The following is a 130,952-nucleotide window of genomic DNA, read 5'->3' as shown; positions in this document are numbered from 1 at the left end:
CTCCGAACATCAGTGACAGTTCTGGGACACTCCCACTGCAACACCGACTCCACCTTAGCCGGATCAACAGCACTCCCCTCAGCTGAGATCACATGTCCCAAGAATTTCACCTTCTCCAACCAGAACTCACATTTCGAAAGCTTAGCATACAACTGCTTCACTTCCAAAATCTCCAGCACCAACCTCAAGTGCTCTTCATGCTCCTCCGGTGTTCTTGAATAAATCAGGATGTCATCACCACCACCAATTTATCCAAAAACGACCGAAAAATCCTGTTCATGTAATCCATGAACACAGCCGGGGTGTTGGTCACACCAAACGGCATCATAACACACTCGTAGTGACCATACCTAGTCCTGAAAGCAGTCTTCGGTTTGTCACCCTCCTTCGCCTTGATCTGGTGATAGTCTGACCTTAAGTCAATCTTCGGGAAAACAGATGCTCCCCTCATTTGATCCATTAAGTCATCTACCCCGAAGAAGTGAATATTTGTTCTTAATGGTCAACTTGCTCCACTACCAGAAATCAACACACAATCGACAACCTCCATCTTTCTTCTTCACCAACAACACGGGAGCGCCCACAGCGATACACTCGGTCACACCAACTGCTTCTCTAACATGTCCTCCAACTGACCTTTCAGCTCAACCAGTTCAGCAGGAGCCATCCCATAGGGAGCCACCAACACTGGCCCCGCACCTGGAACCAAGTCAGTGCTAAACTCCATCTCCCCAACAAGAGGCAACCCAGGCACCTCATCAGGGAACATCTCAGTAAAATCCCTCATCACATCAATCTCAGCAATGACCCTCTCGGTCTCCACACTCATAGCAGCAAGCGGAAGACAACACTCGGCTCCATCCCTCAACAATGATTCAGCTTGACCAGTTGAAATCAACAGCTCCTCCTCTACCTGAGGAACGATCAACCGCCTGTTGGCACAATCTATAAGGATGCGATTGGCAGACAACCAATCCATCCCTAAGACTATGTCAATATCCACCCAAGGTAAACAAATCAAGTTCACCTTGTACCCCTCCACCAATGCTCAGCCTCCCCAACCAGCATGTAAACAGCACACGCCAGCCTTCTCTCTTGAGAACATCCCAACACAGTGAAGATCTTCTCCATCTCACAGATCCAGTGGTCAGCTACCTCTGGGTCTGCATCTCCCTTGAACTGAGTAGGACGGCATTTCCGGAACTCAGCTAGATCCCGACTCTCCTACAACCCCAAGGGCCTTGCTGCACCAGCTACAGCTCTATCAGCGTCCATCCTAGCAAAATAGGCATTTTGCTGCTATATAGTCATAGCCATCATCTCCATGGCACAGGCTACCTACTAATTGGTTCTAGTCATTGTCTACCGAAGTAACAACATCTTCAATATACAATAACTAAACCAATCAACCATCACCAGCACAACAAAACACCACTACAACCAACACAACAAACAACACAACAAGACAGCACAACACAGAGTTCAGCACAACAAAAGCCTAAAGGAACCACCCCCAAAGAGTGTCCACTAGACTCGAACTGCTCTGATACCACTAAAGTGTAACGACCCGGCTGATCACTACACACACACCACTGTACACCGGAAACGCCAGGCAGAAAGGACAAGTATATAAGTATAGGATCTAGAATATAAATATATACAAAGTCTCTATCCGACTAGAGTTAGAGTGTACAACACAAAGTCCAATCAATGCTACTATCCCAAGTAGCTACATAACAAAATAGTCACAAAAATGATCAGCTCTACTGGTCCGCCGAAGACTCATCCTTAGACGCCCACCTATCCCTGCTCTGCTCCCATACATAGTATGATCATCGCAGTCCAATATCATGGAGACAACAAAAGGGTAAGCTAGTGTAATTAAAATTTCAACATACAAATATATATATATATATATATATATATATATATATATATCAACATCAATAAACAACAGATACAATTATCAACATACTTATACAGCTTATACCACTCAACAATATCAGTACCGCAATGCGGCAATATCAGCACTGCCTTAGCGGTTAGAATATCCCCCAACTCAGCACAGCCCAGCACAGCACAACACAACACTTCAACACATCAATCAACTTAACAAAATTCATTTAAAGTACTACATTATTTAGCCATAACAGCACACATCTTCAGCATACACCTCATCAATCTTACAACATAATCAACAATCAGCACACAATGCGTCGTCACGCATATCAACTCGGAGATCTCCTACAGCAACTCAGCCATTATGGCCTACAACAACTCAGCCATTATGGCCTACAACAACTCAGCCTTTATGGCCTACAACAACTCAGCCATTATGGCCTACAGCAACTCAGCCTTTCGGCCTACAACAACTCAGCCATTATGGCCTACAACAACTCAGCCTTCCGGCCTACAACAACTCAGCCATTATGGCCTACAGCAATTCATATCAGCATTCAACACAACACAACTTTTGCAACTCAACATATCAACTTGCAACACAACACAACTGGACAACTCAACATCAACTTTCAACACAACTCAACTGTACAACTCAACATCAATCAACCAACATCATCCATTAGTCATCACATTATATTCGTCTACAACTCAACTAAGCATAAAACAACATTAACCAACATATATAAATTTCTCATCTCCGCGCCCAGCGCACTCATGGTCGCGCCCAGCGCGGTACAACCAGAGAGCACCAGGGGCTAGCGCGCCCAGCGCAGGTATGCCTGCGCCTGGCGGGACTCAGCCAGAGAGCCCAAGGCTCACACGCGCCCAGCGCATGCCAGGCAGAGACTCCCAGGAGTCTCGCGCGCCTGGCGTGCCCATACCCGCGCCCAGCGCGGGGAAGGCAGAGACCTCCCCTTGGTCTCGCGTCCAGCGCAATTCAAATTGCGCCCAGCGCCCACAGGGCAGAGACTCTCAAGGAGTCTCACGCCCAGCGCGACAAGGGCCGCGCTCAGCGCAACGCATCAATATCAGCATATACATATATATACATTACAGCGTGGCATTTCATCATCAACAACATAAAATAGCATGATCAACAATTTCACAACATACGACATGTTCAACACATTCTCCGACCCAATCCTCTTATTTACAACTCATCTATCTTGTCAAATTACCCACCCAAACAACACCAATCAGCCTAAGCACCTAAAACAACTTTAAACTTAACCAAATCACTAAATGGGAAATGGCAACCTTCACAGAAAATAACACATCATGAGTTATACTACTCCTACCATACTCATCCTTATCTCATATGAAAGATAATCAAATTTCCTACAACTCTCATGAAGACACCACGTCCTAATTCTTTCATCTACCTTGTTAAAAATTCAAAAAAAACCGCAACAACTATACGTAATGCTGGCAGCTTGACCTCTCTTCACTAAAACAGCCATAACTGGAGTTCTAAAACTCCTTTTTGGGTGATTCCAGCGCCATTGGAAAGCTAACATCCAAGGCTACAACTTTCATGAAGACTATGAAGTCAATTTCGGAACTTCAAATGCGCGCTCAGCGAGTTCAAGTTCGCGCTCAGCGCGTCTCAACCAGAGACCTACAGAGGTCTATTGCGCCCAGCGCGGTTCTCCCCGCGCTCAGCGCGATTCACCCAATGAGTCCTCATTTCAAGTCGCGCTCAGCGCGAAGAACTGCGCTTAGCGCGAATTCAAACAACAACTCTCCCCAGTTCGAAAATTTCACCCAAAAACCTGCAAAATCAACTTCCCAGACACATGCAATCGGTCCAAAGCATCACATTTCCATCCAAGAACCCAAAAATACTACCTTTTTCAACATGCAACAACAAATCACGGATTTCCCCAAATTTTCTCAAAAACCCCGAAACCCCCAAAAACAGGTTCTCATTCAACACAGCCACGAATCAACCATCCATAAGCATCTAATGAGTTTCTAGAACTCATCCACAGCCAAAAACAGCGACAAAAGAAAGAAAATTACTAGCTTCCCTTACCTTGATGCGAAAATCCGAGCTTTGGGACCATGAAGATCGGAGAAGAAGAGGAAACTTGAAAACGAACGGAGAAGAGAGACAATCTTCAGCTAGCTCTGCCTAAGCTTGGTCAACACCTTCAGTCCAAGGTCACCCCAAAGAAGAAAACCAGCAACAAGAAAAAGGAGAGGGTGAGAGTGAGAGTGAGTTGAGAAGAAGAAAATGAGTACGGGGTTCACAGGTCTCACACAAAATATTAGTTTGAAGCAATATATTATTTTAAAAAAATTATCTTGTATATAATTAAAAAAACAAATAACTTTATTAAAAAAAAAGACCAATTATTCATCAATACTAGAGAAAATATTTAGGTTGGTTAATTTTAAATAAGAATGTCGTAAATTTATTCAAAAGTCCTCATAGGAAAGATAATAAAAAGAAAAAAAAATTGGCTAATTTATATTTTTATCCTTTTATTTGTGTCAATCTACAATTTTAGTTTTTTATTTTAAAATAAAGATATTCAGTCCTGTAAATTTTAAAATGTAAAATTTTGATCCTCCCTTTAAATTGTCATATGAATCATTAAGTTTTAACGTTAATCATACTTAATGATGTGATATTTAGTAATATGACATTTAGAGATAAATAAAATAAATAAATATGTATATAAATAAGATCTATTAATAAAATAAATGTTAACCATTCATTAAAATAGATAAAAATGAAGATTGTTTACATAGTATATTTATTTTTTATTTTTACATGTCACATTACTAAATATCACATCAATTAAGTGGTAATAGGTCATCGACAATGTCAAAAATTTGATAGTCAATAAAAATCAAATTATTAGGATCAAAATTTCGTGTTTTTTAAAATAAAAAATTAAATATCTTTATTTTAAAATAGGGAAACCAAAGTTACGAATTAAGAACGATAGACAAACTAAAAGTACAATTTAGTCGAACTATTTTATTTTTTAAAGTTAACTTTTACATAAGTTAAAAATAAGTTTTTGAAAAAACTAATATGAAAGAGTTTGTACATAATTAATGTATACACAAGCTAAATTTAGCATGTGAAGGATTTTGTTTCATTTTTTTCTTTCTAGTTTCTTCTCCTATAAGTGCTTTTGGATAAAGTTATGACCTTAATCATTTAAGTTAAGGTTTTTTTCATCTTTATCGGAGAATGTAGCTAATCACCATTAATATGACCAATTGTTTGAAAGTTATATGGCTAACACCAAGCAGTTGACCAATTATGTGACCTTACTTTAGGAAATTTACTATAACAAAACTTTGTTATTTTTTATTGTATTAAAAAAAATTCAATGTATTTATTGTAAAAAAAAAACTTGAATTTATGAGCTTTCTCTTTCTACTGGTTTAAGGGTTCATATTATTAATTATTTAGAGGCATATCCTCGGTTAAGTAGCTGGACAATTGGAACATTATTAATAGTCGTCACATACTAGAGACAACTGTACAACCTCACCACAAAAGACATTTGTTGGATGCCATACAATAACCATCATACGGGGCATAAGTTTCACACCATCTCATTATTCTTTGGTTACCTTAGATGAAGGTCTATGATGTACATGCACTTGTCAAATAGAGTATTGCACCAACATTGACACATCCACATTGTTCCTCAATCGTCTTCTAAGTTATGAGATATACCTACTACTCTGGAAGAGATAGATGAGAGTTGGTTCCATTTTGCAAACAACAACCTAATGTCAATTGGCGAACAAGTGATGCACCCCTCTAATGTTGTTGTAGCCTACATGTTCTAATCCTAGAGGATCTCCCACTTATTCTTGATACCCCCACCTCAGGGATAGGCACCTAGAGTCTCACTCATGCCAATGCATAATCCTATGAAAAATGTTGTATCATTTAATGTTAGCAATCAAAAATTGTTTTATGCAGTAGAAATCTACTAATTTTACAATGTTATTATACCTTTCTAGTTTAAGGCTATTTTATGTTTAATTTTCTATCTATGTAGGCTACATGTTAGAGTATCTTAAACCTCTTACAAAATTTACCCTGGCTACAAACATATATAGTCATACCAAACAGATACTTGGATTGAAAAGTAGTGTAACAAATGATGAAAATGTATATGTGCACAACATGGATAATAGGGTTAAGGGTAAGCGTGGGTGAGAGAACTAAGGGAAGAGAAAATGATTGTATATATTACACATCATGTATGCATTCACATGTTGAAAAACTTAACAAAGTCATGTAAACTCTACTTACAATACTTTACATGATTTATGTTGCCATTAATCAGGAGATTGACATGAGTGAGGTTTTTGACTTTGTTAACTTTGTCAATAGAGAATATGTGCAAAAAGTTGTTAGCAAATTAAATGTCATATATATATATATATATATATATATATATATATATATATATATATTAGTTTGAGTCATGTACTATATGTATATGGTGTCTTAGATAATGGAAATGTACATGTGCACTTATTTGATGATGATATTATTATGCATTATGTGTGGACATTTGATCATGTAAGCAAAATCTATTTTTGTAGTTTGATCATTTATTATTCAGTATATGGGAGAGGATTGATGGTTGGTGTTATGCACTAAGCAATCCAAAATTACAATGACCATTATGGAGCACCCACTACCGAATGGTATATTGTATTTTGTAACTCCCATTTCAAAATGGTATATAATGACTTAGAAGACTAGTTTTATAATGATCTTGTATTCTATATCATTCATGCTGAAATGATTTATTATGTTGCAAAACATCCATTTCAAAATGGTATATGGAACATCTATTATGGAATGATATATTGTGTTTCAAAATACCTATTCTAAAATAATCTATTTGGTTCTAGAACACCAATTCCAAAACAATAACATTATGTTTTGAATTATGTAATCCAAAATATGTAGGATGGATGTTTTCGAAAGAAGTGGAGCATAGTTTTAACCTTTAAACAATTTGACAGGTGTATGTATTAAAATGAAGGGTGGAGGAAGAAAATCTTCATATAAAAAGACTCGACACATGTAAATAGGTTTAGTAGCCAAAGGTTAAACTTCAACACTAGTCTACATCTTAGATGTTAGCTTAAATTAATTTGTAAAGGTACCATTGTGTAGACACATGATCTTTTAAGCTCAAAAGGTAATGTATAGCTATATAAGCAATTGAAGGTGGCCATAAATGCACTTACACTTGGATTATCAAAAGGTATATATAGTGCACCTAAAAAATCTAAATCTTTGAAAAACTCATACTCACTTAAGTACTAATATATTTGTAAATGGTCATTGTTATCGCATGAAAGTTATATTAAGTTATTATTGACTTCATTAACTAATTTCTAACTCTTTAACATCCATAATCTACTAACACAATTCATAAAGAATGTTACACGAGAGACTAATTTCAGTCTTATTATTGTCATTGTAATTTTTATTTATAAAAAGTGTTTGCATAATTAAATTAAAGACAAGTATTACAATATTTTTTAATTTAAATATGTTATGATTTAGAATTAAATATATATTAGTAGTATCAATTAATTAATTATAATTATAAATATATACTTATATTATTAACTTAAATATTAAAATCATGATAAACATATAATAACTATCTTAATTAATATTATGCAATTTTTATTAATTAAAAACAAATAATTTTCATTTTAATGAGAAAAATGAATGATATATTGCCACATAATATTTATTTACGTGAGATAATCTCATTTGTATATATTATTGATAATATTAAATATAGCTAAAATATATATTTACATTATTAATTAAATATTTAAATCATATTTTTTAAAATTAATTTAATTATCACAACTATACATTTTGTGAATTAGAATATAAATAAAAAAATATTTTCGTTTTAGCGAAAAATTAAGAGGATGGATTAGCGTAAGATTTTAAAAGATTTTTTTAATAATTTATAAAATTAATAAAAAAGTTATCATGATTTGGTTTTTCACATTCCTTTAAACTTTTTTATTTTCTCGACTGATCTACTCAATCATCTCATTATTTTAAAGTTATTTGCACTTCTTTTTTATTTCATCATTTATTTATAGTAGATGCATCATTGTACATCTTTTATTAGTATAGATAAGTTTTATAGCATTCAATTAGGATTATATTTTAAAAAATGTGTATCAAAATATAGTGATATTTTTTTTTACTTACAAAAAGTCTTCTGGCATTCAAAAGCAAACAAACTTATTGTCATCGTTACTATATAATTTGTTTTTTTTTTTCATTTACAAAAAATCTCTCGATATACAAAAGCATACAAAATTTGATGATTATTTTATAAGATTTTTTGGGTATAATTTATGCATACTAAATCTATTCAAAACTCTTTGTTTTTTTTAATCTTTCTTTTCACAATCAACATTGACATCAAATTATTAATATTTATGTTTTACTTGTTAAATATTTTAAATTTGACTAATGATTTTTTCTAAAATCTAATATTGAAATATTATTTTTTAAAACAAATATTCATTGTGGCTGCTGCAATAATTTCATAAACATATACTCAAATTGATCCACAGTTAAATAGTCGACACAATTTTGTGTAAATATTTTAAAAGCCATACGTAAATATCTTTAATCTAACAATATTTAATTATTATATTATATTCCTTCCTAAAATTATGTTTCCTACAAATTCAATAGACGCCATCAATAGTTATTATTTATCCTTCAATATAAGCCGGTTTCATATTCATTTGTTAATAAGAAATAAAAATTATATTAATTTTTGAATCTAATTTTTATAATAATAATATTTTTTTATTAATTCAGGTAACTTTGAATGCTTGATATAAATCTACGAATCCTTTAAAATCCATAAATTCATTGATAATTTTAAATTTTACAAATTCTTATGATATAAGTTTATTTAAATTTAAAATACACAGTCAGTATTAAAGTTTATAAAAAAAAATCTAATTTTTTTTTGAAAAATCTACAAGGCTTTTGCGTAATACAGTAGTATTTTGAAATCCCAATTAAATTAAATCATATAAAAAAAGAAATGACGTGTGATGTGATTTTTTTGAATACATTGCTTGAAGGCATTAAAGTTGCGTATTGATTTGATTTTTGGGTTGGACAGGAAGAGATGAAGGGCGGAGTAAATTAATTTGGTAGGTCAGCGAGGGAAGCATAGCAATTAGCAGCCCCATTTTATTTTATTTTTTAATTTATATATATATATATATTTTTAATTTGATGAAATCCGTCGGTCCCCTTCCGCTACCCTAATTAAATTGAAATAAAATTGTAGTTGTGGTGAACGACTCAACTCCTCTTTCCCCTCACCAATCAGCATCCGACGCCGTCAGCCTCCAACCACACCCAAACCCTTCCGCTGTCAACCATGCTATTCGCTCACTGCCTCTGCTCTTCCGATATTCATCTTCGCCTCCAATAGAGACCACCGCGTTGACTTGCTGCTTTTCTCGGAGGGAGGGGAACAAATGGACCAACCTCTTCTCGACGACATAATCAATCGCCTTCTCGAAGTTCGCGCGCGTCCCGGCAAGCAGGTGCAGCTCTCCGAGTCCGAGATCCGCCAGCTCTGCGCCGCCTCCAGAGATATTTTCATGCAGCAACCTAATTTGTTGGAGCTTGAGGCGCCTATTAAGATTTGCGGTAATCTTCTTTTCCCTTTTCAACTCGCTTTTACTTTTTACTCCACCATCACCCCTTCCCGAACTGCCTCTTTAGGGTTTAGGGTTTCCGGCTTGTTATCTCTGGTGAAATCCATTGCTCATTGCACTTCACTCTGCCTTCACCAAATGCTGTTGGGGCCTTGTCTTCTCATTCCTGTTGAAAGTTGAAGCATTGGGGCCTTCTATTGATTAATCCCCTTTTGTTTTCTATGTTCCTCTATTGAGCCTTATTTGTCTGTGATCTGCCTGTGTCATCCTAGAGTTAGTTCTCTGTTACAGTGGGATAATGGTCGGTTGTGGATGCTGTGGTATAGAAAATGAAAGCCATACCTTAGTTCACTATTCATAAAATCAAATAGTTTACTGCTTTAAAAGAGTTGAGCTGGTTTGTTTTATATGATATTGGAAACACAGGCGGTTTCAACTGTGCTCAAGGCTAATTTCTAAACTACACAATGGTTTTACACTGAAATGTCAGGCAGGGAAAGAATAGTTTTACTGTAATAGAGGAAACTATAATAATATAATAATATTAATTACAAATGTGAAATCTTTGAGATCAAGTTGTGAGGTCATTGAAGTGCTGAAGTTATTAACAGGGGAGCATAAGGATGAATGCAACATTACAAACTTTTTTATGAGGTATTTTTAGTTATTTATCAGATGTCTAATACATGAAAAATATGTTATATCATATGGGAATTAAAAATTTTAAGCCATGGTGTGGATAGCAGATGTGTTTTTTATTCAAAAAAAACATAATTGATCTCCGCTGATGACCTTAATGTGATTCAGTTGGCTTAGCCATGTTTATTATTGTGTCTAGGAATCGAAGTGTTCAAGCTAACTTAAATTTGTAAGCAGGGTTTCTGAAACTAGTGGTTCAAGTTTTGGTGTAAGGAAAACTTTCCATGATATGTTTATTTTTTATTTTATTATATATATATATATTTATATATATATATAAGACTCTGGAAAAAGTGAGCTTTTAAATTAGTTAATTTTAGGGTTTTTTGACTTTTACTTCTCAAACTTGATCGCATTGCAGAGTTTGCAATATAGGCAATTGTGGTTGTCTTAAATTTCATGAGTGTGTTGCATTACTAGTGTTGTGTTGTTGGTCAGGCACGTTTTGTTGTGCCACCATTTTGCAGCAGTTGAATTCGGTGGGTAGGTGGAGGATGAAGCAGCGATTAGGGTTCTCACTCAGGTGTTGTGCACTTGTGTGGGTTTGGTATTGGGGCATTAGGCCTTGTGGGTTTCGTTCAAGACATTAAATTGACTTTTTAAAAATTTACATACAGGTGTTATATGTGTCACGTGAGTTTTTAAAAGTCACTTATTTTGGTTCCCTCTTCTATTTACTTTTTTTTTTTTGTTTATATTGGGATGACTTGAATTTTAAACTAAAAAACCCAATAGCCTACAAATGCCTTTTGTTTATCCAACTTATTTTTATTTGCATATAGCTTAATATATATATATATATATATATATATATATATATATATATATATATATATATATATATATATATATATATATATATATATAGATAATTATATATAGTTGATATATTGTTATAATGTACATATTATATTTTCAACTTGCAATTTTTTGGGAACTGTTTGATAACACTGATTTAAAGTTCTAAGATCTCAAAACACATTATCCAAGAAATTTTAACTTCAAAGATATTTTTTTGAAGTTTAAAAAATATTACATTAATGACACAAACATCTTAGTGTGTTTTAGGGACTATACTGACAAGTGTGAATCTCTTATCCTAGCAACCTTTTTTTTTATCTCATGGTTTAACTTCTCACTTGACTTCTTGGAAAGAAACCTTTGTGCCTATGGTAGGATCTGTGTTGATCGATCTTGGGGATACTTTCTTCCTTTTAATACTCATTCTCAGAATTATTTTACTAACTTATCACCATTACTATTATATGTTTCACCCTTGACTTCTAATACTTTCTTACTCTTCATCGGTTGCTAGAGTTGACCTCTATGGTCAAGTCTAAGTCCTCTCATACTCATAGGGTACTTAGATCTCAACTGTTAACTATGAGTGTTGTTAATCAGTCCGCCTCTTCTTACTTTTTCTTATCACATTGGGTGAGTATATTTTGTTTATCTTTTTTAACCTTTTCTTTACTTGCCTATTTAGGGTTTACATAATACCTCTATGGGGTAACACTCACTTGCACACCCTTAAGATAGCATAAAACATTCTTTAATCATCAAACATATGTTCTCACCTAATGCTTAGGTATACCTCATATTTCTCACCATGTAACCAAGCATACATCTAATTTTCTATCCTGAATGAGAACAACACTCATACATAGCGCAACTGGGTTGCTTAGCACCATAACGCAACTGCGGGTTTTCGCATACTGTGAATAGGTCATGCTTAGAACCACTATCAGAGGTCTAACATTTATGTCTTTGGGTTCCATGCTTAGCATCACCATACCATAGATCAGGCTTCACTATTAGGATATCCTGTGCATAGCACAATAGGGTAGTGCTTATTAGTTATCGTCTATGAAGCATGGATACTTCAATTTGCTTCACGTATCCGTATCCGATACGTATCTGACACGATACTCTTAGATACTTCAGCGATACGTGTCAATGAAGTATCCTACTAGCCTTTAAAAATATTATAAAAAATTTATTCAATTTTGATACTTTCAGATACTTCACCGATACTTATTAGAGTAATACGTATCGATAAAGTGTTCAAATTTTTGAAAAAATTATGAAATATCCATTACAGCTAAATAAGATATATAAACATGTTTAATATAAAAACATAGAACTATTGGTCCTTGCTGAACTATAAATGAAAATTGTCTTCTATATAGATAATTTTAAGAAAGGAATGAAATTGGTAATATTAATTCTATTTGCAAATAATAAAAAGTAATTTATGATGAAATGATTTATAATTTATTTACTTTTAGTAATGTACAATAAGTATGTTTTTAATTTGGATTTGCAAAATAGCTATTATATATTAAATATTTATGAATTTTGATCAAAATTACAAGTACACATTTATTATATTGTATGAACATTGATATATATGATGACACGTATCTTACAAGTATCGTATCTTATATATTTTTAAATAATCGTATCGCCGTATCGGATACGTGTCGTATCCGATACGCGTATCGTATCGGTGCATCATAGGTTATCGTCATTGAACATTGTGTCAAGTACAAGTCCCTGGATTACTCAAGCTTAGGGTATGAAAGCCTTCCATTCACTCCAAGACACCTCAATGTGTCCCTAAACACCCCTACTACATTTCTAAACTACAAATTTGCTCTACAAACGTCTCAAACTGCCACATTCTCAAGATTTTCTGCTAATTAAGAATAAAAGGGGAAATGGAAAGAACATTAAGGGGAATGAAAGATAGCAAGTGGGGGGAGGCATTCTCCTCGGGGGACTGTGTAGATGAGCTCCGGTGCCTGCTCTGTTTTTTTTTTTCTCTTCCTATTCTTTCTTTCTTTCTCCAGCTCCCCTTCATTAATTATGCTGTGTGTGGCTGGGGTTAGTCCTTCTGTTATCACTTCCCATATGGGTCCTATTGTTCACATTCCTGTTTATTTCTAAAGTCACGGCAATCCTGTAAATAATGTAGCCTAAGGCATCCTCAAGTAATTATTATAAAAGGTAGGGTCAGGTCACATAAAGGGATCTCTTCAATATCCAAAATTGGGGATGTTATAATGAATACCATGGGTGCCATTTGCTAACCTACATTGTTAGCAATGAATAATAGGGGAAAGTAAAAGTTATAAAGCTATTTTGTTTCTAGCTGTGAAACTTTCCTTTAAAATGGTAAAGATATGCAGTATATAGTAAAACCATTTATGTATTATTGGTGATTGAGGAGTTTACTTTCATGAACTCTGATAATAATTTTGCTAGCAGTTATTTTTATTGACACAACTTTAACCAAGATATCCGTTATCCATGTAAAATCATTTACTTATCATTTGGTGGTGGGAGAATTTATATTCATGAATTCATATAATAATTCTGCTGGGAAGCAATTATCTGAATTGATGAAATTTAATCAACGTCAAATAAGACCTAGCAATATCAAATGTTCCTTGTTTGGTATGACATTTTTTTTTCATACAAAATTACAAATATATTTATTTTGTAAACACATTCCATCATTGTGTCTTTCGTATTGCAATTGCTACATTGTACTGTGTAATGGTTTACAGAAAAAAAAAGTGTGATGATTTCTTAATATTCTTTTGTTGATCTGTCAGGTGATGTACATGGTCAATATTCTGATCTTTTAAGGCTTTTTGAGTATGGTGGATTACCTCCTGAGGCCAACTACCTATTTTTGGGGGATTATGTGGATCGAGGGAAGCAGAGTTTGGAAACGATATGCCTTCTCCTAGCATATAAAATAAAATATCCTGAGAATTTTTTCCTTTTGAGGGGTAACCATGAATGTGCTTCTATTAACCGTATATATGGGTTTTACGATGAGTGTAAAAGAAGGTTCAACGTAAGGTTATGGAAGACATTTACAGAATGCTTCAATTGCCTGCCTGTGGCTGCACTCATTGATGAAAAGATTTTGTGCATGCATGGGGGTCTTTCTCCTGACTTACTTAATTTGGATCAGATTAGAAATCTACAGAGGCCCACTGACGTGCCTGATACAGGTTTGCTTTGTGATCTCCTCTGGTCAGACCCTAGCAAAGAGGTTCAAGGTTGGGGAATGAATGACAGGGGAGTTTCATATACATTTGGTGCTGATACAGTTTCAGAGTTTCTTCAAAAACATGATCTGGATCTTATTTGTCGTGCTCATCAGGTTAAATTCCTGCCTCTGGTGTTCACTGTGTTATTCCAAGTCTTCAGGGTTAAGCTTGTATTCTCATTTTTTGTTTGACTAAAATAACCGAAACATTTCTAGCAATATTTTATCTATATATCAGGATTATTACAATTGCTTTACTTCATGCGAACTCAAAATTTCCATTTGCCATGTAAATTTGATGCAAATCTATGCATTGAGGCTAAACTTCGATGCCATTCATTTGCTTATGATGCTTCGTTCTTTACATTCCTGCATTTACATTGAAGGAGAGTATCTATCAGTCTACTGCGCTGTTAAATTTAAACTGGATTAATGTTGAGTTTTGACCAGGTGGTGGAGGATGGGTACGAGTTCTTTGCTAACCGACAGCTTGTAACAATATTTTCAGCACCTAATTATTGTGGGGAATTTGACAATGCTGGGGCTATGATGAGTGTTGATGAGACACTAATGTGCTCTTTCCAAATATTAAAGCCAGCTGATAAAAAATCAAAGCTCAACTTCGGAAGTACTGCTACTACTAAGCCAGGAAACTCTCCAGCCGGTGTAAAGGTAAGAAGATGTTTTTGATATCTGCTGATGCAATACATGCACAAAATCAAGTGGTATATATGTAGATATTAATGAATTTCAACCTTAACAGTGAATTGGTAATTTCATGGAAGCAGGCTTTTTTTTGTCTGGTTAAGACTTGATTTGTGAATCTTTCGTGGATGTTTTAGACTATATTTTAAAAGTTAATCATCTATACACTGCCAGTGTACAACCAATGAGATCTTTTAAAGTTGCTTATTTTATTATTATTTCATTAAATAAGCAACTGACATGGCACTATTAAAAGATCTTATTGGTTGCCAGTGCGAAAAAATTTTACACTGGCAGTGTATAGGTAATTAACTCATATTTAAATAAGCTTAGGGTCATAATTGCCAAAATCTGATTTATTTCTTGCTTTGTTTTCAAAAGGTTATTCTTGAAATAGGGGTTTGTCATGATTACCCAAAATTTGGAGACAAGGTGTCTTGCTTGTTATTGTTGTGATAAATATTGTCCTGGTGTACATTTTTGTTAGTTTTTTGGGATTTCATAGATTTAGGGTGTATTTGGGAATTATTTGAGTTCAACACAACTGAAGATAAAAAAAAAGCTATACTCATAAGCTTTTACTTTTTCTGTATTGAAATGTGTTTTTTCATTGAATGTGATTTTAAACTGGTATACAAACATACACTTAACCATTTCAGGTATAACTTAGGATTGTTTGAATTATCTGATTTTACATGTGATAATCATACAAGGAAATATATGGGGGATTGAATTTACTTTAGCAATGGGCGTAGAATGCAGCTTTTCAATCTGAAACACAGAAGCAATGAAAGCCATTGGTTGAATTAATTGGTTCAATTGGACCCCTCTTCCCCAATTACAAATACTTGTTGCATTTGTTTATTTTCAGTGTGAAGTGTTTGTGCTTAACTAGCAAAGCTCATGCATCATCACCAAGCATCATTAGTGTCAATGTTTTGTAGTTGACATGCATATACCAATATAATTCTGAATTTCTCTTCTCGTTGCTTTTTAGTCCTTCCTGGGTACAAAAGTTTGAAGTTAATTTTGGTGAAATTGCTGCCACAACCGGTCAGCTTGGTCTTGAAGATGCAATAGTTGCAAGAAAAGGAAAGTAGAGTTCCATTTGGTCTCCTATGATATTTTCAAATTGTAAAAACAAAGGGAAACGGCATGATGAAACAATGTAGACCGTTGTTTTCCACTATTACAAATTTGCATTTTGAGGTGGACAGTCATAATCTCCTCCCTTGTTTTCTTTTGTACACTAATAGCTGGTATATGTTGTTCTGAGTTGTAAGGTTCTCATAAATTGATGTGTACATCTGCATGTGTTCTGAAAACTAATTAAAAATGCCCTTACAATTGGTGTATGAATGGCAGTGAAGCTGGTTAAAATGGATATGGTCGAGTCTCGTTTATTTTTTGGTAGTGATTGTCACACTGGCTGAAATCCTCTGTTAACATGGGATCTCCCAAGTCCTTACCTTTTACTTTAATACCTGTGAAACATGATTCAACACTTCTATACGAGACAAAAGTCCTCTCGCCTTTTGGTTCGTGACATTGCATTATATAGCTGAGACTCTTGGGCATTTGTTATATAGTTTAATACATACGTATTTTCAGTATAAAAAAATTAATTATCAATCAATTACAAGTTTTTTGTTGTAAGAAAGTGATAGAACGAGGACATTCCAACACTACCAATGACGCAATGACATGCTGTAATTTTCAACAAAAGCCCATCCAAAAGATTATTGCACAGGCCTTTAACCACTTGTAACAACTAACAACATAGACTCTAGACACCAGGAGATCTTTCTCAAGAGGGTTGTTCCTAAGCAGTATTTTAGTAGTGTCAAAGGAGGATTAAACCGCGTCCATAGGGAGGATAATGTTTAACTTCAAATCCTTGACTACTGGTACTAACTTTTTTCTTTCTACATCAGTATGATTATCTATACTGATAGATATTAGATAAAGTGCATGCTTCTTTCGGTAATTGTTTTTTTCTTCCACAATTGTAGGCGATTATATCCTTAATTTTTAAGATAAAAAATAAATATTTTTAGTAACTATCATTAATCAATTCTAAATAATTGTTCATACTATTATATATTTTTATTTTACTTCTATTTAGAGGCACTCTCTTCGCTAGTGAATTATAAAAAAAATTATTATAAAAAATCCTTATCATACATAATAAATTTTTATTACATTTCAATATAAAAAATTACACTATTAATATATATATATTATTTATTCTTCTGTGACCAAATTCCCTATAGCTTAAAAGGAGTTGTTGATTGCTGATGTATTCAAGCATAAAAAAAAAAGTAGGCTCAATAAATTATTAGTATGTTTGGTTACAATAATTTAATTAACGATGAAGCCAACTCTTCGTAGCTTCAAGATTTTTGTTTATTTCAGTAATGCTACCGCTAAACCAAACATACAATATAAACTTTCAAATTACTTTTGATAAGTTTTATTATTAGATTATTTTTCTCCATCAAGTTTATACCTTTTCTTTTACCGAAAGTTTATACCTTTTTAATTACTTACAATATCGAAAAGCAACGGATCGAACAAAATTTCATATTTGTAACATATTATTTAGTCACAATATTTACTTTATGTAGTATCGAACAAATAGATATGTTGTGTTATTTTACACACGATTATAAATGAGAGAAATTTCAATGAAGGACTTGTTAGAAATTAGTTATATTATGTTAATGTATGAAATTGAAGGAAACAAAATGAATATATTTCTTAATTCATGCATTATTTTATAAATTAAAAATATTCGGTTATTTTCACAAGTGATGAAAAAAAAACAGAAGAGAAAGTAATTGAAAGCGTTGGCAATGTGACAGTGGACACTAGTTCATTTTAAATTAAATAGAAGTGCATGGTTTTCATCAGCCCATGGTTTGAGCCACATTGTTTTTAAATTTAATACTTTTGGGTAATTGTTTAATATTGTGCGTCTGTCTGCCTATGATGCCTCGTACAGAATATGAAATTGACGAGAATTGGGTGTGTTTTGCTACGCTGGAACATTTTGGAGACTACACATGTAATTTGTGTGTGCGAAAGGGATTGGTCGTGTAGTTTCGATATTGTTAAAAGGTTGAACGTTCAGAACATGAAACGTCGAGACATTAGCAACGACGTCATGAATTAGACTCACACAGTCATATTGTTTGTCACGGGAAGACAGACAAGTATTGAGAGTAACCTCATGCAGCACCCTTCACAGCTACAAGCCAAACATAAGATGTTCATTGTCTCATTGTTCTCTATTATTGAATTTTGGGTCCCAATTCATCCTAAATATATTCTAGACTAACTGTTCTATTGCTTAATGATAATCCTATCCACTTTGGTTGGACTCAAATATTACATTGCAACTAATAATGTGGCACATGGGTAGGACCATGGTTGGTGGTTGGTACATGTGGTGGGTTTAACACTTGGTACTTTGATGCTATTATTGCTGTCAAAGCTATCATTTTTTTAATGGTAAAAATAACCTCTAGTTGGAATCTTTCTCAGCAACCCAAACTACGATAGAGAAAAAAAATATATTATGGAATCACTTTCACTTTGAGGCACCCGATGTGAGAACACCTGTTTCGGTTTCCAAGATTCGCATCTAAATTATTATTTTTGCTCTGATGTAACTAACTTTGGTTCTAATGACACTTAGTAAAATATTAAGAGATACAAATATATTTAAAAAATAGTATCTGGGTGCGAAGAATTTGATTAGTATATATATGATTTTAGATTCTAATTTTGTTATCTTTGTAAAAAAAATATATAGAAAGAATGGCTTTTTTTTTTTTTAATGAAAGATGGAAATTTAAGTTGAGTGACCTACACACAACTTAAATAGTATCCGATTTGTTTGGAATCTTTTATCTTGTTTGTGACTTACACACAAGATCCACCACACGAAGGGCATTGTTTTAACAAGAACATTTATTGTCATATCTTTTCAAAAAACTACTTATATCTAGAAGTATAAAGAAAAGAAAAACGAATTAATATAATTTAACATCTTAAAATGAATAAGTATACGATATTTTTGCTATTAAAATTGTGAATAAAATGATTAAATAAACTTTATCTTTAAAGTAGGTGTACGTCCACCACCCAATCAAAAACTAATAGCGACATTTCCATAATTGAGTGAAGTCGAAATACTAAGATACTTGCAACGAGTAGCAAGGGTTTTTTGTGGAAGTACCACTCCGTCTGTCATAAATTGAAGAAAATTACGTAGATATGTGATTTATAGCAGTAGTTTGCTGTTACCACTGCCTAGTTTTCTTTCCTATCCATTTAACATTTATTTTATATTGAAATTAAGCTCTCTTCATCTTACAGTGTCCCACTGATATAAAAATAATTAATGATATAAGTGAGATATATAGTTACAAGGAATAATGAGTTTGGTCATAAATCTTTCATCCAATAGGTAAGGAATACATAAGTACTTTGTTAATATCTACCAGTATCGAGGTGAATGGATGAAGGTAAATAGCAAGAAAAAAACTAAAATTAATATATAGTTAAAAGAGCTTAATTGAGATTTGGCTACAAGATATGGTAACACAGTTAGGAAGTGTTGAGCTTAATTGAGATTTGGCTACAAGATATGGCTACGAGAGAGTTATTATACATATACACATATTTATATATTGGTGAGATATTGTCCGTTTTGAGCTCAAGTCCTCACTGATTTGCTTTTGGACATTACCCAAAAGGTTGGATTCACTTGCGAGCCATTATACTTGTTGAGCCGCTTTGGACCCAAGACCTCACGGATTTGCTTTTGGATATCACCCAAAAGATTGGATTCACTTGCCAGCCATCATACTCGTCAAGCTGGTCACCTCAGACCATCTGCTCTAATACTACTTGTTGCATTCTAGAAGGGTTACTAGACATATACACATGTTTTCATGTTGGTAAAATATTATCTATTTTGAGTTCAAGTTTTTATAAATTTACTTTTAAACATTACCTAAAAGGCTTCTCAGTCAATAAAGACAATTGTATATATATAAATTTATGATCCTCCTCTTATTTGAATGAAGTGAAATTTGGTTGCATCCCAACAAAAAGTGTTAAAGGTTAATTAAGTTGTAATGTAGGCAGTTGAGGAAACAGTATGTAAGAGTATATATTTAGTTGGAAGCAGGAATCACGTTCACGGTTCACCTTAACTTATAAAACAATAACTCCGGTGGGCCCCATCATGTGCCGTAGCAGAGTAGCAACTGCCAAACGTGGGTCGGTACAGGTGACTAGGCCCACTTCCTAAGTAAGTGCTCTCACTCATCACACTTTCTAGATAATCATCTTTTTTATTTGTTTACTTAAAAGCTGATTTTCATCTGTTAAGGATGAAATGAAACTCTATGAATATAGTACGTTACTATTCTTTTTATTACATCATAAATTATAATTTAAATTCTTTTCAAGATTTATATCATAATATATTTATTTTTATTAAAAATATTATGATTAATTTTAAAAAAATAATAGCTGGCAAGCATTAGAAGGAAGTTACTGCTGATTCCAATGACGTGGTAAGTGGGACAAGAAGCCCAGCCGTACGGTTGGTTACTTTAAAATTGAAAAAGAAATATACAGATGTCATGCGTTCCAATACGCAGGTGTACCAAAAAATAAGTGATAATTGATAAGTATTCCACTCTCTAGAGAGCTTATCACATTCAATAACATTTTTCTTCTCTTTTCTCTCTTACAACTCCACCATTAAGTCTTATTTGCTAAAGAGAAAAAATAAATAATAAAAAAAGAAAAATATGGAGAAATGTCAAAAAAAAAAACACAAGAAAGACTTTGTGATCTATAATATTTTGTACTTAACTTGAGCAAATTTGCTTTTTTATGAAAAGTATATGTGATCTTTTCCAAAAAAAAAAATAATGATATAAGACATAGAGCAAAATATAAAATTGAGAAAGAGATTGAGTACAGTGAAAATAGAAAAAGAAGATGAGAAAATATCTGGTAACTATTTTTAGTTTTAAATTTTCAAAACATTTATTTTAGAGACAATTTTGGAAAGTTAATACTTTTTTTTTAATGAAAACATGATTGTTAAATAGTATAAATATATTTTAAAGGACAAATTTCAAAACAAAAAAAAAAGTGAAAAAGGAATAAAAATGCATTTTGCCAAAATGAAATGGAAATTTTATACCATTGTAAGCAGTGTCTTAAAAATCGGATCGAACCGACCGTTCAGACCAGTTAAATCAAAAATTGATGGTTTAGTTAGTTCGAATTTTGAGTTGGATCGTTATACATTTGATCTGTTTAAAATCGGAGTGAACTAGTTAGTTTTCCGGTTCAACTAGTAAACCGGTGGCCAAACCAATTTAAAAAAAATATTTTTTTAATGTATTTCTTTATACAAAATAAAAAACAAATTTAAATAAGATAAAAATTAAAATTTAAGATATAATATAAATTTATTAAAATTTATAAGTATAAAATATATTTAATATAAATTTTTTTTAAAAAAATTAATAAAAATTGGGTTATACAATTCAATAAATGACCTAGCAGTTCAATTTTTAATTCACTAATCAAGTATTCTAATTAATTTAATAATGGATCGAATTTTTAAAATTAGGATGGTAAGGAAAGAAGTAGCGTCTATTTGAATAGTGTAGGAAATTAGAGCATTAAAAATATTGAGATGTGTGGTGCATTAGTTTTATGGAGCATCTGTGGGAAGAAGAGAAGAGCAGAGTGATAAGAGAATCCAGATTCCATGGGTGATCTCAAATTCTGATTCCTGAATGTGCATGTGCATACACTATTAATTATAAGAATATAGAGTTTGTGTTGGCACACATTCGCATTTGGCATATGCCATGCCATGGATATATCATACATCATACATGGGTTATGGACGCAGCCATCCTTTGGGTTCTAGAAGCTGTAGGAGGATATTCGCTGTTCAACTTTGAACTGTATTTTGAATATATGTCCGTTGCATCACATTTTCACATCCAACTTTCTCCCACGGACCCACAATTATCATGCAACACTCGTTTCAAATTCAATTCTCTTTTCCAAAAAAACATTTTTTATTAACTTAGTTTTTACTGTATCTTTAATATTAATTTATGACTGTAAAACAATAAAAAAGTTTAATGAAAATAAGAGTGACTCACATATTTCAACAATATTATTTGGTTTATTTTACTTATGTTAATTATATCATTCATCTTATCATTTTGAGTTTATTATTGAAAAAAGTATATATAAAAAATCAGATGAAAATAAAATAAAAAATTGAGGGGCTCCCATAGATGAGTGTGTATTGAGAATGGGCCCATATGATTGACGTTTGATAAGGGCATAAATAAATGGCATGGCTTATTGGCTTATCTTAAATTCACCATTTACTACTTATACACGTGACATCACTGCATACGCCTTTAAATTCTAAACCACCTTCTCATTCACTCTTCCCCATACCTAACCAATACACTTTTTTATTATTCATAAAAATTAATGAAAAATAAGTCAAAAGTTTTAATATTTTAAGATTTTAATGAATTTCACTTAATCATTAAATTATGTTTCATAATTATTCTTACCACTTCTTATTATGTTATTACTAAATTTTAAGATATTAATTAAAATTAATAAAAATATTTATATGTGTAATTAATGTATATCAATGCTATTTTAATACGAGATTTTTATTTTAATATTTAATTAATACTTTTAGAATATTGAATAACACATCATTATCATCCTTACATTAACATATTTTCAAAGTCAGCCTTTTAGTTTTATAAATGTAACCGTGTTAAATATTTGAAGATAAAATTTTGATATTTATACTAAACTTATTTAAATTAAGCATGATTGTCTTTGATAAAAACAAATCTAGTTTTTAAAATAAAGTTAAATATTATAATCATTATTTTCTACTCATAATAGTCTTATTCCATTTAAATATATCCACCATCTTAAAAAAAAAGGAGTAAACTTTGTAGTCATTATTTTGTTACACACGTTTTTGTTAATATAATTTTTAAAATAATTGATAAAAATCAAGAAAGAATCTTATTTTTTTATATTAAATATTAGTATAATTATTTTACAATATAATGATAGTGTAGACTATTTTCTAAGTTTTTACTATATATATATATTTTGTTTTATAAAAGAGAAATGATAAAATATAATTGCAATTAAATAATTTACTTGTTATACTTTTTACTAGAATGGAGTACTAAATATATATATATAAAAAAAAAACTTTCTAATGTTATATGGTACGTATAATATAGTTATTAAATATATAAAGTTTGACCGGTAGAGCGTCATGACCCATGGTCAGTTTCATTTTCCAATTCCAATCTATCAAAACATATGGCAAATTATTAATGCTTTCTCATCGTTCAAGTAAAGTTGTAAAATAAGATAAATCATACTTCCATTTAAATTAAATAATTTAAGTGAATGAAATACGAAATATATTAAAAAGCTTTCGAATGTTACACGATATAATGAAGCTTCTTCCCTTACTGTACCAAACAAGTAGCTGGTCATGTTATATTATCTATTAAAATATTAAGATTTGTTCTTTATAATAATTATACCAAAGTTTATACTTAATACTCCATTGAAGCACTAATAACATAATTTTAAAAAATATATTTGACGTGTTATAATTATAAAATATAGATTCCAAAAGTATTTGATGCTATTTTTTATGTATATATATTTTTGATGAAATTGAGAATAAAATATAAGTGTTGAGTTGCCTGCAGTTTGTTTTTCCCTGTATTTGTTGTTGAAGATAGTGAGATTGACGTAAGTTCCGGAGAGAGGGCACTACTTTAGGAAAAAAGAAGCATCATGATAAGTCTACTTTATAGTCAGACCTAACAGTTTTGATTTATTAAATAGAGTCTGTTTTATAGAAACAGAATAGTGGCACTCCACATCACATGCCCTTTCTTACTTCTCTCACGGCTTCTCCAGATAAAGACAAACCATTCTGCATAATACTAATTCCCTACTAAACCCAAAAAAAATTTCCATTATGTTATTCTTCACCATGCCTAAAACGGACCAAGTATTGCAAGTTATTTTTAATTTTTAATATGACCACCTATATTTTTATTTTAATCAATGTTGTAAGAGGGAAAACACAGTAGCATAATATTTATAGAATAAAGATAATAAAAATTTCAACAAAATGAATATTAAAAATCGATTAAAATGATGCAAATATGAATTTAAAAAAAAAACACTGATAATACGTATAAAAATTAGATGACATAATTTTAAAAATATCAAAGAATTATTAAAAATCGCATAAATTATGAGTTACTTATTTTACACTTAATTTTGCTTTCATCTCACTTAAGTTCAATTAATCGTATTCTAAAGAATATCTTAACTAAAATGTTATTCTCAATAATATTTTAAAAAAAATGTGTTTAATTAATTGCATCCTAATATTTCTTGAAATATCTTTAAATAAAAATAATAAAAAATATATATTAAATTATAATTTCTGGTATTCTCATTCTCTCAAATATGAGAATAAAAATGTAGAAAAATATATAATAATTATTTGAAAAATGAACAATAGTTGAAAATGATTTTCAAAACCCGTGAAACAAACTTTCTTCTTTTTTACGAATGTAAACTCATAATTATATTAATTGAAATTTTCCCATTTGATATTGCCTTTCGTGCTAAACACTGTCAACCCACATGATTAATCCGTTGAACTTATATAAGTATTTGAGTTCCATTGTTACCAGAAAAAAAAAAGAAGAAAAAAAACCTTGAATCAAACATTACTTCTTCCCAACTAAATTAGCAACTAAATCAGATAAATTTAAAGCAAATTGTTAGAATCTTGATGCGAAATAAAAAAAAAAACTCAGTCTTTCTTCGTCGTTTATTAAATCTCTATTCAATTTGAGCATGAAAACCAAACCACAAAATTAGAAGATGAAGATGAAAACTCATTTATTATTATGATGATGATGACTATAACATATACAAAAACTAGATAGATAGGTTGAAAGGCAGTGACCCCTGATCCTAGGAGGAGGAGTGAGTCTCAGAAAAAGAAAAGAAGAAATCTACTTGCACCAGGGGAATTTACAAAGCGTGCTCTGTTTGGCTCCTTCCTCTGCCACCACGAGTAGACTTTATTCACAAAGAGAAAGAGAAAGGGGCAAAATTAGGCACAGTAGAGTTGCAGCTTAGGTCATGTCTCTCCCACACTCAAGATCCAAGGGTGGCCTACAAGGAAAAACCATAATTTATCAACACACGCTTCTTATATAAGAGAGAAGAGCAAAGCAAGTAAGGGAACATACGGAGGGCTTGTTCCGCCGAGAACCTTCTGGAAGCATCCCTAGAGATCATTTTCCTCAAGAGATCCTTGGCAGAGGAAGAAACGTTCCGGAAGATTCTAGAAGGAAACCTAAGATTACCCCTAACAACAGCCTCAAAGATCTCCACAGCAGAGTCACCATAAAAAGGAGGAATCCCCGCCAACATTATATACATAATCACACCGCAACTCCACACATCCACCTTCTCGTCGTACTCCCTCCCCAACAGAACCTCCGGCGCCACGTAGTACGGCGTCCCCACCACGCCGCCCATGCTCCTCCCGTCGCCGAACCACTCCGCCGACCCGAAGTCCGCCAGCTTCAGATTCCCCGCCGCGTCGAACAAAACATTGTCCGGCTTTATGTCGCGGTGGGCCACGCCGAGGCGGTGGCAGTGCGCCACCCCTTCCAGAAGGCTCTTCATGATGACGGCGGCCTCGGCCTCCGGGACGGGGTTGTCGACGATGCGGTCGAAGAGCGTGTGGGGCTGGCAGAGGTCCATGACGATGGAGAGAGAATCTTGGTCTTCGAAGACATGGTAGATTTGGAGGATGTTGGGGTGCGGAGAGAGCAGAGTCATGAATTTGGGTTCGTTTTGGAGGCAGTCGCGGTCGGTGGAGTCTTGGAGGTGGGACTTGACGATGTGTTTGCAGGCGAAGGGTTGGTTGGTGAGAGGGTGGAAGCACCGGAAGATGGTGCCGAAACGACCGCCACCGATCTCCTCGCACAGCTCGTAGTGGCTTTTTAGGGCTTCGCACATTCTTTTGTGTTTAGGGTTTTTAGGACTCTCGTTGCTCTCTTTTTATAGAACAAAAGGGGAGTCACAGAGAAATTGGAATATTCGTTGGGTAGATACTCTTCTTCTTTCTCTCGTCACTCATCACTCACCACGTTTCACGCTATGGAGGGGGCGCCATGCACCACTTATCACCAAACCACACCTTCCCCTTTTACCCTAAATATTACTTCTTCTCACACTCTTTTCTAACTTACTTAACACTCTTCAATTTATTATTAACTTCAATTATTTTTTAAAAATTAATCTTCAGATCTCTTAAATTAATTAACATTTAAAATAGAGATATTTATATATTTATTATCTTCTTCAAATATAATAAAAGATATAAATTAAACATTTATTACTTTTTTTTATAAAAAAAAATTGTTAATTAAATATAAATATTTTATAAAGATAAAAAAAAAACTTCAATTAGCCGTTAAAACCAATCAAATTCGTTTCTTCTTCTCCAAGTTGAATCTCTTTTTATATATAAAGATTTTTTTTTTCTTTAGTTGTTTTCTAACTGATTATTCTAATACTTTAACAAAAGGAGGATTCTTTTTTTATGCCTTTTTCTTTGTAGCTGAACATCAGGAGAAGAAGGATCGGAATAAGCAAAGGTTATCCTTAGAATATACCTATAAAACCAAACAACGTAATTTCTTTAATGATCCCAAATTCGCAATACGTTTTTTATTGCCTAGAATAGCACATATATTCTATAAAGCCAACCACGTTCTTAAGTTGGGTAATGTAACAACTGAGTTCACCTTTATAGAGTTTGATTCCAAGCTGACAACCTAACTTCTCACACTAGATACCACATCATATCATTCCACCCTCCAAATGTACATTACCATCTTATTCTGTAAGATATTATCAACATATTTTTTAAAATATTTCCCCAACATAAATTAGTGTTAAATTATATATGGATCTGTTTGTTAATATTTTATTATGAAATGCATTATTAAAAATATCTGTGTATATGCACTGATAGTGCCTCAGTGCATTTTTTTTACATTACTATCAAATTACTATGGTAAGTTTTTTTTTTTTTTTACTATACTAATAATCACCTCAGAAGTACATTAAGACTAATTTCTAAATGGTTAGCAGGAAGAAATCTTTCATATTAATAATGTATATCCATTAAACTTTTAAGTATGATTTTAATGATTGTAAACAGGCATAAATCAACTTTTGTTTTTTTAATACATAAAATAATTACTTGATTAATTTGCCTCAGAATCACTTTATGTTAATATGTAACAGATTTAAAATTACTTATTATGGGTTTGTTTGATTTCTATTTTCAAAATTTATTTATAGTTTTCAAAATGAAATTAAACAAAGTTGCTCAAATAGATGACGAAGGTAGTGCAAGGCACATAGCACAACGTGAAAATTGGGAGATTGAACCAAATGAAAACATATCCCAGTTATTTATTTTTCCTTTTTTATTTAAAACATTTATTTTAGAAATAATTTAAAAAATTTAATAGTGAGAGATTGATTGTGTAAGACCACAAACCTCCTTCCCTTTCTTTTTCCAATTTCCTTCTTCCAAATCTCATTCATTTTCTTATTGATTCTCAAGATTGCCGAGCAATTGGTGTGCTAGGGAGCTTTGAAGTTGAGAGTCGGATTCCTGTTCCATTTTTCTTCTTCAATTCTTCAATCTTGGAATAGCTCAGAGTTCGTCATTCACTCCGTTCCGAGGTAAGGGAAGCTGGGATTTGGGGTTTTAGGTTGAAAACGTGGGGCTAGTGAATGGATTGAAGATTTATGTTTGATAAATTGAGGAAATATGCAATTGTAGGGTTTGATTCATGGGATCTTATGTTGAAATTGGAGTTTTTGGTTGTTCTTGATGTAAGATTTAAATGTCATGATTTCCTTGAGTTGTTGTGAATGCATGTTGTTTTTCTTATGAATTCTGAGCTGTATGTTGTTGGGGTTGAAGGATTTTGGGGTTGCATGTTTTGATCATTGCATGGATTGAGAGGAATTAGAGATGTAGTCGTTCATTTGTTGGTATGAATTTCTAAATTTAGGACGCTAAGCATAGGTTTTCACACTTAGTGTGACAATTTTGAAATGCTACTGGAATTCTGAGGCTAAGCGTGGGATTTTACACTTAGCGTGAGAGAGAGATGTGCCTCTGGAAGGCTGACACTGAGCATGGAATTTTGTGCTTAGCGTGAGAGCTGAGTTATGCCTCTAGAAGGCTAAGGTTGAGCGTAAGTTTTTGCGCTGAGCGTGGGGACTTAGTTTAATAAATTTCTTTTTTGAATGAATTGGTTGTTTGCTTGATGAATGACTTGTATGTCTAAAACTTGTTGTTTGAGTTGTATTATCGTTAAATGATGAAGAATAAGTTGTAGAGATGTTGTATGATAGGGAACTTTAGGTGTTGAATGCTGATGAGTTATATTTTGATAATTGTGTTGTGAAGTTGTATAGTTATATTGGGATATTCTATGAACAATGTTGATATGTCATTGAGATGTATGATGAATAGAAAGTCAAATATGAGTAGTGATGATTGAGTTGTGAGACGTTGAGATGCATGTTGAGCATAGTGTTGTAAACTAGTTGTGAAGTTGAGTAGTTGAGTAGAGATGATATGAGTTGAAGAGTTGTGTTAACTGAGTTGTTGTGTTGTTATTTTGAGTTGTTGAGCTGAATTGTACTGTTGAGTTGTGTGTTGATTGAACTGTGATGATGAGTTGTTGATCACTAAAACTAGGGTAGATGTTTTCGAAGTTGTTCATCTCATTATGCGGATTGAGATAGTTGTGGTACTCTAAGAGACTAATTTGTTGGAAAATCCTCCTCGAAAAGTTGTCCCTTGGAGTAGATGTTGTGTTGTTTTCTTCTAGGACTTAGTTAATCTCATGTGTGGGCAAGGTCGAGACACACGTGTATGAAGCGACTATGGTATAAGGGCTAGGTCAAGCTATACCGATTACAAGCGGCCAATTCAAGTAAAGTACGAAGTTGGGAACTTAGTTCCTAACAGAGTATCGAAGGGTTGTAGTATTTGGAGGATAGTCAATAGGTTTATCCCATAAGTGGCTTAATTGAGCTAGTTAATGTCGTGGTAGGTCTAAACCTAGCTGTCCTATCTTAACATAGTACTATACTTCTTTGTTTAAGTGGCAAAGTCTGAGAAACTATTATCTCGTTGTAGATTGTTATCCAAATTTGTTGTTTACCTAGCAAGTCCAAAAAAGTTATGTATTATCAGTTCGGTAGGACCTAGCCACTTAGACTGCTCACCTTGTATTATAGGAGATTTCCGAGATAAAATGCATGACAACACATATATGTTTATGTGTTGATACAATGTTGATATGTGTTGTATTGTTGAAGTGTTGTATTATTGAAGTGTTGTATTATTGAAGTGTTGTTAAGATGTGTAGTACATGTGTTGTTTGTTGCTTGTGTTGGATGTGAAAATGAATTTATGTGTTGATGTGTTACATACTTAATTATAGGAGTTGTTTATTTTACCTAGCTTACCCTTGCATGTTTCCATATGATTTGGACTGCAATGATAATACGTTGTATTGGAGCAACGCAAGGATAGGTTGGAGAGTAGCAGTGGTACTCACAGGTGGTGCCTGGAGTTGGATTTTATTTTGTAGACTATCGATTGTTGGTAGATACTTTTGTATAGATATTTGTATTTAATTGCTGGACAAACAACATAGTTGTACATAATCATGAGATGTAGATGTGCTTATATTATATTATTATTTCAGTATATGTATATGCGTGATTAATTGTATGTTACCCAATGCGATAGCCATGATACATCATTACAAATTACTGAATAATGTGAAATTATTTTAGAAAACAAGTTTCAAAATTAGAAAAGCAAAAAAGAAATTAAATCATTCAAGTATGAGATGCAGTCTAATAATAAAAAGATACATTAAAAAGAATACATTAATATTAGTAACATTTGAAAATAGTAACATTTGAAAATTTTATAGTGAACCTAACTAAAAAAGGGGGAATGAAGTTCTCTCGAATCTATAAACTCGAACAATCAAAACGTCCACGAAATTTCAATTTCAAAATTTAAAATGTACGTAGGATATTTTTTTTAAATTAAACAAGTTGAGGATTGGTGGGGCACTCGGTTAGAGTTATCTTCACCATAGCAATTTATTTTTGCCTAAATCCAAGAACTGGATCCCTTTCTTTGAGGTCCATTTTCTCTCAAGTTATTTGAGCAATGCACTTTCTTTTAGTAAACTAAACAAAAGTTATTCACGTTGGGGTCCAGCGTAAATCATGATAAGGATATGGACCAAAACTTTTCCAGATATGAAGCCATTAAGAAAAGAGCACCTTATAAAAGGTTAGAATTATTTCATTTTCTTATGACAGGCACCGTATGAATTGCCGGACAGTGCAAGGTACAAGCTAGGACAATCACTTCAGATATTCGAGAGAAGAATACTGTTTCGCAACACGTTGCATGCCTTTATGCCAGACAGTCCAATTTTCCTCTTTCTACGAATACAATTAAGTCTATGGTTAAATTGAACTGTTTTCGAACCAAAATGTCCACCCTCTCACACCACGCGGGTTAAGTGAAAAGGGCTACATTTGAACTTAGAATTAGGCGTTAAATTTGGCTCCTTTTACTAAATTAGTATTTTAATCTATAATTTTCAATTTATGGGTGTAACCAGATGCACTTATATAAGTGGAATTTTTTTACACAACGAGTCAATAAAGCCTGCACCTACCCATTCAAATTATTGATAGGTTATAAAGACTTTGCCCAAATACTGACTCTAAATAGTCTCAATAAAACCACAAACAGATCAATTGATCAATCCTCAACCCATCAAGTGATCTTAATAAAATTACCGAGATACTGATTTCTTAGTACATGTCTGGATTCACGTTTCCAATTCACGTTTTAACTGATTTGACGCAAAAGTAAAAAATTATAACGTCTTATTTTCATGTCGTTTACGTGAGTCAAGCCCGGAAAACGTGAAACCAAACACACTGTTAGGCTACATTCATTTTTATAAGTCAAACTCAGTTTACACTTTACATGACGCCCAAGAGAGTTTTCTCAAAGCAATTTATTTTTCGCTGCAGCCTAAACTCCATTTGGATTTAGTGTTAAGTTAGAAAACAATGGCGATGGAGATCAGTAAACATTTCTTTAAGAAAAATACCAGACTAAAGTTGGACTGATTAAAAAGAAATACGTGCAATGTTCAAAGTGTTGATGGAAAATAGTACTAGCTATACCCCCTTCAGCCCGCTGCCCTCCAAAAAAAGTCATTAAATAGTATTTATGCGCAAGTGTTAATATAAGCCTGCATATATCTTGAAAGATGAATCTAATTGTCAAGGGAAAAAAAAAACGACATTATTATGTGTCTTGCATGACTCTTTAAATTCTTCAATTCCTAACCAAATAAATTTCAGTGAAAGACAGCAACCAGATGCAGATATGATGAAACAAACGTACTCTTCGACATATCTGTGGGGCAAAAGGGAGTCGATCATTGAAGCAAACTACTAAAAGATCCAAAGGCGAGAAAATCTTGCTATTTATGTTCCTTAACTTGGGTGCCCCCAAATAACATACTCACTGATGTCAATATAATTCAACCGGGCTAATCACTTCTCAGAAAACGTCCTCACTTTGCATGGATAGCGGTACAAGGCAACAAAACTTCCACGATAATGGCCCCAAATCTGAATGTTGTTGCAACTTGCAAATTAAAAACACGTTTTCTTAGTTTGGAAATTCCCACTTTTTGAAGCAAAGTTGGCACGATCTCACTTAAAAGCTGATCCTGAGTCCAGTGTCTCTGAATCATGGCCAGTCCATCAGTTATGTACGGGGCATTACTTTCTTTTCATCCCTGTACTAATATATATAATGCCCAAAATAAGAATTTAAAAAATGAACCAAAGGAGGGAATAATGGGAATTCACACTGTAGAACAAGACATCAACTTTCAGAATTCGTCTTTCAAGCAACATATATCAAACTTTGTAGCATGCTCAGAAAGTCTCATTTCAAAAACACTTACCTAAAATATCTTTAAAAGGGAGCCTCCAGTGATTCATCCCAGACTTCTGCACTTCCGTTAGAGGCATCTTCTACGTCTTCTTCCATTGAAAGCCTGATATATTCTCTATGAGCAAATCGATCCCATTCTGTCAATGTTGGATTCTCACGTTCCTATTCACACAATACATGCATACAAATTACCAAGGAAGTCACTAACAGTAGCCAAGCATATTACTAACTCGACAATGCAATAAATTTTATCATGCACCTGACGGATCAAAAATGGGTCACGAGTTTCAAAGGCCATGAACTTATTTAGATTGAACAGGATGTTGAAAACACTTCCTGAAAGTTTACCGCCTTTCAGGTCACGCAGAGTTATAAAGCTCTCATCCTGCAGAGCAAAAAGAATTTCAATTAATTACAAAATTAGATAATTAATCAGTAATGACATGATACTGACCAAAGATACAGAGGATAATAAAAAGGGGGACAAAATATGTTTGGGATATACTAAATTCCTAGAAGAAAAAAAATCTATAAACTGCTCTTTAGACCTGCTCTCACTTTTCCGGGAAATGTTACTTCACAACACAATGAAAGAAAGATGGAAAGCAAACCTCAGGTTTAATCATGTCAATTATCTGACACAATATGTCCTCAAAAAGCACAGGCTCTTGGGCCATGCACTCCATCCGATGCAATTGCTCTTCATAAAAAAATTGCAGTTCATTCCTTGTCAGAACTCCATTTCCATCCAAATCTATACACTTGAACCTAATAATAGACATCCTCAAGTTAGCTCATTCGTTGATTACTTAAAAAATCAGAAAAAGTCAACCACAATGTCAAATATTCACTCTTTATCAAATAGCATGCATTCTGGTGAAGTAAAACAATGCAGAGGAAGTGACAACGTAATCCGTTTCATTTCACTCTTTCACACTAGAAAAGATGGAAAGTATTCCAACTCTGAGATTGAAAAACACGCAGGCAGAAAGTGAACAGGTTCATCTCATTATCAATTTTCCTTCATTTTTCCACACAATGTGGCCTATATTTTCAATAGTCCAGTTACCCCTGTCCTATTTCTGATGCATCAAACATCCTTCAGTAACTTTAGTATTATCAAAACATGTTATTGACACTGCACTTTATAAGCATAGAATGCAGTTACACAAAAACTTACAAAATCATATCTATGCTCTCGTGGGCAAGTATTACTTGGCACAGAGAACTGGGATCAAGATTATTTCAATTAGACGTGTTCTCTTTTGCAAGTTGCCTTTGATTACGTACATAACATTCCAGACTTCCAGTAACAGATAAATAAATTAATAAACTAACAGATAAAGTTTCATAATCATGAACTCAAGCACATGCATTTGCACGATTCAAAATCCAATTAAATAAAACAACACTTTAACATGCCTAATTTTGCAAAGCACCAATCTGATAACTCCTCTCAGAAAAAGAAACTAACAGATGAAAATGAAATGGATAATGAATGAGAAATAAATACCAATACTCAAGACTTGGTTCAGATGATTTATCCTCTTCTGAAAGTATGAAGTAAACAAAATCTTCATATCCCATCTTTCCCTCAACCTTACTGGTAAACTTTCTTGGGATCTGGAGATATAATATTGAACCAAGTCAACATTTACACCTTCAATAAATGATCAGATAAACAAAAGTGAATGGGCACTGAACCAAACACTTCTTGAGTTAAAAAGAGAGGAGGTGTAGGGTCCTTTGCTGAAGTGAGAAACAGTTAAATCTCAAAGACAGAAGCAATAGGTAATCCACACAAACCTGAGAAAATATTCTGTCAACAATTCGATACGTAAGTGCATGGTTACCATATCTGATAAGATTCTCTTTGTCTATCAAGAAATCATGATCTGAATCCAGCTCCCAAAACTTGCAGTATATAACATAAAAATGCTCGTAAGAGAAGTACCTACAAACAATTAATAGGTAAAGTAAAATCAGTCAATGTATTTTGGTATGAATACATTTTTGCTGAAAATCAGAGTGATTGTGTGAAGTCAAAGATAATGATGGTAATATCTACCTCAAAACCTTGTTTATATCTTCTTCTTCATCAGCATGCTGCATTGCATCAATTATGTTTCCACGCTTAAGCTCCCTCAGGGTGAGACGACCATTTCCAGATCTATTAATGTAATAATAGATCCTGTATATTACAGTTTCAGCTGGGACATTGAAAAACAAATTAAGAATATTGCACCCGATACAAAAAAGAAAGTATTACACTAGAAACCAAGACCAGTTGAAACCAAACTAGCATAGATTTCAAGTTTCTACAATCAACTTTAGGAAGCACTTGGAAAAGCTTTTACAGAATTTATTTGGAGTTATGAAAACGTATAATCCCTACAAACTACTTTTAGCTCATTCCAAGAAGTTTTATGGTCAAATTTACGATATAAGCTATCATGTGATAATATCTCATTAAATAAACGTTCAAATTTAATTAACCTATTAACCAAAAACACCTGTTAAAATTAGTGGGAAGAATTTAGAGAGAAAGAGAGAACTTAGAGAATGAAAAACATTCTTATTCAGTAGCATATGTAGGTCATAGGTTCTACGCCACATCATCCATATATAGTCTCTTAATAGACTTAGCAGGGACTATTTCCTGGACTACCATTAATTAAGTGCAACTCTAGACACTAATACCCATGAACATTAAATGCATATAAATATAAGATACAAAAATATAATATTTCCTAATTAGATCAAATACCATTATTTCCAACACTCCCTCAATAATAATCCATTGATTATTAGTTATTACTATAAGCATCTGTGCAGCTGCAGCCAATGCCTACCTCTTTCAATTGGTGAAATAGCTAGTTATTTGGGTATCATGAAAGCACTGAATAGAGTATGAAATATAAGAATGTTCTTTCTGCAAAGAAACTCTAAACACATTGCTTTAGCCCATAGGACCCCCCCACAACAAAGTTCATTTTTTTTTTCCAACCAGATCTATAACAAAGAGATGTACCTACAAATCCAATATCATCATTGTTTTTATTTTGAATCACTGAAACAAGATGCCAGAAAAAATTAAGAAATGTTCCCATTTTAGTACCATTTATGCCTTTATCTTAAACACAGTTTCTTTCTACTACATATAAATTTATGCTTCATATACATGTTCTTACTCTGTTGATCCCTACATATTTTAATGTCAGCAGCTATCCATAGAATTAACTTTGTATCTATTATCAGGAACTCAGAATGTATCACATAGATACAAACTCAAGTCACAAATGGACCACGAGTGAGTACATCTCATGGAAATTGATGATTAGTATGTGAAACAAAAATTCCTCATTAAAAATAGTTTTAAGGAACTATGTAGTAGAAGAATTTAAGCTCATTTGCATCAATCTACAATTACAAACCGTATCTCTCTTGAAACTCAGGCGTGCTCTGCAGGAACTCCAGCCCTGGATGAGTTGCTAAAAGCTCACGTAGCACTGGTTTAAAATCATCCTGACATGTAGTATAGTGTTGTTCTAGTATAAGACAGATATATATATGAACATAATATGACAAGCAAGGAGAATTCTAAAAAAGATATATCATACTAGAATGAAACTGGAATTGAATAAATGACATTTTGATAAATATTAGGCCAAGACTGCATGTACCTTTTGGAAGAGTAGAAGGAATTTAAATAAAATGAAAAGCAGAAATAAAGAAATGGAATTAAAAAAGAACCTGAGTAAGGTAATTCAGCTGTGGTTGCTTTAATATCTTGAATATTACAGTAGCTATATCCATCGTCAACATGTTGCCATTAATCCAATATTCAATAAATGTTTTCCTATAGGAACATTAAATCATAAATTTAAGCATAAATATACAGAAATAATATTTACAAGGGAAAACCATTCATCAAGAATTGCCTACATCATGGGAAAGGAGAGAACCAAATTAACAATATTAACCTCTTTTAATAATATAAAAAATTCATACAATATTCAACCAGAGTAACATATGGTGCTAACTGCTAAAAATGGAAAGTTATATTCAGAAAAGGTAAAAGGATTTGCAATTAAGTATTGGTAAAATTTTAGCAGTATGCCCAGAAACTTATTGCCCAACTAAAATGTCAGTTTAGTAATTTACCAAAGAGAATTCTCAGAGAATGCCCATCCATAACAATAGGCACCTCTCAGCCAAACAACAAAAATAAAAGTCTTATCTCACAAATTGTGGACAGTTACATGGATCACACAATGTCATTGTGCTTGATTAAAGACCAATTCTCAGGGATATTATTTACCATGAGATAACTCTTAACAATTTCCTACAATATCCTTCTTAGCCTCCTCTCTCCTTTTCACAAAGCAAAAAACATACAATTTACTCTCTTCAGTGGTTTCTAGTGGGCCTTCATACATGTCCAAACCACCTTAATTAATTTAAGGTCATCTTTTCTCAATTAGTGTCACACAAATGTCTTCTCATATACAATCATTTTGTATCTTATTATTTTCTTGTGAAGCGACATATCTATCTTAACATTCTCATTTATAATATACAAACCTTTTTCTCATGTGCCTTTATAGCCCAACATTTAGTTATATTGGTCGCATATATCTAAACTTAAAATTTTGTGGTATGACATCTTCTCCCATTATTACTTCCTCTTCATTTTCCTCTTATCTCTTGCAAAAATTGCAATACTTACACATACTTTGTCTTACTCTTATACAAGTAAAAACCCTTTGAATCCAAAATTTGTCTACAACGCTCAACTTTATAGTCAATCTCTTCCCTTGATTTGTCAATCAAAAGTCAAAACACTATATCATCTGCAAAAAGCATGCAGTTCAATAAAATCTTTTGCCAATCCTTGGTAAGCACATTGAAGACTAGATTAAACAAGAACTAAAGACTAAGCCCAGAAGTAATCCTATCCTCTTTTTTTATATGGCATATTATGGGCTGCTTCTTCCTTCACTTAGCCACTCCTCTTTAATGTTCGGCTCCCCCTCCTTTGAGCCTTGGACAGTTCAGTGACAGATATTGTATTATAAACATTGGTGCAAAGAATAAAAAACCTCTCGCAGTTAAACAGAAGATTTAGAAACTAATGTATATAATGTCGGCTTGAAAACTAAACTAAATATCAAAAATGAAATCAAGCAGCATAAAAAATAATGAAGAATTGAGGAACTCATTGGCCTAAGACAACCTTCAAGTGATGAAGGAGATTTCATCAAGCAACCAAGCATAACAAACATCATGCTGGTAACTATTTCAAACACAAACCAGGTTGTATATTGAAAAAATTTAAAAAGAAATGGTAGAACAAAGTAGAGGGAATGGATAATGTTAATGTAGACAACAAGGCAAGTAAAGAGTCAAACTTCAAAACATGCATTTACAAAAATAAATAATGCAATAATAATAAGGAGCTCAGCTGTGAAAAATCTTTCTGAATTACTTATGATAATTGTAATGCTACTCCAGCACCTAGACCTAAAACTTTGAAATGCCCAACAGCTCAAAAAAACAAATCACCATCCATGACAAACAAAATTTAACAAGGTCTAGAAAAATAAGTTACACACCTTGTCACAACACCAGTTCCATTGTCAATCTTTCGGAACAGAGAAGTGGAAAAAAAAGATGGCAGCTTGCAAACTTCCTTAGTAATTGATTTGAATTCTGACATTCAAAGAAAAACAAGTAAAATGATTCTCAGAACTGGCTATTAAAACTCCTTATTATATTGGAAAGTGAATTTTATATAGATCATCACTTTATGATTTCTGGCAATATTTAGTTATTTTTACTCAACTAAAAGAGTGTCTGATTACTTTGAAATTGAAACTAGAACATGAAACTTATTTAAATCACTTTTCCCCAGTTGCAACAAAATGGCCCTTCAGGTTATCAGCTACTTATATATGAGAATGTGATATCTCACCATGCACCTGCAGGCCATCCAAATGTTCATGGAATAGCCGATCAATTTTATACAAGCATTGTTCTTTCAGTTCATTTGGAGGTGGACGTCCATGTTGAAAGTAAAACTGCAAGTGATCAAATATATATGTTATAAACCTTAACATGGCAGTAATCAAGAGAGAGAAAAATAAAAGATAAACACACAAAGTGATCAAATAAAATACTAAGAGAACTCGACAGCAGTTCTTAATAAAATTGATATAAATTATTTTCTGCAAGTTCATGGGGGTTCAAGGAGAGGCATTGGGTGCGTACTTCTACTTTGGAACAGGTTCTTATGATCAAGTAACAAACTTAAGCAAAGCAACAAGGTAAAATTTTTGCATCAATCTGCAGTTCGGCCAATTCTTTGGAACATATGGTTGTGGTGTAAAGTCACATATTTAAGGGTGTCTCTCTGTCCCTCAACTTGCTATAGGTTTATGGGATAGTATGGTGTATGCCCTTTCTTTGGTATTCTGTAAATGGCTGTCCCGAGAAAAGTTGGCATTTACAATACACAATGGGATTGGGCAACTTAGCTGAATTTTTTTCTTCTTCTCTTACGTATTTTCTTTTTCTGCTTTGAAGAATATCTTATCCCGATATCCTCCTTTTGTATATACATATTAGTAATTAAAAAATAAATAAAAGGAATATTAGACTCTTGAACCTGAGGTATCACTTCTTTAACTGGCTCACTGACAACTTTCAAAGGAGAACCCAAATTAGATGGGCCAACTCTATGTTTCACAATGCGAGGGGAACCAGATGAACTTCTTGGTGAAAGAGGAGGAGCAGTGCCAGCAGGAAACATGGAAGGCAAAGAATTACTTGCACCATTTGGACTGGAGCAATTCCCGGGGACATTCAAGGGCACACCTGACTTTGCTTCATTGAGTAATGATGTTACCTGCACAATTAACAAGGGAGATATTAAATCAATATCACCAGCTTTGCACATGATATTTTATATAGCATTCAAGGAGAAAAACTTAACCGTTTCATGAAACCCAAAAGACTAAAATACAACAGGTATAGCACTATCAACCACCATTTCATATATTGCTTGGGACTAACTAGGAATTACAAAAAATCGGCAATGATGATTCCCCGGAATTCAAAGAGATAGAGCTGTAACAGATGAAGTTGATTCTACTTTCTACTGAAAAGTCATAATTCTCACAAATGTGTGGAATGCTATAAAAACCTGTAGTAATCTTTAATTACGATTTTTTTAATCTAAAACGACAACAGCATTCCCTATCGGCAACAATACAACGTAATGTAAGAACAATGCATTTTTCCCCCAAACAAATAATTAGCTAAATAATCATTGGCTGATAACCACAGATACTATATCACCCCCAATGATTTCAAAAATCACTTCATTCTTCGTGCATAAGGAAAAGAGAAACGAACGAAGAGAACAAAAGCAAGCTAAGGAAACTCCTAAAATTACGCAATGTAGCAATGTGCAAATTCCGAAATGGAATGAAACCTACCAATCGATTAGTTTCGGGAAGCGACAACCACTGGTCGAAGAGCTTCTCAACGAAATTGTGGTTAGACTTGAGGGCCAAACCGGAAAATTCTGGGAGCTGCAATAATTCGACGTCCAACGACGCCACATCAGTGACGACATCCATGTTCATCTAAACCAATCACTGAGCGCGGAAATCAACACGAATCCTCAATTTGATTTTTTTTCTTCTTATTTTTGCTGCAAGCTGTATTTGAATGCCTCCGAATCGAAAGCTGCAAGAATCAGATGGTATACCGAAAGGAAACAAATGCGGGTGAGATAGAGATTGGGAGCTGCGGATTCAGGCAGAACCCTAGATCTTTCGGCAATTATGGTTTAGAATGAATGAATGAATGAGCAACATGTAATATGTAGGGTGATGGTGATCTGATGAAAGATGTGGAATGGAATGGATAGAAATTAGAAAGCGAAGGAAAATGAGAGAAAATTATTGAGAGAGAATGAAGAAATAATTGTGCAGAAAGAAAAAAAGAAGGAGAAAGTGAGGGAGATTTGTTGCTCCTACTTTTACTTATTTATTTCAAACTATTTCTTTCTTTCTTTTTTTTTTTTTTTTTATAGACAAAGGTTAATAATAAGTGTGATATGTTAGGATATTTTAAAAACAGTAACATGAAAAATTACGCCTCTAATGAATAAAATAAATTTATTCATTTTTTAAAATAATTATTATAAGAATTAATAAACTTGTTATGCAAAATATTTTACAATTATATAATATAAATTCGTATTTTTTTATATTCACGGATAAAATTTGTTATAGATAATAAATAAATTAGTCTAAATGTATATTTATGTATAATGAGTTCCATTATTTTTTTTACTCATCAATAAATGAGATAGATATATTTTCATATTTGTGAATATTTGTTTAATAAATTAGTTAATTATTTATATATTTATCTTGTATTTTTAATATTATTTTTAATATTTCAATAAAATTAGTGTTAAATATAAGTTTAAAAATTAATGTCAATTGTTTATATTTAATATCTCAATAAAATTAACATATAAAAACTTATATTTATTTATAATATTTAAAAAATTCACAAATATTTATAAGTATTTGCAGGTATTTATAAAACTTATGAAACAGATTTTTATTCGATGAAATGAGAACAGATAATAAAATATCTTATTATTCATTTTCAAGGAACTCCATTATCATTCTTAATTCATCGCTTAACGAGTATTGATATTGATTGATTTAAGTTAATTATTGGTCTCGAGTTATGTTAAATAATATTTTTTTGTTCTTATAATAAAAACATAATTTTGAAGAAAATGATATTTTTATAGTGTATTTTACAAATTTTATAAAATATTAATTTTTATAAAACATTATTAAAGACTATGAGACATTGAAAATATATTTATTGTTGTTGGGCAGTGAAAAGATAATTTAAAAAACAAATATTTTATTTTATTTCTTAAACTTCCATTGTCATATCAATTAATTTTATTAATATTAATATATTAGATTTAATATAGTCCTATGAACAAATATTTTTATTTCTCATGAAAATTTAATGTTAAATAAAAAAATTAAATTAGAACATTATAATTTTATTTTACAAACATTATAAAATTAACTATCATGCCTTTAATTAATTTGTGTGATTTAGTTAAAATATTTTATAATAAAAATTGAAGGAAGTAATTGAAAAAAAAAATTGTTACTCGTATTAATCCTTATGTAATCTAAAATATAATATATATATATATATATATATATATATGAGGAAGAATCTGTTTATTCTAGGAGTAAGTCTACATAAATTTACTCGGTTAAATAACTCATATTTTACATTAAATTTCAATGATTCAACCGTTGAATTTAAAATTTTTAATACATAGATCTACAAATTTTTAAAAAATTTAAAAATTATTTGATACTTCGTTTCATTAATTCAAATCAAGTTATAAAATGATTTTATTATTATCCATCAATTTGAACTAATGAAACAAAGTATCAAGTTAAATTTTTAAAAAATTTACAGATTTGATCTATGCATTAAGAACTTTAAATTCAACGGTTTGATCGTTGAAATTTGATATAAAACATGAGTTATTGAACAAAGTAAGTTTAGGTAAGTTTACTTTATGAGTAAAGAGATCCCTCCTCGCTCTCTCTCTCTCTCTCTCTCTCTCTCTATATATATATATATATATAAAGCATCTATATCATCCATTAGAACCTATTTTGTTTGAATTGAACAAAATATAATTATTATGAATGGTAAAAGTACAATTATTAAACACATGCATACTTAAAACTTCAACTTAATTAATTGATTCTTGTGCTAATTAAATATATAATTTAAATATATTTTATTTATTGAAAACAAAGTCAACACAACTCACACACCTTATGAAAACCAATTAAGTTAAATCTCTTAGTATTTAATATTATAGTTTATCTTTTATATAAAAAAATAAAATTATTTATCTTATCTGATTATGAGAAATATAAAATTATTTTCAAATATATTAATTATAATTTTTTAATATATTCTTAATTTATCGTGAAGTGTTTCAATTAGTTAATTATTTCGCATAAAAATAAATACATTAATTAAGTTATCAACAATGTTAGAAAAAAAATTATTTCCACAAAATTGTTCTTTAAATTATAAGTAACCCGCATTAAATACAATAATTAAATAAATCAATTAATTCTATTAGTATTTTAAAATAAAAGTTAAATTATAATATTATTAATTAAAATTAATTAATTTAACTATTTCCATTATTAATAATTAAGTATTCATTTCTTTTATGTATACGGTCAGTGGTAATAATAGATATCACGTTATAGTAATAAAAATATTTTCAAATTATAATATCAGTAAAGAATATTAAAATTTAATTTAATCACATTTATATGAAAAAGTATTTAAAAAAAATAGACAGGTCAACCAATTAAAGTTGACACGTGTTTGTCGTATGAAAAATACGGCTTTCCAATCCAAGTAGTCCATCCATGCTGGATTATACCATGATCTTAGGTGAAGACGTGAAGTCCCATCCTTCCCCTTTTCTTTATCTTAGTTTTTGTACCAAAAATAATGATATGTACTTTTTTACGTTATTATTTAATATAAGAGATTGTTATGTAGTATAAATGTGAAATTTTTACGAAAATAATATTTTTTAAAAGAAAAATTACAAAAATGATACCTGTGCAACTTTATTTACAGGAATAGACCTGTTTATTGTTCATGCTTGGAATTCGGTTTCCCAGGAACCGAATTCTGAGTTTCAAACTTTTTTTTTTCTTCTTAGAATTTGGTTCCCGGGGAACCGAATTCCGAGTTATTTTAATTTTTTCTTTTTTTCGTGTTTCTGGCCCATTTTGGGCAAATGTTGGAAGTGGAACGGCCCGTTCCGGAAGCAGAACGGGTCGTTCTGCTTAAAGACACAGAGTTTTTTTTTTAAATTAAAACGGGTCAAGAACGGCCCGTTCCAGAATAGAAATTTTAACATTTTTTTGAATCTGGAACGGCCTTAGAACGGCCCGTTCCGGAAGACGTTTTCGGGAAGTAGAACGTGGTTTGGAACGGGCCGTTCTGGTTTTGAAACGGACCGTTCTGGGCAAATAGTTAAAATGCTACAATTTAATCCTATAATTACTCTTATTTCTTCCTTTTCAAAACTTTTAGTATTTTAGTCTTTAATTTTTATTCCAAAGTAATTAATGTTTTATAAATTCAAATCTCAATAATTTCAAGTCGCAAAATAATTTCAAGTCGCAAAATATAGTATAAATATTAATTGAGATTATTTTAAATTATGCTTGACGGACGAGAAATTTTTCTATCAAAGAGAACACTTGGACGGTGAAGTGTGATAATTTGACCCTTAATTTTTTAAATTTAATTTATAACAAAATATATTATTTTAATAAAATTGATTGAATAGTTAAAATTTTATCCGATAATTATATTGTTGGAGAGAATATATTCCCTATAGTTCAGGGATAATTGTATGTTTTATGCGTAAGATATTATCTTAAGTGGTTGTCTAAATATATTATTTATAACTGATATTAAATGTTTCTTAACTTCTAAGCATTAATATTAAATATTATTTCACTCATCTTAAACTTTTGGCCATTTTAACATTCTTTTATTTATAAAGAAATATCATTAGAATTTTACAGTCTAATTAATATCTTTTTACTCAATTATACTCCTATTTAATAAGCATTTTGTTCATCAACTATTCACGTTTTTTTTACAAAAAAAAAAAGATAATAAAGTTAAAATAATGGGATATTAAGCAATAAATTTTTAGTCCTCACTCACATTCATTAGATATTTCTTGATCCAAGTGAATTAACCTTAAAGGATTAAATTTGGGATGGAGTTATAGTTTTGAATTCTGATAGTAAATTTTAATTTTTAGTGTATTGTTAACATAAAAATTATAATAATATCAATTAATCAGGATTCGTGAAATATACAAGATAATTATTATGAATAGAATTTGTAAAAATAAAATAAAATACTTCTTTCACTGTTTGCCTAGAACGGGCCGTTCCAAAACCAGAACGGCCCGTTCCAAAACACGTTCTACTTCCTGAAACGTCTTCCGGAACGGGCCGTTCCAGATTCAAAAAATGTCAAAATTTCTATTCTGGAACGGGCCGTTCTTGGCCTGTTTTAATTTAAAAAAAAAGACTCTGTGTCTTTAAGCAGAAAGACTCGTTCTGCTTCCGGAACGGGCCGTTCCACTTCTAACATTTGCCCAAAATGGGCCAGAAACACGAAAAAAAGAAAAAAAAATTAAAATAACTCGGAATTCGGTTCCCCGGGAACTGAATTCTGAGAAGAAAAAAAAAGTTTGAAGCTCAGAATTCAGTACCCGGGAAACCGAATTTCGAGCATGAACAGTAAACAGGTCTATTCCTGTAAATAAAGTTGCATAGGTATCATTTTTGTAATTTTTCTTTAAAAAAATATTATTTCCGTAAAAATTTCGTATAAATATATAATAACATTTTTTATTATGTAATAATTATTTTAAAAATCTATTTATGATAATTTTCTTTCAGTTAGTGGACTAAAGATATCTACACTAACAATTCATGAAAATTAAATTCGTGTTTGTTTGAATGAATGTTGTTCTGTATCGATGTCAAGCTAATAAAAATGTTCAATCATTAATCCCAATATTTAAAGAACATCTTATACGTGCACCACAGTTACTGGCACTATGAAATTACATCTTAGTATTCATATTTTGAAAAACCATGATTAAACCTATATCTTTCCGTATCTAAAGAGGTATTGACTTTGATTAACATGTGCCTAACTCTCGCCCAATATTGGAAGTATTATCTCTTCAAGTATGTTATTTATTCATTATCTTCTTTGAGCATTTACACTTTTCATTAAATACATACATATTTAATTACCTGAGCTTATAATGCTGTTAATTTTTTATTTTTTATAGGTTAGTTCATGGAGTATCCACCGACAACAGTGATTAATCTTCTCGTTACCTTGGAGGTACTTTAAAGAGTAGAATAGCTGGTCTCAAGATTTAACGCGATTGCATACACAAGGCAGGATTCGAACCCCTAACCTTGCAAAAAATTTTACATCACCAAATAATTGAAACACTCGACTTATTAAAAGCCTCATGCTATCCACGAACAATAATAAAAAATAATAAGTCTATTTTATCAAAACACGATGCATGAAAAGTAAGGTTGAGAAATAAAAAAGATAGAATAATAATGAATTAGATAAAAATAATAATTTATTTGAATCTATTAACAAGCCTCCTACCTAATTTTTAAGCCAAATGATTGTCTTACTATAAACAATGAGAACCTTTTTTAAATAGATATATGATGCAGATAAAATATATTAGAATTATACTTATACACACACAATATAATTAATAAGACATATATAAACTTTCAAGTGATGACTTTCATTAAAAAAGTAAAACACTTAAAAAAAATTAATTTGTCCATATAGTTCTATCAGTACACGTCTGTACTATCTAGACCATGTTTTTAGTCTATAAATTTATTTTGTTACAATATAGGAGCAATTTTGAAAAATTTTCTAATGAAAACAAAAAGTATTTTTTAATAATTTTTTTAAAAAACTTTTATCTAAACAGACTTTATATATTAAATCATCATAAGCTCAATCAGCAAAGCTTCCTCAAGAAGGATGGAGTTAAATCACTTGCAAACTTGCATTTGTACACCCATACACAGACAATTTTGTGTGATAAAATCTTTTACGACGGGATTATGATAGCGAAATTATATTTCCCAAAACGTAATAAGGATGACAAAAAATTATATACCCATGTTTACTGATTGCTACTAAGATCAAATACCTAGTCATAATCTAACACTCCGTGGGATTCGAGAATCTTCCTATTATGCACCAAGACCAATATAGGTGCAAAACATGAAATCGTCAATAATGAACAATGCAAATCATGAAATTGGTCTTAGAGGTGTCTACACTCTCTCTACACACATCAATACACACAAACACCACCTTGGCTTAAAAAGAGTCTAGTAAGTAAATTTAACACGCTTAAGCAAAAGAATCTGGATTAACACCGCTAAGGATTGCAATACTTTTTTTTAATCATCCTTCCCTCTCTAGACTCTAGTGATGCATTTATTCTACCTTTTAGGCTTGAATAAGCATATATTCACTTACTTTCGGTTTCGTACCAAATTTTGGGCTGTGTGTGGGCCTCGTTTTCCCTTGGGCCAGAGGCCCTTTACGGCTCTCATCGACGAACACATAAAAAGATAAGATAAAAGAAAATAATAATTGAGGTCTCCATTACCTGGCGTTGGATCCCCTGCATCTTCAGGCTTTCCGCATTCCGCATTCATTGAATTCAATCCCTTATCCAATGTTCCGCTGCTACCATTGTCCATGCAACCAACATCATCATCGTCAATGACTACAGTTTCAACCGAATTCCTGTCGCAGACCCTCCCACTTACTTCCAAGCGCGCGTGGCATCCAAACCCCAACACTCTCGTCACCTGCAGAATCCCTCTTCTCAATGAAGACAACCCCAGCAAGCGAAGAAACAACAAGGGTCTCGCTAGGGTCACTTCCTCCGACACAAGGCCTCAAAATTACGACTTTCGAGACACCCATCACATGAAAGCCCTCAACAGGTTGTGCAAACTGGGCAAGTGCACCGAAGCTCTCTATTTTCTTGAGCAAATGGTGAAGAGGGGTTACAAGCCCGACGTAATTCTCTGCACCAAGCTCATCAAGGGCTTGTTCAACTCCAAGAGAACCGAGAAAGCGGTTCGGGTCATGGAGATTCTCGAACACCATGGTGACCCTGATGCTTTTGCCTACAATGCAGTCATCAGCGGCTTCTGCAGAAGCGATAGGTTCGATTCCGCAAATGAAGTGCTTTTAAGAATGAAGAATAGAGGCTTCTCCCCTGATGTTGTTACTTACAACATTCTCATTGGGAGCCTTTGTGCTAGAGGAAAGCTTCACTTGGCACTCAAGGTTATGGATCAGTTGCTGGAAGATAACTGCAACCCCACTGTGATCACCTACACTATCTTGATTGAAGCTACTATTATCCACGGTGGCATCGATGAGGCCATGAAGCTTTTGGATGAGATGATGTCACGAGGGCTTCAACCTGACATGTACACTTACAATGTCATTGTGAGGGGCATGTGCAAACGGGGGTTGGTGGATCGTGCGTTTGAGTTTGTTTGCAATTTGAGCACCACACCAAGTCTGAACCTTTACAACTTGCTGCTGAAGGGTCTTTTGAGTGAGGGAAAATGGGAAGCTGGGGAGAGGTTGATGTCTGATATGATTGTCAAGGGTTGTGAGCCGAATGTTGTGACGTACAGCGTTTTGATTAATTCGCTGTGTCGTGATGGCAAAGTTGGGGAGGCTGTGGATGTGTTGAAGGTAATGAAGGAGAAGGGGTTGAACCCTGATGTTTATTGTTATGATCCGTTGATATCTGCGTTTTGCAAAGAGGGGAGAGTGGATTTGGCTATAGAGTTCGTGGATGATATGATATCTGATGGTTGGTTGCCTGATATTGTCAACTACAACACGATCATGGGTTCTTTGTGTAAGAAGGGAAGAGCTGATGAGGCTTTGAATATCTTCAAGAAGCTTGGTGAAGTGGGTTGTCCTCCAAATGTGAGTTCTTATAACACTATGTTCGGTGCTCTGTGGAGTAGTGGGGACAAAATTAGAGCTTTGAGAATGGTTTTGGAGATGTTGAACAACGGTGTTGATCCTGATAGGATCACCTATAACTCACTCATATCTTGTTTGTGCAGAGATGGGATGGTGGATGAGGCCATTGGGTTGTTGGTGGACATGGAAAGGAGCGACTGGGAACCTACGGTTATTAGTTACAACATTGTTCTTCTTGGGTTGTGCAAAGCGCACAGAATCGTTGATGCCATTGAGGTGCTGGCTGTCATGGTTGAGAATGGATGTCAGCCAAATGAAACTACCTACACGTTGTTGGTGGAAGGGATTGGGTTTGCTGGATGGCGAAGTTATGCAGTGGAGCTGGCTAAATCCCTAGTTAGTATGAATGCTATTTCTCAAGATGTATTCAAACGTTTACAGAAGCATAACCTTTTCCGTTCTGTACAGTGAGCTCGCTTTACCAGATCACTCTAAGTTCTTGGGCATAACACTGATTTATTCGGGTCTTCTAATTGGGATTTTTGTTCAGCTCAATTTAATGTTTTATTCGCAAATTTACTGCTTTGGGGGTGAATTTTTAAGGGCAGAAAAATATCAAACGGAGAGAGTCATTACTTCTGATAAAGGTGTTATATTAACACTCATTATCGAATCTCCGTTGTTTCAAGTGTGCAGAGTTTGTACCTAATTGTTATCTGATGACTTATAAAGGAAATTTTGAAATCTGTCAATATTCATACCTTCTGCTAGAATCATATCATATCATTAAGATTTATGCAATAAACATTATGGAGGGTGTATAAACGAAAGAAAAAATATTATATCCTAAATAGCAGTGCAAAAGGGCAGGCGCTTTTAAGAATTAGTATGGTTGACTGAGCAAAAAAATTAAGGAAAAAAAAAAAGGATGATTGTTAAGTTGATAATACTCTATTAAAAAAAAAAAAAAGTTGAGACCCCCAATATTGTTTGCACCTTTTTCTTAATGAAATAAATCCTCTTTACATATTCAAGAGGATTCTTAGCCCGATTTCTCTGAACGAAAATAGCATCATTACCTGAACATCTATTTTGTATCAGGAATTCAGGATTGATGAGTTACAAACTGCACAATTCCAATTTGGATCCAATAGCGCAAGTTCGCATCCATGTTTCTTCTGCTCAACCTTCGCACCTTTGAACAAAAATCTTTAGAGCGAAAAGTAAAATAAATAAATAAATAAAAAAAGCTGCCAAGATCAGATGGATGTTCGCAGCAGAATAAAAGATTTCCTTCCCTAAAATTTAGATGGTAAAAACCGCTCATAAAGTGTATTATGACTAGTCAAGAGAAACGAACTTATAACTACCTAAACTAACATAAGGATCAAAACTTACTGTTTATCCTAAACGAGTTAACTAAAACCCACAAACTAGAAGATTAGATTGACATTAAAAATAACTTGACATGAGTACATGTTCATGTCAACTTCAACTACCGAAATTTTAGTTCATGATGAGTGACAGTATTAACCGATACTGTTGAACCTTTAAGTCCCACGGGAGTATCTGTCAAAACTTCCCAATAAGCTTTCCTACATTGGCAAATACCCTGTACCTACAGTAAAATTAACAAGTCTTAGTTAGACAAGCAAGCTACAATGTTACTTCCAGTTTTCAATGAACAAGAGAGCGACCATGATTCATTCCATAAAACTAGCACCGGAAAAAAGCTCTATCATAGTATCATCGAATAACAGTAAGAATATGACAATATAACATTTAGTAAACCTCCACTTTAGCTCCGTGAGATTGTATGCGTCTTTCACTTTAATCCCTGTTTTTACATGTTTAAATTCACTGATGGTTACCCGGTCTTAGGGACTATAGTAGAGGTTTACTAAATAAAAATCTAGTAAAAGCCTTCCTTCTTAATTTAATATTCTGATATAAAAAGGTGAGATGACAGCAGAGAATGAAGTTAAAATTCAAGGCTATGTTAGAAACTATTATCTAATAGCCCCATGCCATACATAACATGGACATTTCATTTGATTCATGTCAAAACAACATACATTATAATTTTAGCTTAAGATCAGTAGTACTAAACAATAACAACAACAATGTCTAGTCCCACTAGATGAGGTCGAGCACAAGGATCATTCAATGTCATTTAACCCGGTTAAGAGTAATAGCAGCAAATTATGCTTAATTTAGTAAAATATAATAACACCATATATGATTGCATATGGTCAATATACATGCAATATCTAGGTTAGTTACAAACTAAAAGAAAAAAAAGGGGCAAATGCACTTGAGCAATATATCATTGTAATAGATTTTTTTGTTAGAATAATTATAAAAGTAGCTGCATAAAAACAATAGCATAAACTACATGCAAAAAACTTAAATCATTACATTTCAAGAGAACTAACAGATCTTACAAAGAAGGAATTGATCCTCTTCCATTTAGGAGAAGATTTCCCCAAGTTTTGTATCTCTCTAGTCTCTACCACGATTAGAGAGAACTTGAGGAGCATGAAACCAATCCAAACAGGAGAGGATCAAAATCCCCTACACAAAAAAGATCAAAAGAATTACCTGATAGGAACTTATAATCTGTACATGGCCAGAAGTATTAAATTTGGCCAATCTTTAGGCACAAGCTCCAATTAATTCAACATGATTTTCTCTTTCAGAATCTTCCATTTGATCAAGGTCTGATGCAAATCATTAGCCTCTTTTAGCATGCCCCCATCAGCAACAGCTTTAATTAAAGCAGAATATATCCATTCATCTGGTTTGCATTGACTTTTTACCATCAAATCTAGAACTTGAATAGCAATATCAACCTTCTTTTGTTTGCATAATCCAAGGATTACACATCTATAAGCAGTAATTTTAATCTTTTGTTCTTTCTTACATATCTCCTTTAGTAGCTCCGTAGCTTCCTCAAGTTGGTCTGCCTCACAAAACCCCCAAATCAAACTAGTGTGAGTAATTTCATCAGGAACGATTCCTTTTCCCACCATTTCATCATACAAATTTTTTGCCGACTCCATAGATCCCATTCTAGCCAACCCATCAATTACAATATTATAGGTGACCAACCCAGGAGAACAGCTAGTACCTACCAAAAAGTTAAGTAACTGGATGCCCTCATCTATAAACCCCTCCTTACACAAACCACCAAGAAGAGTATTGTACGTTATAATGTCTGGTGAACAGTTCTCAGTAACCATTGTGCTGTAGAAGCTAATGGCACGATCCAAAAGTCCAGATTTACATAAACCGTTTAGTAGAATATTGTACGTAACTGGTGTAGGTGGACAGGAAGTCTCGTTCATAATCTTCACAATATCATCAACTTCATCCCAGAATCCATGTCGACTGAGAGAGTGGATGAGAGTATTGTATGTCACAGCATTGGGCTGCATCCCATGGGATAGAAGATTTAATATAACCAAAGCAGTATCCTCGTATTTCCCTCGTTTAGAAGTCAAGTTTACAAGAGAGTTATATGTAACAATATCCGGATAACAGCCTTCCATTGCCATATCTTCCAGTACTTCTAGGGCTCGAGCAGCCCCACAATATCTACAGACCAGCTCAATAAGCACCGTGTAGGTAATGAGATAAGGAGGGCAGCCTTTTCTCAATTGGTCTCTCCAGAAATTAACAGCCTGATTAAAATTCCCCTTATCAAATAGGCAGCGAATTATTGTATTATAAGTAATTGCATCTGGGGAGCAACCACTCAAGCTCATATCTTCTACCAGATCTACAGCAGATCTTAAACGACCTTTTTTACACAGGCCACCAATAACCATATTGTATGTAATTATGTCAGGAATGCCACCAGACATGACCATTTTGTTCATGGTTTTGCAAGCGTTATCTACAAGACCTTTTCTAATAAAACCTCGGATCAGATTTGTGCAAGAAGGGAAATGGGGTATTTGACTTTTCCGTGCCATGATATCAATCAACCTTGCCGCAACTGTTAACTTTCCCTCACTGCAGAGCCTCTGAAGAATTTTATTGTTGGTCATTTCATCGTTATGAACAAATGGTCCCTCTGGTGACAAAGTTGGAGAGTCTACACTAGTTCCCTCTGGTGACTTGTTTGAATCCACTAGCTCCCCGGGTTTTCTCCTTTCACCAACATAATCCCTCCCAAAGCCCCAATCTTCATGGCCAACCTCATTAATTCTATCAATTAAAACACTTCCCTGAAAACTTCTACACCGCAACCCTTTCCACGGAGAGGAATATTTAGTTGTACAGAAGTAATCACCAAAACATAATCGGGGTAGGGTAGGTGGTTTTTTTCTTGAACTAAGATCCAAAGCAAAACTAGCACCCAAAGTACAGCTCTCTTGTTTGTTACCACCAAACAGACCTTTCAAAGAATGGGAGCTGAAAATATTACTCTGCAGAGTAGCTAAATATACCATCTTAGTTGTTCAGGTATACTGATTGGACTCTCTCAAGCTATAAAGTTGCACTTTTAGGTATTACACCTTCCTAGCTCAATTAAGCCCAGTAAGCAGACCAGTTCGGAAAAGACCTATCCTCATCTGCGAAAGTTCAAAAGCAATATATTTGTTACAATACTTACATTCGAGAAAACCATACAACTAGTAATATAAAAGAAATTCCAACAAGCATGGCATTCACCATTAAACAGAATTTGTTACCATCCTAATCCTATAACAACAAAAGCTATACATATTTAGGGATGGTTGGTAGAAAATGGAAAGGATAAGGCAGCGTTACATTTTGTAGAGGAGGAAGGACAATGACAATTTTGATTAATGTGGTAAGCGATGCCTAAAGAGAACATTTTGGGTAAATTAATTTGTAAGAGTAGAAATTGAAATAATGGTTAAAAAAAGATTAGGGAAGTTGTGCGCAGACTGACCAGTGCAAGTGCAGGGAATTTGGAGAGAAGAGCGTCAGTGATTGCTGAGGCGGCATGGACGATGGGGGTTATCAGTTCTTCAGTTCCTAATTCCTATATCTAAAACCCACCAAGCGGCGGATTTTGTTTTTTTAAATTCCTATTCGGATCAAGTTAGGGTTTTTTTTTTTAATTTTTAACGAAGGTTAAAATATTTTATTTTTTAAGTATTTATAGTTTTATTCATTTTACTATTTAGTTTTTATAGTTTAAAATAATTTTTTTCCTAATTGTTATACTTATATCTTTTAACTTATTTAATTATAAAGTTATTTATTTATTTTAATGTGTATAACGTGAACTTATTAAATCACATAAATCATTAAATGACACACTAGATGTTCATAAAATCAAATATATCATTATTATGTAGGTTAATAAGTTTATATCATTCACAAAAAAATAAAATTAAAATAAATTAAAAGAAAAATATCAAATAAATTTTAAAAATTAAAATTTATTATTCATGTTAGTTTTTACCGTTAGCATAATTAAATACTAATGCTAGTAAGTTATAAATTTTGGACACTATTATAATAATAATAATAATAATTAATAAATCCTACGCTTTCATGATTAAAATGATAGTATTTAAAATTTAAAGATTTATTTTATGTTTTCTTAATTTTAGGAGCAACTGCCATATTGTGTGTTTGTTCAGTTGGGAGCATACGTCATACAAACTAAGCGAAAAAGTATGTAACTAACAAAAGATGAAATATTGGAATAAACGTCCATTTTGTCATTTCTAACTAAAATCCAACAAATTTAGAGCCTAAAATAAGAGTTTATAAAAAAGTTTATAACAACTCAGATTTTTTTAATCAATTGAATTAGACACTATTAATAGATAAGATGTAACTAGGGTAATATGACTTTATTTAAATATAAAAGTAAAAAAAATGTTTTGTTATAGTATTTTAAGATCATACATGCAATTTTTATTAAAAATAATATATTAATTATCAGCTTTTTTCAATAATGTTGTGATCAGAAAAGAAAACCTATAAAAAAAATTATAACTTATTGAATACTTCACCATAAACAACATATTTATGTATGCTTCATATTTTACACAACAACAAAAATTACAATAATCTAGATTATATAACTCTTTGATAATATAATAATAATTAATTGCAAGATAGAATGAAGGTAATAGTATTAGTTACTTTTGTCAATCTTATTTAAGTTTCAATACTATTTTTCTATCTTTGTATTATATTAATAAATTAAATTTTATAATATTTAATAATATATGCAAAGTTTGTAAACTTAAATATCCAATTTCATTATTTTATTCATTTTATACAATACAAAGAAACTTAACTTATCGCATATATATAGTCTGCTATAAATTCCACAATACCTATAGTTCTGATTGTTCAACGTCCTCCCCCCGCCCCCTCCCCAAATTTATCACACTTATTTAGCTTGATATTCTATTTATAAAATACATAAATAATAATGCAAATAAATAAATAAATAAAATGGTCCAATTTAGTTTAACATGTATGAAAATTGGGCCCAATAGGCCATTTCAACGTCTCTACACGAGAGGCCTTTCAAGGATAGCTGCGTAACTCTCCGGAGGCAGCTAATCAAATTCATAGAGTTCTCATGATTATCCCTCTCTTGTGTATTGAACAACTAAACTTTCACAATGCTTATTTCTATTCCTTTTATATAGTTTGACAAAATGACTTGAAATATTCAAACCCTGCTTGATTTGAAGATAGTTATTGAGGGCACCAACATTATACCTACATACCACGCTTATTAACGCCGAAGCAATCTAGCACCAACTTGGGATGTATATTTCAAAGGAACATTTCGACATTATTAATTTCAGTGTTTCACATTATATTTTATTTTGCATCTCATCTTCAGTTATTTTAAAATATCTCATGTTGATTTATTTTCTCTGAATATTGCTAGCTTATTTTGATTTGTTCCATATTAGGTAAATATTTATTCACCTCATTAAAAAGTAATTAGAATATTTAATCGCAAAAAACCGACAAAAAATTGTACAAAAATATATCTTCGTTGTGTACTGTTTACCGACACTCCCTTCTCAATACACTCCAATGGAAACTTGTTTTTATGTAGGATATTTTGTTAAAAAATAATACGACGAAAACATTGGGCTTGTCAAACGACAAAAATATGACACCCCGGGAGTTTTTTTTTTTTTTTTTTCCTTCTGTTTAGTTTAGCCAACGCATGGCCGGTGACAGGAATTGGGTTTAATTTTTACAAAAGATTGTGTAACACAGACCTGGTAAGTGCATAGCACGAATCAAATTAATAAACGATGATTTACAAATCAAAGAATAAACATCAGTACTTGAAACAGCAGCTGGCGGAGAAAAATACTAGAGAGGTGAGGTGATCTACCGATAACTTGACTCTCACAGAACAATCGCTTGTTCGTCAAATAACTTCTACAGTAACGAAGCACAAGCACTATCAAGTAGCCTAGAGATGCAAAATTCATTATTCAAGAGTTAGATATAATCCTATTCAACATCCCTAAATCTATTATTTTTTTCCCATTAAAAGATTTTTTTTTTACCAGCCCGTTTGTGCCGGATGGAGCTTTTCAGCCAAAATAAATAAAAATAATAATAAAATACTAAAATAAACTATTTAAAAAATTAATTACCAAAATAAATTATTTCGATCACTTAAACAACATTACAAACAAAAGAAACAAAAAATGAACAAAAAAAATGCATATTCCCTAGACTTACCTTGTTTAAGGATTTCTTCTGAAGATGAAACCGTTTGAACACAAAACGCCTACTCCCCTAGCACTTTGTGTTCTAACGGCCTCCACTCTCAAAAAAAATTCTTAAACAGGTTACGTCTAAAGAATATGCATTTTTTTGTTCTTTTTTTATTTTCAAGCATTACGCCCAACCTCAATGGCGTTTTGATTGTAACGCTGCTTATATGACAGGAACAATTTATTTTGATAATTATTTTTTAAAATAATTTTTTTTAATAATTTTTTTTATATTTTTGGCTGAAAAGCCGCCGGATGGCATAAATGTATTTGCCCTACTCGATCAAGCACCAACATGAGAGCACAATCTAAAAATTTTCCTTAATTAAATGAGCAGCAGTCGGTCAAAATTTATACATTTTTTGAGTTTTTTCGTCCAGCTGTTTTAAATTACCAACACAAATGCCTGAAATGTAAACATAAAAAATGAGCTTTTTTTTTTTGGTAGTGGCCATACATTAACAAATATGGTATTTTGCAAACAGTTCCACCGAAATAAGTATCTGAAGGTGAGGCCTCTTTTCTGCTTACACGGGAGATACATTTCAGATGAAAAAAGAAATAGCATTTTCAAAACGGTGTTCTACTTGGTTAAGTTAGTAACCTGATTTACACAAATTCTGGCCTGTCACTTGTGCAGCACACCTTTCCTTGGCATTTTCGGTTTCTTTTGAATGTGATTCTGCCACGTAAACAATAAAAGAATTAAGTTGGATATACAAGATGATATATTGACGGAACAATTTGAAATTATTGACAAAGAAAATTGCCACCTTCTGTTTCTCCAGTGCTTCATAATCTGTTCTCTCCTTCCACTTACTCTTGCGTAGTTTTATTGGACGATTTCCAACATACTTACCTGAAATCAACACATCAAAGTCAGGAGACATGTTTCATTGCATTTGCCACTATTTTCTGCTTACATTGAAAGGACTAGGTGACAAATAGGATAGGCCATAAATACATGCAAGCATAAAATAAACGATAATCCATCATGATTGTGATTTTGAATTGCAAAGCTAGTCAGTATTATCTGGCATAAAATATTTATACTGAAAGAAAGCACTATGTCAGAAGAGTAACAGATATTACAAAGTAATAGTCAATATGTATCTAGACATTACAGAGTAATAATACTTAAAACAGAGGCCCATCTGAACTTACTAACCATTCATTTCTTTAAGAGCAGCAGCAACGTCAGAAGGATTGGCAAAGCTCACAAATCCATAACCTTTTGTTTTACCAGTCCGCTTATCTCTGACAACCTAGACAAGATCAAACATACCTTAATTATAACAAATTACAAGAAAATACATGCACCATAAAATTTAAATAATAAATGTTAAGTTTGCTTAGAGATAAGGCAATTACAAAATACAAACAGATGACTAAAAACCTAAAGTTCTTTAGATGAAATTAAATGTCTCCACTCTTGAATAACATGTCCTCAAATTTTCAGCAACAAAGCATAAAACAAATTTATCAGTCTCATTGAGAACTATTAAATACATATTTATTCTGTAAAAAATCTACATACAAAAAGCAACCCCAAAATACATGCTGGATTAGCTTCTAATTTCCACAAATTTAATATAATATCTAGATTATTCATTTTGCACAAAAATTATAGTAGGTGCAATAATTAGTTAATACTTAATAGACAAAGCTATTATTAATTTTCCAGTTCATATTTTCAATAACCACTATTACCACTCATCCCAGAGTGAATTAAAAATACACTGTCGTCTCTGGCAGACATGCAAAAGAACTGAGTCTCTCCCTGCCCTCCCTCTCGTGTAGGAACTTTTCCATGCCAAATTTCAAAGTCCCTTTAGTAGTCCATCATTTTCATCCACACCTAAACTTACCATTACACATTGTTCAAAGAATCCAAATTAGCATGACAAACAAAATCTAGTTAGAATGCTATGTAGGTTAAGGAATTGAGTAGAGCAGGACAGGAAAAACAAACAATATCTAGTTGAAAGATTCCATCTTCTAATTAACCTGCTGCCAAATCTCCCAAATTTAAACCAGTTAGCCAATACTCAAGCAAAGGTCAACCTAACTCCAACTCATTTTGAGATTGAGATAACACTTAAAAGTAATAGTAACAGTGCTAATTTTAAATAAATTGATTGTTCAAATTCAAATGCATCATTTCACCAGTATATAATTTCAATTGCCTTGATTTGTGAATGAGGAGCAACAACAAGGTGAAACCTGAGATGACAAAGTCATGCATCAATTTAATCATTAAAAAAGGTCCAGTCAAATGTAAATTATGAAGTAAGACCTACCTTAACATACACAAACCATTAACAACTCTGTTCCTTCAAACAAAAATCTGAAGAGGAAATAAAAAAAATGCTCATACTAGCACAACAATCATTATTAATCATAAAGAAAATTCGATTTAGATGAGAAATCCACTTACCCGTGCCATGTTAAAGGAAGGGAATCGTGAAAATGCTTTTGAAAGAACATCATCATTCACTTCATTACCAAGATCACCACAGAAGAGCCGATAATCATCTATTATCCAAAAAAAAAAAAAGATAAATAAAGAAAAAGATAAATCAAATCATGAATTCTTATCTAACTTCAGAATCATCAAAACCACAAACGCAAAAGGCTTAGGACAAACAAAACACACATGGTAATGGTTACGGCCGCAATATTGTTTTTAAGTGCGAACATATAATAATTTCAACTTTCACAAGCAAACTTTCAATGTACATAAAACTAAAAATAACGAATAAGTAAATACGAAATAGTAATGACTACATCATCATCATCATCATCAACATATCTTACCTTCTGGCCACTCTGCAAGGATAGGATCCTCCCAAGATTGGCCTGCAGCTTTGCGAGGAACCGCTTTCCTTTTTGCATCAGTTTTGTGCTCGACGTCGCTGCTCGCAATCGCTGCCTTAACATTCTCAAGAGCCTCCGGCGTTATTATCTGTGCATCTCTCTCGAATAACTGCTGTGCCTGTTCGATCACATCACAAATTCAATCAAATTAAAATTCATTTTATTTATTAAACCAAAATTCAATCAAATTACGCCACCTTCTCTTTTTCTTATTATAAACGGGAACAAAACCACCGACCTGATACTGCGGCACGGCGGAGTATACGGCGGGAACCGGCGCGGACGCAACGGGGCCGACGACGGGAGGTGCGGGGAGTTGCACGGAGGGAGCGGCGACGTATGGCGCAGCGTAGTGAGTGGTTACGGGTTGCTGTAGGTGAAAGGGGACGGGGAAGTAGGAAGGGTTGGAATAGACGAATTGCGATTGCGAAGCTGAGGTAGACGGTGGTGTCGCCATGGAATTGGAATCGGAACTGAACTGTGAATTGGAATCTAAGGCAGCGTTTGGATTTGGCTTACGTTACTCTACTTTAATTGATTTCAATATATTTTATTGATTCCACAACTTTCTCGCGGCTTCCTGGTGGGCCCACTAACACGTAACTACTGATATGACTGGATATGGGCCTAAATTGAAGAAAAAATAGATTCAGCCCAGTTAAAATGTTGGTCGAGCTTGCATGGGCCATATTATGAGGAGATAAATAATCAATATCTCAAAGCAAGTTTGTACTATTGGGGAAAAAAAAGTTTGAACAATTGAATTTAATTATAACAACAACAAACACATATATTCTCTTTGTATAACATCTTCAATGAGATTATTTTAAAAATTACACGAGTTAATGATTTATTAAATATGCTTTTATTGTAAAACAAATTTAAAGTATTTACTCATTACCGTCGTAAATAAAATATCTATAGTTAATTACTTCATGCATTATGTAAATACATATCAACAATATTTTTAAACTTTTTTTATCCATAAAAATCGAGCTCTCTACAAGGAGTTGCAGAAAGTACTAAATATTTGATATAGTATCTCCTACAAGTAAAATTAACTATGAGATTGTTTATTGAATTAGGATAATAATTAAGGATTCAAGTCTTCAAAATTGAATGATGAACTTTAAACAAAAGTAAGTAACTGTTATTTAAAAAGAAAGTAATTAATATTTGTTATTGATGAAAAAATTTAATGATTAATATATATTTAAGTGTTTATTTTGTAATATAGTTTGATGTTAGATTAAAAAACATCAATAAGGATTCGTTATCCAACTTGCATATTAAAAAGGTTAAGTTTAAATATGATAAGTCAGTCTATTTAACATGTAATACAACACTATACATCATATATTTACATTGTATATTAATTATAGTTGATATTTAAATTTAATATGTATAACTATTAATATTAATGTTTTGAATGGTTGGACTTATAGGTCTTATATAAAATAAGTCACCTAAATGAACTTTGGTTAGACCAAACTTTTAAATAAGTTAGGCTCAAATTTATTGATTATGTTGTAAGTCAAGTTTCAACTTATTGATTAATATACATTTCTTATTTAATAAAGTTATTAATTAGATGATTAAAATGTATGTATGTACTACATATCAATGTTATTGTGTACATATCACATCTATTAGAACCTTCATCTATTAGAACCTTCATGGATTGATTTATTTAGATTTTATGGAAAAAAAATGTTTTAAATGGTTAGAATGTCACAATTTTTTTTGGTACCATGATATTTATAAGAACATTTATCAATTTTGTTGAAAATTAGTTTCTCTCAAGACCTTGATTATATTAAAATTATCTCTTTCAACGTCATTTTTTTATATTAAATCTAATACTCAAACTTTTATGAAAAGAATTTAAGTAAAATTTAAAGCTTAATTGTACTTTTTTTTTTGTCATTTATTCAATTTCATAACTTTGTTACCTAACTCTTGAATTTACACATTTTTTCATTCAATTATTAAAATTTTGCACATTTTATTACATATTAATTAATTATCTAATGTTATTAATTAGTTATTGATGTATCATATTAACCGCTAATGTAATAGTAATATGTTGATTGTCAACATAACACATTAATTATATCATAATATCATTTATATGTTGTGTTATCACTATACATTAACAATCAATATGTCACATAACTAACTAACATGTCACATTAATAATTAATTAACAACATCAACTAATATTATGACAAAAGTATAAAATTCTTGAAGTTGAGTGATTAAATATAAAATTAAGTCAAAATTTAATTAAAAATATACTAGGTGAATATACTCAAGTGATTTGTGAGTGATTTCACACATATTATTATAAGTTAGATTAAATTTTATGTTAAACATCTATATATATATCATATTGCCTTAATCTTAAATATTAAGAATATTAAATATTTAACATTAATATTATTTAATCTTCTAATTATAATTTAAGCAATTATTTTAAGCTAAAAATGATATAATTTTTGAAAGATGTATAATAACATGTCTCTTTAAACTATATAATATACAGAGTGGTTTTAAAATATGTGTAAAAACTAAGATGAATCATTGCACGGATACTGTACTGGTATTAGTATAAAAAAAAAAGAAAAAAGGAAGAGGTGGGCAGCACTTTTATTTTTTGAGAATTGCATGGAGATATGATCCATATTGCATTATTCGATTGTCATCGAGGCGATAAAAAAATGGTTGGTTGGTGAAATCTCCTAAATGAAAATGGAAAGGTTGAAGAAAGCAAAATATGGAAATTGGAAAGCAGAATTAGATTTATGTTTTGCGTTTAGGTTTGAATGGGGATGGGAGGAGGCTCAAGAATCGACGGAGGCGACAGGTATAGTACTAATGCCACGTGGAGCACGCGCCTTGCGGGGACCACACTTGTTGCACGTGTCATGTGACCGGCGATTGCGGGGATGTTTGTACGCTGCTCATCACTCATCACTCATCACTCATAGGATAAAGTGTCCACCCAAAACCTTACTTTAGTGCTTCGCAGCTGTTTATCTTAAAATATGTTAGTTTTGTGATTATTAAAATATTCAATAATTACATGTTTTTATGTCTAAGTCCTAAAATAAAATATAATTTAATATTACATATATTATATTTATTATATATGATAATGAAAAATCATTTATTTCAGTGATATATAAGACATTTATATATATAAAAATGGCTTGTGTTCAAATTTCATCTTATCAATTCATTCATTTCACCAAAACCTGATACTATGATCTAACTGATTCTTAATGGATTGATAACGTATTTTATCAATTATAAAATTTGCAAAATTATAATAGAAATTTATTAAATAGATATAAAATTTACTAAATTTTATAATTTTCAATAAAATTTAACAAATCAGGAAGAGAGTGTCGAAAAATGCGTTCATAGCATTTTTCTTTTGCAATATTTTTTTAACATATAATTGAAAGAAGGGAAATAAGAGAAAAAAAATTAAAGTAATTTTAAATTAACAAATATAAGTATCTGTTTAGCGAATGTTTTTCTCATTTTTAATCTTTCTTTAATAAAAAATATTACATTTGTGATCATATATATATATATTAATATATATATATATATATATATATATAAATTTATATTATATTAAAATAAAATAATGTAATGAACTGTCAAATAATTAAAAAAATATAAAAATTTTAACATAATTATTTAGTAAGAATACCGAATATAATAATCGGACTAAGCTTATATTTTGTAAAAAGTTGTTAAATATATAATTTTATTAACTTTTATCAAAAAATATATATTAAAAGTTTACATTTAATGTATTTCTAAATATAATTCAAATTTGTAAGTGCTCATATGTTATTTTTTTTAGGAATCACATAATTGAGAGGAGTATTTATTAACTAAAAATTAGTTCCTTGAGAACTTGAATACATTAAAATTATCACTTCTAAGTTAAGGATTTGAAAATTAATCGCAATATTAGACCAACTACTTATATCATATATGTGTCTTGTTTCATTTTGATTAAGATCTCTAACTTTTTTATTTGGCAGTTTTATGATAATTTTATTTTGAAAAGTTAAATAAGAAAAATTATATATGTTAAGTGTTTTAAACTGATGAAAATGTTTTCGGTAGTCAACTCTAGTCGCTGTATTGGTTGCTTGTCCATCTTCAATGGCTCTGGTTCGTTCCGTGTCTAATCACAACTTTTAATGTGATTTTAAAAGGGTTTTAATTTTTCTAGTTTCGAAAAATATTTTTATAGCATTTTCAAGATATTGTATAAAAAACAATTTTTTTGACAAGTATAAAAGATAGAAAATAACATCAAGAAATGAACACTTCTATTCCTGTGTTAAATTTATTTATCTTGTATTTAAATAATTTGTTATTAAAATTTTCTTAGTTATATATAAATTTTCTCTGGATTAACTTTTAGCCTAAAGTTCCTGCCTTACGGCATCATAATCATACAAGTTTGCTGTTTGCCTTATAAGATGGAACATGACGTGTGACTTTATTATTTCGGGAATGCATCTAATTTGGAATTGGAAACCACTCGTGTGGTTAGCTTGCAAACATTAACTATCTTCATAGTGTTCAGATCAATTGAGTACTTCAATATTGTCCCACACACCGAATGATCGTAACATAATAATGTCACATATGTCGCATGTATTTTCTTTTATTAATTAAAAACAGTTTTACTATTCGTCAGAATCTGATAATTAACATCGAGTTAACCTTCAATTTTAACCTTCCCTTCTTTTCCAATGACTTAATTAACATCGAGTTATTTAAAGAATACCATACAAGTCATACGTATGCATAGAAGTTCGATGAATACATGCTTCATTTTACCCATTTTTAATTCATACATACATATATATATATATATATATATATAATTTAGTTATTAATTTTTTATATATAAATTTGCATTCAACGTTTCGACATATATAAAACTATTTGAATTTAATTTTAGTTTTAAAAAACTAACAAGAAGTCCAACATGCATATATTATACACTGATCTTGTTTATTAATAATAATACTAATAGTATATAAAAGTATAGAGCAAACCAAGACAAACTTTATTCAAATCATGAAGTCACGTGAAAAAAATAGTCCCTAACCAGTAACCACTATTAATTACTCTCAAATTAATCAATCACAACTATAGTTGTAAATTGAAGACAGAGAAATTTTGTTTTTTTTAATGTTATCGCTTTATTGAAGTTTGGCACACCGAAAAGCTCCTGGGCGTTACCGGAAAATGCAGCACGTGGTTAAGAACTTAAGCTACCTCGTGGGAGGAAGACATTAGACATATATGCTTTATCGGATGTAGGTTTCATGTTTTCTTTTGACGCCCTAAAGGCCAAAACAGGTAAGACTGAGTACCATGTAGGCCTAAGCATATATAGAAAGTTCTTCATCTAGTTTTTCTTCAATTCAAAATATGGTTCCCAATCATCGTCCAGACAAACTCGGATAGGAATTCACTTCCTAAAATATAATGGATTTTAAAAGTTGGAATATATATATATATATATATATATATATATATATATATATATATATATATATGTTTATATCTCTTCGTTTAGTTAAAGTTTAATAGACATGTGTTATCATTATAAAATATTTTACATTATCAACTAAATATTTTTATCATGAAATTCCGTAAACTTTTATAAACAATATTTTTGTGATTGAATAACAATAAAAAAAAAATATTATCGATTATATATGTTAACTATTTAAGTTAAATCGAACTGGAGTTATGTTATTATTATTACTATTTCAGTAGTGGATTCATGATAAAAAAAAATTAATATTGAGAAAAATAATTATGTATTATTATATAATTTTGTCTATTTAAAAGTGCTAATCAAATTTCAGTAGTGTTTTTTTATCCCAAACATACCACTACTACCTAGTTTTTTCTTTTCTTTTCTTTTTCTATCCATGTTCACTACAACCTAGTTTGATAATATTGCCAATAACCTCCTTTATACCATTTTATACCATTTATTCATATATAGACGAAGTAAATGGCAAAATAACTAAAGGGATTAATAATGCTTATAGATTTTGCTTATCTAATAAAATTATTCAATTAGAGTTTATAAGTTAATTCGTAGAAATCATCTTATATTAGTTTTTCCAAAGACTTATTTTTATTTTATATATAAGTTAATTTTATTTCATATTTTTTCTTTTTTATTTTCTTCTCTTATAAGATTTTTTCTGAAAAAAAAAAGTTTATCCCATTAAATCATAGTAACTTATGATTAGATGATGGTGTAAAAACATTTTATTTCAAGTACATAACCTCTTTTCCGGATATAGAGAGAATTTTAATCAATAAATCGTTTTAAAAAAAGTGTGCTACCCCTTAAAAAAATGATGTTAGGAAGAAACATCCTTAAAAAAAAAAAAAAAAAAAAAAAAAAAAAAAAAAAAAAAGAAGCATCAGTTCAAACCCAGCGGTTTCACTATGGTTTCCATATAGGCATCAATGCATTCACTTGCTCCACAGACCTGGAGAAATGATCAATAACTTTCCATTTAAGGTTACCGAATATCAGGTTTAAATCAAGAGAGATTATTTATGATATATCACATACAATGTCACTCTTAATTAATTAGGGCCTCATACAGTTTTGCCTAATTATGTCTCTTTTTTTTTTTTTTTTTTTTTAATTCTCATCTTTATAAAGTTTAAAAAGTTTTGCCCAGCTCACCTTGATTAGTCATATATGCCTTGTTTTTTCTTTTCAAAAAAGTATTGAAGTTCCATGTAAAAAAGTTAATCCCAGTATTTATTTTCATAGCAAAATCATTATTTGACATTATTGCTATTATAGCTAGATATATGAACGCTTTTTTCATAAAGAAAAAAAATTCGAGGAAATAGTGCTACTGTAAAAAAAAAAAAAAAAACCTTTGACCTAAAAAAGTACTTTGTTAGATTCAATATCTTCTCTTATTCCACACTATCAAATTTTTAAGATTACTAGTCTATTTAAATAAATTTATTTATAACCAGTTTTTAGTTTACTCTAAATAAATTAGTTTTCTCAGAAATTAAAATTGCCTTATTTATAAGTTAAAAAACATGTTTTATAAAAGAATTAATATAAAATAATTTCTCCAAATTAACTTATACATAAACTAATTTGAACTTTCAATTTTTTTTCCTTATTTTGTTTTCTCTTCAAAATACTTAAAGAAAAAATTATCCAATCAGACCTTATATGAACGTTTAAATTTTAAAAACACACATTTGTGTGTCCATGTTCGTGAATTGTGATGACCGAAAAGAGAGAAAAGACTTGGAATCAAGCGACTGCCATTTGTTTAACATAAAATATAATTACAAAGTCATAACTTTAAACGAGAAAACATAAATGATAATCATATATCTATTTTAAATGAAATCTTGAAATTGAAAACCTTGTATTAGAATGCTAACGTCGTTTATAACATTTAAAATGGTTACACAAATAGTTTTTATTCCAATATAATGAATTTAAAGTTGAACTATTATTATTTTAAATGAAATACTATAAAGTAAATCTCACTTTTAAAATACTAAATCTGTAACAGACTGTTTGGTGAGTAGAGATGCAATTAATTCCAGATAAAAATTATGCAATAGTGTCAATCATAAATATATATCCAACAATCGAAGAAAGAAAGTCATGGCTTAAGTTAGTTGTGATAAAATGGCGAAGTCACAACACGTTATTTCTGTTCTATAATTGCAAAGTCCTATCAACAAAGCCTTTTAGATGATATAGGTACTTGCAAGTAAAGGAAAAATAAATAAACCTTCATGAGTAGTTAAAATTTTCAAAGTTTCTCATTTTTTTTAATTGTCTTCTGCAGAATCAACGTAAGTTACAATCACCGTCATCATCTGTCAACCTATCTACATTTTAAAGCGTAATTAATGTAAGCCTTTTCCCGACTCAACCAACAAGCTAACAAACAAATATATTAGGTTTTGCTCTTTAGAGATAAAATGAATAAGGATCTTTTAGCCAAGATGACCTAGCCAGCCAACTATTTAACATGGAGAAAGTCCATCATCAACACTTCAAAAGGAACCACTTTTTAATTAAAAAAATGGGTCGTTCTCCCAGCTATAAGGGGATTAGGCGAATAGCCTACCCCGATTGTCAATACTCCAAAAGTTAATCATCCATACGCATATCCAATTACTTTTGACATACTCATTTTTAGCTGTCATCTATAATAGAGAAAACAATACACACTTGTCTTATTGCTATCATAGATTTTGCAAAATCATATATAATTAATTATTGAACCGGACTAGACCAGTTACATTCCAAGTCTGTGACTCCTCTCTAACTACTTAATGTTATATATGTTTGCATAATTTCAGCTAGTTATTTATTGTTCGACATCCTTTAGGTTTTAATAAATGGTAATATATTAATCAGTTTTTCAATCCGAGCTCGAGTTAGATCCTCAAGAAATATACTATTTAGTTTCTAATAATTAAACTTCCCTCCTGCTGGATGTGCATGGATGCAGAGAAAAGGGTACTTGTGTGTGTTTAATTATTTTCATCAAGCTAGAAAAAGAGAACCAGCCCGCAGCTATTAGCTAAAACTCTCAATAAAGGAAATAAATAAATAAATAATAGACTAGTGTGCTTGGCTCAAACACAATCCCCGCAATGTCTCACCTTTACAAGAAGCAAAGGTATGTAACATAAGTTATATATGTAGTTTCCCTGCAGAAGCATATATATATATATATAATTAATGGAAAACAAATATATATACAGCAGCTTATATAATATATATTGAATATCCACATCCAATTAATCTCCCTGTGAAGATCAATAAATATTTTCGAAAAAGGTCTCACGTAGAGGAGAGGGTAGATATTGAAGTGCATGCTTCATAAATAGAGTGTATTAATTTGAGTACAAGCAATATGATAAGATATCTTGTAGAGAAGGCAGTAGTAGACGGAAGAGAGGTGGTGGCACTAAATTCCCACTATCTTTGAAGGGCGTGATCTGAAGGGTGTTGGTAGAGAGACAAAAGCACCTTAAAATTGCAAAAAAAGAAAAGAAAAAAGAAGCAGCAGAAAACAGCGAAACTTGGTTTACTAAACCCATAAGATCGGACAAAAGAGAAAAGGAAGTAATTAAGACATAGAGAGCATATAAAAATAAACGATTGGCATTTGATACCTGTGGGATGTGGTGAGACATAGGTTTTGTGGGAATGTTGATTAAGTAGGAGCGGGAGTGACCTTGGGCTTGGGCCTTTTTCTTTTCTTTTCGTAGCTAACACCTCTGGCCTTGGCCTGAAAGTCGCGAACGTCGCGGAGGTAAATCCTGACGGCCCGTGCGCCGAAGGGGTTGCTCTCGGGCCTGCCGCCGTTTTCCTCGTAGGCGGCGCGGAGGCGGCCGATGAGGGCGTCCAGGCTGCCCCAGGCCTGGCGGAGCGGGCAGGGGCAGGCCGCCGGAGGGTTCGGGAGACCGAAAAACGGGCACGGGTGGTTGTGAACCTTCGTTTTCCCGAACTGGTCCAGGTAGTGGAGGAATTCCAGCACGTGCGCGCCGCTACACAGGGCCAGCGAGAGAGGAGGACGGTGGTTCCTTAGGTACTGGCAGAACGTGTTCCAGTCTCGCCGCTTTTGGTTCTCGTAGCGGCTCGGAGTACCCGAAGACGGTGACGACGCTGCCGCCGTTGGATTCGCGCTCGGGCTTGGGCTTGGACTCTCCATCTTGTACCTGGGCTTTGTAACGTTGGATGATTCCGAAACCAAATCCATGGATCTGGTATGGTCTAAACCCTTGGATCTGCCTTAGATCTTGCTGAGGCTGGGATTAGCTTACTGGTGAAGTTGTTATCGTTCTTGTTCGTGTTCTTGTTCTTAGCTAGGGTTTTGCTTTTATAATAATAATATGGATGTGTAGTAGTAGTACTAGAAGTGATATTAATAAGTAAAGTAGAGTAAAGCATAGATATGTATATATCATGCAGAGAAAGAGAAAGAGAGATTGAGATTGGGTATGAGAGTGAGAGGGGTGTGGGTGTTAAGGGAAGAGCGTAGATGAGGTGTTGTTTCCATTGTATGGAGTTGAGTTGGAAGGGAGTGATGGTTGGTGGAAGTGGAATGATTCCTGGGTAAAGGTTATGGATAGATCAGATAATCAGGCATTTGTTTCCAGAAAAGCGAGAGTAACTGAGAGTTATGTTATGTCGTACCGGAAGTGAGAGAGAGCGTTGGAGTGTGGTGAAGAAGAAGAACCGAGGGTTAAATGAAGGAAGGAAGGTGTTGTGCCAAAACAGGACAAAGTTTGGCAGTAAGCAGTCATGATGGTGACCAAAGATGAGCAGACATTTCAAATTATGCACATTCCTCACTCTACTTTTCAGCGCGTGAATTCCATTCACATTCACCTTTTTCCTATCATACTTCATTTTTATCATTAATCACCCTTCCATCTTCTTTTATCTTTTATTTTATTTTTTATATAAATTTCTCTTTTACATTTATTCTAACTTTTTATTTAACCCTATTTTCCAATATTCTACACCCAATCACTTATCACTATCACTATGAGTCACTTAAATATAACATAAAAGATTTTTGAAACCCTAAATTTAGCCTTCACAGCTACTCCTTACTTGTTCATTCTGATTTATACTGATTTGAGGGTAATTTTTATTTACAAATACACCTCCTCAGTCCTCACTGTCACTGATGATTATTATTCAAACTCCTACTTATTCCCCCGAAATTCACCATTGAATATTTAACTTTATTCTCTTGGAATCGCAAGTATATTATTGACATCCCCTTCCTCGGTTTATGTTGAGCAAATCCTTTAACTATATATATATATATATATATATATATATTTTTTTTTTTTACTTTGTGTTTACTGTTTCTATTAACTTTATTTCTTTGCGTAATTGAAGTTATATTAACATTGTTTCACCCTGAACAAAACATTGTTGTTTTGACTAGCATCTTGCTCTTCTTAATTCTTCTTCACCGCAGTGAAAAACATAGAGATTTTGACGGAACTTGGGGAGGACACACTGATGGATCGATGAAGACAAATGGTAATCTAAGGAAGAAGATCTTCTGCAGTTTTTTTAAATTTGGATAAGATCTTAACCCTTCCTTCAATTTAATAATTTTAACATATAAATGGATAATGATGATAGTTATTCAACTAGACATTGTCCAATTATTTATAGCTGGAGATGATCCGTGTCCGGTAACCCATACAAAATGGTGGAAGAAATTTAGGTGCCAGAGATCCAAGATTATTTTCACTGTCCTCTGTAACAAATGTTTAATGGGTTAGTCGTGCTACTATATAGCTAGTTTTAATTTCTACTATTTTAACCTTTGTTTGCTTCGGTATCTTTGTTATGGAGAAATTATTGTATACTTCGAAATTATGTTATTTTTTAAAATTAAAAAATACAATTATATGTTAATTATATACCGAACAATAAATAATTTCTCCTACGTAATCAGCATCTTGTTTAAGTTTGGTTTTGGTGTCTATGTTATTAGCTTTTTGGTATTGTACAATAAGCAAGAAAAGGCATGCCATATATTGGGTTCTATAAATTGGGGTCGGGATTGTTATGTTAATTTCTATTTATTATTTTCATTTTCATCGTTTCTTTGAATTTTATAAAAGATGATCATAATTAGTATAAAAGAAAAAGCTTTATATATATATATATACCTTGTTCAAGCCTAACCATTTTATGAAGCAATTGACCTAAATGGTAATAATTTATGTTTTTTAATCAAATTATTTATAGTTTAAGTTCTAATCATTATAAATATGAAATAAACAATATTAAAAAATATTTATCTTGTATAATTTCATAATTTTTTTGTGAAAATTATTTATTATTCTTTATGGTAAATATCTCATATCAATATCATATTTATGAAACTAATACAAGTTTGGTAGTTTATATAAACTTTGATAATTTTAACCTCATCAATTATTTTGATTTTAACTAGCTAAGATGATTCACTTAGCCAAAAGAGTAATTTACAAATCACCTCGACTGATACTTTAGAGATAAAAAAAATAAAATACATATAAAACTTATGAATATTGAACAGAGAGATTAACTTAATCGTAGAAATCTTTTTTACATGTACTCAACATTTTTCATTGAGAAAGAGATCTGAAGAAGACGGGGATCTGAAGGAGTTGAAGAAATTCAGGATATTCACATAAAAATCTTATCATATCTGAGTAAAAACACTTAACTAAAAAAAATGTAAGAATTTTCCCGGATCTACGTTTGGGATTCAAGAAACTTGGAGTTTAATGATGTTGAGAAGCAGCAATTATGACCTCGTAAGATGAATTTGGATCGATACAATTTTATAAGTTGGGGAGTACACAGCGAGAAGTGCCATGGTTCAATTATAGAATGCAAACTGAATGAAGTGAAAATGTGCGTGAGAATATTTCGGTCTGATAGTTCACTTCACAGCAAGAATGAACTGGGCGAGGAGAAGAAAATTAAAAAGAAAAAGAAGTTTACAGGATAAAGAGGTGGTGACAAATTGAAAACGCGCTTAGTACAATTATTAAACAAAATTAAAGTCACTTTTTTTAAATAATATTTTTAATTAAAATTTTATTTTATTTTTCTTAAAATATATATAAAATATTTTTAAAAAAATCATCTATATATAAAATAATGATGTATAAATACACACACATGTGTATATATGTATATATATATATATATATATATATATAAATACTTTATTAATACCTACTTTTTTCCCTCATGGAATATTATGCATTTTATTTATATTTTCCTTCCTTGCTTAGGTGTCATTTAGACGTTGGATGTTAATAAAATTATATTGAGAAATTCTACGGTACCCATAATATTTAGGAGGGTACCGGTACAGTTGTAATTATAATTTTATTTTATATTTTATATTTTTAATAATTTCACTTAAAATTTTTAAATTTTTATATTTTAATTTTAATAATTTTTTAAATATATTTTTGTCTTTTGTCTTAAATTTTGAATTTCTATATTGTAATTTTAATAATTTTTATTTTTATTATTTATTAATTTTTTATTTTTAATATTGTATAACATTATTGAAATCTTATAATTTTAATTTTTATAATTTTTTCTTACTTTTCATTTTATAAATATAATATAGATTATTTATTTTATAATTAAATTATTTTTTTTTAATTTTTATAAATTTACAAAAAAAAATGTATTGAAATCCCTCGATCTTTGAGGGTACCATAGCAACTCCCAATTATATTTCGTATATATTTGACACTTTTCAACTTTTTTTTACCTTCTATCAATCAATCTTGTACGGTAGGGGCCGGTACCATCGCGATCCGGAGAGATTTCATACGCTTTCTAACACTATTGAAGAAATAATGAATCATAACAGAGATCAGTTCATTGAGACGGATTGAACGACTTTCAAAATATTGAGATTTATTTTAAAAATTATGAATCATAACAGCGATCAGTTTATTGTCATTGTGATGAACATTTAAATTTATAACTTGCACTAACTAGCTAGGGTTGGAATATTCTTTTCTTTACGGTCGTCCCATGTGAATGCAATTCCATTTTTTATTATAAAAATTGAGCATTTACATAAACCCCATGTTATGTTCTGTTCTTAAATAAGGTAGTTCAATTTACGTATGGATCGAAATTGTGGGGTTTTGGTTTTGGTATGGTAGGGTGAATAATTTGGTATATATTGGCAGTGTTATAAATGGTATGAGTCTTGGCATCTGTTGTGTTCCAGTTAGAGTAAGAAAGAGATCTGCATTTGTAATCTCAAAAGCTAGAAATAGGGGCAGGGCAGCATGGGTGATTTTGGGATGTCCAACGTGGTTGTGGTAGGAACCAATAAATAGATAGATCTACGTATTGTAGTTAGAGTTAAGTAGCTTTGCACCTAAAATAGGAAAGAAAAAAAGATTTAAATAGGGTATGGTCCCCTCCTTCATATCTGGGGAACAAAAGGGTTCTCAAATAAGATATCCTGTGTTTCTAATTGTTGCTACATTTGCTTTGAGGGTGGGAAAATTGTTAGTGCCTCATCGCATCCAAGCAAAAACTTTCTCCTTCTCTCTAGAACAAGAACAATTGCAATTTGCAACTCTGTCTCTGATAAGTGGTGAGCGCGTGCAGTTGAGAGAAAGAATTGGGTAAAATGTGGAGCAGGAGGACCACGTGCCCCCAAGAAAGTCATGAAAATGACTAATCTGAATTTAAAAAATGAAATTCATTGCACCGTGGATTATAAGAGGTTGGTTTAGTTTAGATACAGTAATCACAATGACACCATGTACATTATTCGTCAGTGGGATAAGTGGGACAGGGCAAAATCCTTGGCGGGACCCACTCCGCTATCAAATTTAACATCCACCATCATCGGATACGACACGTGTACACCCTATTCCTTCTCATATATTATACATTATTTACATTTTAAATTAATGTTATTTTATTTCTTATTCTTACAAACCTCTTTACAACATTTTAATTATTATATTGTTTATTTGTTTTCATACGTTTTTTTCTCTCATTTTTCTTTATTGCAAAATCTGCTGCAAAAAATATAATATTACGATAATCTTATTCTTAAAATGTTCCTGCTTATAAAAATACATAGTAAAAATACTTTCTTATACATAAGATAAGATTGGGAGAAATATACAGTGGCTGTTAGTTTTTATCATAAACAATTGAAATTAAAACACAGTTGTGTGACTGTGAATCTAAAAAATACAAAATATATATAGTTTGAAATATTAACCATTCATGTATAATTGTATGAATAAAATATATATAAAATTGTACTTTGTCCTTGTAGAGATAGAAATTGTGTCTTTTATCTATCTAACCAAATTTTGTATTAAAGATTTACAACAACCTACCTAATAAATTCAGATAAATTGCTTGTTTTAAATATAAAAAGTTAAATAAGTTATAAATTTCACGTTTTAAATATAAAAAGTTAAATAAGTTTATATATAGGTTCAATGGGGGTAATTCACCCCCCACAAAGTTTTACATTTTAATCATATATACTTAAAAATATATTTCTTTCCAAAAAAAAATATATTGCCCCAAAAAATAATATTTTTTAAATAAGTACAAAAAAATTATAAAAGGTAAGAAAAAATAATACTAATTTTATTACCTTTAACCTTATAAAAATATAATGACCACAATAAAATAATTCATTAAAATCTAATGTGTACCATTTCAACTTTTGATTACTAAGTCGACCTTAGTAATTCTATTTTGCTTCTTTAATATTAAATAAGTTATAAAAAATTACAAATAAAAAATTTATTACAATCTCATATTAAAAGGGAAAAGAAAAAGAGAATTGTCACTTTAGTCACTAAACATTCCTAATTTATAATTTTTTTTCTTCATATTTTAGATTCTTTTGTCATGAAAATATATATTTTGTAAAAAAATTATTATATTTTTTTATATATAAATATTATAAACTATTTTTTGCTCCCATTAAAAAAAAATTATGGATTCGTCACTATATATATATAAGTTAAATTACACATTTAGATTTTTCAAATATTTAATCACAATTTTAATTTTTGCGTATTTATTTAAAAAAATTTAGTTTTAGATGACTCTACTTAACAAATGTAGAAAATGATAAAAGTTAAAACTCATCGCCCTCACTTTTTTACTTATTAATTTAAATTACTAAGTTATTCGACTTGTTTGAGATATTAAATAAATATTATATTATATTATATAATATTTTGTATGAATTAATTGTATTCTTAAAATACTTATATTTAATGTTAAATAAAAAATTAAATTTTTTATAATAATGATTAATAAAAAATTATATAATTTATTATTTAATATTTGTTATATAATAAATATAAAAACTCAATCACTTTTGTCTTTCATTCTATTTTTAACTTCATCTCATATTTTTAACACATAAAAATATTTGTAATTTATTTTGTTTTTAATTTATAATATTAATATTGTATGACAAATGTAATGACCCGACTGATCCCTACACACAGCACACCACACCGCACAGAAAAGAACAAGTATATATATATAACGTCTAGAATATATATATATATACAAGGTTCAAATCTGGCTAAGGTGTCAGAGTGTACAATAACAGCAGTAAACACACAATGCGTCGTCATGCATATCAGCTAGAATTGGTCGCTTGTAATCGGTATAGCTCGACCTGGCCCCTATACCGTGGTCGCTTTGTACACGTGTGCCTCGCCTTGCCCACACACGGGACCACTAAGAACTTAGAGGATAACAACATAGTTACTACTCCAAGGGTCAGCTTTCCAGGGAGGGTTTTCAACAAATTGAGCTCTAAGAGCACCACAGCCGCTGCATCCACACAATGGGAGGAAATTTTGAAAACAACTCCTCTAGTCTTAGTGATCAATAGCCCACCTTATGGCCTACAATAGCTCAGCCTTACGGCCTACAACAGCTTAGCCAATCAGCAATAACAGCATACAACACAGCTAACAACTTACAGCACAACAATATACATCAACTACAGCTCAACATCATAATTAAGCATTATCAACTAGTCAACACAACAATATTTAACACCTACAACTCAGCTCAGCATATAACAACATCTATCAGCAATTTCAGCAAAATCCAACACATATCAGCCTATAAGTACACATCACATTCGCACCCGACGCACTCATGGTCGCGCCTGGCGTGGCACAACCAGAGAGCACCAGGGACCAGCGCGCCCGGCGCAATACCTATTGTGCCGCGTGATAGGAGGTAGAGACCTCAAAAGGTCTCACAAGCCCGGCGTGCTCATCCCGCGCTCGGCGCAAGAAAGCAGAGACCTCCCCAGGGTCTCACGCCCGGCGCAATATAAATTGTGCCCGGCGCCACCTCTAGCAGAGACTCCCAAGGAGTCTCCACACCCGGCGAGACAAGGTCACGCCTGGTGCCACACCAGAAACCCAAAAACCTTTGTTACTTACTGATATCGCGCCCAGCGCGGTCCAACCACGCCCGACGTGGGCCATCCAGAGGCTCACACTCTCAAGCTCGCCCGACGCATTCACCATTGCGCCCGGCGGGCTTGCCCAATGGAGCCCTCTGGTGGTCACGCGCCCGGCGCCAAGAACTGCGCCCGACATGATACCTAGCAACAACTCACCAAGTTCAAATTTTTTTCCAAAACCTGCACCAAATCAGCTTTCCAAACACATGCAATTGGCCCAAAACATCACATTTTCATCAACCAACCCAAAAATCCCAGCTTTACCCACATGCAACCACAATCAAGAAAAACCCCAAGATTTTCATCAAACCCCGGAAACTCGAAAAATCTCATATCCTTCAATCTCAGCTCAAAATCATCAAACATCAAACAACTAAGGAGTTCTTAGAACTCATTTTCAGCCAAACTCAGCAAAACCTAGCTTCCCTTACCTCAGTGAAGAATTCTGAGCTCTTGGAAGAAGAAACGGAGAAGAAGATGAGGAAGAAGAAGCTTTGAGAAAAGAAATCTCCACACGGCTCAGCTAGCTCCGCCTAAACGTGACCACCACCTTCAATCCAAAGAATGAGAGTGAATCAGCAAAGTGAGAATTTGGAGAGGGAAAAAGAGAGTGAATGAGAGAGCTTGAGTGAGTGAGAGCTAAGAGTTGAGAGTTAAGGGGGAAGAAGAGAGAAGCCACGGGTCTCACAACAAATATATGGAATAATAAATTATATAATTTATTTACTAAAGTTTTTTAATTCTATTTTATTGTATAAATTTATTACTTATCATTTTAATTAGATTGAACATTATATAAAGCTTTTAACCGTAGTTTTTTTTCTTCTTTTTTATGAATTATGACTCGATGGTTTAAGAATATGTTTGGAAATCCTGTTGTTGGTGGAATGCAAAAATGTTTGCCTACAAAAATATTATATTGTTGGGTAACGTACCGTTTTGCCTAGTGAAATTTCTAACACTAACCACTGCCACATAACTACTGAGTGAAGCATTAATTCACTCAGCCAAACCCATTGTATTGTGCTTTCCAAGCAAATTACTTCTTCTTTCGTGTTTTTAATTTATTTTTCTCTATACTTTTCCTCTTTTCTTTAATTTATCTCTTCCTAGCTCGTATCACTCTAATCTGCCCTGAAACAGAATTTTTTTTTGTTTGTCCTTAGAGTATCCACTGCTGATAGCAGTGACTAATCTTCTCGCTACGTTGGAGGCACCTCAAAAGGTAGGATAGCTGACCCTAAGATTTAACGCGATTGCACAAGGCAGGATTCGAACCTCTGATCTTACTTAAGCGTAAATCAACCCCTATCACTGAACCACACGCTTAATTTTCTCCGAAACGGAATTTACATACATCATCCTATTCTCAATGTTTTTAAGAAGTTATTATATAACACATGACCCCAATAAAAAAAAGTTGGAAAATAGAGACATGAAAAAATTAGAAATATTAACGCATGCAGTTGTTGAGTAGAATGAAAAGTGGAAGAAAAAGAGTAGTTAAAACTTAATGTGAAGCGGTAGGTCTCTGACATCTTTATGATCATGTATTCATGATGCATGTGCAGCTGAATGGGTTAACACACGTGAGTGGGAAATAGACAATGATTTCTCATTCAAAGAGCCAAAGCCAAGTCTCGGCATGTTGGCCAATTAAGCTCTTTTAGACCCCTACTGATGAAGAAAGCGAAGTGACCAAGGAGGAGAGTTGGCACTACCAGCCACAAACACAAACACCTGAGCCAGGTTATGGTCATCGGAGGACAGAGGTAAATCATATCAAGTGTGTAGTGAAATATGAAAATGAAAGAAACTTGACGAACAAAAACAACAAAACTAGTTCAGATATTTATCCTACTCTCTACAAACAAATTAACATCAATACATGCGGCTTGCATTAGCTACATATTTTAAAAACTCTAACGTGTATATAGTTAGCAGCGTCAACATGATGATAGCAATAACAATGAAAAGGGAAATGTCAGATTCCTTATCTCGGTAGCAGCATGCAAGACTGGCGAGCCACGATCACACAATTAATTAATATTGTTATGCTCACCTATTATGTTGAAACTATATATTGGAGTTTTCATGTTTTTGATACGTGTTATTGTTGAAATATGTTGTTTGTGTTTAGAATTGCGTTTTCACATCATGTTATTGTGAAAACTACTTTTTTTTTTATTTTTTTTTATTGAGTGCGTGTTTGCATGAGCTAGCATTAGAATTTGGAAATTTTGATTTTGGTTAAAATTGATTGTGAAGTGACGCGATTTACGTTTTGATGTTTTTATTAAAAAAGATAAGTTATCAGTAAAATTAATTATAAAATTTTTTATCAAATGCAAAACTATTCAAAGTTACTTCAACTCAATTTTAGACTCGTAATCATTTTTTTTACATGAAATTAAACATATGAAAATATATAGAATAACGTGATTATGGAAAATCGATGAGAAATAAAAAAAACTTACTAATTCAATGTGGATCTAAATACTCACTAAAGGTGAAGGAATGTATCATAAATAATTTTTTTTCCTTATATCATTTGTAAGAAATTAAAACTTGATTCACTATTAAATTGATCAAGTAACATGTGTATGGCTTAATCAAATAGTTTGAAATTTTATTACAAAATAACTGACAATAAATATATATATATATATATATATATATATATGTGTTTTTAAGACTTTTTCTTATGACACTTTTATAAAGTTTTAGAAAATCATACATTACAAAATAATTTAAAAAAATGCAAAAACATTTAAAAAAGGAATTTGTTATATAACACCCTATTAATTAATAATACATCTTTCATATATTTTTTTAATTCATTCTTTAAATACTCTTTCTTGAAAAATATTTCTCACAAGGGAAAAATAATATAGTTCCAAAAAAGTATTTTTCAAGAGTACTTTTGGGAATTCGATTATCTTGTGTTTTATATATTTCCTAGGCATGACAATCTAACCCGCTCCTGCGAGTACTCGCCCGAACCTACCCCGATTTGAATGAGAAAAACTCATGTTTATCGGGTTTGGGTTCGGGTTTTCCCCAATTGATAAAATTGGGGGCGGGAGCGAGGATGGGATGTTAATACCCGCCCCCGCCCTGTTTAATAATATAATTAAAAAATTATTTATATATATATAAACCAAAATTAGAAATATTTATATGTAAAAATTTGTATTATTTTACTTTTCTTTTATTTTTTAATTTTTTTTCATATTTATTTAAAATAAAAAAAGAAAAAAAAGAAGAAAAAAAAAGGTAAGAGCGGGGGCGGGGAAACCCGAACTCCACCGGGGACGGGAACGGGTACCCAGATTTTACCCCAGCGGGTATCGGGGGCGGAGGCGGTTTAAATTTGTGGGGGCGGGGGCGAGGAACGTAAAACCAGCCCCCGCCCCGCCCCGTTGCCATGCTTAATCCTTCCAAGCAAACTTACGCTAAAGATGGGTAGACAATTCGTAATATTACTATAAATTCTTGTAGAGATTAGTACTTGATTTTAGTTTTACATGAGATCGTGTCTTATCCTAATTTAAACTTTTCTTCTCAAAGAAAGACAAATGAGTTATAGAAGTTTGTTCACAAAATAATTGAAAATTTATGCTAACATAGATAATATTTTATTCTTAATTTTTCAAAATTATTTTAAATTAGATATATATTTTTTAATTTTGGGTGTTACTACGATACCCTCGTAAATTTAAGGTATTTTGATACAATTCATTTTATCATTGAGTTATATGTTTGATGTTTCACATTTATATGGTTTTTCTCTTTACATTTCAACCATTTTCTTGTGTAATATTAGTTATTCAATATAAGTGTAGAAATACAATTTTAAAACCTATGAATTGTGGAATGAAAAAAATGTTTGTAATAATAGTTTGATCCAACAAAAGGTGAAAGATCTAATTTCTATTTTGTTTGTTCACCAATTTCAAATGTACTCAATGTTTCTAACCAACTACTTAACATAAGTGCAAAACTATAACAAAAAATTAAATAAAAAACTAATTATTAATTTAAAAACCAATAGTTTCATAACCCATCAAATTTATGTAGGCATGATAGAATTTCGTAGTAACTCTCATAAATTTGATGGGTTATGAAACTATTGGTTTTTAAATTAATAATTAGTTTTTTATTTAATTTTTTGTTATAGTTTTGCACTTATGTTAAGTAGTTGGTTAGAAACATTGATTACATTTGAAATTGGTGAACAAACAAAATAGAAATTAGATCTTTCACCTTTTGTTGGATCAAACTATTATTACAAACATTTTTTTCATTCCACAATTCATAGGTTTTAAAATTGTATTTCTACACTTATATTGAATAACTAATATTACACAAGAAAATGGTTGAAATGTAAAGAGAAAAACCATATAAATGTGAAACATCAAACATATAACTCAATGATAAAATGAATTGTATCAAAATACCTTAAATTTACGAGGGTATCGTAGTAACACCCAAAATGAGAGTTACTATGATACTCTTCTAAATTAAAATGTTTTGGTACGATCAATTTTTAAAACAAAATAAAATGATTTAAAGTGTATTTTTTTTTATTTTCACTTTTTTCTCTCTATACTAAGTGATGTGTTATTGACACACAAATAGATTAACCTGAAATAAATTTATTTGATGGTGAAGAACATCTCTCAATATAAATTTACATACTCTCTATAGAGTTGTTCTCCACCACCAAGTAGGTTTAGTAAATTTTACATACCTCTCTATATATTGCCCTGATGTTCGGCTTACGGTTAACATAGAGGCTTTGTATCGAGATATTTTGTGCCTATCGAACTCTTCCTATGCGCTTTTGTTGGTGCAGTCTTATTGTGATGTATGTTGCTAACTTGCTATTATTCGGAATATCAATGCTGGCTAGAAATTCACATATTCAACTACAACACTCTATGGAGAGAGACCAATAGGTGTGCTAATTTTTACGCTAAACTGAGTCTGAATTCTAGTTTAGCGTATTTAGAGTTGGACATCCCTTGAATTGCTTGAAACCACTTCTTGCTGATGCCATGGGGTACAGTTTCTCCAATTGCAATATTTTCTTTCTTTAGTTTATTTATCTTCGTTTACTCAAAAAAAAAAAAAAAACCTTCTCCACATAAATGTTTTGATAAAGTAAAAAAGAATTGAGTTGCTGGTTTCTTTTGTGAGAATTTATGAAATTATCCTAGCTTTAATTAACAAGTCTCTTGTATTTTAGTTATGAATTACTAGATCAATTTAAGACTTAAGATGTATTTTTAATCCATCTAGTATAATAAAAATTTATTTTAATCTCTCAAATTTAAAATTATTTTTTACCATATAATTTAAAAAAAAAAACTCAAATGGTGTTGATAAAACTAAACGTCAAACTAATATGACCTATTACTAAATCTATTGCACAAAATCACTTACTAAACCACCTACTAGTGTCTTACTAATAAAAACATCACATTAAATATCACACAACTAATTCAATTTATCCATGTCATAACTCAATCTATTCCTGTCATATGATGTTGTTGGTAGTCCTTAAGGATTAAAACATGTTTTTTCAAAAAAAAAAAAAGGTAGATGATTAAAAAATTATCTTAAATTTGAAAAAACAAAAATAAATTAATCAAAATTTAAGAAATTAAAAATATATTCATGACTAAATTTAATTATGCCAGAGTTACGTTGAAAACATGGTATGAAGCTATAAAAACCCCCCACACACTTTTTCACTATTATTAGATGAATTTGACGTGGAGCCCATTAAGAAAGAGATTAAGATCATATTTCTTAACAGGACCAATATCAAATTCACCTAATAATAATAATAATAATAATAATAAATATTGCCAACGTTGCTCATTATTGTATACCCAATGATGGGTCAGTAACAATGAGCCACAAAGCAAAATATGTTTAAATTAGCCGGGAAACGACCCAAAGTCAAAATAATTCAAAATATGGAACAACATTAAATATGTAATTCCTTGTCTGTTCTAGTTTACATTAAAGAAAATAAAATGAGCAAAGACAAATGAAACACGGAATGCCTTTTTTATTACTAATATGGCAGCAACGTGCCAAATTCAAATTCTTCCACTAGTTGCCCGTTTCATTCTGCAATCCCTTGAGAGCTATCTGCAACATGTAACAAAAGCAAGTTTCATCTTCTAGCATTCAGTAAAAAATATATGCCAATCAAAGGAAAAGAACAGCACATATTGGATCCATTAAACAAGAGGTTAAATGATTCGTAGTCATCATTACCTTAAAGCATGACAAGGCGTATTGCACATCGCTTGCTGATATTTGGTGGTGGAGAACAACTCTCAATCTGGAATAAACAGACACTGTCATTAGCCTCTTGCCTATTAGCACATTGTCCACAAAGTGGAATAGTTATCTTATATGAACAAATTACTTCAATTATAGAAAGAGAGAGTAATTAACAATGGGCAAGCAGGAAGCAACAGAAGATTTTGGAAGACACCAATACCATCTTTAGCAAACGTTACTTTTCCAATCCCCGACTAAGTCCACCAAAACTGTTAAATACGGAAAAATATTTCCTATTCTATATATATATATAAAAGAATCATGTATGTAATACATATCATCATTAATATTGTAAGTTTATCCGTTGAGCCGTTAACTAAAAGAAAATACAAAATATACAGAGTCAAAATTGAAAATGTTGTAAAATACAAGTGAATTTTAAACCAAGGGGAAACGGTCCCCGTACAAAAATTATTCTAAAACTGATGCAAAACAAGATTTCTCCAACATTTGGATAGTTATCAGATGGATAAACATTGCCACATTGACAGATGACATTATGCTGAGAAAAAAAAATAAATAAAGATCCGCATGATGATTCACTTCTTAGGTTTGGACACACAAATAAGAAGATACTAGTCAACAAAAACAGCAATTAAAACATAAATTTTGAAGGATGCATGGTTCATGTTATAATTAGTCCATTAAACCTCAGAAAAAAACTCAGCACTAACTTGACTTCATTGTAAAGTTTGCAATTGTTTCAATTATATATAACAGACTGAATGTTGTTGAGGGAAAACTAGACCTTGATGAGCACTCTTGCATAACATAGACACCACGTTCTTCCAAGTACTTGCATATCTTTTCTGCTCTAGTCCGTGTACCCTCTTCAATGTCGATAAATATCTAGTATCAGGGAAAGAAAAAACTTAGTCATATAAACATTTGTCACTTATGTTGTTTGCACGTGTCATTGTAGGCTCAGAATTGGGACAAAAACCAAGTAATGACAACGTAATCAGAACATAGTTCTCATTCAAAACAGAAATAATCAGAGTAATAATGATGTTTTTCTATCGTAAACTAGTCACAGTACACCAAATTCTAAATACTCACCATATTGGTCTCCACAGAACTGGCATTCACTTTCAGTCCTTTAATTTCATTCAATCCATCTGAAATAAGGAGAAAAAGTTATAGTAGAATAGCAAGTTTAAAAGAAAAAGGTTTGTGAGTTTTTAATAAATTATAATTCCTCAAACAGACTAGGACTCCACATAAAATCATCTAAAACTGTGACATTTACCAGCAAAAAGTCTAGCTTTTCTGTGATCACTTTCCAGCTTTCCAACATTTTCCTGCAAGCCAACAAGTGCAGCAGCACAAAGGATGCCAATCTGTCTCATTCCACCTCCTAAGGTTTTCCGGAGTCGTCTAGCCTGAAAAAAATGGATAAATTGACTTCAACATTAGTCGTTCAAAAAGAATCTACCTGCTATTAATATCACTCTAAAATTGTTGAACTACCTTGGCAATAAAATTCTTGGAACCAACAATAACAGATCCAACTGGAGCACCTATACCTTTAGATAGGCAAACCTAATTCATATTTTCAAAGAAATAAAGTCAGTTCACTTTACTATATATATAGACGTAACAAGTTTGCTTTGAAATAAGTAATAAATTAGTCCTCTGAAAGTTTCTTCAATAACATAGACAAAAGTAAAACTGAAAATGCCAAGAAGATATACAAAAGAAAACGTACAGAAACTGAATCAGCTGCTTGGACAAGCCTATCCAGTGGAACACCAAGTGCCTGAAAACCAAAGGTTTTAGTTATGCATGTTAGCAGGAAGGAGAAACAAAAAACATACAGGAAGCAAGAAACTGAAAGCTAAATATAAGGCATAATATTATGCTCATACCTCACTATGACAATGAGAAAAAGTGATAAACAAGATTACTCGGTGGAAAATAGGCAGTGAAGGGATCAGATCATATTTAACTAACTTTTCTTTCAATTTTATTTGACAGTAAATTCACATTGTCATATCCATAATTATACCCGTAAAGAAATTGTAGCCAAGCACTGAGATAGGATGGCAGAACGGAAAGTCACTACAGGGTTTTCCACAAGACAACTAGCCCATTTTATGTAGTGGGGCATTGGCAACCAACAGATTTCGTATTCACAATGCTCTATGCAGATGCAAGGAGCAAGAAGGTGTTCGATCATTATGAGATTCCAGAAGTAGACATTTTTTAAGTATTGCAGTCAAAGAAGTTTCATTAAGCTGTGTTTAAAAGGAGATCATATTTCCAAGCAGTTCTCTTTTTCTGGTTGACACAGAAAACAAACAGCCAAGATGATCATTTACAGTTGATCTGTCTCAAATTATGGTTGTGATTTTATGCATCTCTGTGGTTAATAAACTTAGAATTTCCGTCAAATATTCACACTAGCAAAATGCTCATGTCGGGCGTTGAACATTTCATTGTTGTTAACAGTGCCAGATCAAGACATATATCTGTATATCATATACTTGTTATTATAAGAGATCATTTGCTGTGAGATAAAATTTACACAAAATGTATGTATTCACTATTTAGTAAATAAAACAAATTATGTGTGCCGCTATAAAGCTTAATTGGTAAGATTTTTAAGAAATCATAAGTAAAAGACACATTTACTTACAACTGATGCATTAAAAATGCGGGCTCCATCAATGTGAAGCTTCAGTCCATGCTTCTTAGCTATCTCTCCAACTCTGTCTGTATATTCAACTGAGAGGCATCTGCCACCAGAGCTGCATTCAGGTAAAATATGAATCATAATGCTTCTATAAATTTGAATCAGTTAAAAGGAAGGGACTTTTAAAACCCAAGGAAAATTAGCAAATTGCCTGGGCCTGAAATCATTTTAGTAGCTGTGTAGTAGTCATTACCAACAACAGTAAACAGAATAATGAAGTCACTGCATTAAGAAAAGACTGCCGGTGTCTCGAAGAACACTGCATGGGGAAATCATGCAGCACTGGAAAAAACATAAAATGTTCTGCAGCAATCACTGAAGGCTTTGTAATAGGTGGCATTTCAACCCAGCAACCAATATATACATTATCAAAAGGTTATATTATATTATATTATGTGAGTGTGTGTATATATATATATATATATATATGCTTGTAAACAAATTAATAGCAAATTTACAATAGACAATTTGGCATGATAAACTAAATTCTTTTTTTTTTTTTACCAAGGAAGCATAAATTATCAAAATCCCATGTGTAAAGTAGAAAATGTAAACTATTGTGTGGTATTAAGATCACTAAGAGAGTGTCTAAAAGGTGCTTTTTAACCCCCCAAAAAACAAATTGCTTACTTTGCATGAGTATTTTCCAAGCAAATAAGCCTGGTGGTTGGATACAGTAGCTCCCCCCTTGGGTCCCTGATAGCAGCCTCAATCAAATCAATGTCCATGGTTCCATCATCATTATTTTTCACTGCTCTTGGATGCACCCCTCCAATAGTTGCAATGCCTCCATTCTCATAAATATAGATATGGCAATTGTCTCCAAGAATAACTTCACTTCCCCTGACATCACAATGGACAAGTACACAAATAAGGTTCCCCATAGTGCCAGATGGAACAAAAAGAGCAGCTTCCTTGCCCATCATCCTTGCCATCTCTGTTTCTAAGAGAAAAGCAGTTGGATCATTGCCTAGAACATCATCATCAACTTCAGCATTTGCCATAGCAATTCGCATTGCTTCAGTTGGCTTTGTCACCGTGTCTGACCGAAGATCCACATTTCTAGCTACCATCCTCTCTTGAACTGAAACTAGCCAAAAAGTAAAATTCATTTGCCATTATCAGTTTCTCGGCGTTTCCATTTGGTACAAATTTAATTTCAAAAGAATCAAACCACCAATTTCAAACAGACTGATGCTTACAGTAGTAATGATTCTCTGCCACCATTGTTGGATTCAAATTCAATAATTGAGAAGCACTCGCAAATTATCAAGGAACGAAAAAACAGAAAGAGGAGAAAGCGGTTTCCTAAGTTACACATGATTAGTATTTTCCATTACAATAGCAGTTTTTCACAAACTCTGAATAAAATATTACAAACAGAAGCACAGGTATACGTATCGGTAGTAATCTCCACAATCCACGTTTAATTATAATAATAAAAAAAAAGGTAAATTACGAAACTCCCAAGAATTTAGGAGCCGAATTGAACAATTCTACTTAGAAAAACCGAGGGAAAAAAGAAATCACAAATCTTTCCCGTAAAATGAGAGGAGCTATGATCTTGAAATAGTCTCCTCTCTCCACATATTCAAGACAAATAACAACAATAAAAAAAAACCAATAAAATAGAGCATAACACAATAGGCTCTCTGGAAGTCAAATTATTGTCCAATTTCCTACTTTCGAAAACTAAATTCTATATAGATCATTTGAAGCAGCAATTAGACAAGATATAATAATAGAAAAACACTAATTACTCTAAGTTAAGTAAGACCACATCAAATACGCAACACTTGCACAGTACACGATGCATGCAAGACAACCCGTGAACCACCGAAATCAAACTGTTTTTAATTTTATTTTTTGATAAATTTGCAGAGTTTGTGGTTGAGAAAGTATAGAAGCCATTTTGCTGGTTTCATTTCAGTGGTTGAGAAAGTAACAACGTGGCGGATTGGTGAAATTTGAAGAGGAGATAGTTTACCAGATGATCCTCCAAGAAGATTGCAAGTAACCCTAGCGGATTAAGCTGTGCCAGACTCAGTTCAACCTCTCTAAGTGCATGCAGGAAACAAACGCTTTATCGTATTTCGAGTTCAGAGCAGTTATATAGAGACCAGTTTTTACATTCAACTTTCTACTTGGTGCTTGTTTGCTTTAGATTTAGAAACGTGATTTTTCATACTCTCTTCACGTTTACAAGTCAATTTACGTAGAAGCTACAATTTTTTGCTTCTCACAAACGTGAATTTTCACGTCCAAAAGCTAAAGTAAACACGCACTTATTATCATTCCCTCTGTAAGCAAAAATAATCCATTTTATAAATAAAACTAATTGTTTATATTAAATTTTGTAATTATCATAATTTTTTTAAATTATTTTTGTTATAAATAATAAAAAAAAATAGTACAACCGAAAGGTTATATATTAAAAATATATTTTTTAAAAATATTATTAAATAATGTAAAAATAATTAAATTTACTTATATTTTAAAAAAAATTGTATATTTTTGCTTATAGGAGATATATTTTGATAATCACCATTTTAGTCTCTGCTTTTTTTTGGACCATTATACTCCTTAAAATATAAAAAAAAAAAAAAAAATTCTCATATTCATTCTAAATAATTATTTGTAACTTTTAATATTTGTCCGTGTATAATTATTAGAAGTACGAAGTACCTTAGCTCTTATAGTAAACATAAAAAAAATATTAAAAAACAAAAAAAAATAAATTTTAATTACTCTTATTTCATTTAATAGTATTTTTTAAAATATTTTTTTCTTGATGTATAATTTTACAATTACTCCATTAACATTTTTTTATATTTATAATAATGTAATTTAAGAAAAGTGATATAAAGTTAATAAAATTTAATCCACCAATTTTTTAATATGCGTAAAACTAATTCTTTTTTATTTTATATTTATAATAAAAAATGGAAGAAATATTAATTATTTTGATTATGGAAACGTGACACATTCTGGCATTTGTAAATAGAGAGATGGTGTCATCCAATTTGTCTTCTTAACCTTTTGGGGAAGGCTCATCTTAACTAATAACTATGCATGTTGGCGTCGAGTCAGCTCCATTGCTCTCATCTTATTCAGTATTAAAATATGAAATATCATTGGAAAGAGAGAGAACAGTAAATGTTTTTTTTTTTTCTTTACAAAATGATTTTATATTTTTCATTTAAGATATTTCATAATTTTAATTAGTTCTTAATATAAAAAATAATGTATATTACCACTACGGTTAGTCTAACCGGAGAAAAGAGATTGGAATAAAAGTAAAAAATCTAAATTCGATTTTCATCGGCTTTATAATTTTTTTTATGAATAAAAAAATAGTACATATTAATAAAGGGTGGCTTAACATAATATTTTTAAGTAAATTTTAAATTTTTTTTAAAATTAATAAAAATATATTCTGATAAAAAAAATAAAAATATTTTAGAAATGAATTTTAAAAATAATAATATTTATTTATTTTTCAGAGATAAATCTTTTAAAATAAATTTTTAATGATAAAAAAATAATTTTTAAGTTATAAAACCATAAAAAAATTTATATAAATATGAATATAAAATATTTCTTTTGAAAAATTTATTAAGTGAGAGTTTTGTTAACCTTACTTTTGAGCTGAACATGTAAATAATATATAAAAATTAAACTCTTTAAAATATATATTTACTTCCTGAGGATTTGAGTAATTAATTTTTGTAAAGTTTAAATTCAAATTGTGATACATGTCCGTTGGTTTCTTTTTTCCAGCTCTAATATTTAAATTACTATTTCCCTATCTTTTAAGATAAGTGTAATTTAATATTTCTAGAACCTTTTCAAAAAAAGTTTTAAATAATTCAGTATTTTTTTGTGCATATTATATTACAAAATTTTAAGTCAGTTTGACATTTTTTACAAAATTCAATCTATTATATTTCATCTATTAATATTATTTTTAAAAAATATTTTTTTATTAAATATATTTATTGAGTTCAAAAAGTAGATGAAATTCATTTAATTTATGTCTTTTAAAATGCAATTACTCTCATTTTTTTATTTTTGAAATACATAAACTTTGAAAACATATAATTAGGTGTCTCGTTAATTTAAGAATAACTTTGAAAGTAAGTGAAAAAGATTATTTATATTTATGTGAGTGGAGCTAGCTTGTTGGAAGTATGTACTCAAGTTAAGTATTATCGTAAAGGACAAATAATTTGTTTAATTATAAATATGAAAAATTTTACATAGTTAATTAATTAAAAATTATTATTATTGTAAAAGTTAATAAAATTATTATTTATGATAGATTATGAATCATGTATCATTGATAAACTTTTCGTTTAAAGAAACTTTTCTGTAATTCAGATAAAATAAAATTAACTTTTACATAACTTGATATTAGCTTATATATAAAAGTAAGTGAATATATTTTAAAAAATGATATAATAGTATTTTTATAAATTAACTTATATGTAAATTAAATTTAACTTTCAAACAATTTTTAAATTTTTTTTAGAAATATTTCCAAAAAATATTATGAGTTTCCTTTCTAGAGACAGCGAGCAGCCGTATTAGGTAACGATCATTGTCGGCTTTGACAGGTTCACTGAAAATAAATCTCAACCTATGTGAGGAGATTAGTGAAACTATTAACCATTGATATTATTTTCATGAACTTATAAATAATTTATTTATGTTTAACTATTTATGGGAGTATTTAAATAAGTTTATAATATATTTTATAAATTGTGTGTATAAAATATTTTGAATTTATTTTCATAAATTATCTAATATAATTCATTATTTAATTTTTACAAGAATTTATTAAGAAAAATTTAAGTTTCAATTTAGTCATCCACATAAAATTTTTCTTCTTCTTTCACTAAAAATCAATTATATATATATATATATATATATATATATATATATATCAATCCAAAAAATTTCGATTCTTCCGTTAAAACTTTTTATTTACCTTTTTTTTTTCTCTTTTCTTCCAATTTTTTTTTTCATCTTTTCTTCCTAAAAATCACATTCTCCTATTATAAAAAAAATCATCTTTTTTCTCTCTCTAAAAAAGCATATTTAAAATAATTTTGTTGTTCATATTTATACAATAAATTTTTAATCATGATTTTATAAAATATATATAATTGATTTAAATTTTTAAAATTTATGGTTCTTAGTTTTTAATCATGATTATACATATAATTAATTTATAATATTTTATTAATAGTTTTATTTTTATAAAATAAAATTAGGTGAATGGTAACTGGTAAATTTATTATTATTTTCTTAACATTATTGTGATGCATAATGTCATTTTTTTTATATTTTTATCTGACTTGAACATGGTTTTATTCCCTATAAAATTAGGAATTTTTCATTTTGATTTATATAAAAAAAATATTTATTTTTATTTTTCTTAAATTTATAAATATTATTTTTTTATCCTCATAAAATAAATAAATTTTGGTTTGATCCTTGTAAAATATTTTCTTTGATTTTCACTTTAAAATTTATAGTTATTATTTTGGTTCTTAATAATTATTTTAAGGTATATAAATAATACTTATTTTAAATAATTATACAAATTTTTAAAGATGTTAAACATGAACGTGAAATTACTAACAGTTGTATATAAATGCTCATTTAATCTTGTAATAAACATAAGGATTAAAAATAATATTTTAATTTTAAAAGGATGAAAAACAAAAAAAAAATTACAATAACTAAAATTAAAAATTCTTAATTATGTGGGGACTAAAAATATTTTTATGTATTTTTATTTTATTTTTGGTCAAAATTTAATTTATATTTTAATTTTTAAATTAATATAACACATTATAAGTGTTTAAATAATGATATATCCAAACACCTTAAAATTATATAAATATTTATTAACACATATATTCAAATATAAAAATTTATTAAGTTTTAAATACTTATAATATAAATTCTTATTATATAAAACTTATTAAACAATATTTTAATAAGTTATTTCTCCGAACAAGCTCACAAACTCAAACAATTTACAAGCACAACTATTTGTTAAAAATTCATTATTGTATTAACTATTATTTTTTTTTCATCTCTACATTAATTATCCGTATACAGTTACCGGTAACATTAAACTATAAGGATTTTTCTTATGTATTTATTTGTTATTTTAAAAATCCATAATAGCATTAACTATTGTTTTATTTTTATCTATGCATTAAAGAGAAAGAATGATGCAGATAATATTAGCTTAATAAATAAGAAAATATAAGTAATTGATTTAGGTAAGAAATATTAGTTATATTTCTTTATATAAAATTTGTTTGGTCTCCTAAAAAAAAATATAAATGTTTTTGGTAAAATTATTATTGTAACAACCTGTCGTGTTCACTATACTTAATAGAATTATACTACTAAGCTAGTCAATTAGGATAAATTATTAAGTTAAATAATATATATATGTAAAAGAAGTAATAAAAGAAAATTTAATCTTTACATTTAAATCATAACAATATGTATATACAGTCATCCAAAATAATATTATCCTCGTGTTGATTAAGCACACCTAATCAATTACCCTAACAGTAACTCCAACACTAGTACAAAAGCATCCAACGCCTCAGCAGCAATTGCACCAACTGCAACTTAACCATGATCTACTCCCATATACAGTATGATCATTGCATTTCATCCACATGGAAATAGAAAGGTAAGCTAAAGTGCAATTAAATAAACATACAAGCATAAGAATAAGCATTTATGTTACACCATCATCAATTCATCAATCATTTCCATAGAGTCAAACAATGCACTCTATAATACAACCATCATGCAATAAATGCAACTCATAAAAGATACCAATGCATATCAATCATCTAATGCTTCGTCACGCATTCACATAGGAGATCTCCCTAACAACAGAGCAATATAAATGACATCTCATCCTACCGAAATCATCTCGACCGCTTTTATGTCCGAAATGCCCTATTGGGTCAACAACAAACTGAGATATGAAATCCTCCTGGGTGTTTACTTGGATAGTGTCATTTACACAATTGGAAGTCCGATTCCACCGTCAGGTATAATACAACTAGGTATAGGCTTACCACGACCTTGACATGCGTTATCAAGTCACTTGTGGAGTTCGCCCACCAACTATCCGCAAGGAACTACGCACCTTCCCTAGTACTTGGTTAAAGAAATAACTCTCGACCTTATACCTCGCTCCAACACTAGCTAAGGACTTAGAGGAGACTCATCCAACTTATTGGCCTATCCAAGCACCATTCTCACCCAAAATCAGTGGCCTATCTAAGCACCACTCTTATGCATATAGGTGGCCTCTCTAAGCACCACTCTCATGCATCTTAGTGGCCTATCCAAGTACCATTCAAGAGACTCTATGTGAGCTCTTCAAGTTCAAAAATATTTTCCCTCTCCCCAGTCCTATGCTAGACACATGCCATAAGGCACCACATGCAAACAAGGTATCATACATCATTTATGGTCAATCCACCATCATGATCAATATCATCCATATAGGAACATACATACATGTCAATTCATGTTTTAAAACATTCATACATATCTGTCTAAGAATACATATGAATCATACATCACTACCCATCATATACCATGCATATATGAACCCACATTAAACACCAACACATGTGAAAACATTATAACTTAGTCACAACAACAAAAGACAATTCACACCCAGTGTAGCTCAACTCGCACTAGACCTAAGCTCAATCCGAGAGCTCTAGGGCTCTCCCACGCCTAACATCAGATTACCATGCCCAGCATCATTCAGACAGAGACCCCACCACGAAATCATGCCCGACGCAATTCACATTGCGTCCGACCTCACAAAGTCAGAGACTTTTAGGGGCTTCCACGCCCGATGCACCTAGCTATGCGCTCGACGCCATATTAGTAAAGGTCCACTCTTACTATTGTTTAACTTCGTGCCCAACGTGACTTCATCCATGCCCAGCATAGTTCATCTAGAGACTCTAGTTTAAATTTACGCCCGGCAAGACCAACCTCATGCTCGACGTAAACGTAAAATGGCTATCCTTGATGAATGCATGCCCGACGATATACGCGTCCGGCACAAATTCAATCAACAGCACCCCAAGACTCATAAATCCAGTCCAAACCTACAAATTCAGGCAATCCAATAACATGCAAAGCATCCAATAGATCAATCAATCATTATACAGTTCAGAAACACTATCAGATTCAACAAACACATACCATTTTGCATTCGAAATCTCCAAACCCCGAGAATGGCCCGAAACTCCAAGTTTAGGAAAACCCTCAATTCAGTCATTAATTTCCCGAAATCATGCCCCAATTGAGTTTTTAAACTCACTACAACCAAACAACTTACAATTTATCTTCCTTCACCTGAATCTGGCTCCAAATAGCCAAGAAAAGAAGGAGAAGAAACTCCCAACAGTTGACCCGACAACTTCAATCTCCAAATTCTCAGCTTTCTAACATGAATTTCAAGAAATGATAGAAGGAATTAGTGATCTAAAGAAGAAGAAGAATTAAACAAAGAAATTTGGGAGAGAAAGGACCTCATTTCCCTAGAGCTCTTCTCTCTAGAACTTTCTTTGAGAATGAATTTATGAGACTCCGTTTTTAGAGAAAACCTTATATACTCTTCTGTCTGGCATTCACTAAACTCTAACAAGTAACTTACCACGTTACAATTATGAGCTTAAATATGAAAGAATACAATCATTTAGAAAATTGTGATAACTAGATTATTTTTAATTGTATGAATAATCAATTATTGTTATATGCATATATAATTAAAATAAAATGTTATTTGAGTAAATTTTCTGAAAATCGATTTTATGATATTTATTTTTTTTTTGGATAAAAAAATATTTTTTTTAAAAAATGTTAAAAATAACTATAAACTTCAATTTTTTAGTTTCATAAGAACAACTTATTTTTATGAAGAAAAAAGTTGTTTATAAATTTATTATTCTACGCATACAACTTATTTTATAAACAACTTTTTTTTATTAAAAAAAATAGTTGAAAGTAAGAAAATTAATTTTTCTCGAAAGTACTCTTATGATCTAACTAATCGAATCAAAAGTTTATAATAAAATTAGCTGATAACATTATATAAATATATATAGTATTAGACAAAAGAAATGATTAAGAGCGAATGCAACTAACAGAAAAGATGTTAATAAAGAGGGACATTCATTCCAAACTAACAAAGTGTTTCCATGGTTTGTTTCATATTTAACTAACAAGTCAGCACATGAATTTCCTTCATATAGAGTGACAAAACTGCAATATCTAGTTGAAAGTCTTGAAATCCCGAATCTAATGTATTGTTATTTTTGAATGGAAGAGCTTTTGAATGTGGTATAAGAATAAAAAAAAAGAAAATTTTGTATGCGATGATAAGATAATTAATTAAAATTATTTAAATGTGCATTTATTTAATCCCCAATAAAATTGTTATTTTTATAAATATATATCATTTGATTCAGCTTTAATCTATTGTAATGATTTTACCAAAATCTTATATTATATGGGTTATCAAAATAGTTTGTGTATCGCACACGGATACCTATCTACCTATCTAGTATGTATTAAAATTTAAAATTATAAAATGGTGAAAAATCATAATCGAATATATATTTATTACTGCTAAATAAATCAAACAAAAAAAAACTTATATTTCTCAGTGTCTTATATTTTAATTATAACTTAATCAATCTGTTTTAAGTATTATTTTTTATAAAATTGTGCTGTTTTTTTTCTTTTCATTCATATTTTAGTAAATAAAATAAGATATTATTATCAATGTAATTTTTTTCATTATGAAAAAAATAATTTCATATATTTTTTATTAACATTCTTTAATATATTTATATCATATTATTCAATGAATTTATATTTTTGATGAAGAATAGTATTAATATATACAAATCTATATTTTTAATATTCATTTATTGGATATTAATAAATTATTAAATATAAACATTATATTAATTGATGTTATATTTATTAATATTAATTTATATTTTATTGTAACTTAGTACTAATAAACGCTAATTAGTATGTACTAATATATATAAATATATTAGAAGAATTGTTACATTGAAAATAAATGATATAAATATAATTTTTTAGTCAAATATGAAAAAAGAAAATATTAGTTAATGATAATATCTTATTTCTGTCAATAGAATATGTAAAGAAAAAAAAAGTTAAAACAACACGTTATCTTGTTCCTTGATCAGAATTCAGAACACAATCTTATGATAAATGTTTCAAGAGTGTATGTAATATTTTAACATGTTAGTCTACTACTACTACCAGCTGAGCAAACTTTCAATCTGTAACTAAAATTTGTAATGGCTTTTTGCATTATATGATATGACATTCAGGGAAATTGGAAGATATATAGTTCCGCTATTCTTCTCACTTTTTCTCTCTCATTTCATTATACACATTTTAAGGACCATATGATATGACATGTTATTTAGACAGCTGTATTGGATGATGAAACTGATATAAAGACACGGGTCTTACCTTCTGCATGCATGGGAATCTATGTTCAACTATGCACAAAATTAAGGCAACTTTTATCTAAAGTGACTATACTCGCTACAATCTTATAAGTTTACTATCAAGAATAATTATATAAGACAACAACCTCTCATTCTCTGCGTGTGTGTCCAGATAACTTATGTTCTTACAGAAAAAGAAAATTCTTATTGAATTGAAAATTTAAAATGTTCTGATCAAGGAACAAAAAGGAACCGACATGCTCCCTCAAAGATCAAAATGTCCTTTTCGATAGTGTTATTTCTCATTTCGATGACTAAATATTTTTACATCGATTTGGCTTATTCTTGGACTTCTTTTTATTCTTTTACCAGAAGGTCTTGCGTTATAAAAATGACATGTATTTCAATAATTGAAATAACATTATAAAAATAATAAAATCATAACTTTTTTTAATATAAATATAAATATAATTGTAGAATTATGTACGAAATTGTTTACAGTGGAATTCGTTTTATGGATTCTTTTTACTCGGACTAGCACGAAAAACGTTTCAATTTAGTTATGTGATGTTTCTGCGTTTTATAGTCTTATGAAACGAGAAGGAATAGTAGATTCAGTAATTACTTGTTTCTAAAGATTCTTCAATAATTAACAAGCAATAACTTTCATACATATAAATGCTAAGATGAACAGAATGAATAATTGAGATACTTGCAATACAAATCATGGTTCAACTTGCATAATGTTCCTGAATTACTATATCAAAGTGATATAACTACGTGCTTAAAGAAATAACTAAGAGAACTATCATAATTCTACTCCTAAAAAGAGAAAAGAAATGTGGTCGAGAAGAAATCATGCCCAAAAACAATTCTATGCACGAAAGCCATATGCGCAGGCAGAGAGTGCTTCAGAGTATAGTCTTAGTATGAGTTTTTCGACCCTATGAAAGTGTACAACTCTCAGATTTATAGAGTTTAACCACGAGTAGTTACTTCATGAGAATCATCGTGGGCGAGTAACCGCTAGTCACTACTTTGCTTACGTGGGCTCAAAAATAACTTCCTCTAACCGTTCATTCCCCTCACGTGCTTTTATCTTTTCGATTCACTTTCCACTAACTGTTCCGTTTCGACTCTTCAGCCCTTTTCTTAGGACCCTATGGTAACCTTCTTTATCTATTTTCGAGTCTTTCTCTCTTCGATTCGACTTTCGAGTGCAAATAATTAGATCCTCTGATACAATCCTGGTAGGTGTTGACCTTTATCTTTATTTCAAGTAGCTTTCCTAAACACCCCTTTTTCGAGTCATATGATTTTCGAGTGACCCTAACAGAAATAACTTTATAAAAATAATAAAATTATAATCCTCTACTTAAAATAGATATAAGTATAAGAGTTAATTATCTATACATTATTAGTGTAGAGTTTTTTACACTGACAACCAATCATATCTTTTAAAGTTATTTATTTTATTATTATTTTATTAAATAAGTATCTGACATGATACTATTAAAAGATATAATTGGTTGTCAGTGTAAAATTTTTTTACACTAACAGTGTATAGGTAATTAACTCTAAGTATAAAATACTCCCAAACAGTACCATGTGGCCAGACTTTATATGGAGTAATTTTTTTTCATTCTACATTTTCATAGAATATTTGTTTGTTTTAAATTTTTGTTTAAATGGATTTTTTTTTGTTGCAACTTTTTGCTCAAGTTGTCCTTTTTTTAAATATTGTAAATTTGAAAGTCTCATTTTTTTTTAGTGTAAATGAAAATATAACTTATGTAAATTGGCAGGTTGGACTTAATTTATTCATAGTCTGTGTAAAGTTGTGTCTCTTCATTAAAGTGAAAAAGATTTTCTTTCCACCACACTTCTTTATTTGAATTCACTTCTCCATGTCGACGTAAATCACTTATTGATTGTTTGTGTGGGTAAAACAATAAAATTAAAAATTAAAACTTATTCATATATTAGTACCAGATTGAACATATATGTAATACAACATAAATTCAAGTTTGAGACGATGATAAAATTTTAGTGATTAATGAAGAAATTTATGGTTGACGATGACTTTGGATATGTGTCATACTGTTAGGCATACTCGAAAATCATGTGACTCGAAAAGATTGATAGCGCTACCTAAGAAGTAAAATCAACACATGATGAAATTATGGGACTCGAAAAAAACAAGTGTTGCTCGAAAATAGTTGAAAAGTTGAGACTGTCAGAACATGAAGGTTAAGCCAAAATGGTTACTAAAAAATCAATCGAGAAAACAAGGAACGTGGGAAGAGCGGTTAAAGGAAGTTGAGTCAAGACCACGTAGCAAATATAGTGGATAGCGATTATGAGTCAAAAGCGTACATGTACAGAATTAACCGCCCTTGATTGCTCTATAAATACAAGGAGTACGGACCTTTACTGGGGTCGAAAAACTCATACTAGAATTGGACTCTGAAGCACTCTCTGCCTACACACACACATGGCTTTCGTGCACAAGATCGTTTTTGGGTATGACTGACTCTCGGCCACTTTTTTCTCTTTTTTAGGAGTAGAAGTAGAATAGTCTTCTTGTTCTTTGTTTAATTACGTAGTGTATTCATGTACTGGGATCAATATGTTCGCATGTGTAACGTAATTTGATCATTGTACGAAATGAACTATGATTTGCATTGCTAACATATATATTGTTCACTCTGTTCATATTATTATTTGCTTGCATGAGCATTGCTTGTTAGTAGTAATAGAAGAACATTTCGAAACAAGTAGTTGCTAAGACTTTTTCATCCTACTTTCCATTCTCGGTAACACGATAACGCACAGTAAGACACCTAAATTGAAATACGTTCGTATACTAGTCTAAATAAAAGGAACCCAGGATTTGATGGTTAATTCCACCGTAAACAAATTGGCACGCCCGGTGGGACCCGTTTAATTTAGAACATAATTGGACTAGTTTTAGGTGTGTGAATTGCATGAGATTAAGGAGTGGAAGAACTATGTCTACGTCTGATAATATGAACGTAAACCATAATAATGTAGATGTAGAACAGCCTAACTCCAATCCTGATAATGCTACCAATGTGACCAGGGGGGCAAGATCTCCTCCTGTGTTGCTTGAAAACCATGCTAGGCATAATAATACCACTCAAGAGTTGGTAAATGTTACTAGAGAGTACCCTTGGGGTATGCCAACTAATTGGCGAAATACCCAGCCTGCGTATGTCGAAATGTCAATGCCTTTTATAGGGCCAAATTCACAAATGAATATATCCCCACAGGGATATAATCCTGGGCCAAGTGGACTGGGTTTTGTTATGCAAGACCCGTATCAACATGTAGGAACAAGTCAGGAGGGTTCATTAATTCGACAAGGTAGTTACATGCCCACGGGTATTAGTAATCAAGCAATGATGGCCCTTCGACAACAAATGGACCATAGTAATCATGACATGGTCAATTTTTTGTCTACTCAGATGCACAACATCATGACACCCCTTTACGAGCTAATAAACAAAATAGGAGATAAGTTGGGTAATGGGACTCCTTCGAGAGCAATGAGTGTGAATCTGAACGATACAGAAAACCCTGGGGGGCATGGAAATTTGCAAAACATAATTCGACCTAACAGGAACCCTAATGATAATTTAGATCAAATGGTAGAAAGAATATTGAATAGACATGGATTCGATGTAGGTCGGAATGAACGCCCATACTTTGTGTCAGCCTTTCCAGATTATATTACACAAGTAGAATTACCCCGTGGAATGAAAGTCCCAAAATTCTCGAAATTTGCAGGAGATATAACTGAGTCAACAGTTGAACATATAGCTAGGTATGGGGTCGAATGTGGGGATTTGGCTAATAATGAATACTTGAAAATGAAATATTTCCCAAGTTCGTTGACTAAACATGCTTTTACCTGGTTTACTACCCTGCCTCCTAATTCGATACATACTTGGGTACAGCTAGAAGGTAGCTTTCATGAGCATTTCTTTCGAGAGGAAACAAAGGTTAGTATAGTCGATCTAATGAATATCAAAAGGCAAAGTAATGAAACATTAGATGACTATTTAAATAGGTTTAGGCAATTAAAATCTCGATGCTATACTAATATTCCAGAACATGAATTGGTTAGAATCGCCGCCACAGGTTTAGACTTCTCAATACGCAAAAAATTAGTAAATGAACAATTGAGGGACATGGCTCAACTTGCTGAGAAAGTGAGGAGGATTGAACAAATTAAATTAGAAAAGGAAAAGTTGATGAAATTCGACAAGTTCGTTCGAAAAGAAAAGATAGCGTATTTAGAAAGTTCTGAGTTAAATGAGGATTCTAATTATGAAGTTGTAAGTGAAGATTTCGAGATTAATTTGGCAGAATTGCGCCCTGGACCTACGTACCAATGTCAAATGCTAAAACCAGGAGGTAATATAGAAGGGAATTCGACTAAAAAATATAGTTTTGACGTTAGTAAGGCAGAAAAGATATTCGATACTTTGTTAAAAGATAAACAGATTATACTCCCAGAGAATCATAAAATTCCACCTTTCGAGCAAAGAAAAGGAAAGAAATTCTGCAAATATCATAATATGTATGGACATTGGACTAACAGTTGTGTGCGTTTCAGGGATTTCATCGAGAAGGCGATTACTGATGGTCGCCTGGCTTTTGAAGAGAAGGAAATGAAAGTAGATGTTGACCCATTTGCTGCCCATACTGGCTATGTTGAACCAGTTTCGATGTCCATCAACATGGTGGAAGTCGCTGCTGAGGACGATGATAGCATTGAGCCCATTTCTGATGAGAAGCTCGAAGAGTTAATGGAGGATTTTGCTAAAGAGCAAGAACCCATATACCCAAAGGAAGGAGATAGTCTGGTGGAGTTTTTATCGAAGAAAAAAGAAGCTGATAAAGAGGTCATGTTGTGTCCTCGATGCAGTGCTGTCTTCGACAGAGCAGCGGCTAAGGCTTTCGAGGAGTCTGAAATAATGAAGAATTACAAAGCTGAGAAGCTGCGTGAAAAAGTGAAGCCCAATGCTAGGTTGAATGCTGGTCTGAATATGAGGCAAGTTCATATGCCTCAATATAATGCCCCGGTTGGGAAGATGGAGATGTATAACTCGTCTAGGTTCGGCAATACTTTTGTGCCGAACGCGAATGTGCCTGTCGGGACATGGAACGCACCACCTAGGTCTATGATGGGTCGAGGTAAACAAGTAATGACTAGCATGGGAAACCCGGGACAAAGAAATGCAGGAAAATTTTTGAACTTGACTACAGGGAATGTTGGAATTCCAGCTGGGGGATATGGACGTGGATTTCGACAGCCATTTAACAACTTAACCAAAACCCAATGGAGGAGGCAGCAAAGGATGCGTAAAGCAACCTTTGAAGGTATGGGAGGAAATCGTTTTTCAATCCCAGTTCCTCAAAAAGGGGAATCTTCTGGCAAGTTCATCGAAGACGATGAAGACATGATAACAAACTGCTTCGAGAGCGGTTTCGAGGATTCTTTGGAAGATATTTGCGGGGTAGTTTCCATTTTACCTTCGGAGTATGCTGGTGCTATGGAATCCGTGAATGAACAAGAGGATATCATCAGGGAAGACGTTTTCGAGGACCCCAATTATGAGTCCAAAATCATATGGGTCAATCAAATCTCGAGGGTTATCCCTAAGTTCAACTCTGCTGTCTTCGACTCTCCCACAGAGGAAATGAAAGGACATCTCAAACCCCTATTGTTAACACTGATGATCGAGGGGCAAGAGGTAAACAAGGTCTTGGTCGATGGAGGCGCAGCTGTGAATATTTTGCCTAAGACAATGCTGAAAAGGTTTGGAAAATCCTTGGATGATCTGAAACCCCATAACATCATGATCTCCGACTATGCAGGCAAGTCTTCACATCCTGAAGGTATGATTCTGCTCGATGTACAGATCGGAAGTGTGAAGAGGACTACCATGTTTATAGTAACACCTTCCAAAGCAAACTTCAACGTGTTGCTAGGTCGGGAGTGGATTCATGGTGTAGGTGCTGTTCCTTCGACCGTACACCAGAAGGTTTTCTTCTGGAACGATGATGAAGGTTTAGAGGTTCTCGAAGCTGATCAGAAGACTTATGAAGTTGGCATGTATTTTGCTGATCAACAACTGACAGCATTTGCTAAGACCAAACCTTTTGACGCTTACAACTCTGGGGTGATGGATGAAGAGGAAGGTGTCAAGAAAACCTTTTGTTGGGATGTAAAGAGAGGATTCGTTATTCGAGCCGAAAAGAATTCGGCTCCATTGGATGCATGAAGGACGAAGATCCTTATTCGAGCTTTTTAGCTCGAATATCGGCCTACGTGGCCGATCAAACGGCCAATTTGGCCGATAAAGATCAATTTGACAATGAGGTTAGCACGGCCATGTTGGCCGAAGAAAAACAAAAAAAAAAAAGAAGAGATGGATTTCGAATCGATAAAGGAAAAAGAAAAACAACAAAAAGAAAAGGAGTTCGAAATCGGGAAAAAGAGGGAAGAAAAGCCAAAAACAGAAAATCAAAGGGACGAAGGAGTCTCAGATAAAAATGAAAAGCAAAAAGAAAAAGCAGAGCTAGAACTCAAACTGGATTGCATTTTTGATGATTCACCTTTGGGTTTCAAGAGTGCCGCTAATGGAGAGCATAAGTTAGAATCTCAAGATCCGCTCGAAGAGGTTAATCTGGGAACTATTGAAAATAAGCGGATCACTTACATTAGCAAGTTCTTGCAAGGGGAGCTGAAAGGGGGAGATAATTCAAGTCTTGCATGAATACAAAGATTGCTTCTCATGGGATTATGATGAAATGCCAGGTCTGGATCGAGAATTGGTAGAACATAGGCTACCAATGATCCCAGGAAAGAAGCCCGTGAAACAAAGTCCTCGAAGATTTGCTCCTGAAGTGATCGAGAAAATCAAAGGGGAAATTGAGAGATTGCTGAAAGCAAAGTTCATCAGAACTTCGAGATATCCTGACTGGATCTCGAATATAGTGCCAGTTATAAAGAAAAATGGAAAACTCAGAGTTTGCATTGACTTTCGAGATCTCAACATGGCAACTCCCAAGGATGAGTACCCTATGCCCATTGCTGAAAATATGATAGATGTCGCTGCAGGTAACGAGATTATGAGTTTGTTAGATGGTTATTCTGGATATAATCAAATTTATATTGCAGCAAATGACGTGTCGAAAACTGCCTTTCGATGCCCAGGTGCCTTAGGCGTCTACGAATGGGTGATGATGCCATTTGGTCTTAAAAACGCTGGTGCGACTTATCAAAGAGCGATGAATTTAATCTTTCATGATTTGATTGGTAAGTTCGTGCAAGTTTATATTGATGACATAATTGTTGGCTCAAAACAAAAGAAAGACCATTTATATCATTTGAAACTAGCCTTCGAGAGAATGAGGAAATATGGTTTGAAAATGAATCCACTGAAATGTGCTTTTGGTGTCATAGCAGGCGAATTTCTGGGATTTATTATACACCAGAGGGGGATCGAGGTAGACAAGAACAAAACCAAGGCTATCATGGAGACCAAGCCTCCATCGAACAAGAAAGAGCTTCAATCTCTCTTAGGTAAAGTAAATTTTTTGAGGAGATTTATTTCGAATTTGTCTGGTAAAACTAAAGTATTCTCTCCTTTGTTGCGTTTAAAAAAGGAGCAAGAATTTCGATGGGATGAAGAGCACCAGAGAGCATTCGAAGAAATTAAAGCTTACTTGGCTCATCCTCCAGTGCTTGCACCAATCTCTGAAGGGAAGCAACTGAAGTTGTACATTTCAGCTAATGATTCGACTATTGCGGGCATGCTAGCGCAAGATGATGAAAATGGCATCGAAAGAGTCATTTACTATTTAAGTCGAATGTTAGTAGGAGCAGAACTTAGATATACCCCTTTAGAGAAATTATGTTTAAGTCTTTATGTTGCGTGTACTAAGTTGAAGTACTATATTAGGACTCGTAATGTTGTAATACTTTGTCGAAGTAATGTGATAAAATATATGTTGTGTAAACCTGTGTTACATTCTCGAGTCGGCAAATGGGCACTTGCCTTAACCGAATACCCCTTAACTTTCGAGCCGCTAAAAGCAACTAAAGGACAAATAATTGCAGATTTTCTTGCAGAACATTCGAATGGAACTGAAGAAGTTAATTACATAACCACCAAGCCTTGGCAATTATATTTCGATGGCTCGAAACACGAGTTAGGCGCCGGAATAGGTCTTTTAATCATCTCTCCCAAAGGGGTCCCGACGAAGTTATCAGTCAAAACAAATACAGGATGCTCGAATAATGAAACTGAATACCAAGCATTGATTACTGGACTTGAGATTCTTGAAGAATTAGGTGCTAAAAATGTGGTAATTCGAGGAGATTCACAACTGGTCATCAAACAATTAACTCGAGAGTATAAGTGTTTAAATGAAAAATTAATTGAATTCAAAACTCGAGCTACACGATTACTTGACACGTTTGATGAAGTAGAGTTACAACACATTCCCCGGGACTCAAATCATATTGCAAATAAATTGGCCCAAATAGCCTCTGGATATAAAATCAGTAAAGAGTATCTTGAATATCTGATTCATACAGAGAGTGAAGTGTTAGACTATCGAGCAATTCTAAATATAAGTTCAGCAGGTCAACAAGATTGGAGGAGCGAATTGATCGAATACTTGCGAAATCCTAACATAAAGGTTGAAAGGAAGATTAAACTCCAAGCTCTTAATTATCTCTTACTAAATGATGAATTGTACAAAAGAGGCTTCGACGGAGTTTTGTTCAAATGTTTGGGAGACCATGAAGGTTATATAGCAATGGCAGAAATTCATGAAGGCATTTGTGGAGCACATCAAGCTGGAAAGAAGTGGTGGCAGTAGGAGACATTGAAGAAGCTATGGCAGCGGAAGTGGACGCAGCAGAAGAAGCCATAACAAACAACAGCAAGGACAGAGAGAACGGTCTGAGAAGAAGATCAAGAACCAGAGCAAAAGAAACAGTGAGCAAGAAAACTTGGGCACGAAGGAAGAAAGTGGTGAAAACAATTTAACCCTAGGGTGAAAAAGGGGTTTTAAACGAGGTAAATGGGCCTAGGTTGAAACGGGTTAGGTTAGGCAAGATTATTTGAAATATTAGATTGAATTTCCAAAACAACCGCCAAAACGTTTCATATCAGAAGGCAAATTTATGGAAAAATAGAAGTATGCGCCGTCAGAGCTATCAATGTCACATCCAAATGGTCAGTACCTTACAAGAATAGGTTTTCATCGAAAGAAAGATTAAGTTAACGTCAAGTAAAGCGAACATCAAGAAACAAATCGAGGAAGTATCGAAGAACAACCTTGATAGGAATTTAGTTTTCTCCTAAGATGCTCATCGAAACCAAATTCCTAGGGGGGCATTTGTTAGGCATACTCGAAAATCATGTGACTCGAAAAGATTGATAGCGCTACCTAAGAAGTAAAATCAACACATGATGAAATTATGGGACTCGAAAAAAACAAGTGTTGCTCGAAAATAGTTGAAAAGTTGAGACTGTCAGAACATGAAGGTTAAGCCAAAATGGTTACTAAAAAATCAATCGAGAAAACAAGGAACGTGGGAAGAGCGGTTAAAGGAAGTTGAGTCAAGACCACGTAGCAAATATAGTGGATAGCGATTATGAGTCAAAAGCGTACATGTACAGAATTAACCGCCCTTGATTGCTCTATAAATACAAGGAGTACGGACCTTTACTGGGGTCGAAAAACTCATACTAGAATTGGACTCTGAAGCACTCTCTGCCTACACACACACATGGCTTTCGTGCACAAGATCGTTTTTGGGTATGACTGACTCTCGGCCACTTTTTTCTCTTTTTTAGGAGTAGAAGTAGAATAGTCTTCTTGTTCTTTGTTTAATTACGTAGTGTATTCATGTACTGGGATCAATATGTTCGCATGTGTAACGTAATTTGATCATTGTACGAAATGAACTATGATTTGCATTGCTAACATATATATTGTTCACTCTGTTCATATTATTATTTGCTTGCATGAGCATTGCTTGTTAGTAGTAATAGAAGAACATTTCGAAACAAGTAGTTGCTAAGACTTTTTCATCCTACTTTCCATTCTCGGTAACACGATAACGCACAGTAAGACACCTAAATTGAAATACGTTCGTATACTAGTCTAAATAAAAAGAACCCAGGATTTGATGGTTAATTCCACCGTAAACACATACTCTCCATTTGTATTCCTTTTTCCAAAATATTATCTACCATTTGTTTGGATAGCCCTCTTTTTACGAATGCCTTATTGGATGTGTTTCCAAATATTATCTTCCATTTGTTTGGATACTCCTCTTTTTATGAAGGTCTTATTTTAGTGGGTAAATAAAATCAAAGCCAACGTAATCTATTTATGATATTTATTGGTATCCACCTAAAAAAAATTATATACTCTCTGTTTTTTTTTTATAGTCATTTTAACATTATTTTTTTCTTTTTTTATTATTACTTTTCTAAAATTAATGACTTATTAATTTTTTTCTTTTTTATTCTTTGTAATTAATGTGTGTTTACTAAAAAATATGTTTATTTATTTTTAATGTAATTATTTTTTCTCTAACCACCTAAAGAGTATAACAGGAAAATAAGTAATGAATACTTTGAAAATTTAAAATATTAATTATTTTTTTAATTCTTGTATATAATCTTAAACATCAAAAAAAAATAAAATGGAGAGAGTAACAAATTTTTCAACATATGTACATGATAAATCACCTAATAACATCGTTTAACTCAATCCATTAATCAGTCCGGTTTGAGATTAATTAGGACCAATTTAAACTTTGATATGTTTTGAACTATCCAACCTGACATATAATATTTTTTTTTTATAAAATATAAGTTTTTATTTTTAAGTTATTGTGCATTAATACTAAAAATTTAGTAATATTTGCTGTAACGTGGTATTCTATTAATAATGTAATTATTTATTTTAAAATATACATTCTAAATTTTACCTTAATTTAAGTTTTGTATTTGTTTATTTTTATAATTTAACTATAATTACTATAGTCTAACAAAGTCAAATCAATTCAACTTTATCCATATATTTTCAGATTTTGATTAGATTGAATTTGAACTTTAAAAATTAACAAAAAAAAATGAATAAAATTTTACAAAGATTAATTCGACCCAATCCAAGCCATGTTCACATCTGTTAATAATTATACCATTATGGTTATATATGCATGGTGATGTTAAACCATTTGCATAATTGGAGAAGTAAAACCAATTTAGAGTACGTGAGAGACAAGTTTAAAAGTATTTTTAAAATTTTATTTATTTAAAAATATTCTTTTTTTTCAGAAGAAAAAATATTTTAAAAACGTTTTTAACTTATCTAAATATACTCTTAAATAAAACAACTTGATTTAACAGGTTCTGCAATGTAAATCACATCCGTTACTTCACGGTCAAATTTTGATTTTGGGATAAAGCTAGGAAATCAAGTGACATGATATTGAAGGTAACTTCTAATGCCATGCCACATTGGCAATAGGCTCATGCGGATCTAGATAAGCAACTAAACTTCATTGTACATACATACTTAAATTCAAGCATACAATTATCTCTATGAATTTATATATCTATACATAGCAAAAGTTCACCGCAGAAAAGGTTAATTAGTGTGTCATCAATCCTTCAATTGGATATTAAAAAAAATGTTAAGATATTAACTTCAGATGTGTCTCTAATATATTCACATCCGTTTTAAATGATTATCTCAAACTCAGACAATGCATGGTCGCTTCCAAGGCATTGGGGTTAATGCACTAGAAAAGTAGTGTAGTATTGCAGAAGCAGAGAATGGATATTCAGAATAATTTTAAATAAATTCATATACGTATTATTTGCATTTCATAATTGACCTCATGCACACCAATGTTTTTGTGGTTAATATTGTCCAAACAATTTTATCCATAACCCATCAGTGTGCATATCAGAACAAAAGAAATACATATTGTGTGATATTCAAGTGAGCGGAAAACGAAATGTACACATTTCGAAGGACCTTCTTGAAAATAGATCCTATATCATCCTTAAACGTGAAAGAACACATTACCAACATACACCAAATGAAAGGACAAATTTTGAGGGGGAAAAAGGTAACCATCTCAAAATGTTTATGCGGTTTGTCGTTTCATAATATGTTCCAAACTTCGACAAGGGATGATCACAAAATTTTAGCATCAACTAAACCCTTGGTTAATATACCTTCCAACAAAAGACAACTCACTCTCCATCCTAATGTCCCCCATACATCAATATCAGAACATGATACAGAGTGTCCAGCCTAATTTGTCTCCTCCCCAACAGGATTGGTTTCTTCCATACTGCTATCATGTGAGTTTACTGCATCCACTACTACATCATGATTGGGGCTAATTATTTCCACTGTAGCATTCATTGCTAGCATGGTCTCCCCATTGTTGGTACCGTTACCTTCTACTTTTTCACCAACATTTTCTGCAGCAGGTGTAGTATTTTTCAATTTAACATCAGTATCGTGTGTAATTTGCATTTTTTCAGAATCCACATCCATGTCATTACTGAGGCCAGAAGTAGCATGGTCTTGCACAATATCTACTTGCTGGTCAGCAATTCCATCATGAGATGGCTCAATTGCTAGAGCATGTTCTTGCTCTACCAATTGAGGTACAGCTTCACAATTCTCTGTACACTGTACATCAGTTTCATCAGTCTTGGTCTCCACGGTCTCAGTTGTCTCTTGAGCATGATTGTCTGCTTCTGTTTCTTTTTGTTGTTGTGCTTGTAATCTGTATTGGTCCATGATATTCTGCATCTTTTCCAGCTCTTCAATTAGACTCCCATACCGATTTTGCAAAGTTTTCTCCAGCTCCTTTTGCTTCTGTACCTCAGCCCACAGATTGTTTATCCTATGTGATGCTGCTAATTGCTCCTGCTTTTGCAAAGCTTTAAAGCATTCTAACTCTGTTGCAGCTATGTCCATCTGCTTTAAAGTGGCCTCAATTTGCGGCCAGAGGCTTTTCTTTACTCTCATCTGAAAAATGCAACAGTCAAAGTATAATATTCAAGATTAAGTATGCCAGCACTCGGGCAACATAAAAATAAGAATACCTAGAATTACAAATGAATGTCTATTTTGTTAAAAACCAAAACCAAACCAAAGGAATTTACTTCATGTTTTCACCCACTTCATAGTTCCCACCATTTGGGACATGGGTGCCCCTCTTTCCAAATTCCCACTAATCGGTTAATTTCCAATTCCAACTATTTTTGAGTGACAACACTTTTCAGTTTGATTTATTTATGGCAAAACAGATGTTTTCAATTACAAAACCAACTTAACAGAAGGCATTCAAGCAAAAAAGATCCTCAAATATTGATAATAAAATTATACAAGCAAGCAGAGCTAACAAGCTCTTTAAGAGAACACAATCAGCATCAGGTTACACATTTAAAAGTAGCAACACTAGTGATCAAGGTTGTCAAACTCAAGAATTTATATAAACTCGTGGAGGTTCCGTAAACTCATAAGAGTTTACTTAATATAAAAATATATATTAAAATACCTATAAATAACATATTAATTTAACATTTCAACTCCATAATAAAGAAGAATAGCAAACTACAACAAAAAAGTAGAAAAGTTTAGTGGTACATTACTAATTAATAAGATCAAACTAAACCAATTCATGCATGAATATTTATATAAAACATAAATTCTTAAAATGATAGCACTTAAAAAATTAAAAAGAATAAGACTGTATTCAAACATAAAGATACAAGTGTCAATAAATATTTACAAATAAACATTTTAATTATAGATAAACAAAATCGAGTACAAAACATTGAGTTATAGGTACTATAAGTTTGGACATGCATAATGTTGGACGGTTGATCACCAAATAAGAGTGTAATACCCAATATATTTTATATAAGTACAAAAGGCAATATACCTAAACTACTAAAGAGAATTAGAGTAAAACTTCATATGACTCAAAGGGTCACTCCCCTACTAAAATAAAAGCTTTGGGAGAGCGAAGTTTCGGAAGACATCAGCAGCAGTTGGCAAGTTCCTCAAACAGCAAAATCAAACGGCAATGATTTGTGAGTTCTTCAACAGCAGTAGCGGCGAGTTTGCAAACAATAACAACAATGACTGACAATATTGTGGACAGCAACAACAATGGCTGGTGAGTTCCCAAACAGCAATAGTGACAATCAATGAGTTTGCGGAAAGCAGCAACAATTGTCATTGAGTTCCCAAACAACAGCAGCAACAATGGAGAGTTCTCCCACAACAGTTAGTTGAGTAGCAGCAGCAGAGAACGACATTGTTTTGGGTGATGTAAGCAATTTTTTAAAAAAAATGTGAAACCGTGAACTCATTTCTAAATTCGCATTTTTAGCAAGTTTACAACTGATTTTACCGAGTTTATCCGAGTTTACAATAAAACAAGAATACCTGTGATTTAACATGTTTTGGCTACCTAAACTTGTAAACTCGTACGATTTTACGAGTTAAAATGAGAGTTTAACAACCATGCTAGTGATAATTGAAGGTAACATGGCAAGAAACAGAAATGTAGCAATCTGCATACAGGATTTTAATAACGTACCTCATAGCCTTGTGTGAGAACCATCACCTTCTTCTCAAGTCGTACCATCTTCTCCTTACCATCATCCAATTTGTTTCTCACATTATCAAATTCATTCTGCAAAGCTGCTAGCTTTTCTATATTTCCAGCAACACTCGAGAGACCATAGGCATTACGGGTAGGAAAGTACATAAGATCATTGAGACAGGTTCTGTGTGCTTCGATAAATTCATCAAGGGGTTCACTTTCATGCCCCATTGCTACACAAAGATACTGGGCCTCTTCCTTTATCAACTTATCAGCCTACCATAAACAATATACACATAAATATAGTGCAAATATGTATCATCTCCAATGATAGTATGATACTATAATCAAGATTAATGAGAAGCAAGATAGATAGCAGCTAAGTAGATAGAAACATTTGCTTTATCAAAATGGAAAATGAACATAAAATATATTGCACTACAAAAACAATTTATAGTATACCACTTTTTTAAAAATAAAGGCAAGGGAAGAACACAAACAATTACATCTGACTCAGGATGTACCTGACCATATCTGGAAACATGAACACCACAAAATTCAGAGAAAACACCCAATCCAACTAAATTAATTGAAGGATTATAACCATAAAGTGTGGGCATTTCATATCTAATTCACATGTTGTTTTAATACCACCATGACAAAGAAGGATCATTTAATGAGAGACAACATAGCATAAAGTCAAAAACTACAACCAGAATGTATGACCTTTAAAATCAAAAAAGGATAAATTTACACAAATTTGAGCAACACTTATGTAGAATGACTAGTTTCAAAATATTCACTAAGGTTTTATAGTATTCATTTTCAAAAACTACACTTAAATTGACCATTACCAACTCATCATTGACAAGAAAAAAAATCATGATAAAAGAACTAATAAATAAAGGATGGAAATATAATAGGAGTATAAAGAAATTTTCTAATAACAAAAAATTATGACCAATGCGTTGATCCAAATTAAGTAGAAAAGATTTAGGTAAGAAAGTGATGGAACATTGACAGATCCAAATTATTCCTATTATATTAGTTTGTATAGGAATGAGAAATATAATTTTTTTTAAAATGACTAAAAAATGATAAGGTCATTAGAGCCTCCGGATATGCATAAAAAGGGAAGGTCATCCTCCATAACAGAAATCAAGTTACTTGTATGTATCAAAAAGGGTGTGAGTTGACCAAGCTACTTCCTATAAAGTCAAGAAAATTAGATGTTATCAAAAAAGGAAATAAAGATAAAAATAATTAAGACATTAGTAAATACATACGTCTTTCATTTCATCTTCCTCAAAATCGTCTATCACTGGGACAGCATTTACAGCACGCTTGGTTCCTTTCTTTTTCTCCTTATTCACTTTCTCATCAAGCGGATACTTAGCATTGTCATGCTCCAGTAAAGTTAGAAGTTCCCTTTTAATCATCTCATCAGCTTGCTCAATAGAGGTTGGTGGAACAAAGGAACTCTTGTCCCCATCAGTTCTCATCAAGGAATTTCTTATAAGCTCCAATGATGCAGCAGGAGGTCTAGGAAGTTCCCGTTGAAGGACTTTTGATCGTTTTCTAAGTAATGCTTGTTGCCTTGCCTCTTCTTCTGCTTTTTCTCTAGCAATTCTATCAGACATATCCTCTTCAATCTTCTCCTCAGTAGTCTCTTCAGCGTCTTCCGGAACTGGTTGCATCACTATTTGATACTCATTTTTAGGCTGTGGAAGGCTTCCTAAACCAGAACGTAAGCTCCTCCTCATATCAGCCTGTCTCTGTAACTCAAGTTTAGTGCTGTCATGCATATTCATGTCCTCATTAATATGTAGCTCATCCCTAAGAGGAGTTCCCTTTGGTGTCATGCTAAAAGAAAAACCATCTCTAGTTGGTGTCATGCCAATTCTAGGAGTTAGTCCTGCAGCTCCTGGAGTTGCAGAAGGAGTCAGCATTGGATTTGGAGTCTGAATCTCCTTTTTCTTAGGTGTAACCCCAGAAAAATCTGAAGGATGCAAATCTGGGTTCTCTCCTCCTAACAATGGCGTTTGAGACTCCCTCAATCTGGCCAGATTTTCAGCTTCCATCATGATGGCATCTCCTTTACTAGCCGGTGTTCTCTGAGGGGTTCGTAAAGGAGTCATTCCTTGACCAGGTGTCTGCGCATAATTTGCCAGAAGAGCACGTGTTGCACCACTACCTTCAGCAAGTTCCTGACTCCCTGCAAGATCAGTTGCATAACCCAACTTTGCAATTTCATCCAATTCCTGATCAGAAATCTGGGGTGGTGGAAGCATTAGTTTTGACCTCTTTCTTACTGTTTCTGGATCATTGAGCTTGTTGGCATGCAGTATGGCAGATGGGGCATCTTGCCTTTGTGCAATTTTATTTTTTGCAATGTCCTGCTTTCTTAACTGTGCTTCAATATCAACCCTCCTTTTTCCTTCAAGTTCTTCAATTGTAGTGGGGAACTTGGGCTGCTCCACTGGTCTATCTTCATCGGTAACATCAAAAAATCCCGGAGGGGGTCTTTTTTCAAATGGAATTTCAGCATTGTAGTCTATTCCTTTCCTTTTTCTCTTCCGCTGCCTAATATCAATTCCAGCAGCCTTCAATTCTCTCTTCTTTTGTAAAGAAGCAAGCCTCCTAGCTTCCTCAAGCTGTTTCTCCCTGGCTTTCCTTTTTGCTTTCTTGCCCTTTGTATTTGCTAATCGGGCTCGTGCTTCAGAAAGCATCTCCTTTTCATCTTCATCCATATCAACAGGATCTGGGCGTGCAGGTTTTGACTCAGGGTTTGGATCAATCTCCCCAGGACGCAACTTCCGAGGATCATCACCTGGCTCATAGTTCTCATCTTTCACACAGGCTGCATCAAGCAGCTTCTCATACCGCTCAAGACACTGGGAAGGGGTACGGCCCACAATTGGAGCAATTGTTCTCCACTGCGTGGGCATAAGCTTAGCAAGATGAAGTAGCTTCTCATCCTCTTCTCTTGTCCACTCGGTCTACACAAGCACAAAAAAAAACATCAAATTTAAAAATCACTCCTTAATCCTTATAAATAGAAAGCACATATTGCAAGATAGTAAAAACTAGAAAGTGAGAGATAAATGCTGTAGATGGAAAAGTGCATTAAAAAAATTATAATCAACATCAGAATAAGTTTCTCTAAGTTAAAACTAGCTTAAACATAAGTTAGAAAACAGATTTTGGAGTAGCTAAGAGGATAGAGTTTCCACAAATTAGCTCATGTATAAGCTAATTTTATTTTTAAACTTATGGAGAAGCTTATTTCATTTTTCTTTCTTATTTTTCTTTTCCACAAGTTAAAACTAGCTTAAGCGTGAGTTAAAATCAGATTTTGGAGAAGCTAAAGAGAGCTTCCACAAACTATCTCATGTATAAGCTAATTTTAACTCATGAAAAAACTTATTTCCTTTTTCCTTCTTATTTTTCTTTCCAATAAGTACTTATGGGAAAGTTTACCCAAACAACTTGTAGGATTCACTACATATATGGAAGCTTAATATAATAAGAGCACTAAGCTAAATATCACAACAACTAGCACTCTACTACTACGTAATACCCATTCCTTGGCACACAGAGTCATGTAAGAGCATAAAGTCGAATTAAAATTGTCTGACAGCAAGACATGAAACATAAGAAGCACATAGGAGATTGAGAATTAGAGAGGTACCTTTTTGATGGAAGGATCGAGCCACTCGTACCAACGAGCCTTGCATTGCTTGGCGGATTTGCGAACAAGGAGCGAAGAGATTCGAGCCCACTGGTTCTTACCATATTTCATAACAGCAGCTTTCAGGATTTCATCTTCGGTGTTCTTCCAAACACCGCCCTTTATCATAATCCTCATCTTCGCTTCGATTACAGACACCAACCAAACAATTAAAACGGTCTCGAAGAAGAACGCTGTTACTCCAGAACCAAATCCCTTTCACTCTCACTCCGATCCCTGCAGGTTAGGTTCTGTTTGTCTTGTGTAATTGCCCTCAAAAAATCAAAACAAGCTACTTACTAGTTACTACTACTGTGGGTTCACCTTCTCTTGCCTTTGCCCTATTGCCTCAGACCAAATCTGGGTCTGAACCCAAACGCTCTAGATCCATTATTCCCGATACGAGCCCAATCCATTCCATTCCCTGCCCATAATATAACTCTCTCAGGTCTTTGCAAAACCAAAAAAAATAAAAAGAAAATGAACCTTAACATAAATTTAAGTTTTAAATATACTATAGATAATTTTCGGGAGTGTATGAATTTTTTTAAGATATCATTCTAATAATTTTGTTACCCAAATTTATTTGATTTTGTCTCATTATATATACTAGAATAAGATAAATACTTTATTTTTATTTTTTTTTAAAAAACGAAGAAATAAAAAAGCTATAAAATAATAAGTGATTTATAATAGAAAAGACGTCAGTAGTTTGAAAAAATTACAAAGATAAAAATGTATAAAAAAAATTACAAAAATATATATATAATTTATATATATATATATATGTATATATGTATATATATATAAGTTATTTTTAATTAAAAATAATAATTTTTAATATACTTTTAATCTTTCAAATTTAAAATTGATCCTTTTAATTCATGTAATATGAAAAGATTTTGTTTTAATTCTTATTAATTTTAAAAAAAAATATGTTATTACTGGTATTTTTCTATCAGTGAAAATATAACATTAAACATAACTGATATTGTATGATTATTTTAATTTATCATTTTAAAATATATTATTAGTTATTTGATGAACTAAAATAATATTTTTAAAAATTACATTAAAAAATAATTTTGAATTTAAAGAATGAAAAATAAATTTATTCTAAATTTAGGAGATTAAAAATATATTTTAATCAAAATAATATCTATAAAATCAATGTAAACTCACTTTAAATTTGTAAAGGATAATAACGAAAAGTTTGAAAACATATATTTACTTTATTCTATATACGGTATCTATCATAAAATAATATGTATTTTTTAATTATAAATTGTACAGTTGGTTTTTCTATTTTTGGTAACATAAATTTTTTTATTTTAAGATAAATATATTTTATTTTTTATTTTGAAAAATATAAATATTTTATTCTATTATTGTAACGACCCGTCATGGTCCCCATATTCAGTGAAATCAACTAAATACACTAGTGAACTAAGAGAAAATGTTAACTGGATAACCAAATATATACATATATATATATAAGTAATAATGAACTATGTTACTATGTACAAAACATAATATATATATATATATATATATATATATATATATATATAGTTATCCAAAATATCCATACTCTCCTAGTGTCGGTCAATTACAAACAAACAGTTACCCAAGATGGTAACACTGACACTATAACAATTTCACATCTCGTAGCGGTCACAACAACCAGCTCCAACTTAACCCTGATATGCTCTCATACACAGTATGATCTTTGCAGTCCATCCACATAGAAACAGAAGGGTAAACTAGAGTTCAATAAACAACTAAACAAGTATAGAATAAAAATCTATACTACATATTCATTCAATCATCATGTCCCAAGGGACTTCCATCCCACTCAATCATCAACTCACCAACCATGAAGCCAAACACCATACACTTCATCATAATAGAAATTATGCAATAATAGCAACTCATAGCAAATATCAATGCATATCAATCATTTAATGCGTCGTCACGCATTCACCTATGAGATCTCCCTAATAACAGAGCAGTATAAGTGGCATTTTATCCTACCGAAACCACCCCAACCGTTTTCACGCCCAATGTGCTCGCTCGGTCATAGCTAACCGGGATATAAATCCCCACTCAAGTTTACTCGGATGATGTCACTTGCACACTTGGAAATCCGGTTCCACCATCATGTATAGCACAACTAGGTACAGGCTTACCACGACCTTGGCATACATTACCAAGTCACTTGTGGAGTTCGCCCACTAACTATCCGCAAGAAACCACGCACCTTTCCCAATACTTGGTTAAGGGAATAACCCTCGACCTCATACCCCGCTCCAACACTAGCTAAGGACTTAGAGGAGACTCACCCAAAACCAGTGGCCTATCCAAACACCACTCTCACCCAAAACCAGTGACCTATCCAAACACCACACTCGTCTAAATCAGTGGCCTATCCAAGCACCACTTTCAAGAGACTTTATGTGAGCTCTTCTAGTTCGAAAATATTTTCCCTCTCCTCAAGTCTTAGGCTAGACGCATGTCATAAGGCATCACATGCAATAATGCATCATACATTATACATGGTGAATCCACCATCATGATCAATATCATCCTCATATAAAATTACATACCAAATCATGTTTAAACATTCATATATATCATCACCAAACATACATATGAATCAAGCACCAATTTTTATCATGTATCAAACTCATACATACATGATCCAACTTCAACATTAAAACACGCACAAGCATCATATTCAATTATAACACCAAACATACTCACGTCCGGCGCAGGTCAGCTCGTGCCCCGCCTAAACCCAACCCGAGAGCTCTAAGACTTTCCCACGCCCGACAAAGAATCACTACGCCCAACATCACTTAGACAGAGATCCCCCTTCAAGAATCATGCCCGACATAATCTATATTATGCTCGGCCTCATTAAGCCAAAGGCTTCCAAGGGCTTCCACGCCCGGCACACTCAACCTTACGTCCGGCGCTATATCAGTAAAAGGCCATACAAAGTCACTATCTGATATCGCCCCCGACGTGACTCATCTAGAGACTCCCATCTCAAATTCCACCAAACGCAACTAATCTCGCGCCCGGCGTGATTAGGAAATGACTACCTTTGATGAATGCACGTCCGGCGCCAAGAACACGCGTCCGACGCAAATTTAAACAGCAACCTCCAAAACCTAGAAAATTTCATCCAAAACCTGAAAATCAGAAGATCCAACCACATGTAAGTCCATGAAAACAATACATAGACTTCATATAATTCAAAAACAATCTCAGATTCAACATGCACCCATCCGATGCATCAAAATCACCAAAAATTCTATTTTTGCCCAAAACCTCGAAATAAGCAATTCCTTCAATTCAACCATTGATTTCCAAAACTCATGCACCAATTGAGTTTCTAAACTCACATGCAACTAAACAACCTACATTCTAGCTTCCCTTACCAGAAAGTTTGGCTCAGAAAGAAATGAGAAAAAGAAGAAGATTTTTCCCCGAAGCTCAACCCGTGGACTTCAATCCTCCAAAATAAGTTTCCTAGCCTGAATTCCAAGAAAAGACAGAAAGAATTAGTGATCGAGAGAAGAAGAAGAATCAAACAGAAAAATTTGGGAGGGAAGGGAGCTCATGGACCCAGAGCCCTTCTCTCTAAAACTTTCTTTGAGATTGAGCTTATGAGAGAAAGCCTTATATTTATATACTTTTCTCTCTAACATTCACTAAACTTTGAACTAACTTACTACGTTACAATTGTCAATTTAATATTTGTTAATAATTAAATTTTAACATTATTTTAATTTATTATCACTTAAGTAACGTGATATTTAATCAAAAATTTAAAAATAATATACAAAAGATATTCATTTGTATATTTTTATATGTGATTGATATTTATTTTATTGATAAAATCTAATTTATATTTTATATTTTTATTTTTAAATATTATATTATTAAATTATACGACAAACTTAATAGTCAGTCAATTTATGAGATAATAAAAAATGAGGTTAGTTGATAACAAAGTTCGCGTGGCCTAATGGATAAGGCGCTCGCCTCCGGAGCGGGAGATTGTGGGTTCGAGTCCCATCGTGAACGCTTTTGAAAGATAATATTTTTATTTTATACCTTAAAATTTAACTATTTTTGTGTTATAATTTTCGTGCACTTTTTGAAGGATAATATCTATATTATTATATTTAAAAAATTAATAATTATTTTAGTATTTTAATTTGTATTTAAAATTTATTTGACATATATTGTTTCTATAATTTACTCTACACTTCAATCAATAAGAAATGTGGTTATTGTATTTTTTTCTGCATACAACATCTTTAAGAAATAGTCTTAATTGTGTTAAAAAAAAATTCTCAAAGTTACATAAGTATTAATGTAATTCGTACTCCTATATATTTATTTTATAAGGGTTTAAGAGAAGATGATGATGATGATAATATTAAGATTTTAGTGTTTTTTTTGCAGAGTTAGTGGTATGAATTTAAGAATAAAAATATCTAAAACTCTAAATGAAAAATAGAAAGAAAAAAAAGTGGTTAGAAAATCGTAAAAAGAAATATATATTTAAATCTAAAAGAAAATTACAATTCTCTCTCTCATACACTTTCTCTAAAAATATATATTTAAATGTAAGTGATTATTTTAAAAAAGAACACATTTTTTTCCTTAACATTTGAGTAGGTATAACTGTCCACTACAAAGTGATGAGAAAAAAACAATTACGATCAAAATTTTTTACGTATTAGACTTTTCCTTTTATTGGTAAATTTTGTACGTTTAACACATTTCAAGGGATCCATGAAGTGGAACAACTTTTACTCAGACCCAGGAGGGTATCTCACTCATACTCAATGTGATGCAAATACAATGGTAGTATAATAGACATTGAATACATGTTCCCCTCGTGAACCTTAATAATTTAATATATCCTTGCCAAATTATATCATCAAATTGAATTTAAGCAATTAAAACTCAAAGCTGAGGCGATTGGCAATAAAAACAATATATAGAAAGGGGAATAGAGAGGTACATTATTTATTATGCGACCTGTCTTACATTTTGATACCCTTGTGATGACTGTTCATAAACATATTATACCAAAACTCCATTTCTTCACCGATGACACTGTGAGAATTATTGCGAATTATTTGTCCCGAAATATCAGAAGAGACTGCGCCATAAAATCCTAGACCTACAATAGGTGGATTTTTCCTCGAGAGTAAACTGTCATTGGCAATCAATAGTTTCCCATCGACACTAGAAGAAGTAGCATCCGAAGCATCCACCACTCCTTGTGCCATATTTATTGAACTCCCTGCACTACAAACTGCTTGTGCCTCTTGCAAGGAATTCGAGGAACCTTGCAATTCACTTCTCTCAAGCCTCTTCTTCAGATGGGTGTGCCAAAAATTCTTTATTTCATTGTCAGTTCGTCCCGGTAATCTTGTCGCAATAGTAGCCCATCTGAACATCAAGGGTTCACTAAGAAATTAATTTAATCGTTCAAGTTAAAATACCTCAGCAAACGCAATCACATCACATGCATATGACTTGTTATATGGCTCTTTGAATTTAGAGTACTATTACTATAAGATTCTACTACAATCTTTACAATAAAAAAGATAGAAACAAAGGAGAGATGATAAAAATGAATGACGTGACAAAAAAAATGTTATAGAAAATTTGATCATTAGGAATATTGTTTCTCTCATAGTTATATATTTTAAACCCGCACCTATTTCCAAGAATTCCATGTAATTTGATGATGATCTCTTCTTCTTCCTTGCTGAATCTTCCTCGTTTAATATCCGGCCTTAAGTAATTTATCCAACGAAGTCTACAACTCTTACCGCACCTTGACAAACCTAAACAATCATAATTTAAATAATCCATCTATTAAGAAACAACAACAAAAAGCATGTGTTTATATAATTAAAATCTTGTTCTTAACAAGTTAACAATTAATTTTATGACACACATGTATATAATGAAGAAGATTAAGTAGCACACACCAGCTTGTTTTGGAAGGGCACGCCAATTTCCATGGCCATATTGTTGAATATGAGAAATCAATATCTGATCTTCTTCCGGTGTCCATGGTCCCTTCTTCAAGCCCATCTTCTCACAACAAGGAGTTTTCACCATGATCACTGCTCTGCACAAAAAAGTAAAAACTTGGTAGCTCTTTCAGGATGTAGCCATTGGGTTGTAGCTAATTAATCCTCTATATGCTGCTGGTGAATATGTAGTTGTGGTCCAAATTAGGTGTGTGGTTTTCAAAAAAGCACTTGATATACAATTCCTTTAATTGGTTTTCCTATTCCTCGTTTTCTCTCTTAAAAGCACGCACATTTGAATTTTAAGATAGATCACAAATTCACAACAAAAGAGATGGGCCACGCCAAGAAATTAACTTGATTGTGCACATAATTTTATATGGAACAAAAAAACGACTTTATATAATCCAATAAATTAAACTCGGAGGTTCCTAACTCACCTTCTTGGTTGCTTCTCTTCAACATTTGCCTAAACAAATCATTCTTTTGATCCATTAGTCAAAAGTAGTATGCGACAAAGGCAAAAATGGACTCGTGCATGTCTCACTACTACTGTTCTACCATCTCCTTCCATTATTCCCGTCAAGTGTTACAGTGTTCATTTTTTTTTTAACCATGTACTCTATTATTAAATTTTGTGATTCATAAATCATAATTGTCTTAGACTGAAACAAAAGTTTTATTATTGAACTACTAGAATAAGGGTTGGGATAGTGCGAATGTATATATCTTAAGTGTAAATTTTGATTTCTTCATTATAATTTTGATAAATAAATAAATAAAACTTTGTTATTTATAGATATTTTATTTAACTCAAATCAAATTGTCTCTTCTAAAAGATAGTTTGTTTCTACCAAAACTAATAATTATTGAATCTTGCATGTATATTTGTTCTTTTTTAGCATTATATTTTGATTTCTTCGTTACTTTCTCTCTCTCTTTATATATATGTGTGTTTATGTATGTATATATATGGAAAAATACACTTATTTCAATGATAAATTTTAGTGTGCTTACTCTACTCAATAACTTATGTTTTATATTAAATTTTAATAATTTAATTATTAAATTAAAAATTTCTTAATGTATTGATCAAATCTACACATTTTAAAAAATATTGAAAATTATATAATACTTCATTATATAAATTCAAATTAACGTATAAAATATTTTTATAAGTATTCATCAATTTAAATTAATGAAACAAAATATAAAATAGTTTTTAATTTTTATAAAAAAAATTGTTAATTTAATCTATACATTAATAATTTTTAATTTAATGATTAAATCATTAAAATTTAATATAAAATATGAATTATTGAGTGAAATAAATTTACCAAAACTTATCCTTATAATGTGTGTATATGTAAATTTGATGGAGAAAGACACAGTCAACAAATTTTTCACGGGAAGTAGTATCTTGATGATGTATATTTGATCGAGAAGGACACAATCAACAAATTTTTTACATGACAACTTCACGTGAAATAAAAATTAAAAAAACATTCATTTTAAATAGGTAAAATCGTGTTACCATGTATAAAGCTTTGTTTAACGTTTTTATGTCCATCTTCCTATTTATATAACTTTATTACAAGAAAATTAAGTAAGACAAGTCATTCTCATTTTTCAGAATTGCTTCGGCTGTGTTTGTTTGCTTGTTTGGGTTCCTCCAACACACTTTTACATCAATAAACTCAGTTTACAATATATGTTTGGTTGTCATTCAAAGTAAATTTTTTACCCCGGTTTGACACTAAACTTATTTTTAGTTAGAAGCAACTTGTGAGTTGCTTTTGAAAATTCATTTTCCGTTGATAGTATTTATTCAACAGCAACATAACTAAAGTATCATACTTTTTTGGTCGTAAATGTATCTGAAATAAGACACACGGGCATTACTCTATTGCCAAGGGTATGTTTGGTTTTATTGTTTTCTATTTTTATTTTTTAAAAAAATATAAAATGTGTTATTTTTAATTTTAAAAAATATTTTCTTTGAAAATGTATTGGGAGGATCACATCGGCCACGTGAAAGGAAACATGATACCCTCTCAGTCATCGAGACGGTCGAGACAAAAGGTGTTTTCCAAAGTACAGTAGTCTCGGGCATGTCGGCCATCGAGACGGCCGGGATGCAAGGACTTCTACATCACATGGTTTAGCATAGGCTCTCGAACGCGTCGGCGGCCGAGATGACCGAACCTACAAGGCCCCTTGCGCCCAAAACATCGAAGTCCTGGCCATATTAGTAACCTAACTAGTCAATCAAATAACGTCTCGGCCCGGTTAGAGGTCGAGACCCGAAGACAGCTTTGTACAAGACACCCATACTTAGGCGGCCCTTTACCTCTCATCTCGGCCGTTGGCCGAAATGACTAAATACTGTCATTAGAACAATAATCACGATTAACAAGGACAAACGCATGATTAAGGCATAATCGGTCATTTAGTACCGTATTACCTAATTTGGTAAATATCAGAAGAGGCCCACCGCGCTCAGGGCCCATTACAACCAGTATAAATAAGTCACGTAAAATGAGGTATGTTACTGTTCATTAATTACTATCGATATTCATGCTTGTCCTGACTTGAGTGTCGAAGTACCTTTTGCAGGTATCCTCCCCCTCACTAGGATATTCGCTTGAAGCTCTCGTTCGGCCTTCAGAGTACGAGAAGATTACTAGTATGCCCTTTAGACGGGTACAAAAAATATTTTCAAAAGAAGCCCAAAATTAAAAATGGGAAAAAAAGTTATTTCCATTATTTTTTGCACTTTTGAAAATACGGTGGCATGTGATTGTAATTTTTAAAACTTTTTTACAAATTTCTAAGCTTACAGCTTTGGAAACACAATTCATAGACTTAATTTTTTACACATTTAATTCAATCGATCTATCTTATAATTATTGTTTGTTAGATAATAAATTATTTATTAGATGAAAAAATATAATAGATATTTGCACATTTTTAGAGTGAAATTCACTTACTATGAGAGGAGGATATTCAAATAAAAATAAATATTAGAGTGAAAAGAAAAAATATTTACAAAATAAAATATTATTATAATTTATATATAGAGAGATGAAGTAATTTTGATTGTGAATTTTATATAAAAAATATTTTATGAAATTTTATTAAAAATAATAAAATTAAAGATATCTTTTAATTTTTAAAATAAAAAATAAAAAATAAAAAATATTTTTCTGAAATGATCACACCAACACCACCCAAAGATGTTCAAACGAGACAAGACAGATAATGGGTAAAGAAATTGGGAAGGTAAAAAATAAATAATAAAAATAAAAATAAAAATAATAATAAATAAATAAAAAGGGTCTAAACTCCAGACGAAACCATTTGTCGGAAAGGCGCGGTACAGTGAAGAAGCCCATGTAGATGTAGTATATTTTTCCTTTTCCAAAACACGTGGTTGAATTAATAGCGTGAATAACCATGTTTTGGAAACATGTAACAGTGTTTTGCCATGTCACTCTTTCTAATCCTTCTTTTAAAATATTCAATTAACTTATAAAATTAAAAATAGTTAATTTAATTAATAACATTAAATTTTTGTTAATTATTATCTCTTAGTAATAATTATATGTTTAATTATTTTGAAACATGATTGAGAAATTTTAGGGGTTAAGAAAATTTTTGAGGAATTTTTAAATGTTTTAGCGTATTTATCTAAATTGGGGTCTAATTTAAATTTAAAAAGAGAATGATATAATATTTATGTTAAAAATTGAATCTCAAAAGTTTAATACTTTAGAGACTTAAAAGAGATAAATTAAAGAGAACAAGTATGAAATTTTAATTTTCTCTGTTTTCTTTCTAGGGTTCTTGAAGGTGTAAAAGATCATATGTGATTTGTGATGGTGTTGATTTTAATTAAAAATCTTTGTTTTGCTTACACCAAACACATGATTGGTGACACTATACATGAAGGAAGAAGATTCTTTCGAGTTGAAATATAAAATTAGAGTTTAAAATATTTTTGTAAAATTTAAAGTATAAAGTACTATTTTCTTTCTTTATATATAATATTTTATTAGAATAAACAAAACTGAGGATAATAATTTTTACGTTTTAAAACAATGAAAACAAAACTCATGTTGGCTGAGAAATGATCCTGTTGGTAATTGGTAGGCAGAAAAACAAAATGCAAAGCAACAGGATGCTGGAAAAGTAAGAGCACTACCAAATTTCCTTTCTCCGTGACTCCTTATATATTCTTGCCTTTCGCCAATTGCTACTCAAATCATCATAACCAAGGTTGACTCTCCATGCAAAAATTCCTCTCCCTTACTTTTTTTTTTCTTTTTTTTTTTTAACATGATATTGGTAGAATTTCCTCAAAATCTTAATTGTATTAAAGACTAAAATTTAAAGTTTTAAAATTTGAGAAGCAACCACTTCGCGAGTCACACCAACAAACGTCCAAACCTCTCCCTTACTTTTGTGATTATGCTTTCAAAAAGTCTATTTATTTCATGATTCAAATCATGCACATCGCAATTCCCGACTTCCACCTGCATTGAATTTGACCACCCTTGCAAAACTCAAAAGCGATCACATTAATCAGCTGAAAACAAAAAAAAAAAAAATATGCACTGTTGGAAATCCTGCGTGTCTGATTCTTATTCATTGGTAAAATATATACATGAAAATATAAGTGAAATTAGACTACAATTAAGATAACATTTATAATAAAAGATTATGCAGATATTATGCATATATTCTTTCCGTGATCTAACATGCACCTCATTCAAACTATGGTTTTAGCCTTTAGGACCATTCTCACTCCAAGAGAAACTTCATGGAACTTACCAAATTTGCTGAAACTTAGTAACAAAAAACGCTTAAATATATACATTTATATCCATGTAATATACAGTTTTTTTTAAAAATTATTTTTTATAAAACTAATATTTTTTAAATGGTCCTTGTAAAATTTATTATTATTATTATTATTATTATTATTATTATTATTATTTCCTTTTAATCTTTGTAGTATATTTATTTTTACTTTTGTCTTCGTAATATATGAATAATTTGTTTTTAGTTCCTATCAATTTTTTTTAAAAAAAATACTAATTTAAAATGCTCAAAATATTATAGAAACTAAAATAAATAAATATATATATATATATATATATATATTATAAGAGTTGAAATATAATAAGATAAAAAAATTAAGAGGACTATTTTTAAAAAAATTTTATTATAATAAAAAAGTTATATTACAATGAGCAAAAGTATATTTAAAAAAAAAAGTTATGAACATTTTCTTTAATTTTAGCCAAAATTAAACATCAATATAAAATCTACAAGCGAAAGACTCTTGAAGGATATTTGGGAGAGAAAAATAATTATTAATTGACAGGGGTATTTAGCAGAAGTCGATTTTAAATTCATAATTTAAGATGCAGTATCTGTCTGAATCCAAGATGCTTTGGCTTCAGAATCCAAGAAGCAGCGTTTCATGAGTTTCATAAAAAAAATTAAAATATTCTTCCTTTTTTTTTTTTTAATATTTATTTACACCTTGAAATTTCAATTTAACACATTTTTTTTCTTTCATACCTACTTTTTTCTTTAAATTTTTACATGTACTCTCTTATCTTTTTCTTACTTTCTACTTATTTTATTAAGTAGTTTAATTCTCTATGTTTTTACATTATTTTCTTTTTCCTCTCCTTTCAGTTTTTATACCGTGAACCTCTCTCTTCCCTCCTTTTGTTTTATATGCAATTGAGACTAAGAACTGGTACTAGATGACATTGTAGGTGTGTGTAACTTCCTCAACAATATCAAAGGTGTCGAACTCCTCTTTTCAATTTTCACAATATTAGTGTTTCGAAAAAAAATACCAAAACATTAATTTTAATATTTGAAAAATACTTTTTGAAATAGTAAAATTAGCGTTCTAGAAAATATTTTTTTAGAATTGTATTTTTTACGTATTTTCAAAAGATAATTTTTAAAACACTAAATTTATTGTTGAAGTTTCTGAAACTACAAAAGGAAAAGAAGTGTTCAAAGAAAAAATGATATTTAACTTGATATTTTTAATATTGTCGACAAAACTATACGTGCCTATAATATCATTGCGCACCAATTCTATCATCTGGGTGTATCTGAAAAACTAAAAGAAGAAAGATAAGAAGAGAGTAATGAGAAAGCTAAAAGAATTAAAAATTACACATAGGTGAGGTGAGGAATGAAAGAAAGGTAAGTGATATATGTGAAAAATAAAAAAAAGGAAGGAAATGAAATGTGTGAAAAAAGAAGTGTTAAATTGAACATTGAAAATATAAAATTTTTAAAATTAGAAAAAAATAAAATATTTCAAGATTTTTTTTAAGTAAAAAAAAATGTCCTTACAATTAAAAAAAAAAAAGAAAGAAGAAGGATGTATATATGATGATGCTTTCATAAATCCAATGAAATGTCAAATGCTTTTGGACTTCATAAGCGAATCGGCCTATGGAATTGTTGTCGTGGTAATTCAGCTCAATAATTACAAAGACGGGATTCTGAGAGTCACAAAGAACTTGGCAAATGAAATAATAAATAAATAAGTGTGGGATTTATAAGCCTAGGGAATAAATGGGCTTCTGTTACAAATTTAGGACATAAACTTGCGTAAGAGGGCTTCAAGAAAAAAAGACAGCTGTAGGCTAACTTTAATTAATTTTTGACAATGTTTTTTTAATTATATTTTACCCTTTTATTATTATTATTATCGGTATTATATAGACATTTATTTGATTGGTCAATTTTTTTTTAACTGTAAATCTTTTATAACAATTTAAAATGTGTAATGTTTATATCGGAAGTTCTGTACTCTCATGATCTCATTGCATTCTGAGCACACACACCATGTAATAAAAATATTTTTATATATTTTAAGTTTAAGGTTTTTTGCATTATTATTTGTTGGGAAATCTAAAAAATGACTGTAAAAAATGTAAATATTGAAAATATAAAAGTCAATAAATATTCTAATGGATAAATTTTTTTTAGTAAAAATAGATAAAATAACAAATTTAAATAAATTTAAAAATATAAATTAAAAATGTCATGTGACATTTTTAATAATAGAATTTTAATAGTAATATATATGTAAAATGGTTCCTCCGCCAGCAAAGTGCTTTACTAAGATTTTTGTTTTTATCCAACTTGAGCCATTTCTCTATGTCTCATCATATATATATATATATATATATATTTCTCTGCATTAATAAAACACATTTATTATATTTTTTTTATAAATATCTTTAACATTTTTTATAAAATATTTCGACTTTATAAAACCTCTAGCCGTCAAAATTTATTTATTTTTTCAAATACTCACTCTCTTTCTATGTACTCCTTTCATGTCCTTTTATCTCCAATGTTTTTTTTTTCTTTCCTCAAGTACTCACCCATTTAATTTAAATCGTATTTTCTCTAGCTGCTTAGTTGGAGGATGGAATGGAGCTGAGATATTTTTGTTGTGTTTTGGGCCTCTTCCATTTTTATTGAATTTTGTTAAATACAAATTTATTAATTAATAATATATTTTCTGGTCTTTTTTATTTCTTTAATACCCTTTTTTGGAAAACAATTTTTAAAAATAAAAATATACTTTCAAAAAATACTTTTCAAAAGATAAAAGATATACTTTAGAAAAGTACTTTCAAAAAGAATAAAAATATTTTCCTTTTTTCTTTTTTAAAAATAAATTTTTTAACATCCATGCACCCCCAACTTGAGGAGAAAAATATATTTCCATAAAATACTTTCTAAAAGAGAAAAAAATATACTTTTTAAAAGATAAAAATATACTTTCAAAAAGTACTTTCTAAAAAATAAAAATATTTTCAAAAAACACTTTTTAAAATAATAATAAAATTCTCATTCCATAAATACTTTTTGGAAACATATTTTAAGAATCACAAAACACAACCTTTAGATCGGTATAAATAAAAAATATATTATTTTTAATCAATAGTTTATTATAAAATCAACAAATAATATCTTTAGAAACAACGTTTTCAAAAAATTCACAACCTTGGATCTATCATATACAATATTGAAGATGAGATGCAACATTAAAGTTTAAAAAATGTCGGAAGATAAGAGTCTAAAAGTAGGATTTTAAAAATAATTAAAAAATGTCGGAAGATAAGAGTCTAAAAGTAGGATTTTAAAAATAATCAAAATGAGTTTGGGCATTTTTAAAATTGTTAGAAAGAAAAAAAGGAAAGTAAAAAGTTAAAAGAAAAGGGTATATGAAGAGTAGTTAAAGATAGATGTGATAGAATTATATATAAAAAAAAAAAGATAGATGTGATAGAGAAAAAAAAGTGAAGAAAAATGAGTGAATGAAAAAAAATAGAAATAAATTCTTAAAGGTATTTAAGAAATTTTTTAAATATATATATATGTAGAAAAAAGATGTATCTATTAAAAAAATGGTGTAAATAATTACTTCTTACTTTGAGAGCACCTCCAATGAAGGTTTCTTAACCATTTTCTTATAAGTAAGCACCATATCTAATAAGAAATGTCAATTAGAGTAGGCTTATGTGGCACAAAAAGAAGAATTTTTTTTTAGCTCCGTCCCTTACTGAAGCAACAAAGCTTGGTATATGGATCTTTCATATGGAGTGTTGTGATTGGTATTGGAGAAACATCTCCCTTCCATGCTGTAGCGACAAGAAAAAACCAGAGATAAGCGTGTCTTCACAGGAGCAAGCTTTTCATGCAACCACCACCCTTCGCGGCCTGAATCCAACCTCCTCGCCGTCAATCTCCTCCGCCCGAGAACGAGAGAAAATGAGAAACGTTGAGAGAACGAGAGAAAAAGAAAGAACGAGAGAAAGAGAAGGCTGAGAGACGTTGAGTGAAAGAGAGAGAAGGTTGTTATTCATATTTATATTTTATCCACAATAATTAAATCTTTTTAAATTTATCAAAAAATGTAGTATGAGTTGTCAAAAAGTAGAGGTACTTATAGACAATTTTTATTTGAGCAAAAATTTTAAAAATATAATAAGTTACTTATGAATGATATGACACATTGAAATTCATTTAAAGTGAATGAGAGTTGCTTATAGATATTCTTAATCCATATATATATATAAAGACTGAGAAATAGTGTAAGTAAGAATAGATTAATTTCTTATTTCTATCATTTAATGAGCATTTTGTATTTCATACAAATTTGGGGATATAATTTTTAGGAAAAAGTCATCCTATCTAATTTTCGGGCATTAAAACATGTCTAAAAACAAATAATTATCCGAAGGAACTCCTAATATATCATAAGATTTATTTTCTTGACAATTTGCACTTTCCAAACCCACGAAATTGGAATCTTTTCATGACAGTTGATAATTGTAATAATACTCGAATCACTTGTCGGCTTGTCCCTAATTTTATTTATTATGTTTCAATTAGAAAGTGGTACGTGAAAAATAAATTAACAATCAAGAAGAGAAAAAAAAAATACGACTTTCAATTAGGCATCACTTTTCAAATTTAAAAAAAAAAAGAGAAAAGAAAATTGAAATAATTCTTAAAAATGATGGTAGTTATTTGATTGCCTAGCACATGGTAAACATCCTTCATTTTTCTTTTAAAGACCGAGTTTCCTTGAAACCGAATTCCGGCAGCTTATAACCTCGGAAGAGCACACAGGGAAGGTCAGAATTTAGTTTTCGGGAAACCGAATTCTGACCTTGAACAGTAATCAGTGCTAGTTGAGTAAATATTGTGTCCATAGTTCTATTTTGGTGATTTTTTTTAAATATTAATACAGTAAAAAATTCTATATGTGATGTGCAATAGTTTGAATAATTTGGAATCACATAAACTACACTATTTTCAAAGTAAATCCTTCCATAGAGAAAATATCACTCAAGATATTTTGTTCTATAGCAGATCCTGGATGAAAGTTTTTGAATCAAATTATAGTTACATCATGTACTATGATGAAAACTTAAAAAAACTATTGAAATTTGACATTTGATTATTAAAAGGGTCATAATTTAAGTTTTAGATAATTTTGGTGTTATCCAAAAGTTATCATGGAAGATTACAATTTTTTTTTAAAGAAAATCACAAAAATTGATTTCGACTTTATTGCATCTAACTTGACATTTTTCCAACCGACGCAGATATATGATCTGCACTTCGTAGAACTAAAATATTTTGAATTTTCCAATCCACCAAAATCTATCTTTTAACTCATCTACTAACTCCAAACTCGATTCTAAATATTAAATTACTTAACTTATCAAAATAAACCGTAAATCACACTGTTGGGCTTACTCGAAGATCAAACGACTCGAAAAGCACACTTATAAGGGTCAAGGAAAGTATATCTGTACGTGAAAACATACTCGAACGGAAAAGTGGTCGAAAAGTGAGAATAACTGAAGGAGTCCGAATAGAGTAAACTACCTTAAAACAGTTAGTTGAACAATGATCGAAAGATATCTAATGGGTGCACTGGAGCGGTTACTAAAACACAGATCGAAAAATAGAACACGTGGGAAAGGCGGTTAGGAGAAGTTACATACGGAGAAGTTGCATAACTCCTACCCACATCAAGCGTAGTGGATAGCGGTTGCACCCCACAATACACAAGCTTAAATGTTAACCGCTATTTAGTTAGTCTATAAATAAGAGTATTCATCTCATGCACAGGGTCGGAAAAACTCATACTTGAATTAACTTCTGAAGCACTCTCTGCCTCCACACACATATGGCTTTCGTGCACAAGATCGTTTTTGGGTATGACTGACTCTCGACCACTTTTCTTTTCTCTTTTTAGGAGTAGAAGTAGAATAGTCTTCTTGTTCTTCGTTTAATCACGTAGTGTATTCATATACTTTGATCAATATGTTTTCATGTGTAA

The 130,952-nt window shown here is 31.7% G+C and overlaps 10 protein-coding genes and 1 non-coding gene across 26 annotated transcripts; 3 read left to right on the top strand and 8 right to left on the bottom strand.

The window, feature by feature from the left end:
- The first annotated feature begins 9,153 nt into the window (after nt 1-9,153).
- Nucleotides 9,154-16,541, top strand: LOC109788363 (serine/threonine-protein phosphatase PP1). Its single transcript, XM_020347071.3, has 5 exons — nt 9,154-9,171; nt 9,312-9,679; nt 14,007-14,566; nt 14,903-15,124; nt 16,155-16,541. Exons 2-5 carry the CDS (start codon nt 9,505-9,507, stop codon nt 16,176-16,178), a joined length of 981 nt encoding a protein of 326 aa, XP_020202660.2. The 5' UTR covers nt 9,154-9,171; nt 9,312-9,504; the 3' UTR covers nt 16,179-16,541.
- Nucleotides 16,542-25,184: 8,643 nt separating this feature from the next.
- LOC109788908 (phosphoenolpyruvate carboxylase kinase 2) lies at nt 25,185-26,522 on the bottom strand. The gene is made up of 2 exons (XM_020347776.3): nt 25,558-26,522; nt 25,185-25,480 (listed from the first exon to the last, which is right to left on the bottom strand). Exons 1-2 carry the CDS (start codon nt 26,333-26,335, stop codon nt 25,446-25,448), a joined length of 813 nt encoding a protein of 270 aa, XP_020203365.1. The 5' UTR covers nt 26,336-26,522; the 3' UTR covers nt 25,185-25,445.
- A 5,142-nt stretch (nt 26,523-31,664) lies between these two features.
- Nucleotides 31,665-40,461, bottom strand: LOC109817304 (putative serine/threonine protein phosphatase 2A regulatory subunit B''delta). Of its 2 annotated transcripts, none has more exons than XM_020382531.3 (13): nt 39,929-40,461; nt 39,097-39,336; nt 38,404-38,509; nt 38,045-38,141; nt 36,183-36,288; nt 35,864-35,954; nt 34,498-34,639; nt 34,236-34,383; nt 33,943-34,052; nt 33,041-33,197; nt 32,689-32,814; nt 32,440-32,591; nt 31,665-32,268 (listed from the first exon to the last, which is right to left on the bottom strand). In XM_020382531.3, the coding sequence occupies exons 1-12, from the start codon at nt 40,076-40,078 to the stop codon at nt 32,451-32,453; spliced, it is 1,614 nt and encodes a 537-aa protein (XP_020238120.1). In that variant the 5' UTR covers nt 40,079-40,461; the 3' UTR covers nt 31,665-32,268; nt 32,440-32,450. The 2 variants fall into 2 exon arrangements, with proteins under 2 accessions (XP_020238120.1, XP_020238111.1); XM_020382522.3 differs by having other exon boundaries at nt 31,665-32,273; nt 39,929-40,460.
- Nucleotides 40,462-46,784: 6,323 nt separating this feature from the next.
- On the top strand, nt 46,785-48,904 carry LOC109817530 (uncharacterized). The gene has a single exon (XM_020382807.3). It carries the CDS (start codon nt 46,893-46,895, stop codon nt 48,621-48,623), a length of 1,731 nt encoding a protein of 576 aa, XP_020238396.2. The 5' UTR covers nt 46,785-46,892; the 3' UTR covers nt 48,624-48,904.
- Nucleotides 48,905-49,422: 518 nt separating this feature from the next.
- On the bottom strand, nt 49,423-53,234 carry LOC109795429 (Pentatricopeptide repeat (PPR) superfamily protein). Of its 3 annotated transcripts, XM_083059823.1 has the most exons (4): nt 53,077-53,173; nt 52,932-52,985; nt 50,754-52,732; nt 49,423-49,770 (listed from the first exon to the last, which is right to left on the bottom strand). In XM_083059823.1, exon 3 carries the CDS (start codon nt 52,607-52,609, stop codon nt 50,825-50,827), a length of 1,785 nt encoding a protein of 594 aa, XP_082915949.1. In that variant the 5' UTR covers nt 52,610-52,732; nt 52,932-52,985; nt 53,077-53,173; the 3' UTR covers nt 49,423-49,770; nt 50,754-50,824. The 3 variants fall into 3 exon arrangements, with proteins under 3 accessions (XP_082915949.1, XP_082915948.1, XP_082915950.1); XM_083059822.1 differs by lacking the exon at nt 52,932-52,985 and having other exon boundaries at nt 53,077-53,234; XM_083059824.1 differs by lacking the exon at nt 52,932-52,985 and having other exon boundaries at nt 49,423-49,764; nt 53,077-53,234.
- A 2,163-nt stretch (nt 53,235-55,397) lies between these two features.
- On the bottom strand, nt 55,398-59,317 carry LOC109791413 (RNA-binding (RRM/RBD/RNP motifs) family protein). Of its 8 annotated transcripts, none has more exons than XM_029270234.2 (7): nt 59,022-59,317; nt 58,724-58,901; nt 58,344-58,441; nt 57,075-57,171; nt 56,680-56,765; nt 56,511-56,588; nt 55,398-55,596 (listed from the first exon to the last, which is right to left on the bottom strand). In XM_029270234.2, exons 1-6 carry the CDS (start codon nt 59,238-59,240, stop codon nt 56,535-56,537), a joined length of 732 nt encoding a protein of 243 aa, XP_029126067.1. In that variant the 5' UTR covers nt 59,241-59,317; the 3' UTR covers nt 55,398-55,596; nt 56,511-56,534. The 8 variants fall into 8 exon arrangements, 5 of the variants coding, with proteins under 5 accessions (XP_029126067.1, XP_029126063.1, XP_020206311.1 ...); XM_029270230.2 differs by lacking the exon at nt 55,398-55,596 and adding an exon at nt 56,203-56,312; XM_020350722.3 differs by lacking the exon at nt 55,398-55,596 and adding an exon at nt 56,321-56,429.
- A 5,910-nt stretch (nt 59,318-65,227) lies between these two features.
- LOC109793970 (protein LIGHT-DEPENDENT SHORT HYPOCOTYLS 2) lies at nt 65,228-69,151 on the bottom strand. The gene is made up of 2 exons (XM_020353448.3): nt 68,036-69,151; nt 65,228-67,889 (listed from the first exon to the last, which is right to left on the bottom strand). Exon 1 carries the CDS (start codon nt 68,620-68,622, stop codon nt 68,077-68,079), a length of 546 nt encoding a protein of 181 aa, XP_020209037.1. The 5' UTR covers nt 68,623-69,151; the 3' UTR covers nt 65,228-67,889; nt 68,036-68,076.
- A 12,731-nt stretch (nt 69,152-81,882) lies between these two features.
- Nucleotides 81,883-87,107, bottom strand: THA1 (threonine aldolase 1). 4 transcript variants are annotated; one of them, XM_020353204.3, is made up of 10 exons: nt 86,952-87,107; nt 85,595-86,054; nt 84,908-85,019; nt 83,978-84,028; nt 83,740-83,811; nt 83,519-83,651; nt 83,329-83,387; nt 83,018-83,118; nt 82,201-82,267; nt 81,883-82,071 (listed from the first exon to the last, which is right to left on the bottom strand). In XM_020353204.3, the coding sequence occupies exons 2-10, from the start codon at nt 86,035-86,037 to the stop codon at nt 82,033-82,035; spliced, it is 1,077 nt and encodes a 358-aa protein (XP_020208793.1). In that variant the 5' UTR covers nt 86,038-86,054; nt 86,952-87,107; the 3' UTR covers nt 81,883-82,032. The 4 variants fall into 4 exon arrangements, with proteins under 4 accessions (XP_020208793.1, XP_020208800.1, XP_082915947.1 ...); XM_020353211.3 differs by having other exon boundaries at nt 85,595-86,048; nt 86,952-87,104; XM_083059821.1 differs by lacking the exon at nt 86,952-87,107 and adding an exon at nt 86,167-86,832 and having other exon boundaries at nt 85,595-86,048.
- A 20,586-nt stretch (nt 87,108-107,693) lies between these two features.
- Nucleotides 107,694-114,371, bottom strand: LOC109813908 (cell division cycle 5-like protein). Of its 3 annotated transcripts, none has more exons than XM_020378202.3 (4): nt 113,928-114,364; nt 111,523-113,235; nt 110,231-110,512; nt 107,694-108,648 (listed from the first exon to the last, which is right to left on the bottom strand). In XM_020378202.3, the coding sequence occupies exons 1-4, from the start codon at nt 114,102-114,104 to the stop codon at nt 107,920-107,922; spliced, it is 2,901 nt and encodes a 966-aa protein (XP_020233791.1). In that variant the 5' UTR covers nt 114,105-114,364; the 3' UTR covers nt 107,694-107,919. The 3 variants fall into 3 exon arrangements, with proteins under 3 accessions (XP_020233791.1, XP_082915945.1, XP_082915946.1); XM_083059819.1 differs by lacking the exon at nt 107,694-108,648 and adding an exon at nt 109,350-109,801 and having other exon boundaries at nt 113,928-114,371; XM_083059820.1 differs by lacking the exon at nt 107,694-108,648 and adding an exon at nt 109,350-109,770 and having other exon boundaries at nt 113,928-114,371.
- Nucleotides 114,372-117,988: 3,617 nt separating this feature from the next.
- TRNAR-CCG (transfer RNA arginine (anticodon CCG)) lies at nt 117,989-118,061 on the top strand. Its single transcript has one exon. It is a non-coding gene; the product is annotated as a tRNA-Arg (tRNA).
- A 723-nt stretch (nt 118,062-118,784) lies between these two features.
- Nucleotides 118,785-120,392, bottom strand: LOC109812318 (transcription factor MYB4). Its single transcript, XM_020376262.3, has 3 exons — nt 119,993-120,392; nt 119,716-119,845; nt 118,785-119,444 (listed from the first exon to the last, which is right to left on the bottom strand). Exons 1-3 carry the CDS (start codon nt 120,123-120,125, stop codon nt 119,033-119,035), a joined length of 675 nt encoding a protein of 224 aa, XP_020231851.1. The 5' UTR covers nt 120,126-120,392; the 3' UTR covers nt 118,785-119,032.
- Nucleotides 120,393-130,952: the final 10,560 nt, after the last annotated feature.

Source organism: Cajanus cajan, chromosome 7 (genome assembly GCF_000230855.2).
Source record: "Cajanus cajan strain Asha chromosome 7, NIPB_CcT2T_4, whole genome shotgun sequence".
Lineage (NCBI taxonomy): Eukaryota > Viridiplantae > Streptophyta > Magnoliopsida > Fabales > Fabaceae > Cajanus > Cajanus cajan.
The sequence above is the reverse complement of the archived record's forward strand: the minus strand, read 5'-3'. Positions and strand labels throughout refer to the sequence as shown.

What these genes read in the sequence shown, in the direction of transcription:
- LOC109788363 (XM_020347071.3), top strand. Translation starts at nt 9,505, where the DNA reads ATGGACCAACCTCTTCTCGACGACATAATCAATCGCCTTCTCGAAGTT. An exon ending in TTATTTGTCGTGCTCATCAG is followed by an intron (nt 14,567 to 14,902) that starts GTTAAATTCCTG and finishes AGTTTTGACCAG; the next exon opens with GTGGTGGAGGATGGGTACGA. An exon ending in ACTCTCCAGCCGGTGTAAAG is followed by an intron (nt 15,125 to 16,154) that starts GTAAGAAGATGT and finishes GTTGCTTTTTAG; the next exon opens with TCCTTCCTGGGTACAAAAGT.
- LOC109788908 (XM_020347776.3), bottom strand. Translation starts at nt 26,335, where the DNA reads ATGTGCGAAGCCCTAAAAAGCCACTACGAGCTGTGCGAGGAGATCGGT. An exon ending in CTCGGCGGAACAAGCCCTCC is followed by an intron (nt 25,481 to 25,557) that starts GTATGTTCCCTT and finishes TTTTCCTTGTAG; the next exon opens with GCCACCCTTGGATCTTGAGT.
- LOC109817304 (XM_020382531.3), bottom strand. Translation starts at nt 40,078, where the DNA reads ATGAACATGGATGTCGTCACTGATGTGGCGTCGTTGGACGTCGAATTA. An exon ending in TTCCCGAAACTAATCGATTG is followed by an intron (nt 39,337 to 39,928) that starts GTAGGTTTCATT and finishes TTAATTGTGCAG; the next exon opens with GTAACATCATTACTCAATGA. An exon ending in GGAACTGGTGTTGTGACAAG is followed by an intron (nt 36,289 to 38,044) that starts GTGTGTAACTTA and finishes ATGTTCCTATAG; the next exon opens with GAAAACATTTATTGAATATT.
- LOC109817530 (XM_020382807.3), top strand. Translation starts at nt 46,893, where the DNA reads ATGCAACCAACATCATCATCGTCAATGACTACAGTTTCAACCGAATTC.
- LOC109795429 (XM_083059822.1), bottom strand. Translation starts at nt 52,609, where the DNA reads ATGGTATATTTAGCTACTCTGCAGAGTAATATTTTCAGCTCCCATTCT.
- LOC109791413 (XM_029270234.2), bottom strand. Translation starts at nt 59,240, where the DNA reads ATGGCGACACCACCGTCTACCTCAGCTTCGCAATCGCAATTCGTCTAT. An exon ending in CCTTGCAGAGTGGCCAGAAG is followed by an intron (nt 58,442 to 58,723) that starts GTAAGATATGTT and finishes TTTGGATAATAG; the next exon opens with ATGATTATCGGCTCTTCTGT. An exon ending in AAGCACTGGAGAAACAGAAG is followed by an intron (nt 56,589 to 56,679) that starts GTGGCAATTTTC and finishes TTTACGTGGCAG; the next exon opens with AATCACATTCAAAAGAAACC.
- LOC109793970 (XM_020353448.3), bottom strand. Translation starts at nt 68,622, where the DNA reads ATGGATTTGGTTTCGGAATCATCCAACGTTACAAAGCCCAGGTACAAG.
- THA1 (XM_020353196.3), bottom strand. Translation starts at nt 86,191, where the DNA reads ATGGTGGCAGAGAATCATTACTACT. An exon ending in TTGGAAAATACTCATGCAAA is followed by an intron (nt 85,020 to 85,594) that starts GTAAGCAATTTG and finishes ACCTGAATGCAG; the next exon opens with CTCTGGTGGCAGATGCCTCT. An exon ending in CCAAGAATTTTATTGCCAAG is followed by an intron (nt 83,652 to 83,739) that starts GTAGTTCAACAA and finishes CATTTTTTTCAG; the next exon opens with GCTAGACGACTCCGGAAAAC.
- LOC109813908 (XM_020378202.3), bottom strand. Translation starts at nt 114,104, where the DNA reads ATGAGGATTATGATAAAGGGCGGTGTTTGGAAGAACACCGAAGATGAA. An exon ending in TCGATCCTTCCATCAAAAAG is followed by an intron (nt 113,236 to 113,927) that starts GTACCTCTCTAA and finishes GTGCTTGTGTAG; the next exon opens with ACCGAGTGGACAAGAGAAGA. An exon ending in AGGAAGATGAAATGAAAGAC is followed by an intron (nt 110,513 to 111,522) that starts GTATGTATTTAC and finishes TGTTTATGGTAG; the next exon opens with GCTGATAAGTTGATAAAGGA.
- LOC109812318 (XM_020376262.3), bottom strand. Translation starts at nt 120,125, where the DNA reads ATGGTGAAAACTCCTTGTTGTGAGAAGATGGGCTTGAAGAAGGGACCA. An exon ending in TGCCCTTCCAAAACAAGCTG is followed by an intron (nt 119,846 to 119,992) that starts GTGTGTGCTACT and finishes ATGATTGTTTAG; the next exon opens with GTTTGTCAAGGTGCGGTAAG. An exon ending in CATGGAATTCTTGGAAATAG is followed by an intron (nt 119,445 to 119,715) that starts GTGCGGGTTTAA and finishes CTTGATGTTCAG; the next exon opens with ATGGGCTACTATTGCGACAA.